Below are 144,179 nucleotides of genomic sequence, written 5' to 3' on the forward strand. Positions count from 1 at the left end.
GAAGAGGCAGCACCACACCTCTGCCCCACCCTCTGGCCAAGCATTTCCTCCACCCTCCTGTGCCTTCTAGATCTTTCCTTTCAACTTCACCTATTCACCCTGTCAGAGGAGCCTTTTGTCCATTCCATATTCTTTCCCCCCAGAACCCAGACGTGACCCACTTCCTTGTGGATCTCTGCTTGAGCTCCATTAATTTCATAGCTTTTGAAAATTCATTTTATCTCTGTAATTTTTATTTCTCAGGGACTATTATTTTCAGGATCACCTCTCTTTTAAATTCCAACTTTTCCATATAATATATTCTTGCCTTGTATCAACTCAACATAGAATTAAAATCATTTCTATGTTTATTTAGTTATATAAATTTTAAATAAAAATTTTCAAATTTATTTTATTATCTTCATCTAGAGGATTTATTTTGCTGGCAGCAAATTTTTTTCATGCTGTCTTTATCTGAGAGTATCTTTATTTTTCTTCATTATTAAAGGATATATTTTCTGGTTATGGAATCTCAAGGTGATCCTCCCTGACTTCCTTTGATTATGCCACCCCACTACCTCCTTCCATTGTTTCTGATTGGGAATCAACTGATAACCTTACTGTGGTCCAGAAGTTTTCCTCTGCTGCTTCTAAGAGAGATCTAAAGAGAGATTTTGCCTTTTCGCAGTCTGTGATGTGCTTAGGAATGAATCTATTTGTTTTTATTTTACAAAGGCAAAGCATTAAATCTAGAGGATATACACACACACACAAACATACATAGGTGGTGTGTGTGTGTGTGTGTGTGTGTGTGTGTATAAATTTGATAAGTTTCCAGCCCTTATTTTACAAGTGTTTCTTCCCCCTTCTCCCTCCTTTCTCTCTGGTCTCTCCTTCCACATGTGTCAGTAGCCGTGGTGATGGGGACATCCAGGTCATGCAGCACCACTTGTTGGAAGGATCTCTGCTCCATGCTGCTGTGTTGCCTTTGCTCCTTGAATATACATCAATTGGCTGGACTGATGCAGATCTGTTTCTGGTCTCTCCGTTCTGTTCACTCACCTATTTGTCTATTCTTTCTCCAGTATCCCACTGTCCTGATAACCATTGCTCCACAGTAGGTCTTGAAGTCAAGTACTGTCCACCCTCCAGCTTTGTTTATCCCCAGTATTGTTTTAACTCTTCCGAGATTTTTGTCTCTCCTTATAATCTTTAAAATTGTTTTTTTATCTTCACAAATGAACTTGTTGGAAGTTTGGATCACATTTAATATAGAGAGAAAATTGGGAAGAAGTGACATCTTAATAATGTTCAGTTTTTCTATCCACGTTGTCAAATACCTTCCCATTCATTTAGATCTTCCTTGATTTATTCTATCACAGCTTCAAAGTTTTCCTCATATTGGTCCTATAAATATTTTGTTAGTTTTCTTTCTGAATATTTAATTTGGAGGATAATAAAAATAATAATTAAAAAATTTATCTTCTACTTATTCATTGCTGGCATGTGATGAAGAGACAGATTTTTCTACATTAAACTTCTCTCTTGCAACTTTGTGTAATTACTTATTCATCCAATGTGTTTTCTTATTGATTGTGTTTAATTTTCTACCTAGACAATCCTGGTACCTGCAAAGATAGTTTAATTTCTCCCTTCCAAATCTATATAATTTTCCATCTTCAGTCTTTTAAAATGAGATTACATTAATTAATTAATTTATGAGGGTTGACTCAGAGATAAATCCCAGTTGGTTTTTACTATGTAATTCTTTTTTTATTGGTTGTTCAAAACATTACATAGTTCTTGATATATCATATTTCACACTTTGATTCAAGTGGGTTATGAACTCCCATTTTTACCCCGTATACAGATTGCAGAATCACATCAGTTACACTTCCACTAATTTACATATTGACATACTCATGTCTGTTGTATTCTGCTGCCTTTCCTATCCTCTACTATCCCCCCTCCCCTCCTCTCCCCTCCCCTCTTCTCTCTCTACCCCCTCTACTATAATTCATTTCTCCCCCTTGTATTATTTTTCCCTTTCCCCTCACTTCCTCTTGTATGTAATTTTGTATAACCCTGAGGGTCTCCTTCCATTTCCAAGCAATTTCCCTTCTCTCTCCCTTTCCCCCCCACCTCTCATCCCTGTTTAATGTTAGTCATCTTCTCATGCTCTTCTTCCCTACTCTGTTCTTAGTTACTCTCCTTATATCAAAGAAGACATTTGGCATTTGTTTTTTAGGGATTGGCTAGCTTCACTTAGCATAATCTGCTCTAATGCCATCCATTTCCCTCCAAATTCTATAATTTTGTCATTTTTTAATGCAGAGTAATACTCCATTGTGTATAAAATCTGGAACAAGACAGGGATGCCCTCTCTCACCACTTCTGTTCAACATAGTTCTCGAAATACTGGCCAGAGCAATTAGACAGACGAAAGAAATTAAAGGCATAAAAATTGGAAAAGAAGAACTTAAATTATCACTATTTGCAGATGACATGATTCTATACCTAGCAGACCCAAAAGGGTCTACAAAGAAACTATTAGAGCTAATAAATGAATTCAGCAAAGTGGCAGGATATAAAATCAACACACATAAATCAAAGGCATTCCTGTATATCAGCGACAAATCCTCTGAAATGGAAATGAGGACAACCACTCCATTCACAATATCCTCAAAAATGATAAAATACTTGGGAATCAACCTAACAAAAGAGGTAAAAGACTTATACAATGAAAACTACAGAACCCTAAAGAGATAAATTGAAGAAGATCTTAGAAGATGGAAAAATATACCCTGTTCATGGATAGGCAGAACTAACATCATCAAAATGGCGATATTACCAAAAGTTCTCTATAGGTTATTGCAATGCCAATCAAAATCCCAATGGCATTTCTTGTAGAAATAGAGAAAGCAATCATGAAATTCATATGGAAAAATAAAAGACCCAGAATAGCAAAAACAATGCTAAGCAGGAAGTGTGAATCAGGTGGTATAGCGATACCAGACTTCAAACTATACTACAGAGCAATAGTAACAAAAACAGCATGGTATTGCTACCAAAACAGGTGGGTGTAATTCTTTATATCAATTGTTGAAGAATATTTGTCTATATTTTAATCCTTTTGCATCTCTTTTTGAAATATATTGGTCTGTAGTATTTTAATACTATTTCTGTCTCATTTTGTCATTTGAGTAATACAGACCCAATAAAATGAGTTAAAATATTGTTCATGTGCTTCTACCTTCTGAAAGAGATTATAGAGAATTTATTCCTTAATTTTTTTTTGTTAGGATTAACCAGAAAACTATCTGGGCCTGAGGATTTCTATTTTAGAAGGTTATTTATTTTGGTACTGGGAATTGAACTCAGGGGCACTCAGCCACTGACCCACATCCCCAGCCCTATTTTGTATTTAATTTAGAGACAGGGTCTCACTGAGTTTCTTAGTGCCTCACTTTTGCTGATATTGGCTTTGAACCTATGATCCTCCTGCTTCAGCCTCCCAAGCTGCTGGGATTACCTGCATGTACCATTGTACCTGGCTTTGTAAGGTTTTTAATGTATTGATTCGATTTCTTCAATAGTCATAATTCTCTTCAGATTGTCTATTCTTTTGTGTGAATTTTGGCAGATTTGTCTTTCAAGAAACTAGTCCACTTTGTGTTGTTCATTAAATTTGTGGGCAAAGGGTTGTTCAGACTGTTCCTTTATTATCTGGTTGATGTCCATAGGATTCAGTATTAATGATGCTTCCTTAATTTTTTGTTATTCTTGAGTTGTACTTATTTAGTTTGTTAGCCTGTCTAGAGATCTATTTATTATATTGTTTTTTCTTTTCATTTTATTTGCTTTTTTGTATTAAATTTAAAATTATTGACATTCTAAGTAAGTTATAGAAATTATGAAAATCTTAGGCTCCAGATAGTAAAACCTTACATACAAAAGTTACTTCTAATTTATTACAAGATTTACTTCCCAAATGGCCAATCACAGGTAGAATGATAGAGTATTTGGGAAATGTGGCAATATGGTTTATGTAAGTATCCCACATTATAAATCTACTAGAGATGCAAAGTAATTGGACTTTGTGGAATTAAAATCAAAAGAACAAGCAGCAAAAATTATTGTGGTGTCTCCAGATCCTAAGGGGAGAAAAAAATCAAAAGATGTAACAAGATCACAAGTAGGAGAATTTTTTTGCAATCATTTCAGTTTCTCAACATCCTAACCAAAGCAGCACCAAGAAAACCTGGTATACTTGCCAAAACAGTGAAAATCAAACCTATTCCAACCAAAGTGCTGCTGTTTGTTTAATATTGAAATAGGTTAAACTAAACTAACATTAATGATAACTTGTTTAGAAGAAAACAAAAAGAAGAAAGGTTGAAAGAAAAAGAAAGACAAGGGCTGGGGTTGTGGCTCAGTGGTAGAGCACTTGCCTAGCATGTGTGAGGCACTGGGTTCAATTCTCAGCATCACAAAGAAATAAATGAGTGAAATAAAGGTCCATAAACATCTAAAAAGAAAAAGAAGGAAGACAATGGCCAGATCAAAGAGTTAAATACACACACAAGCAACATAATCATGTGTAAAATGAAAGATCAAGGATTCATGTCCAAGGACTCTGAAGTTGAAACATCCGAACTCCAAATACAACCGGAAACAAAGAGGAAAAAAAAACAGGAAAGAGAAGTGTCCAGCTTACCTGGAGTCATAACAGGAACAAGGAAGAGAACTACCTAGTTCCCAGAACAAAACTAAAGAAAATGGCTCAGAAAGACCACATTAAAGAAGAAGCTACTGAAGTTTCCAAAGTAAACAGAGGTAGAACATTAAGGTTATGGTTTGATATGCTGTTAGTGTTTCAACCCCTTAAAATGTCTAAAAACAATTAGGAAGCATGACATGACCCTCATCCTCTTGTGGGTATCTTGCACATATAAGGAGATTGTGTTGGGCTATACAATGATGACATCCCAATGAATTACACTCTCCAGTAAATACACCTTTAGGTGGTTTCCTAACAATGATTTCCAATTTGGCCCCATGATTTGATTTGGTCAGTGGTCCATCATAGCTTGTAATATAAGAGAGGCTACAAAAGAGTTTACACATTGGGCTTGCTCTCTCAGAATACACCTATCATCCACTGAAGCTCAGACTAGCCTAGTGGAGGATGAGTGAGCATAGGAAGCACAGGCATCAACCTTCCAGTACCCTTTTGAGAACCCTGATATATGGGGGAAACCATTTTAAACATTCTTGGTTAAGTCAATTCATCAGCTAAATGTAGCTCCCTGAATGGCAATACTAGCTGAATAAACCACAATCAAACCAGAGAATCTCAAGCATTAAAATAGTAGTGTTTGAAGTCACTATGTTTTGAGATGGATTCTTGTGAAGCAATAGTTAACTGAACCACAATGGTGGTTTCTGTGTAGGTTTGCCTTCATCACTGATAATTTGAATAGGATTTAAAATGAAGTCAATTTTGATATCTAAATCCTTTATAGTAGCTTGTATAAGCTCATGTTAGATTTTGCTCTACTTAAATGCCCCAGCTAAGATAAAATATGTTGGATTATTTTTATTGTCTTTTATTTCTAAATATTGGGTGTAGTTGTAAATTTGAAAGACCATTACTTTATCTTAAATTAACATTTCTGTGTTAGTGAATTGTTCTTTTTAGAAAATCTTCCAACTCTTTTACCCTGATCTAGAATTGTTAGAGATCTCAGCATTGAGACTGAGGGAAGGATGCAGAGCTCTTCTGCCTTCTCTGAGGCATCAAGACAAGTTCTCTAAAGGAATAAAAGCCACACCCCCCAGTGATGATAATTATGCCATGAATCTGGCTGCTCTTGTACCAAAAGCTGCTTTCAAGTTTCACTTAGTGAGCTAAATGGTGATTAAAAAAATAGAAACTCCTGTATAAGAAATACTATGCGCTACATAACTGCTTACTGTATATAAGTATAGGATGTAACTAAGTGAGCTTACCTTAGTTCATATTTGATAGTACTCTCACAACATTTATATAGTGACTTTAGAAAATCACTTCTAAGGACTCCGAAAAGCAATCTCTCCTTCTTCATGTTCCACAGACTCCTGAAAAATCCTTTAAGTCCCTCATAATCATTGGCCTGCTTGAGTTTTCTCTATATGTGCCTGATTTTTCTCCTAGATAATATGTTGGGAGTTATACAGCATTTTTAAAAATTAATATTGTTTGTAAATTAAACTAATCTGTGTACACACCATAGCAAATTTTCGTATCTAGCAGCTGCCCAGTGTATGCTTGTTAAGTGAACACAAGAAGGATCGAGTCAACTCTGCTGCAATTTATTTTCACTGAGACTAAAGGCAAAGCAAATTAAATGAGTACAAAGTCCAAGAAAATGAATCTGTCTTGCTGAAACACAGTGATCACTGTGAGGAAACAAATACTTTAGATTTACTTTGAGTGAAACATCTTACAGCAAATATATAATAGAAAAAGGGGGTTGGAGGGAGAGAGATCCACAAATTAGAAGCACATAACTTGCCCAAACCTGCTTAGCATCAGGGTCTATTTCTAAGTGGGCTTCTGTAATAAGGAAGAAGACCTGTAACATAAATATTTCTAATAGTAATATTTTTAAAATTATTTTTAGTTGTTGATAAACCTTTATTTATATACTGCACTAAGAATTGAACCCAGTGCCCCACACATGCTAGGCAAGCACTGTACCACTGAGCTACAACTCCAGCCCCATCTATTGGAAATATTGTGATTTGGATATGAGGTGTCACCTGAAAACCTCATGTGTTAATTCAGGACTGTCCAGAAGTGAAATTATTAGATTATGAGAGAAGGAACATAATCAATGAGTTGATCCATTTGATGGAATAATAATTTGGTTGAATTATTGGGGTAACTATATACAGGTCAAATGTGGCCAAAGGAAGTAGGTCACTGGTCACTGGGGGCATCCTTAGAGTTATATTTTGTCCATGGCTGTTTGTTCTTTGTTTTCTATCCACTACCCTTTCTCTCTCTCTCTCCTTCATGGCTGCCGTGAGCTGAGAAGTTTTTATCTGTTATGCTCTTCACCTTGGGTCCACAGCAATAGAGTCAGCTGACCAAGAATTGAACCCCTGTAACTATGATCCCCCCAAACAAAAAAAAAAAACTTTTCCTCCTGAAGTTGTTCTTGTCAGGTATTTGGATCACAGTGATAAAAAATGACTAACCCAAGCAATATGAGTCATTGCAATGAGAAAATGACAGCACAGCTATTCACTGGTACATTATAAAGCAACTGAAATTGCATGAAGATGCCCTCAGTTCCTTAGGTCATGGCACATCTCGTCAGGTGAGACCCAAGTGCCTTGATGTTAGAGGACCTTCCCAAGGTCATATGATCAGTGAGTTGCATAACAAGGTCTGGCTCCCATATTTTTATCTTGTGATTATCCACAAGTTATTATTTTCTCTGTCTTGGCTAAAGATAGACATCTGGAATCTAAAATAGGCCTAATATAGCTTATTAACATGTGTACTTCATCTTTAAGGAATCTGTAAGAATAAGGGGACTGCAAAAAGGAAGATCATGAGTAACCATGACAAAATCTGTGACTGAACAAACACAGTGATATCCTTAAAATAAAGTCTGTCCAACTTTAGGAAACTTCTCTTTCTGCACTTATAGACTTCAAAGTCTATGTACCACACAGGTTATAGATAGTCATTAGGTCTGAGAATAGTACATGTGTTGGTTCTGACTTCACACATATCCTCTTCTTTAATGTGCTCTGGGTGTGTATCGCATGTCAGGGTTTCTTCATTTAAGCTCTGATCAGGCTGGTTATAAACCAACTTGTCCAATTATTTTACATCCTTGGTTAGATTAGAGAACTTTTAGATGTACATAAGACATAAATTTTCTTCAGGTGAAACGGAGTGAGAGGTAATTATTACCCTTCATCAAAAAGTATGTCAAGCCCTCTTGCTCATGCAGCTGCTCTGCCTTGTGTTAATCTCTTCGCTATGGGTCTTGGAGGCAAGCATGTGGAGGCTCAGGTTTCTGCAGAGAACAGTGGGATTACCATTAAGTACACACTTAGGTTGAAATAGTTCGTGACACTCAAAACTGGTGCCCTTTCAACCTATTCAGAAGGGTCTGCTTTGAAATTTCTTCTTTCAGATTTTTCATTATGAAATACCATTAGGTCTTGGGGCAGCTTGTGCTTACTTAGAATAGGAAAATTCATCATTAAAAAAAGGGGGTGTGAGGAAGAAAAGAAAGGTCAGAGAAAAATGACAATCACCATGTTTATAAAGGAAAGTAGTTAAGAAAAATACTTAATAACCTTAAATGATATTGAATTGATGATGTTTTGATACTAAAAACATATCATAACGGGAGTTTTGTTGAAAAATACACATAAAATAAAAATGCTATTTTAATGATTTTAAGTATACAATTCTGTCACATTAATTGATTTCACAGTGCTGAACAATACTCAGTATTAACCATTCCTATTTTTTTTTCATTTTTTAAACAAAGATTCTATACCATTAAAAATTCATCCACATCCTTCCTCTCCTTGAACTTCTGCCAATTTCTGTTGTAGTTTATGTATTTATGAAATTTTCTATTCTACATATCTCCTTTAAGTAGAATTGTTTAATACTTGTCTTTCTATGCATGGTTAGCACTTAACATTATGTTTTCAAGTTCATTAATGTTCTCCGTACATCCAAACTTCATTCCTTTTCACAGCTGAATGATAAATTACATGCATATAAAACATATTGCTTATTCATCCACCTATGTAGGGACATTTGGGTTATTTTCATCTTCTGCCTAATATGAATAATGCTATTATGAACACTGGTGTGTGAGAGTCACTGAGCTCAGTGTTCTTGGGTGTATGCCTAGAAGTGGATTTGCTGGATAACATGATAATTTTATGCTTAATATTTTGCAGGGTGGTTACACAATTTCCATTTTCAACAGAAAGCAACAGGATCCCATTTCTCCATATTACCATGATTTTTAAAAAATATTTATTCTTAAATTTTAGGTGGACACAATATCTTTATTTTACATTTATGTGGTGCTGAGGCTTGAACTCAGTGCCTCGTGCATGCTAGGCGAGCACTCTACCACTGAGCCACAACTCAAGTCCTACCATGATTTTTAATTTTCCATATAGTTTACAATAGCCATGTACCCTGAGTTTTTGATTTGCTTTTCCCTAATTACTATTAATGTTTTCTTGTGTTTATTGGCAGATGAACATCTTCTCTGGAAAAAAATTTTGTTCAATTTATTTTTCAGACTAAGTTGCTTCTTTGATATTTAGTTGTAGCCATCATTTATCAAATATAAATTGCAAATATTTTCTTCCATTCTGTATATTATCTTCATTATTTATTTAATTCTATTTTAACAGATTTATTAAAGTACAATTACAATAAACTGTGCATACTGTACCTATTTAAAATACATAATTTTATTTATTTTGTGTGGCCCAATGAGGCAGTGTACTGAGCCTTTACATTGTGGATGGAATGAAGGTAAATGGAACAGAGTTTTATACTAGTAAATCCTCTTTGGGGAGCCATGAGTGGGCAACAAATTTAGATCTACATGAAAGGTATATAGTTGACTGTATATCATGAACCTACTCATATTCAGATATTTATCCTTGGAAATATGGAGACAAATGCTTTGATTAAGGTGTGCATCCTGGCCCCAATACAGGCAGTGGGTCTGGTACTTCAAAGTGCTAAAGTAGGATGGAACACAGCTGAAGAGGTGGCTATGACCCACTGGCAGGTATACTCCTACCTCCAAACCATCTTTTCACCCAAGTATAGACAGGAACAGAAACAGTGAGCTTTGCAACCAGTGTGCAACTGGTATATTGATTATACTGACACTTTGACAAATAGTAAATGACATAAATATGCCTTAGGAGCTGATGAATTTTTTCAAGATTTCTCTAGTAAGAGAGTTAATCAAACCACCACTAGCAAAGGTCTTGAGAAGTTGATGTAATATATGGATATCCATACTGGCTTGACAGTGACTAGGATACCCATTTGTAGACCATGCTTTTCACGAGCATCCCTAAGTGTTAGGTAGAAGTCCAATAATGTAGCAGGGGTACAGAGTTTCTTTGAATTGCCTTTAATAAATAATTAAGTAATTTGTACAAAACAACCTGAGAATAAACAGGCAGAAATAAACGGAGCCAGTTAAGAAAGATATCAGGAAGAAAAATCAATGGAACTAACTCCTGACAGGGTCTACTGGGATCATTGTAAGGCTGGGGTTAATTGTCATAGATTTCTCCATGTATTTCAGAAGGGAAATTTCATTAGTAGAGCAGGTGCACTAAGATAAATTTTGCCAGATTATTGACCCCAGCACCCACATTAACATAGGATTGATTTGTAGATGAAGCCCCCCACCCCCCACCCCATGGGATTGTTGCCTGTGACAGTTCTGGAAAGTACCAATTAGGGTCAAAAAATTCCCCCACCCAAAATGAAGGAGAAGTTAAATATCTGGTGAAGAGTGCAGAAAGTGGATCCCAGTTCTCATGGTAAACATAAGTTTGCCATTAAGTTCCTTGTGTCATTCTCTTCTCAGGGATGACCTACTCTGTATGACACTTACTTTCATTTATAATCAAATTCTCTTGCTTGGCTTTTCATGTATGACTCTAAATTATCTTTTGCCAGCACATAAGAATTAAGGTTTGGAGTTTTTGCCCCTCATTCACCTATGACACTAAGCACATGATGTGTCATGACACTTTCATCTTTCATGTAACCCTCAGGGAGCAAGAAGGGTTTGTGGAGAGAGAAAAGGGCTAATTAAAGTAATAGATATGGACCATACTAGGCAAACCCACCTTGGCCATCTGGACTAGAGCCTTTGGAGACGTGTAAATAAATTTAAGAACTCAAAAGGCTGGTATGTCGTCCCCTTATGAACACCTGGGTGGTCTGGCCCCTGTCACAAGCTGTGCATGTCTAAGCTTTGCATCCCAATGCTATGCTGCCAGAGTGGATACCCAGGCAGAGCTGGTGTTTTACACACTGCATTCATTAAATCCAGGATAGAGCACAATTCAATTGGAGCTCAAGGGACTTGTTTACCTGGGGATGGGTTAGCAATTTCTTGCAAGAATGTCAAAAGCCACCAGCCTTCCTAACTTGATCCCTGTTGGTTCTGTTGGATTTTGGACTTGTGGTCACAGTTTATTCCCTGAGTGGACTTAAAAATTTTTAAAAAACCTTGGGGCACTACAGTTGATCTCCTGGTCTGGCATGCCATTCAATTTCAGATTTAGTAATCACTCACAGACCCTGCCTGTTGGCCAACATTAGCTCCAGTTGCTGCTGCTATGATGTGTAACTGAGATGATACCACCAGAGCCATCTTTTTATTTTATTTATTCATTTTTTTAAATTTTTGATACTGGGAATTAAACTCAGGGTCACTCAACCATTGAGCCACATCCCCAGCCCTATTGTGAATTTTATTTAGAGACACTGTTTCATTGAGTTGCTTAGCACCTCACCTGTTGGTGAGGCTGGCTTTGAACTTGTGGTCCTCCTACCTCAGCCTCCTGAGCTGTTAGGATCACAGGTGTGCACCACTGTGCCAAGCCCATCAGTGCCATCTTGCTGGATGGCAGATTTACCTTTGCAAGTCCTTATTCAACATTTACTTTTCCATCTATATTTGCAGTCTTTTTTTTTTTAATTGATTATTTAAAGCATTACATAGCTCATGATATATCATCTTTCATACATTAGACTCAAATTGTGTTTTGAACTCCCATTTTCACCCCAAATATAGATTGCAGAATCACATCTGTTACATATTCACATTTTTACATAATGCCATATTAGTGTCTGTTGTATTCTGCTACCTTTCCTAACCCCTACTATCCCCCCTCCCCTCCCCTCCCCTCCCATCTTCCCTCTCTATCTCCCCTGCTGTTGTTCAATTCTCTCCCTTTTTTTTCCCTCCCCCTTGCCCCTCATAGCTTCTTATAATTTTATGTATCCTTGAAGGTCTCCTACCATTTCCATATGCTTTCCCTTCTCTCTCCGTTTCTCTCCCCCCATTCGTCTTTGTTTACTGTAGTCTCTTCCACATGCTCTTCCTTCCTATTCTGTTCTTAGTTGTTCTCTTTATAACAAAGCAGACATTTGGCATTTGTTTTTTAGGGCTTGGCTAGCTTCACTTAGCATAATCTGCTCTAATGCCATCCATTTCCCTGCAAATTCTATGATTTTGTCATTTCTTAGTGCTGCATAATATTCCATTGTGTATAGATGCCACATTTTCTTTATCCATTCATCTATTGAAGGGCATCTAGGTTGGTTCCACAGTCTAGCTATTGTGAATTGTGCCGCTATAATCATTGATGCAGCCGTATCCCTATAGTGCGCTCTTTTAAGGTCCTCAGGGAATAGTCCGAGAAGTGCAATAGCTGGGTCAAATGGTGGTTCCATTCCCAGCTTTCCCAGGAATCTCCATACTGCTTTCCAAATTGGCCTCACCATTTTGCAGCCCCACCAGCAGTGTACAAGTGTACCTTTTTCCCCACATCCCCGCCAACACTTGTTGTTGTTTGACTTCATAATGGCTGCCAATCTTACTGGAGTGAGATGGTATCTTAGGGTGGTTTTGATTTGCATTTCTCTGATTGCTAGAGATGGTGAGCATTTTTTCATGAACTTGTTGATTGATTGTATGTCCTCCTCTGAGAAGTGTCTGTTGAGGTCCTTGGCCCATTTGTTAATTGGGTTATTTGTTATCTTATTATTTAATTTTTTGAGTTCTTTGTACATTCTGGATATTAGGGCTCTATCGGAGGTGTGGGGGGTAAAGATTTGTTCCCAGGATGTAGGCTCTCTATTTACCTCTTTTATTGTTTCTCTTGCTGAGAAAAAACTTTTTAGTTTAAGTAAGTCCCATTTGTTTACTCTGGTTGTTAACTCTTGGGCTATGGGTGTCCTATTAAGGAATTTGGAGCCCGACCCCACAATTTGTAGATCGTAGCCAACTTTTTCTTCTATCAGACGCAGTGTCTCTGATTTGATATCTAGCTCCCTGATCCATTTTGAGTCTTTGAAGTATCTTTGTCTGGTTTTGGGATCAAAGTGATGTTGGCCTCATAGAATGAATTTGGAAGAGCTCCTTCTTTTTCTATTTCTTGAAATAGCTTGAAAAGTATTGGTATTAATTCTTCTTTGAAGGTTTTGTAGAACTCCGCTGTATACCCATCTGGTCCAGGGCTTTTCTTAGTTGGTAGTCTTTTGATGGCTTCTTCTATTTCTTCTTTTGTTATTGGTCTGTTTAAATTGTGTGTGTCTTCCTGTCTCAATCTGGGCAATTCATATGCCTTAAGAAATTTATCGATATCTTCGTTATCTTCTATTTTATTAGAATATAGGGTTTCAAAATATTTTCTAATTATCTTCTGTATTTCTGTAGTGTCTGTTGTGATATTGCCTTTTTCATCCCGTATGTTAGTAATTTGAGTTCTCTCTCTTCTTCTTTTCGTTAGCGTGGCTAAGGGCTTGTCTATCTTATTTATTTTTTCAAAGAACCAACTTTTAGTTTTATCTATTTTTTCAATGGTTTCTTTTGTTTCAATTTCATTGATTTCTGCTCTAATTTTAATTATTTCTTGTCTTCTACTACATTTGCTGTTGTTTTGCTCTTCCTTTTCTAGATTTTTGAGGTGTTGTGTGAGTTCATTTATTTGTTGGTTTTTTCTTTTTTTGAGGTAAGAACTCCAAGAAATGAATTTCCCTCTTAAAACTGCTTTCATTGTGTCCCATAAATTCCGGTATGTTGTGTCTGTGTTATCATTTGACTCTAAGAATTTTTTCATCTCCTCCTTTATGTCTTCTATAACCCATTGATCATTCAATAACATATTGTTCATTTTCCATATGATGTAGGATTTTTCCTTCCTTCTTTTATCATTGATTTCCAATTTCATTCCATTATGGTCAGATATGGTGCATGGTATTATCTCCACGCCTTTATATTTACTAAGAGTTGTCTTATGGCATAATATATGGTCTATCTTTGAGTAGGATCCATGTGCTGCTGAGAAGAACGTGTATCCACTTGATGATGGTTGATATATTCTATATATGTCGGTTAAGTCTAGATTATTGATTGTGCTGTTGAGTTTTATAGTTTCTTTATTCAGTTTTTGTCTAGAGGATCTGTCTAATGGCGAGAGCGGTGTGTTGAAGTCACCCATAATTATTGTGTTGTGGTCTATTTGACTCTTGAACTTGAGGAGAGTTTGTTTTATGAACGTTGCAGCTCCATTGTTGGGTGCATACAAATTGATGATTGTTATGTCTTGTTGGTGGATGGTTCCTTTTAACAGTATATAGTGACCTTCTTTGTCCTTCTTGATTAACTTAGGTTTGAAGTTGATTTTATTCGATATGAGTATGGCCACTCCTGCTTGCTTCCGAGGGCCATGTGAGTGGTATGATTTTTCCCAACCTTTTACCTTCAGCCTGTGTATATCTTTTCCTATCATATGAGTCTCTTGAAGGCAGCATATTGTTGGATTTGTTTTTTTGATCCAGTTTACTAGCCTATGTCTCTTGATTGGTGAGTTTAGGCCATTAACATTTAAGGTTACAATTGAGATATGATTTGTATTTCCAGTCATGCTTCTTTATTTATTTATTTTAGTTTGGTTAGTTTTGCTTTTTGGTTATTTTCCTCCCCCTTTACTGAGATACTTCCTGCTGTTAGTTTTGGGCACTATTTTTCACATCCTCTTCTTGTAGTGTTTTGTTCAAAATGCTTTGCAGAGCTGGTTTTCTTGCTGCAAATTCTTTTAGCTTTTGTTTATCGTGAAATATTTTAATTTCATTGTCAAATTTGAAGCTCAATTTTGCTGGATATAGTATTCTTGGTTGGAATCCATTATTTTTCAGCGTTTGAAATACGTTATTCCAGGATCTTCTCGCTTTCAAAGTTTGTGATGAGAAATCTGTCGTTAACCTAATTGGTTTACCCCTGAAAGTAATCTGCCTCTTTTCTCTCGTAGCTTTTAATATTCTCTCCTTGTTCTGTACATTGGCTATCTTCATAATTATATGTCTTGGGGTTGGTCTATTATGGTTTTGAATGTTTGGGGTCCTGTAGGCTTCCAGGATTTGGCAATCCATTCCATCTTTCATCTCTGGGAAGTTTTCTAGAATTATTTCATTTAATATGCTGTCCATTCCTTTGGTTTGAATCTCTGTGCCTTCTTCTATCCCTATGACTCTCAGATTTGGTTTTTTTATGACATCCCATATCTCTTGAATAGATTGCTCGTGGGATTTAAGCATCTTTTCTGTGTTGACTATATTCTTTTCAAGTTGATAAACCTTGTCTTCATTATCTGATGTTCTGACTTCTACTTGATCAAGTCTATTTGTAATATTCTCGTTTGAGTTTTTAATTTGGTTTATAGTTTCCTGTAATTCTAGGATTATTGTTTGATTTTTTTTTAATATCTCTATCTCCTGGTAGAGCTCGTTCTTTGCCATTTGAATTTGTTTGTTTAATTCATTTTCAAAATATATTTTTATTTCTTGGACTTGCTGTCTCATGTCTTCTCTAATATTCCTTTCCATTCGAGTTAGGTATGCCTTGAGTTCTTTCCCTATACCTGTTTCTGAAGTTTCTATGTCCTCCTGTAGAATTGAGTAGTCTTGCATTGTTTGTAATCCTTTTTTCCCTTGTTTTCTCATGTTGTCCACGTTACTTTCCAGCTCTTTTTGATTGTCGTGTTTCTGCTCTCCTCTATAGATTTGTTTTGTTTCTGTATTACTCTGATGTCTCTCCTTTGTGTTGTTGAAGTATGACTGCTAACGTGGATTCCGCTGGGAAGGAATTCCGACGTTCGAGCTCCAGTGACGACACTACTCTGCTATGACGGGCCCCAGTCTCCTTGCCGGGGTGCCCTAATGGGGGGGTGTGACTGGACTGTCTCTGTGTGGTTTCAGCTCCCGGTCGTGGCAGGCGGGTAGACTCCAGCCGCCCAGTATCACAGGCCGCGGGCAGGTGATCCGTCACCAAAGGGAGGGCGTTCTCCTACCGCCCAGTTACGCGGGCAGTGGGTGAACTGTCGCCGGTGGGCCTGCAGATTACAGCTGCCCAGTCGCGAGGGCCTTGCCTCTAGGCTCCTGGTTTCTCCTGCTAGCCTTGGTTTCTCCTGCTAGACCAGATTTCCCCTCAGTGATGATTCTCAGCAGTTCAAACTGTACTCTGTGCCTGTTTTGTTGTTGCAATCTGTCGGACAGTGGCGGTGGATACTTCAGCTGTCCAAGATGGTGGCCGCTGGTTACCTTAGTGGAGTGTCCCTTGTGGGGGGTGGGGCTATACCGCTTCCATGCGGGCTTGGGCTTGGCTGGTGGGATACCACCGTGTCGCAGCCACTTAATTCCCTGCTGACTAGCTACCCCCTTCTCTGGGGCGCCACGCCTTCTGTAGCCTTGGGGCAGGCCACGCGAATCAGACAGCCTGGATCTCCGGGGTCACACCGTTGGCTTTTGGGATCCCCGGCACTCTATGGTTTTGATTTTTTCTGCTTGCCCCTCCCCAGCGCTGGCTAGACAGGTTTTGTTTTGGCCGCTGATGGGAGGGGGGGGGTTGAGGGTCAGGTGCCTCTAGCTCTCCTTTAGTCTTTATGCAGGCTCACTCTGATAGTCCCTCCCCCTGAAAGTCTAGGAGAGATTTTAAGCGAAATCCCCCTATGTATGGGGGCTGAGCTGGGTGACACACACCTGTTTGTTGTTGCAATCTGTCGGCGAGTGGCGGTGGTTACTTCAGCTGTCCAAGATGGTGGCCGCTGGTTACCTTAGTGGAGTGTCCCTTGTGGGGGGTGGGGCTGTACCGCTTCCGTCCCCGCCAACAATCCCGAACTCAGCCCGGGGGTCAGTGCGGGCTTGGGCTTGGCTGGTGGGATACCACCGTGTCGCCAGGAGTAAATCTTCATGCCTTTGGAGCAATGGTTTTCTCTGAAACCACTGGGTGGTCTGGTTCAGGTTTTCTACTTCCATTGCAATCAGAGTGTTGGTTGGGGCTGCAGTTCATCTGAAGGCTTGACTGGAGCTGGGAGTCCATTTCCTGGATGACTCCTTGCTGAGAGGTTGGCAGGAGTTCTCTGTTTGTTGCCACGTGAACTTCTTTATAAATTGCTTGATGAGCCTCACAATATGACAGCTCACTTTCCCCCAGAGCAAACAACCTTGCTTGAGCACTCTTATTTATCCAGGATTTAGCAGCATTTCTGAAGCCAAATGTTGATGCTCCTTGGCTCTGTGCAGGAGCAGCGTTTCTGGGTTCCCTGTGACCTGTGGGCTGTCCTAAACTGAACCTATATTTGCAGTCTTTCGCTGTTCTTGCTTTCTTCTTTGGAACCTGTGCTGTTATCAAAACAAAGAGTTTTTGCTCCCCTGATTTCAAGCACCTCACATCCCACATGAAAACCCAAATTAAGGCCTTGTCTGATTCTGTTCCCTCTGTAAGAGAGATGATAAGTCATTTATTTGGTTCCTGGGACTCCTAGGGGACAAAAACCAGGTTGTTACTATTTCAATATTTCTTCTGTTTCATTTTGTGCATGTGCTTCTACTGCTGCTATCAACTTTGCTTACAAGCTGGTCGGATGGCCTTGTAGCATGCTATTTACATAATGCTAAAACCTCTCAAAGGCTCAGGTGACATCACGAAAGAGAGGCACATGAGATTGTAAGAGCTAGTCATGAAAGGTGAAACATTTACACTTAGCTTGACATGACTGCAGTCATCTTGAGTCCTAACTGCCATGATTCCCCAGGATAGCCCTTGTTAGTTACTCCTGTAGAGGTTCCCAGCATAGTGTAAGTAGACAAAACCATTAGAATGATACATAGAGCTTTACAACCAGATCCTTGCTCCAGGAATACGCCTGGCTCTGACAAACCTATATTTCTGCTAAAACATTCACTTTTGTACCAAACCCTATATACACCTCTACTTCACACCCAAATTGTGGGAATGCAACCAATCTTGCTGCCATCCAGGACCACAGTTTTGTCAGAAATTCCCAATAAAATGCACTCTGCAATCCTGGATCAATCTATCTGATTTCATGCCACCTTGGTGCTAGTTCTGATACACTGGGTCTGGGTTGTTTTGAAATGATAGCTCAGAAGACAGTAGGAAGCCTCACAATGAGGGTTAGAAATGCTCTATCTCGGACTAAAATTAACAAACTTTCTGTATAAATTCACACATTTTTTTTCATTAATGAAACACATTTTAAAAACTCATAAAGAAATATCTTAATTTTTTATAATTTAAAAATATTTGTGTAATTTATGCAAAGGTGGATCCTTCTCAGATTTGTTTATTTTAATTTTCTTCTCTGTCTTGGCATAGTTTATAGTTTAAATGTGATAAATCTACTCCAGTCACAGGATAAATAAACCCTATGAGTAGCCATTCTCTTTTCATAGCTAAAGCAAAACTTGCTCCCTGATTCTCCTTGTCTATAACTCCCACTCGGCCTGAGTTTTTTTTATATTGATTTCTTAACTCATTGGAGAAGAATACAGAGAATTTTTGATTTTTGAGTATTTGACTTACCATTTTCAACTTTGAATTGCCTCCAAAGTGTACCCATACAACCATTCTGAGTTTTGGTTTTGTTTGTTTGTTTGTTTTTACATTCAGTATAGTATTCCATAAATTACATGAAATATTCAGTATCTTATTACAAAGTAAGTTTTGTGTTAGTTGATTTTATTCAAGTGTAGGCTGATGTAAGTGTTCTAAGCACATTTAACATAGGTGAAGCTAAGATGTAACATTTGGTAGATTAAGTGTATTAAATGTGTTTTCAACATGATATTTTCAACTTATGAAGTTTTATTTTGGTACACAGTTCTACCATAAATTGAGGAGCTTCTTTATATATTTCTAGTATTTAAAAAGAAATGATACAGAAAGAAATCATAGAGCTAGAGACTGCTTCATCTGCTGTCACTCATCTCAACTCAAAGAAACTCTACAGTGGGCTTCCCAGCTCCTTAACCAACCACTTCTGCTTCTTTTATGTTATTGACAGTTATTGCTAACTGATTTTTTTTTATTTTAATTATTCATTTGGAAATAAAATTTAATCAAAAATGAGAAATTTAAAAAATAGCCAAAATTTAAAAATTAGCCAATATCCAGAAAAGGTGATGTGAATCTACTGTAGTTAACTGTGATAGAGCTATGGGTCGGTATCGTCACAATCAGAAAACACTGTCTTAACCTGGCCTTGGCTAAAGATTTCAAACCATTAATAAAAATAGAAAAAGGTAACTGAGTCTGTGTGTTTTATTTTGATCTCTGCTAGCTAACTTTTATGCCAAGAACCTCATTAATGAAACCAGTGCGCTGGTCGCATGGTGGAGAAGTCTCATTAAGGACATTCCTCCTCTGATGCAGACTCCTATCCAGAGTGGAATTCTAGCTCCGGGGTCAATACCAGCAGGAGTTCCTGGAACTGGTCCTGGTTCCTTCACTCCTGGAAAAGCAATGCAGGCACAAGAAATACCAGGAGTTGGCCCAGTGCTCTTAGAACAGGGACAAGTACAGATGTCAGATCCTAAAGCTTCTGTGCCTCAGGGACCCATGACTGGTGGAAGCCTACCTCCTCAAGGACTGTCAGGAGGTGCTCCAAATGACCCACATGGAGGGACTCTGCATTTAATTACTGGAGAAGTAGAACCTAGGGGTTATCTGAGTCCACCTCATCAGGGTCCCCACATGCACAATTACTCTGGTCATGACACCTGTGGTCCTTCCTCTCATGATGTGAGAGAAGGGCCATTATCAGATCCCAGATTACTAATTGGAGAGCCTACAGGACCTATGATAGATTGAAGAGGTCTATCTATATATAGTAGAGGAGGCAGAGATTCTCAAGTGATGAGGCTTGAGCCATGGAAACAGAGGTCTTAGATACAAGATAATGGAGACAAGAGCAGTGGAAAGCTGTCCATGGAAGCCATAGGGCTGGAAGCAAGAGGATTAGAGATGAGATGCCCTGGGCCTAATTCAAGAGGCCTCAGGACTGGTGGAAACCAGGGTCCTTGTCCTATTAATATAGGGATCCTGACGGATTCAGACAGGTCCCAAGCATTTTAGGAGTAGGAAATCCTGGAGGTGGCATGCACAGGGGCAAGCATACAAGGGGGAAGAATTCAGGGAGCAGGTATGCAGGGGGCAAGCAAGCAAGGTGGAGGCCAGCCAAGAAGTTTTAGTTCTGAATAGAGCCACGTAACTCCAGAGGATCAATACAAAGCAACTTTGATCATGCAGCTTCTTCAGCTGACTGCTGATCAGATTGCCATACTGCCACCTGAGCAAAAGCAGAATATCCTGATTTTAAAGGAGCAAACCCAGAAATCCATTGGAGCTATCTTTTCTCCAGTGCATGTTTTTCTCCAGTGCATGCTTTTGGCAACTTTGTCTAATATAAGGTAGTTGTAATTTTTTGGGTTAGTCTCTGTGTCCTCTATTCTGTACCATTGGCCTACCAGTCTGCCTTCAGCAAATGGTGCTGGGAAAACTGGAAATCCATATGCAACAAAATGAAATTAAACCCCTATCTCTCACCATGCACAAAACTTAACTCAAAATGGATCAAGGATCTAGGAATTAAACCGGGAACTCTCTGTTCAATACAAGAAAAAGTAGGTCCTAATCTTCATCATGTGGGATTAAGCCCTGATTTCCTTAATAAGACTCCTATAGCACAAGAATTAAAACCAAGAATTAAAAAATGGGGTGGAATCAAACTAAAAAGTTTCTTTTCAGCAAAAGAAACAATCTGTAGGTGAGCAGAGAGCTTACATTCTGGGAGCAAATTTTTACCCCTCACACATCAGATAGAGCACTAATCTCTAGGATATATAAAGAACTCAAAAAGCTAAGCACCAGGGCTGGGGTTGTGGCTCAGCGGTAGAGCGCTCACCTCGCACATGCAAGACCCTGGGTTTGATCCTCAGCACCACATAAAAATAAATGAATAAAATAAAGGTATTGTGTCCAACTACAACTAAAAAAAGCTAAGCACCAAAAAACCACAAACAATCCAATCAACAAATGGGCCAAGGACTTGAACAGACACTTCTCAGAAGAGGATATACAATCAATCAACAAATATATGAAAAAATGCTCAGCATCTCTAGCAATCAGAGAAATGCAAATCAAAACTACTCTAAGATAACATCTCACTGTCACTATGGCAGCTATTATGAAGATAAATAACAATAAGTGTTGGATAGGATGTGGGGGAAAAGGTATACTCTTACATTGCTGGTGGGACTGCAAATTGGTGCAGCCAATATAGAAAGCAGTGTGGAGATTCCTTGGAAATCTGGGAATGCAACCACCATTTGACCCAGCTATCGCTCTCCTCGAACTATACCCAAAGGACTTAAAAACAGCATGCTACAGGGACACAGTCACATCAATGTTTATAGCAGCACAATTCACAATAGCTAAACTGTGGAGCCAATGTAGAGGCCCTCAGCAGATGAATGGATTAAAAAATGTGGCATATATACACACAATGGAATTTTACTCAGCAATCAAAGAGAATAAAATCATGGCATTTGCAGGTAAATGGATGGCATTGGAGAAGATAATGCTAAGTGAGTTAGCCAAACACCCCAAAACAAATGCCAAATGTTTACTGTGATATAAGGAGGCTTACTTATAGTGGGGTTAGGATGAGGAGCATGGGAGGATTAGATGAATTCTATATAGGGAAGAAGGGTGGGAGGGAAAGGGAGGGGGCAAGAATTAGCAAGGATGGTGGAATGTGATGGACATCATTATCCAAAGTACATGTATGAAGACATAAATTGGGTGTCTACATACTTTATATACAACCAGAGATATGAAAAATTGTAGTATATATGTGTAATAAGAATTGTAGTGCAAAAAAGTACATGTATAAAGACATGAATTGGCATGAACATACTTTATATACAAAGATATGAAAAATTGTGCTCTATATGTGTAATAAGAATTGTAATCCATTCCTCTGTCATGTATTTTTTTAAAAAATAAAATCAATTAAAAAAAAAGAAACCCATTGGAGCAAATTGAAAGATTCTTAAAAATACTTGGCTGCAGTTTCATAAAGTTTATTCTGTAGCATAGAAAATGGGTGTAAGAAGTTGACTTCTGCATCCCTATACTTTAATGATTAGAATTTCCCTCCTAGAACTTAGTCACATTTCTTGTTGTCTTTGTGTTTTCAATTTTAATTGAGGGTAGGGGGTAAAGAGAGTGGATCTGTTCACTTTAAGTCCCTGTAAATATACCAAAAAAACTCTGAAAATGATTATATCAAATAAGATTACAAAGAGTGTGCAGCAATATAACAGTCTCTATAATATGCTAACTACATTTTTAAAATATTGAGTAAAAGAATGTGAAAACTGCACATAAAAACTGAAAGGCAGGCTGGAGTTGAGGCTCAGTTGTAGAGCACCCAGTGTGAGGCACTGGGTTTGATCCTCAGTGCCACATAAAAATAAATAAATATAAAAAATATATATATATATATAAAATAAATAAATAAATAAATAAAATAAAAGTATTGTATTGTGTTCATCTACAACTAAAAAAAATTTAAAAATACTAAAAGGTGCCCTGTAAATTTTAATGTATTAAGATAGTTTTAAGATTTTGAGTTGTGTAACACATTTACCTCAAAATTATAAGAAATATATTTTTGATAAACCACTGAATACAAAATCCTATTTTGGAGGCAATAAAGTTTTGTTTTAAACATTATTTTAGTTTAGGAATTATTTTGAAATGTTAGAGCTAACAGGATGAGCTTAAATATGTGGTTTTAGAGGTTTTTGTTTTCCTAGAGCTATGTTATTGAAAAAAATCAAGGAATCCATCTGTTTTAATGTTGCTTCATTTATACTTCTCTTCAGAGATAAGCAGTATTCGACTGGGCCTTGTCTGTGATGATTTAAAGGGATAATTCTATGATAAACCCGGTTACTTAAGTCTTCTCTGATAAGACCCAGTAATTTCTTGGTATGTGTCTATTTCTTAAGAGTCTTTAAACCCTAAATCTGAATCTGAGTAATTCTCACATCCTTCCCCAAAATCAGTATCAAAGGACCATTTGGTCTGAATGAGTACATTGCAGCATTGAGCTTTTCATAAAGAGTGGAAGGTTTCTTTCAGGAAAGCTCCCAGTTTCCTGGTAACTAGCTTCTATATATAAATAGTATCCATTTGGTCAATAAGAATCAGGAGTTAAAAATCTTAGTATCAACATCAGCATGCCTTTTTTTCTTGTTTCATAATCTGCTTTTTCTGTTTCCATTGTATCAGATAATTGAGGCAAAGATAGGTAGAGATGTTATAGACTGAATACTTTTGCTCAGCTGACTTATGACTCTCTTTACTTTTGACATTACTCATTTAATTTTAACATACTTACCCATAAAATATACTTAAAATCAATAGGAAGGTGGAACTTAACACGTTTCCTTAGAGGTACCACTTAGTTTATTTTAAGGATGTGGACACATAAACGTTTTATCACAGTTTAAGTAGTAATTAACAGAAGAATAAACACTCAGATAACCTGGTGATTTTCCTCTGGACAAAGAAAACCAATATCTAGTTACAGAAGGAAAAACATATCTTTTAATACAAGGACAATGTTGAGACTTAGAAATGAAGTTACTTTTCCTTTTGCTAGGCTTTTACATTTTAAATGGGTAATTCATTCTCATTTTACAAAGTTTTCATTCCTATGCTGCTGTTAGCTATTTGCTTTGTTCTTTGTTGTGGTGGTTTGTACTGCTAAGTTTCTTGTGTTTAGTGTTTCTCCTATATTAGAGGAAATAATTCACCTGTGGATATGTGAAAGTTCTAGTTAGTATTCATTTATAGTTAGCTTGGTTACTTTGAAATTGTAGTTTCTTTATCCTAAAGCTTTCACTGAAGAGCTCAAGTTGTAAAAACTATTAAATGTGATAGTGTTTGTTTTAGTAAAATCTCTGCATTGTTTAATGAAAATGAAATAAAATATTGTACAATTAAAGCTGGAAAAATAAATTTATGCCTGGATTTTTAGAAAAGTAATTATTATTTCCATGTTCAGAATATTTTATTTGCTTAATTATAAATATTGATATAAAATGAGCATTTTCTATTTTTAGCAGAAAACATTAATTGAAAAATGACTATGCATCTTTTTGTAAGAAAAACAAAAAAAAATCTTTATTAATACTGGACACACACATTAGAATTGACATCCTTCTTCTGACATGCTTTATAAAGAAGACAGTGTTCAGGGAGATTACTCCTTTCCATCAGTGACTGAGCTCAGAAGCCAAGTTCTATGACTCTTGGTCTATGTGTTTCCTCTTCCTTGTTGTTTTAAATCTAAAACATGTTGAAGCCGTGCTGATAAAGTACAGAATGTGTGATTCCATCTTTTTTTTTTGTGATGAATGTTGATACAATAAATGCTTCACTTGGGAATGCTCACTCCACAGCCCAGATTGCAGTACCTGCATTGTCTATTCAGGAAAATAAACTAAGGACCTTACTCAATCACTAGATGGGAGAAACACAAGTCTCAGGTTGGAGAACATTTCCTGAAATAATGCTTACACTGATTTGGCATTATCTTCTCTTATTGATCCATTTCCAGTAGGAAACATAAGCTAATTACTTCTATTGCCCCATCCTGAGAGGGACTATCAGTTATTGCATTATCTTTTAAAATTTTATTTATTTATTGTTATTCTTTTTAGTTATACATGACAGTAGAGTATAATTTGACATATTTATACAAACATGGAGCACATCTTACTCTAATTAGGATCCCAGTCTTGTGATTGTATATAATGTAGAGATTCACCATGGTGTATTCATATATGAACATAGAAAACTTATGTAGAATCATTCCACTGTCTTTCCTATCGCTGTTTCCCCTCTCTTCCCTTCCTTCCCCTTGGTCTAATCCACTGAACTATTACCTCGCACCCTTGTGTGTTAGCATCCACATATGGGAGTCATTAGTGCCTTTAAATCTAGTCAGATTAGAGAAGCAATTCCAGCAACCCCAGAATCCACTCAAGAAACTCTTCCTTAACATTTTGCTCTTTTAGAGCTATTCTTATTAGCAAAGTAGTAGGTGCTGTACAAAACTGTAAATGCTATACCTGAAGGTGTGTGACTGTTGGCACAGTGGGTTTGCCTATGCCAACATTACCACAAACGTGAGTTGTGTTGCTCTGTGATGTCACTAGGCCATAGGAACTTTTAAGATTCACTATAATCATGTGAAGTCACCTTCATATATGTGGTCTGTGGTTGTCAGATATGTCCTAAGGCTGTGCATAACCATATATGAATTGGCATGATCATGGGGTCCCTAACTTCATTCAGAGGTGGAGGCCAGTGCATTTCCACATCATAGCATCTTTCTGGGTTATTTCCTGCTTCTCTTTTCTTAGGGAACACAGACATGGTGGTCACCAAATTCCTGTACTGCACACTTGTAATAGAGAAGTTACCAATAAACATATAGTTTATTCATGTTTTCCCTTTTGTAAATAATATATATATATAATATGTATATACTTAATTTTTATTAATTTATCTACTTCAATTCTTTTTATTACATAATTTAAAAAATTGTTTGTTTTATTTAGAATTTTTCATTTATTTACAAAAAACTTAATTGTGTGCTTTTTAGGTGTTTAAATAATAGGGCAGTATTATTTAGGTCTGTCTGGTTTTGATTGTTCATATTTATCAATAGGGTTTTCAACCTAACTCATTTTGTACATGTAATTCATTTGCATTAATTTCCCAACTACTTCTAAATTTTCTTTTGATTTCATCTTTAAAACAAGTTGCTTAAAAGGATATATTCATTTTGCTTTCCATTTTGTAATTGTAGGTATTTTTTCTCATTTTTGTCTATTCCTCCATCAGAATCAGGAATTATAACCTATAAAGAACTCATAAATATTTTTCTTGGTGGTCTACTTAAGGTGTGGTAACTTTTAAAAATGATTTTTATTAGTGCACTATAATTATACATAATATATCATTTTGATATATTCATATATTCATGTAATGCAATTTTCTCCATTTCACACTCCACTGCTTCCATTTTCCTTGCTTCTTCCCTTTTTCTGTTCCTCTTACTCTACTGTTTGTCTTTCTATTTATTTATTGTTTTTTAATTAGTATTTTATATATAAATATGTAAAATAGTGTTATATATATTAATTATATATTTATATATATATATAAAGTGGAATTTACTGTGTTATATTCATATATATAATTACATATATATAATTTAATTGCATAGTTTCTTCCCTCTCCCAGTCTCTCTTCCCTCTCCTTTAATCCCTTTCCTCTACTCCACTGATTTTCTTTCTATTTTCATGGGATCCATACCCTTTTCTTCCCCTTATTTCACTCTTCTCTTCCACTTGTGAGAAAACATTCCACCCTTGACTTTCTGCATCTGGCTTATTTCCCTTGGTATGATGTTTTCCAATTCCATCAATATGCCAACAAATGACATAGTTTCACTCTTCCTTATGACTGAGTAAAACTCTATATTGTGTATATATATACCATGCTTTCTTTATACATTTATTGATGGGCATCTAGGCTGGTTCAATAATTTGGCTCTTGCAAATTGTGTTGCTATAAACATTAATATGCAATGGCATCCTGATTTTAGTTCTTTTGGATAAATAACAAGGAGTGAGATATCTGCATCAGGTGGTGGTTCCATTCCTAGAATTTTCAGGAATCTCTATACTGTTTTCCAAAGTAATTGTATTAATTTGCAGTACATCTACAATGAATGAGTGTAACTTTTTCCCACACCATCACCAGCATTTATTATTATTTGTATTCTTGATGATTGTCTTTCTAACTAGAGTGAGATGAAATCTCAATGTACCTTTGATTTGCATTTCCATGATTGCTAAAAATGTTGAATATTTTTTCATATATTTGTTGATATTTTGTATAATGCATGGTAATTTTTATATTTGTTCCAATTGTATACATTATCATTGCTGTACTTATAAATTTAATCATGAATAAGAATACATGGTATATCTTCCTCATCTCTTGAAAGATTAACATTTGTGCATCTACATATTTGGAGACTTTATTTACTTGAAAGTGATGTTACATGTGTAAGCATATAGGCGTAAATATATCTTCCTTATAGAAGTATTTTTCCATTCTTTCATTTTCAATGTTTCTATGTCATTATTTGGAATGAGTTTTATGTAAATATCATTTAGACTTGTATCTCTCCCATTTCATAAATCTGCCCTTCAATAAGAGATTAACTAAATCCTACCCCTTTACATGTTTGTCTTAAAAATCTGGAGCTCTTTCTGCCCCTGTGTTTTCAATTTGCCATGCTTTCAAAGTAATTATAAATATATATGTGCATATTTGTACACACACATATATGCTACATGTGCTCATAAATATATAATTTATACCAATTGAATATGGATATAATTTAATTTCCTGACATTTGCTCAAGTCTCAAGAGTTATTTAATTCTCCTTTTTTTATTCCTGTAGAGGTTTGAAACTTACACATCCCATATCTGTTCTTTGGGGGATTGCTACTACATAGAAATTTAATTTACTTTGTGCTTCTGTCCTTACCCAGGGTTGATGGATCCTCCACCCAGTCAGAACTAGAACCTCCATACATGTTGCTTTCTTTATCAGCCTACAGACACAGACTCCTACAAAACTGATACTCAGGTTATCACTTTGAACTTATTTGTAGACATTAAATGGTTATCGATATTTTCACTCAATCTTGTGTTTTGCTCCACTGGCCACAGTGCTGCCTTGGGGGAGTCTGCCTGGATGGTGGCTTGGATGATCCAGAGCAAAAAGTATGGAACCAATGAGCTTACAAATACCACTTTTTAAGGAAATTAACATTTTCAAGGTTTTATATGGCTGGATATCCTATAGACAGAGGGCAGCAGGAATCATCATAGAGACAAAAAAACTAATTAGGCCAACCTTTAAATAATCTTCATGTAACATAATACTTTCCAGTAGGGATCTTAGAGCTCATGAAAGTATATGACACAGGAAAATATGGCATTTGTCCTATGAGCTCCCAGGAGGAAATTTCAGCATAGCAAGAGACTCCACTGTAGGTTCCTGTAGTAAGCACCCTATTAGAAATCTCTCCAAAGCGGCTGCTGCTTTCCTTCTGTGTCCTTACCCAGGAAAGAGTTTTTCATCTAATCATGACTTTGATGTGATTGCCTTAGTTCTGTTTGGTGTAACTCCTCTATAGAAAATCCCCCAAATCTTTGATACTTGTGTCCTCTGTAGAACACACAGATTTAAATACTACTTGTTTTTGACTTAGCTGTATATTGGATATGCTTGAGAACTTTCAATGGCCCTCACCAGCAATTGAGAGTCTAATTTAATTGGTCCACGATAGGCTGCATAACAGGTCTTTTGAAAGCTCCTAGGTGATACTATAGTATTGAGAACAGGGAAGCACAAACTGTCTATAGGTAGGTAAAATTTACTTCTCAACTAATTATGCATTCATTGATGGCAAGGACTAATGCATAAGTCTAATTGTGGGTTTCAACCTATCTTGTATCCTGGCTTTCTTGGGCAGGTTCCTGGTGGGACCCTGGGCTCAGATCTGCTGCCCATACTCCTGTACCTGAGTTCTTAACCTGAGATCCTGAGCTCAGCATCTTGATGGAGTCCTCAGCCCAGTTCATCTGCGCTGATCTGGAGAGATGACTCACTGATTCAATGAACCAGGCAGACTCATTAAAGTATGGTGGAAACCTTGTTCAGATGCAGCACCATATTGTGCTCCCTGTGACTCCTTAAGAGTACAGATGATCCTTAAGCTATATGAAGGGTCAAGGTACCACCAGATTCACCTGTGATATGCATGCTCATGCCTTAAAAAATCTACTTTTTCTATGCCGGAGAAAATGAACCAATCAATATACAGATAGAATTTTTCAAACTAATGTCAGATGGGAATCCAATTTATTTGGGCTGGATTTAAACCACATCTGCCATGACTAAAGTTGGATAAATCTCCCTAACTTTGTTCCCACACTCTTCCTTTTTGCTCTGTTGTGGCTTTTTCTTAGCCTAACCTTGTTTTATGGCTACTAGTGTATGTGAACCAATGCAAGCTCCCTAAGGACCACAGATTTGCCTCAGTTAGCTTTTTGCCTCATCTCTTTCTTCTTTTATCTTCTCTTAGTAGGTTCTGCTCCTGTTGTCAGAATAAATGATCGATGAACTGAGTTACAGTGATTTAAACTCTGTGACAAAGGTAATGTAAGGTAGAAGAGAGAAGATGAAAGTAGAGAGAAAATGATCTAATGCCCCAAATTTTAAATTGGATCTTGTATGGAGGGTCTCTAAGACCACCCCCCAATCTCATGACTTACCAGGAGGACTTAGAGAACATAGTATATAGTTTCACTCATAGCTAGAATTTATTATGACAAGAGATATAAAGCAAAATCAGCAAGGAAGAGACACAGTGGTAAAGTCTGCAAGATATAGGTACAAGCACCTGAGATACTTCTCCCAGTGGAGTCACACAAGGCAAGCTTAACTCCTCCGGTACTGTGAACTATTACCCATCAGGGAATCTGACCTGAGCCTAGAAGTCCAAGATTTTAATGGGACACATGTCATGTAGGCATCCTCAGTCTAGCATGCACTCCAATTCCAGACTCTCAGAAGGAAAGAAGGCATTCAGCAAAACCCACTCTGTACAATACTTTAGGCAGAGCAAGCCACTATCATTATCATCAGAGTTGTGGGCAAGTTCTTGGATGCCAGGCAAGAGCCAACATTGTAAGAATGCCATTCTAAGGGTACCAACAAGTCTCTCTATGATAACTCTTGCCCAAACAGACTCCATCATTTTCATGTTTATAGTTTCTTGCACATTCCCTCACATTCCAGCCAATTTTCAAATAGTTTCTTATCCTGTGTTGTATGCTGGGGACAAAAATGTAACAAACAAAAAATTCCAATTATCAAATAACTTGCTGTCTGTCCAGCAGAAGAAACTGACAAAGAAAGGAACAAGTAGAGTACAGTGTGGTAAGCACTAAATAGTATTAATACATTTGAGATTGATTGGTGGAATGTATATTTGAGAATATATGCTTGAAGCAGGAACATGCTTCCTGATATTTATCCCATTTATAGAATAAAATATACAGTGTTGTAATATTTGTTAAATTTGTAGGAAATTAGCTTACAAATATGTTTGTTTGATAGTTGTAGAGGGGAAAAAGAGAAAGTTTTTTGAGGCTCATACATCCAGTCAGGACCTGGTGGCTCACACTTGTAATCCCAGAACTTGGAAATCTGAGGCAGGAGGATTGTTCAAGGCCAGCCTCAGCACAGTAGCAAGACCCAAGCAACTTAGTGAGACTCTGTCTCAAAATTAAAAAAATAAAAAGGGCTAGGATTGTATTCAGTGATACATTTTCCCTGGGTTCAATACCTAGCACCTAAAAAAAGAAAAAGGAAAATTCACATCATATCCCATCAGAACTGAAATACACAGAAGTCAACCTTGACACAAAGTTTTAAAAATCAGTCAGGTTGCCATAAAGCAGTTCAAGACAAGGACAGTGAGCCCTAAGGAGATATAAATCAAGGATCATGGGTTTCAACCCATCAGAGGTTTTCTCTGGAGTAAAAGTTGGCTTTATGAAGTCTTATTATAAATGAGAGGAAACAAAGTTATCCATGAATTCACTCTGGCTCTAAAATGTGAGATATATAACTAATTAGAAAATGCCAGAAGGACAGATTGGCTAGACAATATGCAAATGCATTTTTGTGTTTAGAATAAATGTTAAAATATAATTTTGTGTTTAACCTAAATATTAATATTTCTCCCCTTTTAGCTTTAACATTGACCTACAACTATAAATTCACCAAAGCTTCAAGACCTGCCCCTAATCATCAAGTAGAAATGGATCTAGATTTCACTTTAAAATCTAATAATCTATCTTCTCTATGGCAGTGGCTTCTGTTAACACCTATGAAGAGAATGAGCATTGCCTTCCCAGCCTCAGCTTGGAAGTGTGGATTGCTTGTCCACCTCGTCAGGAATCATCAAATGCACCGCAGACCACCATGTGGGAAATGGACCCCTTGACTCCACACCTAGTCTTTTGGGAGAGGGTATTATTATCTTACCAGCTATACAAGGCAGAGCCAGCAGTGTCCCTGACATCCTTGTCTCCCAATATCCAGTCACTCTGGTCCTCTCCTAAGGCTGCTTCAAATCCAGCCATGAAGTCTTTGCTCCCACATCTTCCAAATCTTTCTGACCTTTTCTTGCCCTCAGCAGAGACACAAGCCTCCACCCTTGATTTCTGTCATGCACTCTCTTGCAGCCAGGGTGGTCTTCTCAGAAGTGTGCCAGGTTAGTCAATCTCCTGCTTAGTGTATTGTGATTGTTCATGAAGTGAAGGTGAGGGCCCTGATTAAGACCAATACAACCTTTCACTTCCAGCATCAGCAACAACATTTATGGATAAACAGATATGGATGGACACACACACACACACACACACACACACACCATGAGTATTAAATTTGCTAATTAAAATATAATGGCTCAAAATATGTTTTGGTTCTTCTTCTCTCATTGGTCAATCTAAGAGATGCACTTCCTCTAGTTTTCAGGGCTGAGATTAACTATTAGAAATTAAGGTAATCTGAATTTGTAATATGGCTATGTCCCTTGAGAGAGGAGCTATCTACTTTCCCCCCTAATATTTGTGGAAACTTTATTTTATTGAGGTAAAGTTTACATACTCATTAAGGTAAAACCTGTATTTATTAAGCAGTCATTTCCTATTCTCCCATCCCTCCACCTTCTGGCCACTATGAACCTTTCTATCTCCATAGATTCACCTAATCTGGATGTTACATATAAATGTAATCATACACCATTTTATTTTTAGTATCTTAACATGTCAGAAATTTCAATTCTTAAAAGTGAGAAAAAAGAACACTTAACCAAATCCTGTATACAGAATTCCTTGTACAGATTTTCATTGTTTTTTGGGAAGTTTATTGAAAAAAGTAACTTTAGAGCATTATCCATAGCTTAATTAATGTTAATAGTAGTAGTAATCACAATGTATTAGTTAACTGAATAGAAATTTGAAAAAGTTGCATTTGCCACATATCAGTCATCCAAGTAGTTGTTTAATAAATGAGAGACAGGTTGTAACTGGAAATTAAAAGAATATTGTCAACCTTTTACATAGCGTCCCTGAATCTTACTATCACTTTCCAAAGAGATGAATTACTCATAAAACAAATCGCCATGAGATGGTTTGTTTTGTTTTTTCTTTTTGGTGGTTCTGGGGAATTGAACCCAAGTTTTCACACATGCTAGGCAAGGGTTCCACCACTGAGCTACATCTCTATTCTGAGAAGAATTTTTAAAAGCACAAAAAGGAATTTTAACATGATCTATTAATGATTTCTACAGTGAGATCCCTGAATATAATATTATATGAGCTGCATATATTTGAAAATGAAAAACCACTTTTGCTTCCCTTTCCTTGTCTGCAAAGTGGACACCATAGCTGCTCCTGATTCATAGCATTTTTGTGCTGAGTATGTGTTCATATAAAAGTTGGGATTGTGGCTCAGGGGTAGAGCACTCACCTAGCACAGGCAGGATCTGGGTTTGATCCTCAGCACCACATAAAAATAAAGGCCATCATCACCTAAAAAATAAATATTTTAAAAAATCACCTATTGTTGTTATTGTCATTACTACTGATTATTTTTACATATTCTATTTAAATCCCCATAATTTCATGTCTAAAGAACTCACAAGCAATACTAAATACAGATTCAATAATAACATGTATAGTCTTTGGTAGATTAAGTAGATAAAATAATTTTTAAGTAGTAGATGTGTCTTTTATATTGCATCATAAATATATTCACATTTGTATATTGAATTCCAGCATTATGTTTTTGATGGTTTGTAGAGCAGCTACATTTTATTTACATATGAAGACAAGACAGACTTTCTTAACCAAAGCTAGAAAAGATATGAAATTATGTGAATACTAAAACCTCTTTGTTCATATAGAAAGTTATCATTAAGTTATAAAAAATATTCTATACCATGAGTTTCTGTATTTATACAAAACAAATGCCACATAAAGCTTGTTTATAATGGACCAAACCAAAATAATCTTATGTATCAAATTTTTAAACTTCAGACACAGTTAAAATTGTCCAATTTAAAAAAGCATAAAACTTTCTTAACTTTAGGCAGTTGTCTTTATATTCTGCTATTTAACTTTAAGTAAAAGGAAATAGCTTAGCTCTGCATAGCTTAATAACAACAGACAGTCCAAGGAAAACCGATTAAGATATTAACAATTTTTACTGTCAGGAAATTTATAAATATTTTCTAATTCAATACAATTTATCAGTTTAGATGTTTCTGAACTGTCAACATAATTATTATATATGTTTCCAATTTCCCTTGTCTTTATACAGCAGTAGCATCATGTTACTGCAAGTTGTAAGACACATAAATGACATCATCTGAAAAGAAAATAAATAATGATCACTTCTTCTGAATACTGTGATGATGTCATCTTTTAAAGTACTTTAAAAAAATGGGCCAGGGAAATTTTAGACTTCATTTCAGGGAACCATAACAGAGCAAAATAGGTGTGCACCACATTAACTTGGACCCATATTCACATCTCTCCTATTTTTTTTTTATTGGTGGTTCATAACATTACAAAGCTCTTGACATATGATATTTCATACATTAGATTGAAGTGGGTTATGAACCCCCAATTTTACCCCAAATGCAGATAGCAGAATCACGTCGGTTTCACATCCACAATTTTACATAATGCCCTAATAGTAATTGTTGTATTCTGCTACCTTTCCTATCCCCTACTATCCCCCCTCCCCTCCCCTCCCAACTTCTCTCTCTATCCCATCTACTGTAATTCATTTCTCTCTTTGTTTATTTTCCCATTCCCCTCACAACCTCTTATGTGTAATTTTGTTTAGCAATGAGGGTCTCCCTTCATTTCCATGCAATTTCCCTTTTCTCTCCCTTTCCCTCCCATCTCAAGTCTCTGTTTAATGTTAATTTTTTCTTCCTACTCTTCCTCACTGCTCTGTTCTTAGTTGCTCTCATTATATCAAAGAAGACATTTGGAATTTGTTTTTTAGGGTTTGGCTAGCTTCACTAAGCATAATCTGCTCTAGTACCAACCATTTCCCTGAAAATTCTATGATTTTGTCATTTTTTATTGCTGCATAGTACTCCATTGTGTATAGATGCCACATTTTTTTTATCCATTCATCTATTGAAGGGCATCTGGTTTGGTTCCACAGTCTAGCTATTGTGAATTGTGCTGCTATGAACATTGATGTGGCAGTATCCCTGTAGCATGCTTTTTTGAGGTCTTCAGGGAATAGTCCGAGAAGGGCAATAGCAGGGTCAAATGGTGGTTCCATTCCCAGCTTTCCCAGGAATCTCCAAACTGCTTTCCAAATTGGCCGCACCAATTTGCAGTCCCACCAGCAATGTACAAGTGTACCCTTTTCTCCACATCCTCGCCAGCACTTGTTGTTGTTTGACTTCATAGTGGCTGCCAATCTTACTGGAGTGAGATGGTATCTTAGGGTGGTTTTGATTTGCATTTCTCTGACTGCTAGAGATGGAGAGCATTTTTTCATGTACTTGTTGATTGATTGTATATCCTCCTCTGAGAAGTGTCTGTTCAGGTCCTTGGCCCATTTGTTGATTGGGTTATTTGTTATCTTATTGTCTAATTTTTTGAGTTCTTTGTATACTCTGGATATTAGGGCTCTATCTGAAGTGTGAGGCGTAAAAATTTGTTCCCAGGATGTAGGCTCCCTATTTACCTCTCTTATTGTTTCTTTTGCTGAGAAAAAACTTTTAAGTTTAATTAAGTCCCATTTGTTGATTCTAGTTGTTAACTCTTGTGCTATGGGTGTCCTATTAAGGAATTTGGGGCCCGACCCCACAATCTGTAGATCGGAGCCAACTTTATCTTCTATCAGACGCAGAGTTTCTGATTTGATATCAAGCTCCTTGATCCATTTTGAGTTAACTTTTTGTGCATGGCGAGAGAAAGGGATTCAGTTTCATTTTGTTGCATATGGATTTCCAGTTTTCCCAACACCATTTGTTGAAGATGCTATCCTTCCTCCATTGCATGCTTATAGCCCCTTTATCAAATATAAGATAGTTGTAACTTTGTGGATCAGTCTCTGTGTCCTCTATTTTATACCATTGGTCCACCCGCCTGTTTTGGTACCAGTACCATGCTGTTTTTGTCACTATTGCTCTGTAATATAGTTTGAAATCTGGTATCGCTATACCGCCTGATTCACACTTTCTGCTTAGAATTGCTTTTGCTATTCTGGGTCTTTTATTTTTCCATATGAATTTCATGATTGCTTTATCTATTTCTACAAGAAATGCCGTTGGTATTTTGATTGGCATTGCATTAAACCTATAGAGAACTTTTGGTAATATTGCCATTTTGATGATGTTAGTTCTGCCTATCCATGAACAAGGTATATTTTTCCATCTTCTAAGATCCTCTTCTATTTCTCTCTTTAGGGTTCTGTAGTTTTCATTGTATAGGTCTTTCACCTCTTTTGTTAGGTTGATTCCCAAGTATTTTATTTTTTTTGCGGATATTGTGAATGGAGTGTTTTTCCTCATTTCCATTTCAGAAGTTTTGTCGCTGATATACAGAAATGCCTTTGATTTATGCGTGTTGATTTTATATCCTGCCACTTTGCTGAATTCATTTATTAGTTCTAGTAGTTTTTTTGTAGACCCTTTTGGGTCTTCTAGGTATAGAATCATGTCATCTGCAAATAGTGATAATTTAAGTTCTTCTTTTCCAATTTTTATGCCTTTAATTTCTTTCGTCTGTCTAATTGCTCTGGCCAGTGTTTCGAGAACTATATTGAATAGAAGTGGAGATAGAGGGCATCCCTGTCTTGTTCCGGATTTTAGAGGGAATGCCTTCAACTTTTGTCCATTCAGAATGATGCTAGCCTGAGGCTTAGCGTAGATAGCTTTTACAATGTCAAGGTAAGTTCCTGTTATCCCTAGTTTTTCTAATGTTTTGAACATAAAGGCATGCTGTACTTTGTCGAATGCTTTCTCTGCATCTATCGAGATGATCATATGGTTCTTATCTTTAAGTCTATTGATGTGGTGAATAACATTTATTGATTTTCGTATGTTGAACCATCCTTGCATCCCAGGGATGAATCCTACTTGATCATGGTGCACAATTTTTTTGATGTGTTTTTGTATTCGATTCGCCAGAATTTTATTGAGGATTTTTGCATCTAGGTTCATTAGAGATATTGGTCTGTAGTTTTCGTTCTTTGAGGTGTCTTTGTCTGGTTTCGGGATCAGGGTGATGTTGGCCTCATAGAATGAATTTGGAAGAGCTCCCTCTTTTTCTATTTCCTGAAATAACTTGAAAAGTATTGGTATTAATTCTTCTTTAAAGGTTTTGTAAAACTCTGCTGTATACCCATCCGGTCCTGGGCTTTTCTTGGATGGTAGTCTTTTGATGGCTTCTTCAATTTCATCCATTGATATTGGTCTGTTCAGATTGTGTGTATCCTCCTGACTCAGTCTGGGCAAATCATATGACTTAAGAAATTTATCGATGTCTTCACTATCCTCTATTTTATTGGAATATAGGTTTTCAAAATAATTTCTAATTGTCTTCTGTATTTCTGTAGCATCTGTTGTGATATTGCCTTTTTCATCCCGTATGTTAGTAATTTGAGTTCTCTCTCTTCTTCTCTTTGTTAGCATGGCTAGAGGTCTGTCGATCTTATTTATTTTTTCGAAGAACCAACTTTTAGTTTTGTTAATTTTTTCAATAGTTTCTTTTGTTTCAATTTCATTAATTTCCGCTCTGATTTTAATTATTTCTTGCCTTCTGCTATAATTGCTGTTGTTTTGCTCCTCCTTTTCTAGGGCTTTGAGTTGGAGTGTGAGCTCATTTATTTGTTGGTTTCTTCTTTTTTTGAGGAGTGACCACCAGGCGATGAACTTTCCTCTTAAAACTGCTTTCATTGTGTCCCATAGATTCCGATATGTTGTGTCTGTATTTTCGTTTATCTCCAAGAATTTTTTGATTTCCTCCTTTATGTCTTCTGTAACCCATTGATCATTCAGTAGTATATTGTTCATTTTCCATGTGATGTAGGATTTTTCCTTCCTTCTTTTGTTATTGATTTCCAGTTTCATTCCATTATGATCAGATAGAATGCATGGTATTATCTCCACCCCTTTATATTTACTGAGGGTTTCCCTATGGCATAATATATGGTCTATTTTTGAGAAGGATCCATGTGCTGCTGAGAAGAAAGTATATCCATTTGATGATGGTTGATATATTCTATATAAGTCAGTTAAGTCTAGGTTATTGATTGTGGTATTGAGTTCTATAGTTTCTTTATTTAACTTTTGTTTGGAGGATCTGTCCAATGGTGAGAGAGGTGTGTTGAAGTCTCCCATAATTATTGTGTTGTGGTCTATTTGATTCTTGAATTTGAGGAGAATTTGTTTTATGTATGTCGCAGCACCATTATTTGGTGCGTAAATATTGATAATTGTTATGTCTTGTTGGTGAATGGTTCCTTTTAACAGTATATAATGACCTTCTTTATCCCTTTTGATTAACTTAGTCTTGAAGTCAATTTTATTCGATATGAGGATGGCCACCCCTGCTTGCTTGCGAGGAGCGTGTGCGTGGTATATTTTTTCCCATCCTTTCACCTTCAGCCTGTGTATGTCATTTCCAATCAGATGTGTCTCCTGGAGGCAGCATATTGTTGGATTTGTTTTTTTAATCCATGATACCAGCCTATGTCGCTTTATTGGAGAGTTTAAGCCATTAACATTCAGAGTTACTATTGATATGTGGTTTGAACTTCCATCCATGTTTGATTGTTTATCCTTTTTAAAAAAAAAAAATTTAGTTTGTTTCTCCATGATTGTCTTTCCCCTTGCCCTCTGTCTTTACTGAGGCACTTCCCACTGATGGTTTTGGTTATTGTTTTTCATTTCTTCTTCTTGTAGTGTTTTGTTCAAAATGCTTTGCAATGCTGGTTTTCTGGCTGCAAATTCTTTTAACTTTTGTTTATCATGAAAGATTTTTATTTCGTTGTCATACCTAAAGCTTAATTTTGCTGGATACAGAATTCTTGGTTGGCATCCATTGTCTTTCAGTGTTTGAAATACATTGTTCCATGACCTTCTTGCTTTCAGTGTCTGTGATGAAAAATCCGTGGTTAACCGTATTGGTTTACCCCTAAATGTAATCTGTCTCCTTTCTCTTGTAGCTTTTAATATTTTCTCTTTGTTCTGTATATTGGATATCTTCATAACAATGTGTCTTGGCGTTGGTCTACTGTGATTTTGTGTGCTCGGTGTCCTGTATGCATCTTCAATTTGTATATCTGTTTCCTTTTTTATTTCTGGAAAGTTTTCTGTAATTATCTCATTCAGCAAGTTTCTCATTCCCTTGGTTTGAATCTCTGTGCCCTCCTCTATCCCGATGACTCGTAAGTTTGGTTTCTTTATGTTATCCCATAATTCTTGGAGGTTTTTCTCGTGATTTTTTACCAGCCTTTCTGAGTTGGCTAGACTCTTTTCAAGATGGTATATTTTGTCTTCATTATCTGACGTTCTGGCTTCTACCTGCTCCACTCTGTTAGTGATACTCTCAATTGAGTTTTTCATTTGGTTTATCGTTTCCTTCATTTCTAGAATTATTGTTTGATTATTTTTTATAACCTCTATCTCCTGATAAAGATGCTTAACTTCTTCTTTTATCTGTTTGTGAAGTGCATTCTCAATGTGTTCTTTCGCTGCTTGAATTTGCTGTCTTGTATCTTCTTTAAGGTTCCATTCCATCTGTCTTAGGTGTTCCTTGAGTTCTTTATATGACCATTTGTCTGATGACTCTAGGTCCTCCTGAATATTTAGGCTGTCCTGCGTTGTTTGTACTCCTTTTCTTCCTTGTTTTTTGAAGCTGCTCATGTTGCTTCTTGTTCTGTTTGACTGCTGAGTTACTGTTTACCCTATAAATTAATTTGATGCTTGGGAGGAAAGGTATTTGAAGGGAAGGGAAGAAGTCTCTAAAGAGAATGAGAATAGGCAGGTAGAATTCAAGAAAAAGGGGGGATAAGAAAAATGAAAAGACTAAAGAAGTAAAAGAATAGGAACTAAAAAAGAAAAAGATTTAAAAAAAATAATAAAATAAAGTAATAATAATAATTTTTTAAAGAAAAAAAAATTTAAATTAAAATTAGTAGAAAAAAAAATTAAAAAAAAAAAATTTAAGAAAGAAAAAAAAATTAATAAAACAACAAGAAAGAAAAAAATGAAAATGAAAGAAAAACCCAGATCAAAAAAAAAAAAAAAAAAAAAAACCCTAATAGATGCAGTCTTAGAGTTTGATTAACTTCTCTTCCAGGAGATGGCGCTGTGCCCACCAGGTCAAGTTACTCCTGTCAATACGCGGGAACCAATCACTGTGCAGTAGCTCCTCCCAGACTGGGCGAGTCTCCAATCCTGAGTGTCTAGGGCCTCCTCTTGTGTCTAGTCACTTCCCACTTTTTCTCTAGCCAGGCCCCCTCTCACAATACTGGCTACACGGCAAGTCTGCTGCTCCCGGGACCCCTGTTTTCATGAACGACTGGGCACACTCTTCCAGTTTGCCATTCCCTCAGACCCTAAGCTTGTAGAGTTTGGGGCTGAGAATCCTCAGCGTATTTTACTTGCCCTCCAGTAGCCACGCCCCCGGTAGCTGGTGCAAGGAACCTCAGCTGTCAGCCCTGGTGGGGGTGGTGGTTCCGCTCCGCGGGACCCGCACCACCTCTGACTTCCTCGGGCTGGCTGTAGCACTCACGGGAGAGCTGGGAGGGGCCCTAAGGGTTTCCCGATGTGTGGAGAGGTAAGGCTATGGGATCACACACCTGTTTCAACTAAGTTATCTCCTCTGCAGCAGTCTGATGACGTCGTTTCCCTTTGCCGGGAGACCAATTCAACGTGTGGGTCCTCCTCTCCCAAGCCCCGTTTCAAACCAGTGGCCACTACTTATGAAGGCTCGGTAGGCATTTACATTCGTATGATGAGAAGGGCTGACCAGTTGTTTCAGCCGGATGAATTAATGCACTGTCATAGCTGTTTGTCTGCGGGATGCAGGTGACCGGGAGTTTGAATTCAGCGGGTCAGAGCTCAGTGTGTGTTCTCGGATCACTTGGATTTTAAATTGTCACTCATCTTATCAGCTGTTTCATATAATTCGGCAGCTCATTCGCGCGGTGCAGATTCTGCTCTATGGTGTTCCGCGGGATGCGGCTGCGGCGGCGGCGGCGGCCTTCCGGACCCCCGGGGAGGGGGTGCGGGTTGGGGGAGGGGAGGCGGCGCCTCAGGGCCGCGTGGTCTGGGGCTGCAGCCTTACTGCTCGCGCTGAAGTCGTGATGGATTCCCTCCACCTTGGCTCATGACTTGATGTTTTCAATCACAGGCCTGGGCTCCGTCCCAGGCAGCGGCTCCGCGGGGCTCCGGCGGTGCGGGCCTGGCGGCGGCGAAACCACACTCAGCCGCCCAGGGACCTCGGGGGCGATCGAGCGGCAGGGGCCGCTCGGCGCGGGCGCTGCGGACTCGGTGCCGCGTCCCGGCAGGTCCAGGTCCCACAACGGCCACGCGCCCTCCTCCTCGCGCGAGGCGGGACGTGGCTTTGGCGCGGCCCGGTCCGAGGCGCCGGCGGCGGCGGTCGGGGTGCGGGGCCGTTCCACTCCCTCCGGCTCCGGCTCCGGCGGGCCTGTGGCGGCGGTGGTGGGAGCGCGGAGGCGCGGCGGCCAGTTACCGGGCGGCGGGGAGGGACCAGTGCTCAGGGGAGCGCGGCGGTATGGCCGGCGGCGGCGGCGGCTCAATCCTTCTCCTCTCCTATTTTTTGATGGAAACTTGTCATTTGTGTAAAACCCACAATAACAACAATCTTATACATTGCATGATGTTCACTTGGAAAAAGTCAAATAGTAAAAATTGTCAAGCAACAGCAAGTGATAAAGGGAGATTGTAACTCCTATACCTCCATGGACCTCTTCTGTTCTTGCCTATGTAGAAACAGCAGTCTCAGTTCCTGTACCACCTCAGATCTTTCTGTTCCTTACCAGGATCCCCACACTCTCTCATCAGCTCTTCTAGCCTGCTCTTCACTGTGTGGGCATTGTTATCCTTGGTGATTTTTTCTGCAGGAAGTAGAAAGTCTGCTGGAACATATGCAGTAAATAGTCCTTGAATTCCATAGCAATCATGAAATTCATATGGAAAAATAAAAGACCCAGAATAGCAAAAGCAATTCTAAGCAGGAAGTGTGAATCAGGCGGTTTAGCGATACCAGATTTCAAACTATATTACAGAGCAATAGTGACAAAAACAGCATGGTACTGGTACCAAAACAGGCGGGTGGACCAATGGTATAGAATAGAGGACACAGAGACTAATCCACAAAGTTACAACTATCTTATATTTGATAAAGGGGCTAAAAGCATGCAATGGAGGAAGGATAGCATCTTCAACAAATGGTGCTGGGAAAATTGGAAATCCATATGCAACAAAATGAAACTGAATCCCTTTCTCTCGCCATGCACAAAAGTTAACTCAAAATGGATCAAGGAGCTTGATATCAAATCAGAGACTCTGCGTCTGATAGAAGAAAAAGTTGGCTCCGATCTACAGATTGTGGGGTCGGGCTCCAAATTCCTTAATAGGACACCCATAGCACAAGAGTTAATAACAAGAATCAACAAATGGGACTTAATTAAACTTAAAAGTTTTTTTCTCAGCAAGAGAAACAATAAGAGAGGTAAATAGGGAGCCTACATCCTGGGAACAAATTTTTACTCCTCACACTTCAGATAGAGCCCTAATATCCAGAGTATACAAAGAACTCAAAAAATTAGACAATAAGATAACAAATAACCCAATCAACAAATGGGCCAAGGACCTGAACAGACACTTCTCAGAGGAGGATATACAATCAATCAACAAGTACATGAAAAAATGCTCACCTTCTCTAGCAGTCAGAGAAATGCAAATCAAAACCACCCTAAGATACCATCTCACTCTAGTAAGATTGGCAGCCACTATGAAGTCAAACAACAACAAGTGCTGGCGAGGATGTGGAGAAAAGGGTACACTTGTGCATTGCTGGTGGGACTGCAAATTGGTGCGGCCAATTTGGAAAGCAGTTTGGAGATTCCTGGGAAAGCTGGGAATGGAACCGCCATTTGACCATGCTATTGCCCTTCTTGGTCTATTCCCTGAAGACCTTAAAAGAGCATGCTACAGGGATACTGCCACATTGATGTTCATAGCAGCACAATTCACAATAGCTAGACTGTGGAACCAACCCAGATGCCCTTCAATAGATCAATGGATAAAAAAAAAATGTGGCATTTATACTCCATGGAGTATTACGCAGCACTAAAAAATGACAAAATCATTTAATTTACAGGGAAATGGATGGCACTAGAGCAGATTATGCTTAGTGAAGCTAGCCAATCCCTAAAAAACAAATACCAAATGTCTTCTTTGATATAATGAGAGCAACTATGAACAGAGTAGGGAGGAAGAGCAGGAAAAAAAGATTAACTTTAAACAGAGATATGAGATAGGAGGGAAAGGGAGAGAAAAGGGAAATTGCATGGAAATGAAGGGAGACCCTCATTGCTATACAAAACTACATATAAGAGGTTGTGAGGGGAATGGGAAAATAAACAAGGAGAGAAATGAATTACAGTAGATGGGGTAGAGAGAGAAGATGGGAGGGGAGGGGAGGGGGGATAGTAGGGGATAGGAAAGGTAGCAGAACACAACAGTTACTAATAGGGCATTATGTAAAAATGTGGATGTGTAACCGATGTGATTCTGCAATCTGTATTTGTGGTAAAAATTGTGAGTTCATAACCCACTTCAATCTAATGTATGAAATATGATATGTCAAGAGCTTTATAATGTTGTGAACAACCAATAAAAAAAAGAAAAAAGAAAAAACAAACAAAAAAATTCTTGTACATGAGTTTATTGATGCAGGACAGCCAGGACCCCAAGCCAGCCAATGCTCCTGACCCAAGACATAGTTCTGGCTGCTGCCATTCACTGATGCTATCTTTCTGGTCCAGATGTCACAGCCAATGTATGCAAAATGGAAGATGTAGGTGAGGAGAGATGAGGTGATGCTGGCAGGCAGAGGAATACAACTGAAGAGGTGGGCCAGACACTCCAAGGCAAGGGAATAAATATGCTCTCTCTCAGCTTAGAGGGTGGGAAATGCATGATTCAACAATTTGGCTGAAGTAGGACTTTGTAACAAGTCACTCAGTAAGTCACCACTTTCTCCTGAGGATGGGGATGGTAATAAAGTGGCAGCAGTAACACTGTTTGTCCCATACAGTCTACAAGATACCTGTCAGGAGCCTAAGCACCTTCTGCACCTGGTCCAGAGGGCGCTTCCACAATTCCTTCTTCCAAGCCACACTGAAGTCCTCACGGAAACAAACCAGCTCTTCTGAAGTTGTCTTCAACATGATCAGCCCAAGGTGGTTTGTCACAGAGGACTGGATCAACTGTAATATGTTCGTAGAAAAGTCATGGTAGAACATGGGCCAATCTTGACATCTTATATAAAAGTAAGTTTGAAGAGTTTGTTCTGGATAAAATCAGGTAAGGTTTTATGGTGAGACAAAATGAATTTGGGCAGGCAGCCACAGATTTTCATCTTATCCTGAGATGGGACCCTCAAGCCACATTTTATTTATCAGATTCTTAAAAACTGTTAAACTGGACAAAGCCTGAGTTTACAACCTCACAGAGAAAGTGAATTGTGCTTGAGAAATGAGTTGTTACGTACACAGTATTTGTTGGCAGTCATCCAGTTTCAGAAACAGAAGCTTACATTGCACAGATTTTGGGATAATAGAATAATCTCATCTAAGTATACACTTTGGAATTTCCTCCCTAAGAACCTGCTGAACAGTTTAGAAGGATTGCAAATTTTTGTTTTCTCATGATTTTCCTTGTATAGGTCAGAGTAGACCCACCAATTAGCCCAGTTACCAGTGGACTTCGGTTTTTCTTTGTTATAACTGGTACAGCCATCAAACAGGGATATAAAGATGGGCTGAGACACAGAGCCAACAATGAAGTCAACAAGAGCACTGTTTACATTACTGAAAATGCAAAGCAACTGCAAAACGAAAGTGAAAAAAATAACATTGGTGATGTAGTAGAAGTTAATGCAGATGAAACCTTCCTCTGTGATCTTATTCTTCTATCATCTGGTACCATTGATGAAACCTGTTATGTCACTACAGCTAGTCTTGATGGGGAATCTAACTGAAAGACAGATTATGCAGTATGGGATACCATTGAAATGTGTACAGCTGAGTCCAGTGATAACCTCCAAGCAGTGATTGAACAGCCTCAACTTGACCTATACAAGTGTGTTGGGCGAATCAATATCTATAGTAATAGTCTTGAGACTGTTGCCAGGCCTTTAGGACCTGAAAATCTTTTGATGAAGGGAGCTACATTAAAAAAAAAAAAAAAACCAAGATACATGGAGTTGCTGTTTACACTGGGATGGAAACCAAAATGGCTCTGAACTATCAAGGGAAATCTCAAAAATGTTCTGCTGTTGAAAAATACATTAATGCCTCCTTGATGGTATATTTATTTATCTTATTCACTAAAGCTGCAGGATGCACTACTCTATCGTAGGTATGGTAAAGTACCCCATACAATGAATGAACCTTGGTATAACCAAAAGACACAGAAAGAAGTGGAAACTTTAAATGTTTTGAAAATGCTCACTGACTTTCTATCTTTTATGGTTCTATTCAACTTTATCATCCCTGTCTCCATGTATATCACAGTAGAAATGCAGAAATTCTTGGGCTTCTTCTTCATCTCAAGGGATAAAAACTTTTATGATGAAGAGATTAATGAAGGAGGCTTGGTTAACACATCAGATCTCAATGAAGAACTCGGTCAGGTGGATTATGTGCTTACAGATAAATCTGGAACACTTACTGAAAATATCATGTAATTTATTGAATGCTGCATAGATTGGCACAAATATAAAGGTGTAACTCAGGAAGTTGATGGATTATTTTAGACATTTAACATATTTTGACAAAGCAGATAAGAATCAAGAAGAACACTTTCTGCATGACTTATGTTTAGAAATGAAAAGAAATTATGCTGTTGATGGAGCTACAGAATAAGCTAAATTAACCTATATCTTCTCCTCACCAGATAAAATAGCTTGGGTGAAAGGAGCTAAAAAGTATGGGTTCACAATTTTAGGAAGTCAGAATGGATGTAAGAGACTAGAAAACCAAAGAAAAAAAATAGAAGAGTGTGAACTTCTTCACACCTTAAACTTCGATTCCATCCACCAATGTCTGAGGGTAATTGTGAAAACTCAAGGAGGAAACATACTTCTTTTGTTTTTTTAAAGGAGTAGATTCAGCAGTTTTTCCCAGGGTAAAAAGAAAACCATGAAATTGAGCTTTAGCTCATGTGGAATGTAATGCAATGGATGGGTATAAGACACTGTGTGTGGCCTTCAAAGAAATTACTCCAGATGACTATGAAATAATTAAGACAGTTTATGGAGGCAAATATGGCCTTATAAGACAGAGAAAGAAGATGGAAAAGGTTTTTGATGATATTGAGACAAACATGAATTTAATTTGAGCCACTGCAGTGGAAGACAAGCTATAAGATCAAGCTGCAGAGACCAGTGAAACTCTGCATGCAGTCGGCCTGAAAGTCTGGGTGCTTACTGGGGCCAAGATGGAGACAGCCAAATCCACATGCTATGCCTGTTACCTTTTCCAAACTTGCACTGAGCTCTTAGAATTGACCACAAAATCTCTTGAAGAAAGTGAAAGGAAAGAAGATCGAGTCCATGAATTGTTGTTAGAATATTGGAAGAAGTTGCTGCATGAATTTTCTAAAAGTACTAGAAGCCTTAGAAAAGCATGGACAGAACATCAAGAATATGGATTAATCATTGATGATTCCACATTCTCATTTATACTAAATTCTAGTCAGGACTCTAGTTCAAACAGTTATGAAAGCATTTTCCTACAAATTTGTATGAAGTGCATTGCAGTGCTTTGCTGCTGGAAGGCACCATTAGAGAAAGCCCAGATTGTCAGAATGGTGAAGAATTAAAAGGCAGCCCAATAACACTGTCCATCAGTGATGGTGCCAACAATGTTAGCATGATCTTGGAATCCCATGTGGGCATAGGTATTAAAGGCAAAGAAGGTAGCTGAGCAGCCAGGAACAGCGATTATTCTGTTCCCAGGTTTAAACATTTAAAGAAACTATTATTGTCTCACGGACATCTATACTATGTGAGAATAGCACATCTTGTACAGTATTTCTTCTATAAGAACTTTGTTTCATTTTGCCACAGTTTTTATACTAGTTCTTCTGGGGATTCTCACAATAGCCACTGTATGATGCTACTTACAATGTAGAATATCCACTTCACCTCCCTGCCCATTCTAGCCTACAGTCTCCTGGAATGGCACATCAACATTGACACTCTGACCTCACACCCATGATTGTATATGAAAATTTCTGTTAATGCTATGCTAGAGTTGGGCCCCTTCTTGGAGTGAACATTTCTGGCTGCCTTTGAAGGGACAATATTCTTCTTTAGGACTGGCTTTCTCTTTCAGACTGCATCTCTAGAAGATAATGGAAAGTAAACAGAAACTGGACTTTTGGAACCATTGTTTTTACAGTCTTAGTATTCACTGTAACTCTGAAGCTTGCCTTGGATACTCGATTCTGGACATAGATAAATCATTTGGGGTTCTTTAGCCTTTTATGTCTTTTTCTCATCCTTCTGGGGAGGAATTATTTGGCCTTTTCTCAAACAACAGAAAATGTATTTCATATTTGCTCAAATGTTGTCCACATGGTTGGCCATAATTCTTCTAATATTTATCAGCCTTTTCCCTGAGATTCTCCTAATAGTATTAAAGAATGTAAAAAGAACAAATGCCAGGATTCATCATTTAATTTCTTCGTCTGCATAAAAAGTATAGTAAAAACTTCATTATCCAATGCAGATGAATCCAAATCTTTAACTGTCTATGTTATTGTCCCAGAAGCATATTGACAGTGGTTACAGCTAAACAAGAAAACACAAGAAAGCACCACAAAAAGTCATCATCTCAGGATATTCGATATGCAACAAAAACTAAACCACTCTCTTATGTATAGGGTTCAGAATAAATGTTCATTAAAATACCAATTACTCTTCTAAGCATTTACAATTATTGTAATTATCCATTATGGCCAAAGTTCTAAGTTAAGAATTTATGAAAGTTTAAATCAAGAATACTTAGAATTCTGGCTTTAGATAAAATAATCTAACAACCAAATGGGTGCTCTTTTAACCCATTGACTTTGTGAATGGATTTGAAACAATAGTGTAAAGTAGAAGTCATGCAATGGGAATGAATAGATTTTACTAAATACAATGTTACATTATTTTTTGCCTGGCAGAAGATATTAGGATGTTTGGATCATATTTCTCATTCCTGCTGAGTGATCATCTTAAATTATTATTTTTTTCAAACAAATGGAAGGAATTCTTGAAAATAGTGAAGGACTAAATGGTATTGATGCATCAGACAGAGTAGTTCATCTTTTCTCTTCACCACATGCTAATTGTGTCTTGATAGAACATCTTTGCCCAAAAATACCTTGAACACTTGTGTGAAATGTGTTGACTTTGGGTATTATTGTGGGAACAGAAAAAAATATTTTTGTTTTTCTGAACTAAATACCACTTACAGGTGTAGGGCTACTAGACTTGAAAATAAAGCATAAAAATTTCAGTCACTTAATAGCCCCTCAAAATAGGGAATAAACAGATTTTTTCCAATGTTAATTTTACTGGAATCTGAGGTAAAGTGGGTGAGATAATTTTTATACAAAAATAAAGCCATTCTAAACATTAGCCTTCTATCATTTTATGTGGAGAGACTAGAAAAATAATTCATTTTTAAACAGTTTTTTTCAAAGAGATTGCTGTTGTGCACCATAATGCAGCACATTTTGTTTTTCTCTTTTTTAACTTGCCAATTTGGGAAGTCATGAGATCCGTCTCAAGATGGTTTTGCCTGTAGAACCATGACTCTGTGTCTCTCACATAGCTAATGTGACCAGTGCAAGTGGTATAATTCTAAACTATCTTGGTCAGAAACTCAACATACTGGACTAGAAGACTTTAGACTCCTAATGAGGTCACTTAAAAATAAATATGAAATGATTTTATTCAGTGGTAAAATCAGACACATTTGATATAAATGATCTCACATTTGACTGCTAAATTAAAATGGTCTTTTAAAGTTGCACACACAAAATAGTTAACTGTACATTATTACTTAGTCATCCCTTGTGCTGGAGAGAAGAGGCAGAATATCTAGGCTCCTATTTTCTGGGCAAAATTATCAAGAAACTCTTCTATCTCACATTTTCTTTAATTGGTTGTACAATCATGGAAAAATTCTATCATCAAACTTTCCAATGCCCTGAGGGAGGCTTCTTCAGATGCCAGGTTGGTCAGGGAGGAGGCCACTCAAGTGAGTTGACTCTTAGGCTTCAGACCTGTCCCACCCGCACAGTTAAGGTCATGGTCCCTACAAGCTCAGGAAGTCCCCCAGTCATGCAAAGACAACCCCTTCCCTGCATGTCTAGGCCTCTGATTCTTGTATTTTTTTCCTTTCTATTTCCAGTTCTGAAGCTTGAACCTAGGGTCTACTACATGAGAGGCAAGGGCTCTACCACTGAAAAATCCTCCAAGCCCTATCTTTAATGATGACCCAAAAGAGCATCAGGTCACAGCTCCTGCAATGTCCTTTGCCTTCCATTCTTATTTTCCTCCTGACAAGTGGCACTTCTTTTAGGCCTTGGCTATGGAAATCAGATTAGAAGTGGTTTATATAAATTGGAGAAATGGCCTATGCTGTAGTCAGCTTGGATTGTCATATCGAGTACTACAGGCTGGGTGGCTTAAGCAACCAAAGATTGATTTTTCTGTTTTGGATGTACAGCATGGTTGGGTTCTGGTGAGGGCTTTCTTCCTGGCTAACAGATGGCTACCTTCTAGTGTCCCTCTGTGACACAGAGAAAATAAGCTGTCTGCTGTCTCATAAGAACACTAATCCGTTTGTGGGAGCCCCAATCATGACCTCCACCAAACCCGGTTACTTCCCAAAGGCCCCATATAAATATTGTATATCTTCATGTTAGCTATGCACATATTGATATTGCTGGTTCTTCTCAATAAATGTTGTCTCTTCATTACAAGAATAACAAGAACTCTTTGTTGGAAAGAAGAAAATGCAATGGTTAACAACACAGAAGCATAAAAAGTTTCTTGTAAATTCTTTTTTTAGCCTCAAGACAATGAGTTTTATTACCTTTAGTCAACCAGGTTTGAAAATATAAATATACTTATAGAAGAAAACAGAACATTTAAATAAGAATTAAGTTCATGAAAGTTTACAAAACATAGCAAATATACCCTAATTTTTAATCTTATTTTAATATCTCAACTTTACTTTTGTACAATAGTCAGACATGTAAAAATATACTCACACTGTTTTAATTTTTAAAAAAATATTTATTTTTAAGTTGCAGTTGGACACAATATCTTTATTTATTTATTTATTTATTTGTGTGTGTGTGGTTCTGAGGATTGAACCCAGGGCCTCACATGTGTTAGGTGAGCACTCTACCACTGAGCCACAATCCAAGTCCACACTAATTTAAGATATAAAATGATAGTAACTTACTAAATTCTTCATTATAAAAACTAATATAGGAATCCTCAAAGTATTGAAAAAACACTTTATGAAAGTCAGACCCACATCACAACAACTTATATCCTTTCTTTTAGCTATATCTTTGAAAGGCACATTTTGATTACTAGTATTTACCTAAAGATAGTACTTTGATTTTTTCATTTTCCAGTCATTTTTTCCATTTATCTCAAAAATGAGCAAATGGAAGGTTGTAGATGATAGGAAACACAGGTTTCCAATCAGTTCCTTGAAGGAAGCAGTATGCTCATTCATCACACCCATGAACATCAAGAGAATGATTTGAGGAAGAGAAACTGCAGGTCTGTCCTACATCCTAGAATAACCACCTGGATATGCTTTTTACACAAAATTACTCATTTTTTAAAAAAATCATGAAAGTAAACCTAAAACACCAAAAGACCTAGACTACCAATTGCCCAGTTTAGTCCAAGTATTAATTACAAGCTTTGAGATTGAAGAAGAAATTAAACTTCTCTCCTCTGGAATCACATCTTTATTTCAGGCTCATTTCAATTTAAAATACTTGGAGACTTAATAGTGTTACAAATTCCAAGAATATGAGACATACTGATATTCAAAATAAAATATAAAAGCTTCAAAATCAAATATAAGTGATTTGTGATTCTCATGTTTCCCTCTAATTTGGGCTAATAACCTAAAACTGACTCTAATTATAAAAGCATTTTTAATTTCAAGCACCACTATTATTTTTAAGAACTTATAAGAACTCCAAAATGCAATCCAATATACATTCTGGGCTATGGTTTGCTTTTCAATGACTTTAATAATGAATTAGACCACTATTCTGAAGTACTGATTAATCACTTGATCCCATGTAAGAAACAAAAGGGAATTTTTAAAGTTATTATGAAATTTCAAAGTACTAGAGCTCTACCTTAAATTTATAGCATTCCCCTCAAGTCTCATTTGAGTATATCCATTTGTTTTTAGATGTCTTTCCTTACTAAAACAAAACAATTCATCAAAAATACTCTAAGGTGCCAGGCATGGGAGAACATGCCTGTAATCCCAGTGGCTTGGGAGGCTGAGGCAGAAAGATCACAAGTTCAAAGCCAGCTGAGTAAGGCCATAAACAACTTAGCAAGCCTCTGCCTCAAAATAAAAAAAATAAATAAATAAATAAAAAGGGTTGGGAATATGACTTAGTGATTAAGTGCCCCTGGATTCAATTCCTGCCACACACACACACACACACACACACACACACACACACACAAATAATTCTAAGATACAAAACAAACAAAAATGGTCATCTGTCACTTCAACAAAATATTTAATTTTTAGGTCTCCCAAAATGACCACTTTAGCAGCACTTACTTGAGTTCTAAAATAGCAGCTTTTAAAATTAAGTCAGTGTTGATTTATTCTTATTTATTTTTCTACTAACTACTCTGTTAAAGTTCTCAAGAGTGATTTTAGATTCACCCAACCTCAAAGGCCTTTGTAACACAATGTAAGAAGAGTTAACAAGAACATTCTTCTCAGTGCTTAAAAAATATAGAAAAAGTTATTATATTCAAAGTCAACAAACATCTTTTTTTTCTACTTGGAATTATACAGTAATTTAGTCACTCTAGCTGTGTAAACCACAAATTTACCTTTTAAACTAACAAAAACACAAAATGCAAATTTTCTACAAAAATACAATGTAGAAGACTTATCACTTCTTCCCTGCTATAGACATTTAATATTTGGACAAAAACTGTAAACTTTTGACTACATTCAAAATGTAATCTTTTTAAAGTAACTTAAATTATTTGAAGTTTTTGCACCTGGAGTTCTGAACAGCAGATTAGATTGCTGTAGTAATGTCCAAGGGTTGTTTTACCTGCTATCCCGAGGGGAAAAAAAATGGCTTCTTGCAATGGAAGGTCTGGATAAAGGAGCTGCCCAACTGAGTAATCCAACCTTGACTTCCCCCTTTCCTGTGCTCCACATTACACAGGCATTTGTACTAGATGACCAAGACTCTTCCTATTTCTCAATGTGGAGCAAGATTTAAGATCTGACCCCTCATTACAAACATCTGACTTTCAAAAGCTTTGTCAAAACTTGTGAGTCTTAAAAAGTTCATAAAGATCTTGCACAAGGTTCATGTCCTAAATACATGGCAGAACCAAGTTTTTTATTTCTTCAGAAAAGGAACTTTTGCTTGAGGAAGGATATGGATATGTTCTCCATTCAGGATGTTTAAAAGGAAATGCTAGACCCTTATCAACTGCAACTATTTTAATAAGTAATTCTTTATCATTGATCCAGTTTGAGTCCTCCTGACAGCTTTCCTTTTTACATTTCTCCTTTTCATAGCTGACTAATCAGTTAACATTTGCCTTGTTTATATTTCTGATGATGTAATCCAAAACAATTGTTTTCTAATATTCTCAGGCAAAGAATCACCTTCAAATTTCCTAAGCCAATATTCAGCCTCCTTGAAACCTTCAATGAATAACTGAAAGGAACCAATCTTAGGAGGGAGTCCTATCTGATAAATCTTTCTACCCACTTTTGGCACTTTCTGTGAGGCATACTTTTTGCCTCTAGGTTTTGCACCGTCAATTGCACTGTATTAAGTGTCTCACTCACAAGCCAAACCACATTTGTTTTGGGTACAATGTCCAGATGAAGCTTTTCATCCCAAGGTAGGTCAAGGGAGCCCTTGGTTAAGAAGCAGGCAGCCTCTGCCAAAGCAGCAAGGGCAGCAGACCTTGTGGACGTACTTGGTCCATTTTGGATTCAGTTGACCCTAAGGATCTTCTGATTTAGTTTTAAACACATCAATAATATTCCTCTTAAGATCCTTTAGGAAGTAACTTCCAGTTGACCCTCAGAGATTCTTTCTGGAAAAACTTCCACTTTTATTGTTTGTTCTGCTCTCAATATAATAATACCAGCAAATTATGGATCATCTACAAATACATTCATCTCTGAAGTTTCACCCAGGCCCACGAGAGACCGCGGGACCGGTCCTTGAGCAGAGCCGAAATTCCTAGTCACAGGCCCTGCGGAGGGCGGCTGCGCCCTTGTAGCCAGTCGCTTCCTGCAGCATCAGGGCGCTCCTATCCCCTGCCCTGCCAGGACGCCTCTCCTTAGCTGGGCCCAGGAGATCCACCGCAGCCTTGATTCTGGCTCCTCCTCCTCTTCCTCTACGTTCGCGCCGCAGGCGGATCCCGCCGGCCAGGCTCACAGGGCTCCACCACGGACTCCGTCTCTGTCTTAGGTGTTGATACCTGATGAGAGCAGCGGGTGCCCAGTCCAGTGATTCACGCGGAACTGGAGCGGCTACTTCACACCTACGCCACCTCACTAGCCAAAGGGCCAGATCAGTGCCCGCCCCCCAGTTGCGCCGCCCCACGCAGTCAGCCAAACCCCAGTTCTTGGCTCCGCAGGGTGTCGACCTCGCGTTTGTGCAGAAAGATTGGGGCGGAGGGGCGGGCCTCTCATAAAATTTTTTTAATACATTTTTTCAACTAGTAGATTAAGCATGTATCTTTTAAAAAAATTAAATAAAAAAAAAATAGAAGACCAGTTCAGAAAGAGGAATAGGTGGTGGGAGAAGGGGATGGAAAGAGAAAGTACTAGGGAATGACATGGAGTAAATTATATCTCATGCATGCATGACCCCGCTATTATGTATAATTATAATGTAAATAAAGTATTTTTTTAAAAAATTCAGCAAAGCATTAATCAATGATTGAATTTGTTGCTCTGAATTGAAGTTTCTCCATTTTAGGAAAACTTACCTAAATGAGGAAGCACCTTTGAATTTGAACTCTGTATACTATCTTATAAGTCAAGAGTAGAATCTGGCTTCTGTAAAATGTCATTTCAGACAACGCTAACTGGTAAGGTCACTCTACATCTGTGCTACTCACTGACCTCCTGTGGTCGTTTAAATTTAAGTTTAACTTACTTAAAACTCAATACGATAAAAACAAACAAACAAAAACCCAAACTCGGTACTTTATTTGAGTTTTGCCATCCACCATTCAAATTCTCAACAGCCACACAGGTAGCTAGAAGCCACCATATTGGGCAGCCCTGCCAAAGGAACATTTCATGATGGTAGAAGTGCAGTTGCAGTCATCAATGGAGATGACTTTCTAGATTTACTTAATGGTAACTCCACTCTATTTAGCCCAAAACCTAGTAAAGGAAATAGAGTATATAAAATCATAGAGATTATTTTTACTAGTGAGTTAATAGATGGTAAAATTATACCATATACCACATTAAATGAAAAAAATATTTTCATGTATTTTATTCATATAAAATACACATATTTGTTGCTTTTAAATTACATGATTGATGTTTACATATGAATTTATTTGTTTCACCTAAGTGTTACATAATATTTGTAAGGCAGGCATTGAGTGATGCTTTAAAATGTGACCCAAGAAACATAAAAAAGGGGAAACTCTGCCTCAAAATGAAGCTACCTCCTGATGGCCATCCAACAGACTCACTTTTCTCCAGACATTTTCTTTCCAAAAATTTTTATTTGTGGTATCTTTGACACCTTCAGCAGAAAATAAGACTTCATTTTCATATATTTTGTTTAGTGACAGGTGAAATTGTTCATATTAATAAGAATCAATTAAAACTACCAATTGCCACATGGAAACCCTTCTGAATTCTAAAATCCTTCTGCAAACTTTCCTACATTTTTGGAGTGTGTGTACTCAGTCAATATCAGCCACTGACTTTCAACAGAAACTTAGAGTTCCCTGAGCACTCTGCCCTTGGGGGTTCACTATACTCCTTAATTTTGTGCTATTCATGTTTCTTTGAAATTTATTCCACAATAATTTGGCTACCACATTCTATGTCTGATAGAAAGAGCCCATCTTAATGGTTATGGAGCAAGTGAGGCAGTGTAGGGGGACATCTGCCTGGGAGGGAGAAGGTAAGAATGGTGGAATTGAAGGCCTTGAAACACACATCTAGCCATCTATGGGAAGGGAGGGGATTGTGGGATTTTGAGATTGTTGGCTGATTATATCAAGGGTAAATTGAAAAGAAAAAGTGGGTCTTCCATCATCATTCAGGGAGAACCTACAGATGGAACTGAACCCCAGGAGCAGAGGTGAACTAGAGAGAAGACCAAACCTCAGTAAAACCTGCTAAAACTGCAAACAAAACCTGACCAAATGCAATTTTTTCTGGGAGTAACTGAATATCTATCTTAAAAAAATAATGTAAATTTAAATATGATGCTGGTGCCATAAGGGAGAGAGAACTCTGTGTTGCAGATTTCCTGTTAGAAAACTTCACCTTGTTATTGCTGTCTCTGTTGACAAGTATATAAATGATATTAAAAGTTAAATGTGAATCTTGCCAGTCTTTTAAAATACAAAAATGTAAAGAGGAGAGACAACATAATTGATAAAGAAGATCCATGAGAAACAGAGTCCTGGGGTCGCTCAGCTATGGACTATGTAGACAAGAACTTTAACACAACTGATCAATATATTCAGGGAACAGAAAAAATAGAGGAATTTTTAAAGATAATGGGAATTTAAAAAAATAGTTATTTTTAACTAAAAAGTCTAATAATATCTGAAATTATAATAATAGATGAATTTAAAGAAGATGTTATTAGATTATTGAAAAACATGGCAGATTAAAGGAAAATATTTAAAAGGAATCACAAAGACAAAATAAGCATAGAGGGGAGATCCAACGTGGCGGCGGGTGTGGACAGATCAAGTCTCTGACCTCTTCAGCTGCCTGGGCGTAGGGAGTCATAAACCGTCTAAATGCTGTTTGCTCAGGATCACTAGGCAATGCTGAGCTGACATGGATCGGGGGCGAACAGTCTGGGCCTCTCAGAACACACACCAAGCCTGGACTGGCTGAATTCAAGCTCCCTTTCACCTGTTTCTCGCAGACAAACTGCTATAACTCAGCACTAAAAGATCCCACTGAAACAACTGGTCGGCCCTTTGGATCCTACGGAGGTTAATGCCAACCGAGCCTTCATAGGCAGTGGCCACAGGATTCAAATGGGGCTTGGGAGAGACAGTCAGGACCCACCCGTTGCATTGGTCACCCGGCAAAGGGAACGAACTGTAACCATTTGCATGGGATACCACTATGGCAGAGAACTGATGTCACCAGAATGCTGAGGAGTAGATAACTTCATTGAAAGCAGCGGCGACAGGTGTGTAATCCCCTAGCCTTCCCTCTCCTCACAGTGGGGAAACCTTAGGGCCCCTCCCAGCTCTCCCTTAGCGCGATAGCCAGACCAAGAGAATCAGGAGTGGTGCGGGACCCGTGGCACGGAACTCCAGGCTACCGCTCCCACCAGTGCTGACAACTGAGGTCTCTGGCACCAGCTACCGGGGGCATGGATACTGGAGGGCAAGCAAAATTCGCTGAGGGTTCTCAGCCTCAAGCTCTACAAACTTAGGGTCTGAGGGAATGGCAAACAGGGAGAGTGTGCCCAGTCGTTCATGAAAACAAGGCTCCCGGGAGCATCAGACATGGAGTATAGCCAGTATTGTGGTGAGCATCACCGGTGAGTGGGGCCTGGCTTGAGGAAAAGTGGGGAAGTGCCTAGACACAAGAGAAGGCCCTAGGCACTCAGGATTGGAGACCCGCCCAGTCTGGGAGGAGGAGGTGCTGCACAGTGATTGGTTCCCGTGTATTGAGAGGAGAAGCTTGGCCCGGTGGGCACAGCTCCACCTACTAGAAGAGAAGTTAATCAAACTCTAAGACTGAATTTATTAATTTTTTTTAATTTTCATTTTTTTGTTGTTTTTTAAATTTTTTTAAAATTATTAATTTTTTTTTAAATTTAAATTTTAATTTTTTCTTATTTTTTTAAAAAATGTTTTCTTTTTTTATTTTCTATTTTATCTTTTCTTTTCTTTTCAGTTTTCTTATTCCCCCTTCCTTGAATTCTACCTGCTTACTCTCATTCTCTTTAGTGACTTCTTCCCTTCCCTTCTAATACTTTTGATCCCAAGCATAAAATAAATTTATAGGAGTAAACAGTAACTCAGCAGTCAAACAGAACAAGAAGTAACATGAGCAGCATGAAAAAGCAAGGAAGAAAAGAAGTACAAACAATGCAGGACAGCCTAAATATTCAGGAGGACCTAGAGGCATCAGAAAAATGGCCAAATAAAGAACTCAAAGAATACATTAGACAGATTGAATGGAATCTTAAAGAGGATATGAGACAGCAAATTCAAACAGTGAAAGAACACATTGAACATGAATTACATAAAGAGATAAAAGAAGAAAATAAGCATCTTTATCAGGAGATAGGCATTATAAAAAAACAAACGATAATTCTAGAAATGAAGGAAACTACATAAACCAAATTAAAAACTCAAATGAGAGCATCACTAACAGAATGGAGCAAGTAGAAGCCAGAACGTCAGATAATGAAGACAAAATATATCATCTTGAAAAGAGTCTAGCCAACTCAAAAAGGCTGGTAAAAAATCACGAGAAAAACATCCAAGAGATATGTGATAGCATAAAAAAACCAAGCTTAAGAGTTATCGGGAGAGTGGAAGGTATAGAGGTTCAAAACAAGGGAATGAGCAACCTACTGAATGAAATAATTATAGGAAACTTTCCAGAAATAAAAAAAGGAAATGGATATACAAATTGTCGATGCATACAGGACACCTAGCATACAAAATCACAGTAGACCAACGCTAAGACACATTGTTATGAAGATATCCAATATACAGAACAAAGAGAAAATATTAAAAGCTACAAGAGAAAGGAGGCAGATTACATTCAGGGGTAAACCAATAAGGTTAACAACGGATTTTTCATCACAGACGCTGAAAGCGAGAAGATCCTGGAATAACATATTTCAAACACTGAAAGACAATGGATGCCAACCAAGAATTTTGTATCCAGCAAAAATAAGCTTCAGGTATGACAATGAAATAAAAATATTTCATGACAAACAAAAGTTAAAAGAATTTGCAGCCAGAAAACCAGCATTGCAAAGCATCTTGAGCAAAACACTACACGAGGAAGAAATGAAAAACAATAACCAAAACCATCAGTGGAAAGTGCCTCAGTAAAGACAGAGGACACGGCGAAAGCTAATCAATGAGAAACAAGCTAAATTAAAAAAAGATAAATAATCAAACATGGCTGGAAGTACAAACCATATATCAATAGTAACTCTAAATGTTAATGGCTTAAACCCTCCAATAAAGCGACATAGGCTGGTAACATGGATTAAAAAAAAAAAACAAATCCAACAATATGCTGCCTCCAGGAGACACAGCTGATTGGAAAAGACATACACAGGCTGAAGGTGAAAGGTTGTGAAAAAATATACCACGCACATGGTCCTCGTAAGCAAGCAGGGGTGGCCATCCTCATTTCAAATAAAATCGACTTCAAGACAAAGTTAATCAAAAGGGATAAGGAAGGACATTATATACTGTTAAAAGGAATCATTCACCAACAAGACATAACAATTATCAATATTTATGCACCAAATAATGATGTTGTGACGTTCATAAAACAAAGTCTCCTCAAGTTCAAGAATCAAATAGACCACAACACAATAATTATGAGTGACTTCAACACACCTCTCTCACCATTGGAGAGATCCTCCAAACAAAAGTTTAATAAAAAACCTATAGAACTCAATATCACAATCAATAACCTAGACTTAACTGACATATATAGAATATATCAACCATCATTAAGTGTATATACTTTTTTCTCAGCAGCACATGGATCCTTCTCAAAAATAGACCATATATTATGTCATAGAGCAACCCTAAGTAAATATAAAGGGGTAGAGATAATACCATGCATTTTATCTGATCATAATGGAATTAACCTGGAAATCAATGATAAAAGAAGGAAGGAAAAATCCTACATCACATGGAAAATGAACAATATGTTACTGAATGATCAATGGGTTACAGAAGACATAAAGGAGGAAATCAAAAAATTCTTAGAGACAAAAGAAAATACAGACACAACATCAGAATCCATGGGACACAATGAAAGCAGTTTTAAGAGGGAAATTAATCGCCTGCAGGTCATTCCTCAAAAATAGAGAAAAACAACAAATAAATGAGCTCACACTTCATCTGAAAGCCCTAGAAAAGGAAGAGCAAAACAACAGCAAATGTAGCAGAAGGAAAGAAATAATTAAAATCACAGTGGAAATCAATGAAATTGAAACAAAAGAAACTATTGAAAAAATTGACAAAACTAAAACTAAAATAAATAAGATCGACCGACCCTTAGCCATGCTAATGAAGAGAAGAAGAGAGAGAACTCAAATTACTAACATACAGGATGAAAAAGGCAACATCACAACAGATACTACAGAAATACAGAAGATAATTAGAATTTTTTTTGAAAACCTATATTCCAATAAATTAGAAGATAGTGAAGACATTGATGAATTTCTTAAGTCGTATGATTTGCACAGACTGAGTCAGGAGGATACACACAATTTGAACAGACCAATATCAATGGATGAAATAGAAGAAGCAATCAAAAGACTACCAACCAAGAGAAGCCAAGGACTGGATGGATAAACAGCGGAGTTTTACAAAACATTTAAAGAAGAATTAATACCAAAACTTTTCAAGTTATTTCAGGAAATAGAAAAAGAGGGAGCTCTTCCAAATTAATTCTATGATGCCAACATCACCCTGATTCCGAAACCAGGCAAAGACACCTGAAAGAAAGAAAACTACAGACCAATATCTCTAATGAACCTAGATGCAAAAATCCTCAATAAAATTCTGGTGAATTGGATACAAAAACACATCAAAAAAATTGTGCACCATGATCAAGTAGGATTCATCCCTGGGATGCAAGGCTGGTTCAATATATGGAAATCAATAAATGTTATTCACCACATCAATAGAGTTAAAGATAAGAACCATGTGATCATCTCGATAGACACAGAAAAAGCATTTGACAAAGTACAGCATCCCTTTATGTTCAAAACATTAGAAAATCTAAGGATAACAGGAACTTACCACAACATTGTAAAAGCTATCTATGCTAAGCCTCAGGCTAGCATCATTCTGAATGGAGAAAAATTGAAGGCATTCCCTCTAAAATCTGGAACAAGACAGGATGCCCTGTATTACCACTTCTATTCAGTATAGTTCTCGAAACACTGGCCAGAGCAATTAGACAGACGAGAGAAATTAAAGGCATAAAAATAGGAAAAGAAGAACTTAAATTATCACTATTTGCAGATGACATGATTCTATACCTAGAAGACCCAAAAGGGTCTACAAAAAAACTACTAGAACTAATAAATGTATTCAGCAAAGTGGCAGGATATAAAATCAACATGCATAAATCAAAGGCATTTCTGTATATCAGTGACAAAACTTCTGAAATGGAAATGAGGAAAAACACCCCATTCACAATATCCTCAAAAAACAAAATACTTGGGAATCAACCTAACAAAAGAGGTGAAAGACTTATACAATGAAAACTACAGAACCCTAAAGAGAGAAATAGAAGATCTTAGAAGATGGAAAAATATACCCTGTTCATGGATAGGCAGAACTAACATCATCAAAATGGTGATATTACCAAAAGTTCTCAATAGGTTTAATGCAATGCCAGTCAAAATCCTAATGCCATTTCTTGTAGAAATAGATAAAGCAATCATGAAATTCATATGGAAAAATAAAAGACCCAGAATAGCAAAAGCAACTCTAAGCAGGAAGTGTGAATCACGCTGCATAGTGACACCAGATTTCAGACCATACTACAGAGCAATAGTAACGAAAACAGCATGGTACTGGTACCAAAACAGGAGGGTGGACAAATGGTACAGAATAGAGGACACAGAGACTAATCCACAAAGTTACAACTATCTTATATTTGATAAAGGGGCTAAAAGCATGCAATGGAGGAAGCATAGCATCTTCAACAAATGGTGCTGGGAAAACTGGAAATCCATATGCAACAAAATGAAACTGAGTCCCTTTCTCTCGCCATGCACAAAAGTTAACTCAAAATGGATCAAGGAGCTTGATATCAAATCAGAGACTCTGCGTCTGATAGAAGAAAAAGTTGGCTCTGATCTACCTATTGTGGGGTCGGGCTCCAAATTTCTTAATAGGACACCCATAGCACAAGAGTTAATAACAAGTATCAACAAATGGGACTTACTTAAACTAAAAAGTTTTTCTCCGCAAGAGAAACAATAAGAGAGGTAAATAGGGAGCCTACATCCTGGGAACAAATTTTTACTCCTCACACTTCAGATAGAGCCCTGATATCCTGAGTATACAAAGAACTCAAAGAATTAGACAATAAGATAACAAATAACCTAATCAACAAATGGGCCAAGGACCTGAACAGACACTTCTCAGAGGAGGACATACAATCAATCAACAAGTACATGAAAAAATGCTCACCATCTCTAGCAGTCAGAGAAATGCAAATCAAAACCACCTTAAGATACCATCTCACTCCAGTAAGATTGCCAGCTATTCTGAAGTCAAACAACAACAAGTGCTGGCGAGGATGTGGGGAAAAGGGTACTCTTCTACATTGCTGGTGGGACTGCAAATTGGTGTGGCCAATTTGGAAAGCAGTATGGAGATTCCTTGGAAAGCTTGGAATCGAACCACCATTTGACCCAGCTATTGCCCTTCTTGGACTATTCCGTGAAGACCTTAAAAGAACGTACTACAGGGATACTGCCACATCAATGTTCATAGCAGCACAACTCACAATAGCTACACTGTGGAACCAACCCAGATGCCCTTCAATAGATAAATGGATATAAAAAATGTGGCATTTATACTCCATGGAGTATTACGCAGCACTAAAAAATGACAAAATCATTTAATTTGCAGGGAAATGGATGGCATTAGAGCAGATTATGCTAAGTGAAGCTAGCCAATCCCTAAAAAACAAATGCCAAATATCTTCTTTGATATAATGAGAGCAACTAAGAACAGAGTAGGGAGGAAGAGCAAGAGGAAAAGATTAACATTAAACAGAGACATGAGGTAGGAGGGAAAGGGAGAAAAAAGGGAAATTGCATGTAAATGGAAGGAGACCCTCATAGTTATACAAAATTACATATAAGAGGTTGTGAGGGGAATGGGAAAATAAACAAGGAGAGAAATGAATTAGAGTAGATGCTGGTAGAGTGAGAAGATGGGAGAGGAGGGGAGGGGGATAGTAGAGGATAGGAAATGTAGCAGAATAAAACAGTTACTAATATGGCATTATGTAAAAATGTGGATGTGTAACCAATGTGATTCTGCAATCTATTTGGGGTAAAAATGGGAGTTCATAACCCACTTCAATCTAATGTATGAGATATGATATGTCAAGAGCTTTGTAATGTTTTGAACAACCAATAAAAAATGTTTTTTGCAAAGAAAATAAAAGGAGAAGAGAGAAACAATTGTATATTAGTACAAATAATTGGCATAAAGAATAAATAAGTATAATAAAGAGATCATATGGAAGAAGCTAATAGATGCAGATGAAACCTTGCACCTCTCATTCCCTATATCATTGGTGGTATTAGATAAAATGCCATATTATAATATAATGCCAAGTATACAGATGAAAAACACACATCTTAGCACCTAGTCTTAAAACATAGTAATTATTACAATTTATCTAGAATTTATTTTGTCTCAATTCTCAATCTTTATAGTACATTCAGTCTAAATTTCACAATTTTTCTTTCCAATATTTCTTTAAATCAAAATACAGTCATTTGTTACATAACATTTCAGGTAACAAAAGACTAAATGTATGATGGTGGTCTCATATGAATATAATGCAGCTGAATAATTGCTGAGAGCCATAGCCAACTAGGAATCACGTATGGCAATTTCCTTGTCAGCCTACCCAATGTTGCTAGAGGGAGGACTATCCATTGTGGAAATGGCCTGCCTTGGTCCCAGGTCATTTGCAGTGACATTGCATGAATGTTTGAGAAAGGTGACCCTGCTCAAGGACCAGGGTGGATCAGGGTTTAGGGTGGTTTCAGGTTTAGGGTGTGGATCATGCTGGGAATAGGGCGGTTCCAGGTTTAAGGTGGATCCTGCTGGGCATAGGGTGTATCCTGCTGCCTCAGGCCCCTGCTCCTTGCTCCTTGAGTTCCTGTTGAGTTATCGAGGGATTCAGAGAGTATTTTGGGATGCAGAGCCCAGTGGAGGTGTGTATTGTCCCCAGAACGTGCGTGTAGAGTGCCAGTGAGAGTTCGAGAATAAATATTTGCTGTTTGAATCTACAAGGATTTTGTGGTGGCTTGGTTATTGGTGCCCAGCCAGATTGTGGCAAATAATTTGGTCCAGTAACATTGCAGTCATCAGAATGTCATAGCACAATCCATTATACATGTTTGTGTGATGCTGGTGTAAAAAAACCTGCTGTGCCTCCAGGTGTATAAAAGAATAGCACATCATTTTAGGTATGGTACATAATAGTTGATAACAGTAGTGAATGAATATGTTGCTAGTTAAGGCTTTTAATATAATATACTTTTATTAATTTTTTTTGAGAATAAAATGAGACTTTATTTTCTGTTTGGATTTTAATTCGCCACAGCCATATTTATTTAGAAGTAGATTGAGGAGCAACAACAAGCAAAACTGTAGCTATACAGTTTATATAATAGCATATTAAATTGTTAAGCTGCTTCAGGCTTTGCTTAGAGAGCTCACTGTAAAAAGCATATAAAAATTTTAACTTTCTGTGTAAATCAGGGGTCATAAATTAAGTGAACAAAATTTCAAGAAAAGTGTTTATTTACGTCTAAGTGATTATACATAAAATATTTTTTCATTTTTAGCAACTTTAGTAGAAATATAGTAAAAACATAATTGGGAATGTGTAACTTGAATGGAAAATAGGTTTTCCTCTTAGTGTTTGATAGTATTTATCCTGATTGTCATTGTGATTTATATGATTGTGATTTACAGTTTTTTCCCCACAATTATTAAGTGGATAAAATCTGGTCTATCTTTTTAAATTTTACATAATGTCTTCTTAAATGCATTTTTGTGTGGATATGTGTGTGGTGCTGGGGATTGAACCCAGGTCTTTATGCATGCGAGGGAAGCATTTTACCAACTCAGCTATATCTACAGCCCCTTAAGTGCAATTTTAACCAAGTATTTTAGAAAATCAATATAAGAAATTAAAATCTGTGATTTCTTGTTGCTATAAAATTTAAGACACTACTAAATCCAATATAACTGGCTGATCAGGATACAAATAGTCACCTAATGAAGAATAATTCTTGTAATATGGAGTTGAGTTTTCAAGAACTTTGGATATTTGATATTCATACATAACAAGGAAATTCACAGACTTCAGAGATTGAGCCCCCAAACTGGAAATAGTGGCAGGAAAATAGGAGTGTTGTTATTAAAGAAAAAGCTTTCACATTTAAACAATATTGAGAATAGACTTCTGAGTTTATGCATGAGTCAAAGATCATAGCCATATACATATAACTACCAGCAAGGAAATAGAAACAAATATTAAAAAATTGACCACTTCTTTCTTTAATGAATGTTAAACAACTATGGCATGTGTCCAATAGTCTTAAAAAATCTAAGCATTATACTAATAGAAAATACATGAAAATGAGAGGCAAAATAATGATTATAAAAGATGTTATTTTGGGGGGGTACTGTGGATTGAAACACTACTGAGTCACATTCCCAGCTGTTTTTTTTTTTTAATTTTTAATTTTGAAACAGGGTCTCACTAAGCCTTGCTAAGTTGCTGAGACTGGCTTTAAGCATGCAAAACTCCTGCCTCACCCTCCCAAACTGCTAGGATTTTAAGCATGCTCTCAGCTAAAAGATTCTTAATATGAGAAATCATATTTAAAATGAATATCATTGACAGTTTATATCATTTAATCTGCACTTTAGACAAACAAAGAACTTCTAGATATGTGCTAGCCTATACTATTTAGAAGCCAAGACATGTAAACTAACATAGTTTGGGATATTTTAATCTTGCAAAATAACGATAATATTTTAAAATAATAATCATGTGATATAAAAATTTTCTCACACTTTCTATTATAGAAAAAATATAAAGATATAAATAATTTTAATTTTTATAGGAAAAACTAGGTTGGGTTTTAATAACTGTGTTTTCTTTCTTTTTTTTTTTTTTACCATTCCTCTCCCTACCCTTTGTGTATAGGTTCTGAAGATCAAACATAGAGCCTTACACATCCTAGGTGAAATCCCAATTTTTGTCATTCTTTTTACATTCTTTTAGTTTAATTCGTCTATACACACACACACACACACACACACACACACACACACACACACACTAAAAGTTTACTGTGAATCTTTTTGCTGTGTTACACAGCAGAAGCCTCATGCTTACTGCCTCTTTATTGAATCAAAAGGCCATGTCAAGTTATGAACCTATACCATCTAAGTTTCTGTAAGTATACTCTATGATATTTAAACAATAATGAAAACACATAATGGTGTATTTCTGAGAATGTCTCCCCATATTTAATTCATAAGTATACTATAAATACTAATCCAATCTTAATTCACAGCAGGATGTTCATACATTTTTTGTATCTTTTATGATATATAGGAGTGCTTCATAATTCACAAAGTTCCTCCTGATACTCATTTATCATGTTGTACTCATTTCTGCTCAATACTTCATCGCTAATTCATAATTTTTTTTTTTTGTGGAAGCTGCTTTCCACCCTACAATTTCAGAAGCATTTTGGATGTAACTACTTCCCAAGGTATTTTTACAGTTTAACTTCTTAAAAATAATCATGTTTAGTAAATATATGATTTACAAGTGAATAAAGGAGTTAAATGTATCTAAGGGAAACTTTTGAAAGGATATCAGAAGAAATAGTTACTAATAGGGCATTATGTAAAATTGTGGATGTGTAACCGACGTGATTCTGCAATCTGCATTTGGGGTAAAAATTGGGAGTTCATAACCCACTTCAATCTAATGTATGAAATATGATATGTCAAGAGCTTTGTAATGTTGTGAACAACCAATAAAAAAAAGAAAAAAAGACTTTAATCCATTTCATAAAAAAAAGAAATTATTGTTCCCATACATCACTGTCACCACAGTTAATAACAATATTTGTATACTTGAAAATTGCTAAGAGAGAGGTTTTGGAGTGTTTTCTACACAAAAAGGGAGACGTGAGGTAATACATATATTAATTAGCTTGCATTAGCCATATTGTAAATCATAAACATATAAAATTATATTTGTCAAATAAAACTGAAAATAAAAGAACAAAAGAAAAAGACTACTCTATTAGACATTTTCCTTTTCAGGCCTGTCCCTCTCTTCCTCCATTACTCCACACTTACTGTCCTCTTTAATCCTTGGCTAATAAGCTACTGCCTTACTTCATCTTCATTGAATAGATAAGTAATTTAATTGTTTTGTATTGTGCTTAATTTCCCACAGGAACACAAGTTTCTTTTTTCAAAACTCATGACCTATATATATGTGTAAGCATGCAATATTCATTTGAAAGTTGAGTGATATCTAAGTTTTTTTTTGCTCTGAATTTCTCTAATAAAAACTTTTAATGCAAATGGAAACAAAGAGGAAAAAAAGGCTTCAAAATAATATATATGTTGTCTGAAGGGTACTGACAATGTGAAATTCCCAAATAAAATTTGACATGAAATTTAATTTCATATATTAAATGTATCTCTCTGATCATTGGTCGAATAATGTCTGATTTCGTTGAGTTCACTTCTTAGGAAATTCTTTAGGAATTGTGTGGGATGGTATTTTTCCAATGTTTTCCATGCATGACCTCTGATAACTGGTGCAATGAATCTAAACCCTGGGTTTCTAGTGTAATAAACTGAAGTGAACCTTTCGTTTGTGCCAGTTTCCTGATTGATTTTAAGAAAGTATTTATTTCTACTCTATAATAAATTTAATTTCTATAAATAAAAATTGTTTCCCCAAAATTAATCAGTCAGATAGTATCTCCAAAGTATTTATCACACTTGTAATTTCCATAATCCTTGGGCTGTCACAGGCTGGCTAAGGATGTTTACTAAAGTAAAATAGAGCTCAAACTCCATTTTACAATTTAAAATATCATATCAAATGTTAATTTTAATATTTAGCATAATTTGTAATAACACAATATTCTTCTTATATATGAACTTTGATAATGAATAAAAGATGCTAATGTGATACATGGATAACATGACAAATTAACTTATTTAAAAGCTATATGATAAAATCATAAAAAATATAACTAAATTCAGGTTATTCTTGACTTTGCAAAGGAAAAAAAATGGGAATAGACATTGCATATTTTGATGCCTTATAAACATTAATCCATTGTATAAATAAAAAGCATAAAAATGAACTATGGTAACTTGTGAAGTTTTGAAGCAAATATCACCACCAATGAGTAAATGTTGCATTATCATTCAATAAACATAGGCTTTCAAAGCAATTTTTTCATAATTTCTTGGGAAATTATTTTATATATATGTGAATTATTCATTAACAAAAAGCAATTCATCTACAGGAAATCTATGTGTATTAATTAATACTAAATATTCAAGGAATTCTTTGAAATTATGTAATTAAATATACTACATTATATATGTATTAATATTTATGCCATTGTTCTTCTTGGAGAAAATAGGAGCTTAGAGTACTTCTTTATGATCCAAAGTTCTGACCTCTGTGAAACCATTCCTTTTTCATGAAAATTTGTATTTGCAAATTAGTAAACTTCTCAGTCTTTTTCCTTCTTTGAGAGATTTGAGTATCTAATTTTAAAATAATTATATTGACTATGTCCTTTTTAATCTAATCTGGTGGTATTTTTGCAAATGTATAATTGTGTATATTCTGTTGTCTTGTGTAACTAATTGGAACAAATTTAAAAAAAAAAAAGAAATGAAATAAAATGACCAGAATCTTCTAGAGAGTTCCAGAGGGAGCTGAAGCAAGAGAATCCAAGAGTTTCTCATAAATCTTAAGAACTGTGAGACTTCTTGGTGAATTTTATTGAAATTTGCTCTTATAGATAAGCATTAACAAATATCTTTAAGATGCACAGCATCTACCTTGAGCTTCCATTGAGGGAAAATGATCATAGATATATTAAAACCTCTTTTGTTTGAATAAGAAATTTCCTGTATGTATATGTATGATTGCACCAATGGTGTGACTCTGCATCATGTATAACCAGAGAAATGAAAATTTGTGCTCCATTTGTGTACAATAAGTAAAAATGCATTCTGCTGTCATGTATAACTAACTAATTGGAACAAATTTTTTAAAAAAGAAATGAAACAAAATGATCAGAGTCTTCTAGAGAGTTCCAGAGGGAGCTGAAGCAAGAGAATCCAAGAATTTCTCACAAATCATCCTCAGCCTCAGAGTATGTAATCTCCAAATTTGAATGTGACATTTGTCTCCATAAAGCAGCTGAGCACTGTGAAAATTACTCCAAATGTGCTGAGCAAGACAGAGGGAGGAAAGGCCCAGATGCCTGCAGGGAACTCTGGGGACACAGAGGTAGTGGTTTTTGTTACCAGTGAGGGATACGGGCTCTCTCTAGCTGCCTTCTCCTGGGTCCCATTGTGGGGGCCAGCTTTCTCAGGCAGCAGTTCTCTGCATTTCAATTGCTAGACACCTGACAGAACCCCTTATGGGCTAAACCCTATCCCTCAGATCCACACTACACTGGAAAGCTCTCACAGACTCAGGGCAAGAAATTCTGTGCATTTCATGAAGTGCCCTAGACCCTCACAACTTCACCTCTATGTGTGTCCAGGAAGTTGTCTGAACATACCCTTTTATTTGTCCTATTTTTTTAAAAAAACTTTCTTTTCTTTTTAATTTAGACAAGATAAAGTAGTTTGATTTTATCAAATTCCTGGAGTTTTGACTTATAGTAACAACAGTTTTAAAAAGCTATCACAATAAGGACAAAAGGCAGTATTCCTTATGTAATTTGGTAGCTGTCAGGGGAGTGAGGAAGGGAATGAAAGGAAGTGATGGGGATAGTCACATGGAGGAGTGGCTGTGGGCACAATGCAGAGGGAGAGAGAGCTACCATAGACTACCTTTCCTATTTTTAAATTAGCACAAGCAACCTGTGCTCCTTCATGCCTTCCATCTACCTGTAGAGCCAGAAAATCACCCCGCCAACTTTCACCAGATGTTCTGTCTTGTGAGTATAAATTATCTTGTGAGAAGCCTCACCTTAAACTGGGGCCAGCCAACACCAAGATTTCCAGCTAACACTTATGCAGAGATATGTCAACATTCAGCAGCTAAGCACACAGGACAGAGATGACATCAGAAGAAAAGAAATGCATGCAGGTGGGAAAGATCACAAGGCACAAGTGCTCCCTTCAGAAGTTTAGCCGCACCTGGCACATTACCTTTAGAGGATGCCATGCTACCCTTCCATCCATTCTCTACCTCACACTTTCTCTAAGATGTTCCAGATGAATGCTCACACTTTCTCTAAGATCTGGAACATAACAAGGATTCCCACTTTCACCACATTTATTATCAACATAGTACTGAGCAATCAGACAAAAGAAAAAAAAAATAAAGGGCATCCAGATTGGAAAGAAGCAAATCAATTTTTCACTGTTTGCAGTTGACATGATTTTATATAAAGAAAACTCCAAAGACTCCACACTAAACATAAACTATTAGAACCAATAAATGAATTAAGCAAAAAAAAAAAAAAAATCCTGAGTAAAGCAAGAGCTGTCAAAAATCTTTAGTGTCTTTTGTGTTATTGCATTCCCTCTGAAGTATCACTACTGGTCTTTCTCAGGTATTAAGTGATTTTATATTAAACTCTCAATTTAATCTTAGATCAGGATTTCTGAGATTGCTCTGGATTTAATATTTAGCTGAAAGCAACTTTTTACCTTAGTATTACTTACTATCTGGAGAGGCTGAGAATTTTCAAAACCATAAGCCCAGGCTCACTTTGTTAAGAGTCTTTTCATTATGTTATTTCCCTTCTCTAGAATTTCAATGGAAGTATCAAAACAACAGTTGCTCCCTCCACATTTTACCTGGAAATTTTCATGGTCCTATTCACAAGTTGATCTTGCATATTTTACTTCTTCCTATATTGTCATAGGCAGCAATTGTTTTTGGCCACTATAGGAAAAATATCTTCTTCCTTATAGTTTCCAGGAAGATTGTGTTGTTATTTCTCTTTAACCTCTCACTCAGAGTCCGCTCAAAATCTTCCATGCTTCTACATTTCTATGATCATTAACATTTTGATAAAAGATTCTTCAAAATTCTTTCAAACAACTCCTAACATGTTTCCAAAAATATTGAAATTTTGGTTCCTTCTGTCCACAATAATGTTTCTCTTACCAAAATCTATATAGTCTTCTATTGCTACTAAAACATTATGTTAAAATTTAGTTAATATTTATTGTTTTTCATTTTTTGTGGCAATAATCTGGGGAGAGTTTAGCTTAACTTAACTGAATACTTAAAGCATAAAATATTCCTGTAGTTGTATTTAATTAATTGGCTAAGTCTGTAGTCATCTGAGATCTTGACAGAGTTTGGAGGATCCTATAAAAACATGATTATTGTCAGAAGGCTTCCATTCCTATTCACTGCAGAAAGGCTCAAGTCCCTTACCACTAGGACTTCTCCATAATGGTTGCTTGAGTATCCTTACAGAATAGCATGTAGATTTTAACACAAGTGCTTTAAAAGGAAGGAGGCCATATATAAGTCATTTACCATTACATCTACCATATCTATTTGTTACCAATTTAGGAGAACAAAAGGCTATGAACACTAGAAAACAATGAAAGAATTGAATGCCATCCTGGATATTGGCTACAATTCCTAAAAGTTAAATGGGTAACCAAAGAGGAAAAATAACACAATCAATATTAAAATGAGATTGTTAGATAAAAAAAATAACATATTTATACATCAATAGGGTCCAAAACCTGATGAAAGTGGTGGTATATGCTATTTCTGGGTTCACTTTTGTACTCCTAATGTATACATACAATTTATTATTGATTACAGATATGTGAATCATTATATACATTATGAATTTTAGATGGGGATAATCCACATATCTCTACAAACCAACCTACATCCTCTACATCCTTTTCACATTCTATATGGAAGCTACTCTGAATTTAAAAGATGAAGAGGTTGGTTTGTTTATTTTTGCAAAAAGTATGGAATGATTACTTTGGTTTATTTGAAGGTGAAGGAACTATTAAAGCAACTTAAATCCTAATTGGATTCATACTACTTGTGAGTAATGTTATTTAAATAAATGATTATGATTTATATTGCAAAAGGAGATATAAGCTATGTTTCTTTACATTAGTAGTATTTATTACAATATAAAAATATATATGAGAAATGTCACAATGATCTTGATATAGCCCTACAAAAATCAAAGAAGATTATACTCATTTCGTTGTCCACATTTTGAAAAATATGGAAAGGATAGATTATGTTCAAAGGAATAAAAGTTACCATGCCAAAATGATATTTTTATTCCAACATTTTCAGCAGTACTACTTATAATAACTAAGATGGACTCAACCAAGATGTCCATCTACAGATGTATGAAGAAAGAAAATGTGATGTATTAATGTACATGTATGTAACATAATGGAATAGTATTTATATGTAAAATGGAATGAAACCTGGTCATTTGCAGCAACACGAGTGAGCTTGGAGAATGTTATATTAAATAGAATAATATAGGCACAAAAAGACAAATAATTCATGGTTCTGCACATATGAAAAAGTTTAATAAAATACATTTTTTGAAGTAGAATGTTCAATAATGGTTACCAGAGGCCAGAAGGTGAAGATTAAGAAGCATTGGTTAACAGGTAAAAAAATAGAATTAGATAATGAGATGAAGTTTGAGTGCTGTATAACAGAGTGGGGCAACTACAGTAAATAATTTATTGTGTATTTTAAATATCTAGAGGAGAAAATTTGGAATGTTCCCAACATAAAGATATAAAAAGTATTTGAGGTGATGGATGCTAATTACCCTGATCGATCACTTCCTATTGCATAATATATCAAAATATCACAGTCCAAGAAGGTAAAGAGAGCCTACCAAAAGGGAGAAAATCCTTACCACCTGTAGCTCTGATAAAGCTTAATCCCCAGTACATATAAAGAACTAAAAAGACTTAACACCACAAAACAAATAATCCAATTAATAATTAGTCAAAGGAACTGAATAGACACTTCACAGAAGAATAAATGCGATTGGTCAACCATTTATAAAAAAATTTTCATTATCTCTAGCAATGAGAGAAATGAAAATTAACACTACAGTGAGATTTTGTTTCACTTCAATCAGAATGGAATCATCAAGAATATAAGTAACAATAAATGTTGGAGAGGATGTGGGGGAAAATGTATACTTATACATTGCTGATGGGACTGTAGATTGGTGCAACCACTGTGGAAACCAGTATGGAGATTCCTTAGAAAACTTGGAATAGAACCACCATTTTACCCAGTGATCCCACTCCTCAGCATATATACAAATGACTTAAAATTAGTATACTACAGTGATGCAGCCACATCAATGTTTACAGCAGCTCAATTCCCAATAGCTAAGCCATAAAGCAGAATGAAAATACAGCATTTTCTGGTAAATGGATGGAACTGGAGACTATCATGCTAACTGAAATAACCAATCCCCCAAAATCAAAGGCCAAATGTTCTCTCTGATATGTGGATGCCAACACTCAATAAGGAGAGGGAAGAGTAGGAGTTCATTGGACAAGAAGAAGAGGAGTGAAGGGAAGGGAGGGGTTTTGGGAATAAAAAATACAGTAGAATATATTGGACATAACTTTCTTATATTCATATATGAATACACAATCAGTGTAACCCCACATCATATACAAACACAAGAAGTTATACTCCATGTATGTATAACATGTCAAAATACATTCTACTATCATGTATATCTGAAACAAATAAAATTAAAATAAATTTCTAAAATATCACACTCTAGATCATGTATATGTACAATCATTGTGTATCAATTAAAAATGTTTTTTTTAAATGAAAGCATTATCAAGGTTCTTTCTGTGTACAATTATTTTTATTAATCTCTTCCAGGGACTCATTTTGAGAAAAGAAAAGTTTGGGCTAATAAAACATCAATAGCTTAGACCATTCTGTTTATCAAGAATAAAATCAGACACACACACACACACACACACACACACACACACACACAATTAAGTAATTCTAGTAATTGAGAAGAAATATAAATTTCTCATTTTTAAAAAGTCACAAAAGAAATCCTCTTTTCAGAATAAAAAAATTATGTGATTTATCTTCAGCAAAGATCTTTTAATTTCCTCATGGCACTGGCTAATTTTTAAACTCATTTGCCTAATTTCAATTGAAAATTCAAATTGAAGATTGAATAACAAAACAGATGTTTACAAATATTTTCATGGCTAGTCATTAAATAAAAATGTTTGTGATTGACTATGTTTTCTCTATTTGAATATTTTGAATATAATAGGTACAGATATAATGATAGTAAGAAATTTTTTGACCTTTAGTAGAACCTATTGCCAAGTAAAAAACAACTATATTTACCCCAAAATTATCTGCCACTTCTGTCAATATGAAAAATTTCAAAAAAAGTCATATCCTGTACATATCGCCATATTCAAGAGATTACAATCAACCAACTAATTTATAACTACTTTTAAAATCTTTTGAAACTATAAAATCAAAATTAATTACAAGAAAATGTGGATTATTTGGAGATATACAACAGTGTCATTTAACTTATTAAGTTAATGGGTTATATTTTCTCTTAGTATGTGGTCAATTCAATTATAATAACCATTTCCTCACTTTTATTAGATATTCTTACAAAAGGCAAAATGATCTGTCATTCTCAAAAGTTGAATTTTATTTGGGGGAGAAATATTAAAATTAGATAAAGTAAATAAATAGACAAGTGTTTCAATATGAAGAACTCTTTGAGACAGAAAATTAAAATGGAAAATTCATGAGGAAAACTAATAAAGCTATAAAAACACATTTTTTTAGAAACAGGAGCTATATTTGGTTTAGTTTTAGTTGAATGGTAATGTGCTATTATTGAATTATTTAATAAGGATCATTTTCTTGACCCTTCCAAAACTTAAAGTTTGTAATTGTTTCAATCATCAAAGAATATTGCCCAAGGAAGAATAACTGAGTCATTCCACTATTTTTGTTGTTATTAACTTTTAGTTTTGAATTAATTATAAAAGGAATGCAGAACAAAAATCTGCAGGGTGTTTCATGACTTCTTTGCTAGGTTGCCAATTTAGGAATAACTTGCATAACTATAGTGCAACTTGAGAAGCAGAAAATTAACGTGGCAAACCACCTTAGAGAGTTTTCAGACTTTATTAGTTTCATTTGTGTGTGTATACATGAAGTTCTGTGTAATCCTGTCAGATGTGATTTCATGTAATCATTATCCTAATCAGGACATAGAAACACTACCACAAGGAATTCTTATGCTACTCCTTTAGAGTGACACAGTCTCTACGCTTCATTCCCACCCTCTAGCAAATAGTAATCAATATAATTTTATTATTTAAAGAAAATTATATAAATGGATAATTTGTGTGGTAATTCTTTGGAATTACTTTACTCATTCATCACATTTTCTTAAATTCCATTTAAGTTACTGCATGTCAATTATTCATTCATTTTATTGCATAATTTTTTGTGATATGGGAATATCATGCTTTGAATAACTATTCTCCTTTCAATGAATATTTAGGTTGTGCTTAATTTTGAAGTATTATAAATAGAACTGCTATGACTATATATGTTTAGCTTTTTGTGTCAACATGAGTATACATTTCTCTGTGATAAATGCCCAAGAAAATGAAATTTCTGGTCCATATTATAAAAGCAGGCTTCTTTTCCAGAAAGTACAAACTACTTATGGAGTTACTATATTATTTTACATTTCCACGAGTAATTTAGGAGTAATCCAATTTACTGCTGCCCCTAAAAGAATAGTCAGAGTTGATGTCTTTCCTTCATTCTTTGTCTCAAGGGGAAGGAAATCATTCATTCTTTAATAATTATGTTTAATTTAGATTTTTATCATAGATATTCTTTACCAATTTGAAATAATTCTCTTCCTAATTCACTGAGAGTTTTTACTATAAATGAGTGTTGAGTTTTCTGAAGTGCTCTCTCTCTGTCATGTAGATAATCATGTCATATTTATTTGTAAGCTAGTTGATAGGATGGATAACATTTATTAGTTTTCAAATATTTAACAAATTGAGCATGCCCATAATAACTTTCAAATGAATGTAGTGTGTAGTTCTTTTTGCTTATTGCTAAATATATTGGTCTGCTACTTCATTTATTTCTATTTACTATCTTTGCTTGGTTTGAGTAGCAGCTTAATATTGATATGTAAAATGAGTTTGGAATCAATTTCTCTTCCATTTTCTAGAAAAGATTGTGTAAAATTGGAGTTAATTATTTGATAGAAATCTCCAGTGAAATCATCTGAACATAGGGATTTTGGGGGCATTTTAAAATTACGAAATGAATTGCCTTAATTGTTATAAGAATATTAATATGTTCTACTTTAACTTTGTTAAGATCTAGTAGTTTGGAATTTTACAGAAATTGGTCTATATTTTCCATGATGTGAAATTAATAAATGTATAGGTGTGATACTGTCATCCCAGTTGTAGTTGATTTGATTTTTTTTGTTTTTATTTCCATCAGTCTTTCCACAGTTTTATTGAATTTACCAAATTTTTAATAATCACATTTTTTCAATTTTTGATATCTTTTAATTTTAATTTTCAATTTCATTGATTTCTGCTCCTATATTTAGTATTTTCTCACATATTATTTTTGACTTGCTTAGATCTTACTCTTCTAATTTCTTGGAATTGGAATATAGATTATTGATTTGACATTTCTCATTTTTAGTGTAAACTTTTAGTGCTATTTCCCTCTTGGGTCTACCCTCACAATATACCAATATTTTACATTATTTTAACATTTATTTAGTTCTGTAGTATTTTGTTTCTGTGAGACTTTCTCTTTAACTTACATATTATTTACAAGTAAGTTGTTATTTAATTTCATGTATTTTGTGATTTTTCTTATTATTATTCTCTTATTCATCTTTAGTTTTATTTCAATATAGTCAGGTAGTAAACACTGTATGATTTCAGTTCTAAATTTGTTGAGGCATGCTTTATATCCCAGGATATTTGTCTATCCTTATGAACATTCTATAAGCAGTTGAAAATGTGCAGTATTCTGGGATGCAAGGATGGTTCAACATACGGAAATCAATAAAAGTTATTCACCACATCAATAGGCTTAAAGATAAGAACCATATGATCATCTCGATAGATGCAGAGAAAGCATTCGACAAAGTACAGCATCCCTTTATGTTCAAAACATTAGAAAAACTAGGGATAACAGGAACTTACCACAACATTGTAAAAGCTATCTATGCTAAGCCTCAGGCTAGCATCATTCTGAATGGACAAAAGTTGAAGGCATTCCCTCTAAAATCCGGAACAAGACAGGGATGCCCTCTATCTCCACTTCTATTCAATATAGTTCTCGAAACACTGGCCAGAGCAATTAGACAGATGAAAGAAATTAAAGGCATAAAAGTTGGAAAAGAAGAACTTAAATTATCACTATTTGCAGATGACATGATTCTATACCTAGAAGACCCAAAAGGGTCTACAAAGAAACTACTAGAACTAACAAATGAATTCAGCAAAGTGGCAGGATATAAAATCAACACGCACAAATCAAAGGCATTTCTGTATATCAGCGACAGAACTTCTGAAACAGAAATGAGGAAAAACACTCCATTCACAATATCCTCAAAAAAAATAAAATACTTGGGAATCAACCTAACAAAAGAGGTGAAAGATTTATACAATGAAAACAACAGAACCCTAAAGAGAGAAGTAGAAGAAGATCTTACAAGATGGAAAAATATACCCTGTTCATGGATAGGCAGAACTAACATCATCAAAATGGCGATATTACCAAAAGTTCTCTATAGGTTTAATGCAATGCCAATCAAAATCCCAACGTCATTTCTTGTAGAAATAGATAAAGCAATCATGAAATTCATATGGAAAAATAAAAGACCCAGAATAGCAAAAGCAATTCTAAGCAGGAAGTGTGAATCAGGCAGTTTAGCGATACCAGATTTCAAACTATATTACAGAGCAATAGTGACAAAAACAGCATGGTACTGGTACCAAAACAGGCGGGTGGACCAATGGTATAGAATAGAGGACACAGAGACTAATCCACAAAGTTACAACTATCTTATATTTGATAAAGGGGCTAAAAGCATGCAATGGAGGAAGGATAGCATCTTCAACAAATGGTGCTGGGAAAATTGGAAATCCATATGCAACAAAATGAAACTGAATCCCTTTCTCTCGCCATGCACAAAAGTTAACTCAAAATGGATCAAGGAGCTTGATATCAAATCAGAAACTCTGCGTCTGATAGAAGAAAAAGTTGGCTCCGATCTACAGATTGTGGGGTCGGGCTCCAAATTCCTTAACAGGACACCCATAGCACAAGAGTTAATAACAAGAATCAACAAATGGGACTTAATTAAACTTAAAAGTTTTTTCTCAGCAAGAGAAACAATAAGAGAGGTAAATAGGGAGCCTACATCCTGGGAACAAATTTTTACTCCTCACACTTCTGATAGAGCCCTAATATCCAGAGTATACAAAGAACTCAAAAAATTAGACAATAAGATAACAAATAACCCAATCAACAAATGGGCCAAGGACCTGAACAGACACTTCTCAGAGGAGGATATACAATCAATCAACAAGTACATGAAAAAATGCTCACCTTCTCTAGCAGTCAGAGAAATGCAAATCAAAACCACCCTAAGACACCATCTCACTCCAGTAAGATTGGCAGCCACTATGAAGTCAAACAACAACAAGAGTTGGCGAGGATGTGGAGAAAAGGGTACACTTGTGCATTGCTGGTGGGACTGCAAATTGGTGCGGCCAATTTGGAAAGCAGTTTGGAGATTCCTGGGAAAGATGGGAATGGAACCACCATTTGACCATGCTATTGCCCTTCTTGGACTATTCCCTGAAGACCTTAAAAGAGCATGCTACAGGGATATTGCCACATCGATGTTCATAGCAGCACAATTCACAATAGCTAGACTGTGGAACCAACCCAGATGCCCTTCAATAGATGAATGGATAAAAAAAATGTGGCATCTATACACAATGGAGTACTATGCAGCAATAAAAAATGACAAAATCATAGAATTTGCAGGGAAATGGATGGCACTAGAGCAGATTATGCTTAGTGAAGCTAGCCAATCCCTAAAAAACAAATACCAAATGTCTTCTTTGATATAATGAGAGCTACTATGAACAGAGCAGGGAGGAAGAGTAGGAAGAAAAGAGTAACATTAAACAGAGACATGAGATGGGAAGGAAAGGGAGAGAAAAGGGAAATTGCATGGAAATGAAGGGAGACCCTCATTGCTATACAAAACTACATATAAGAGGTTGTGAGGGGAATGGGAAAATAAACAAGGAGAGAAATGAATTACAGTAGATGGGGTAGAGAGAGAAGATGGGAGGGGAGGGGAGGGGGGATAGTAGGGGATAAGAAAGGTAGCAGAATACAACAACTACTAATAGGGCATTATGTAAAATTGTGGATGTGTAACCGCCGTGATTGTGCAATCTGCATTTGGGGTAAAATTGGGGGTTCATAACCCACTTCAATCTAATGTATGAAATATGATATGTCAAGAGCTTTGTAATGTTGTGAACAACCAATAAAAAAAATGTTTAAAAAAAAAAGAAAATGTGCAGTATTCTGTACAGGTCAATTATAATCTGCTGGCTGATTGTGCTTTCATATCTATATATTATCATGCTGATTTTTCTCCCTAATACTTCTATTAGCTCCTGGAAGAGAGTGTTAAAGTTCTCAATTATAATTGTGGCTTTGTCTGTTTCTACTTTCAGCACTGTCAGATTTCTTTATGTATATTAAGTCTCTGATTTTTCGTGCATACACCTTTAGAATTGCTATATCAGGTCAATTCATCCTTTTAACAATATGCAATGTCTTACTTTGTCTCCAGCAGTTTTCTCTTTTCTAAAATCTACCAAATATCTAGCCACTTTTGCTTTTTTCTTTGTTATTAAGGGCTTGGCATATCTTTTTCTATCATTTTACTTTTAAAATACTTTTGTGTCATTTTGAAGTGAGTCTTTTATTGACAACATAAAATTGGCTCATATTTTTGCACTCTGTTGATATCTTTTGATATATTTAAACAATGAGCATTAACATAATTACTAAAATATTAGTATTCACCCCTCTTCCTGGGGAGGGAAATGGAGGGGGCATGGGGTTAGAAATGATGGTGGAATGTGATGGACATCATTATCCAAAGTACATTATGAAGACAGGAATTGGTGTGAATATACTTTGTATACAACCAGAGATAAAAATTGTGCTCTATATATTTAATATGAATTATAATGCATTCTGCTGTAATATATAAAAATAATGAAAAATAAGTATTTGGGGCTGGTATTGTGGCTCAGTGGTGGTGTGCTTGCCTACCGTATATGAGGCACTGGGTTTGATCTTCATCACCACATAAAAATAAATAAATAAAATAAAGGTATTGTGTCTATCTACAACTAACAAAATATTTTAAAAAAAATATTAGCATTCAATTATTCCATTTATTTTTTCTGTTGTTTCTCTATCATCTATTTCCCTTTTCTTGCCAGCCTATGTGTTACTTGAAAAAATTTAGAAAAACAGAAACTTTAGAATAACATTTTTTTCTGTCATAGTTTTTAATATGTTGTTTTGTATAATTTTTCTTAGTGCTTGCTACATATATCATTATATACTTTTGTGATATATCACAGTTTATAGTATGAACATTTTACTACTTTGAGGGAAGCATAGAAACCAGATTTCCACACAGTTCCATTTACACTCCCTAATTTTCAAGTATCTTATTTATTCCCTCTAAATATGATGAGTATCATATCAGATGTTAGCAAGATATAAAATTAACACCCAAAATCAAAGGCATTTCTTTATATCCATGACAAATCCTCTGAGAAGGAAATGAGAAAAACTACCCCATTTACAATAACCTCAAAAAAATTAAGATACTTGGGTATCAACTTAATGAAAAAGGTGAAAGATCTATACAATGAAAACTACAGAACCCTAAAGAAAGAAATCAAAGAAGACCTTAGAAGATGGAAAGATCTACCTTCCTCTTGGATAGGCAGAATTAATATTATCAAAATAACTAGACTACCAAAAGCATTGTACAGACTTAACTCAATTCCAATCATAATCCCTCCCAATGGCATTCCTCATAGAAATAGAAAAAGCAATCGTGAAATTCACCTGGAAAAAATAAGAGAACCAGAATAGCTAAAGTAATCCTTATCAGGAAGTGCCAAGCAGATGGCCTCATTGTACCAGACCTTAAACTATACTACAGAGCAATAGTAACGAAAGCAGCATGGTATTGCCACCAAAATAGACTGGTAGACCAATGATACAGAATAGAGGACACAGAGACTAACCCACAAAACTATAATTATCTTATATTAGACAAAAGTGCCAAAAACATGCATTGGAGAAAAGATAGCATCTTCAACAAATGGTGCTAGGAAAACTGGAAATCTATAAGTAACAAAATAAAATCAAACTCCTCTCTCTCACCATGCACAAAACTCAACTCAATGTGGATCAAGGACCTAGGAATTAAACCAGAGACTCTGCATCTAATAGAAGAAGAAGAAAAAAAGTAGGTTCTAATCTTTATCATGTAAAATTAGGCCCCAACTTCCTTAATAAGACTCCTATACTGCAAGAATTAATCATCTAATAATTTTATATATCACGAGAATATCTCATAAACACACCTCATATTTAACACTAGCTTTATCCATTATGTTATTTTTTCTTTCTTTCTGAATTTCCAAACCCTAATCTGGTATCATTTATATTTGGAGAAATTACTTTAGATACTCTTTAAAAGTAGGTCTTCTGGCAACAAATTCACTTGTCCATTTGTCAAGAATATCCTTCTTCTATCTTCATCCCTGAAAGATATTTTCCTTGGGTATAGATTTCAAGTTGAGGTTCTTTTTTCTCAGTACTTAAGAACCATCGTGCTACTTATTTCTAGTTTCTATGGTTACATATGTGGAATCTGCTGTCATTTAAAATTGGTGTTCCTTGCTCAGTATTGCATCCTTTCTAACTAGTCTTTTTCATTTTCTTGCCTCTAATTTTCAGAGGTTTGATTATCATGTGAATTGGCAGAAAATTCTTTCAGTTCATCCTGTTTGTTGTTGGTTTAGATTCTTAGAGCTGTAGGTTGAAGCCTTTTGAAATATTGGAGTACCAAAGGATAAATACAAGACTTAAAATTCTCCCAATATTTATATGTCCTGTATTTATCCTCTGGTACTCCAACTGTTCAAATGTTAAATGTTAGTTTTTGTTCCATAGGTACCTTAGGAATCTGCTCATTTTTACTCAGTGTATTTTCTCTCTATTTTCAGATTGAATAACTCCTATTCCATTATCTTTAAGTCCATGGATTCCTTTCTTTCTCAGCTCCAATAATTGAGCTCTCCAGTGATGTTTTAATTTTGGTTATCATATCTTTAGGTTTTTTGGTGTTTTTGACACAAGGAAAAGGTTTTATTACTGATTCACTTCTTCACTTCTCATATTAAAAAAAAAAAAAACCTCCTTCAGTCCACTCTAATAGTTCAATGATGGCTAAGTTAGGTATTGTAAATTCTAAATGATAAAGGCCAAAAAATACTTTCTAATAATAAATAATTAGTGATTATACATAGGAAAATATCCCAAGTAATTGTACTCAAAGCACTCCACTTCCTTTTATGAAAGTTAGCCACATTTAAAGAAAGGACATAGTCAGCAATATTGAATTCAGTAACGAAATAAGATAACTACTCCCATTATCCCTCAGGTTCCTGATGAACTCTGTCAGAGGACTCATCTTAGTCTTGAAGACAAATTGAGATTCCTAAATAGGTCTTGTCACTCTTTTCTTCTGTCATTGCCTGGTCATACCTTTAGTTTTATAAGTAGGTTTTCTACATATTATTTTTTTTGCTAAGATTTCCTATTTGTTCTTTGATTCAAGAGTTTTTTTATGATTACTGCTTAATCACTTTTAGATAATCCCTGCACCTAGTCTTTTCATTCAAGTTGAATTTTTGAAAGATGATAAAGTTTTGTTTGCTGTTATCAAGAAAATGCAAAGAAATTGATTATAAATCCATGTGGTTACCTAGAAGAAGTTAGTCTGAAAAAGCTACCTACTTTTATTCTTCCCGGTTATTTGACATTCTATAAATAGCAGTTTAAGAATAAACAGGTAACTGTCAAGGTTTTCATTTTGTGGGGGAGGAACAAATAGGTAAGACTAAAGAGATATTTCAGGGTGGTGGATTTTTGTATGTGCTTTAATGATAGACACAAAAAATGCATTTATCAAATGTGTAAAACTTTATAGAACAAAGATTCAATCTTAATGTATGCAAATTTTAAAATATTATTTTGAATGTTGGAGAATTACAGGATGAAATGCAGAATGTGACAAAAGACTCTGACTTTAGTACAAAAATATGAAAGTATATCACTGAAGTAGGTGGAGAAAAAAGATTCTTATCTAAGTATGTACAAAATCTTTGACCAAGTGAAATCTATGAGATTAGATAAAACAAACCATATATAAACATAGTACTTTGGTTGATAAAATTATTTCTGTGAAGTAGAGGTTAATCATTCTGTAACTACAATAGACATTTTTATAAAACTGAGCAATTAATATATTAATGGAAAAAGGAAGAAATAGATTTATTGGAGTGACGTGTATATCAAACAAATGGGGTGATGGCTTGATGTATCCATAAAATAATGAATTAATCTGTAGACATTAGTATAAACTTATGATTAGTTTAAATTATATACAGATCACTACATGTACAAATATTTACAGATATGTGTATGTAGATATATTAATATGCACATACATATTTCCTCATTGGGTCAGTGGGCTAGAAGAAATACATTCCAATAGCAACAGATCCACCTAGGAGTCATATCTTCATTTCTAATACCATTCTACAATAAATAAACTAGGTCTCCATGGACATGAGGGAGATTCAAGGCTGTAGAATACAAGATGAACATGGATCATCTATAAAATGAGCAAAAAAGTGCTCACACACACACAGAGACACACACAATGATAGGGAGAAGTCAGAGGAATATGGGAGCTAAAAGTCCAGTTTGACAAAGTTTAAGCAAATTAAGTACAAAATAAATTTAAAAAGCATTATATTATTACCCAGGGTAAAAGACAAATATACATAAACTCATGTTTAATATGAGTAAATTATTGAATGAATAAATAAGGAGGAGACAAATCTCCAAGGCAGAGCAATTCCAAATACTTTATATAGACACTCCACCTCAAATCATGAAGGACAGTTTCTTAGATTTTAAGTGTGGGCTATGCATAGTAATTTTCTTCCAAAGAACACAAATGCATTTGGTACAGTGGCACATACCTGAAATCCGAGCAATTTAGATGACTACAGCAGGATAATCACAAATTCAAGGCCAGCCTCAGCAACTTAATGAGGCCCTAAGCAACTTAGCAAGACTCTGACTCAAAATAAAATAATCTTTAAACAGGGCTGGGGATATAATTTAGTGGTTTAGATCCCTGGAGTTCAATCCCCAGTGTGTGTGTGTGTGTGTATGTGTGTGTGTGTGTGTGTGTGTGTGTGTATGTGTGTGTGTATATATATATATATATATATATATATATACACACATGTATGTGTATATATATATATATATATACACATGTACGTATATATATATATATATATATACACACACACATACATACACACACACACACACACATATATATATATATATATATATATATATATATATATATATATATCAAATGCAGTGTAAGAAAAGACAAGAACTGCCACAGCCACATAATCAAGGTTATCATTAACATTATCAACAGTTATGATGACAGTATATGCCATTGATAGGATGTGATTAAAATCCTCACAAAATCCCTTAATCCTGGTGAAACATGAGACCAGTTCCAGTTAAGAGGAATTCTACAAAATATCCAACTGGAGACACATCGCCCCGGTTGGAGGAGGGGCAGAGCCGCTGCGCCTGCAAGGTAGGCGGACCTGCGACCAACAGACAGAACAGGCCCAGCGGCCTGAGGAGGGGCAGAGCCGCCTAAGATACCATCTCACTCCAGTAAGATTGGCAGCCATTATGAAGTCAAACAACAAGTGCTGGCGAGGATGTGGGGAAAAGGGTACACTTGTACATTGCTGGTGGGACTGCAAATTGGTGCAGCCAATTTGGAAAGCAGTACGGAGATTTCTTGGAAAGCTGGGAATGGAACCACCATTTGACCCAGCTATTCCCCTTCTTGGTCTATTTCCTAAAGACCTAAAAAGAGCATGCTACAGGGACACTGCTACATCGATGTTCATAGCAGCACAATTCACAATAGCAAGACTGTGGAACCAACCTAGATGCCCTTCAATAGACGAATGGATAAAAAAAAATGTGGCATTTATACACAATGGAGTATTACTCTGCATTAAAAAATGACAAAATCATAGAATTTGCAGGGAAATGGATGGCATTAGAACAGATTCTGCTAAGTGAAGCTAGCCAATCCCTAAAAAACAAATGCCAAATGTTTTCTTTGATATAAGGAGAGTAACTAAGAACAGAGTTGGGAGGAAGAGCATGAGAAGAAGATTAACATTAAACAGGGATGAGAGGTGGGAGGGAAAAGGAAAGAGAAGGGAAATTGCATGGAAATGGAAGGAGACTCTCATGGTTATACAAAATTACATACAAGAGGAAGTGAGGGGAAAGGGGGGCAAAACAAGGGGGAGAAATGAATTACAGTAGATGGGGTAGAGAGAGAAGATGGAAGGGGATGGGATGGGGGATAGTAGAGGATAGGAAAGGCAGCAGAATACAACAGACACTAGTATAGTAATATGTAAAACAGTGAATGTGTAACAGATGTGATGCTGCAATCTGTATACGGGGTAAAAATGGGAGTTCATAACCCACTTGAATCAAAGGTGTGAAATATGATATGTCAAGAACTATGTAATGTTTTGAACAACCAACAATAAAAATTAAAGGAAAAAAAAAGAAAAAAAATATCCAACTGGCAGTCCTCAAAACTGTCAAACTGGACGGAGTGGTGGCTCACTCCTATTATCCCCAGCAGTTGAATAAACTGAGGCAGAAGGATCGCAAGTTCAAAGCCAGCCCCAGCAATTTAGTGCGGCACTAAGCAACTTAGCGAAACCCTATCTCAAAGAGAATAAAAAGGGCTAAGCCCCTTGGGTTTAATCTCTGATACCAAAAAAAGCAAATAAATATTAAGAAATAAATATTGTAAAACCATATTCAAAACGGTATAATCATTAAAAAGGAAACTCTTAGAAGCTGTCATGACCAAGAGAGAAGTCTAAGGAGACATGCCATTCGCATGTATTCCAATATTGCTTCCAAGTAATATTCTAATTGGAATCAGAAAATGGGTATTAGGTCAGAACTAGGAAATATGAATAAAGTGTGGAATTAATTTAATAATAATATATCAATGTTGGTTCATTAGTTGTGACAAATATATTGAACTTAATATAAGATATTAACTTCCGAGAAAATTAGATGTATCAGGTGTAGATTTTGTGAGAGCTGTTGCATTAGCTTTAGAGTTTTTCTGTAAATCTTAAACTCTTATAAAAAATAAAGTCCATTAAAACATACAACATCACTGTTCTTAAAATTCTTATGCTGTGTCCCACTTTTAAAAAAAGAAACGGTTTTCTGATAATTCAGAGATTCAATTCTATTCCCATCAAAATCCATAATATTTTAAATATCTGAACTTTCTCCATTTATTAAATTATGCACATAAAAATCAATAACCAATGTGATCCTGCAATCTGTGCATGTGGTAAAAATGGGAGTTCATAACCCACTTGAATCAAATGTATGAAATATGATATGTCAAGAGCATTGTAATGTTTTGAGCAACCAATAAAAAAAATTACTTTACCGTAATCGTTTGCTTTAAAATTTTTAATGCAATATTGAGGTTTGGTTTTTGTTCTTTCTATTTTAATCTGCAGATCTGACAGCATTTTGAAGTAAAGCTTTTCCATTACTACTTTGTGTCAATGTCTCATATGAGAAAAATTTTCTACCATCCATGGCAACTGTTTGAAAGTGAATGTCAGGCATTTTTCCGACCAATTTTTTAAAAATATTTTTTAGTTGTCAATGGACCTTTATTTTATTTATTGATATGTGGTGCTGAGAATCAAACCCAGAGCCTCACACCTGCCAGGCAAGCGCTCTGCCACTAAGCCATAACCCCAGCCCTTCCCCACCCATTGAAAGGTGACCACTGAATGGAAAGGGATATTTTTTCTCATTTTATGTTTCACTCAACTTCCATGTCTTTGAGAGAAAACTGATTTGATCATGTAGCTGAATAAGGAGAATGTGGAATTTATATGACTATCAGGGAAGCAATTGAAATATAAAGATAGTATACTAGTACTTTATAGCAAAACTCCTAGGAGCTTAAATTCTCTAAATAAATCATAAATGCTTTCTTAAACATGAGGGCTTAGTAGTTTTTAAATAATCACTTTTGGAGCTGGAAGGGAATGTCATTTATATAATTGAAGCCACAAAATTATGTTGATGATAATAATATCTAAAATACCGATGTTTTAAAAATTTCATTAAAAATTACATGAAAATACTTAGTGGACTGTACATAATATTGTAATAAGTGCTGATTAAGAGTTTTTCCTCTTAAGAATTTGCCACTAAGACCTAAATCTGAGAAGAAACAACAATATAATCTTTGGAGACTCCTCAGCTCACTCAAAGGTAAAAAACAATGACTTAACAGATTTCAATAGAAGAAAGGAATGCATAAGTGTGTTTTATATTGTTAGTTATATTATTTCACTAAGTATATTAGGACCCAGATTAAAAAAAATTAATAGGGATAGTTGAGGTCTGGGAATCTTGTTAAGGGACTTTTTCTTTTTATCTCATGTGGAGGAATGAATATTATTGCTTTTCCAAGGGATGAGTTGAGGGTTCCAAAATGTCACCCATAAAGACCCACAGTTTGTGTTCAAAGAGGAGAATACAACTTTATGCTACAATTAGAATTTCAACACACTATTGAACCTGTAAGCCAGAGTTTCTTAACCTATATACTATTAATACCTAGACTATAGACTTCTTATGGTAAGAAGCTGTCCAGTGCACAGATTAATAAGTAAACTCTTAATCATAGTTGGTAATGTTCAGCATCATCTCTGGCATCTACCTACTAGATACCAGTGAAACTACTTTACTAGTCACAACAACCAAAGAAGCACATAGATATTGACAAATATCTCCTAGGAAGCAAAATGATCCAGATTGAGAAATATTGGTTTTAGTCAATTGTTTTCCCAATAAAATAGATTACAAAGTTTGGGAAAAATCTGGAGGACACAAGTAACCACAGGTTCAAGGTGTTTGCATTTGGTTCATTAGAGTAGCTTGCAGCAGATAGATTAAAAAGAATGTGACATGAAGTGTGGCCTGGCTCATGAATTGAGAACATCAACCTTTGTTTCACAAAGCCTCATAACAGAAAAATAAGCAATTATTATGGCTTAATGTAATGCACAGATGTAAAGAATTTATCCTAGAAGATGGAACTGCCTACCTATCAAAGGTGTTCAGCAATGGAAGTTACTGGTCTGAAGCTAAACAATTCTCCAAGCAAATTGCAAACACCAGATGAATATAACATGACAATGATTGACAAATTATATAAGATCCCTGGCTCTTCTATCTTCCATAACTTTGGGTTTAGGTTTTGATATTAAAAAGGACAAAGTTCATACTATTCTCCTGGCACCCCAATTACCCTAAACAAAAGTCTACCTGGTTCAGAGAAAGGATAACTGCAAAAATTAAGACATGGAAATTAAGACATGGAAATCATATTATGACATGATAATCCTTGTGCTACACCAGAAAATAGTAGCACAAGTTAATGGATATAAAAGTTTATATTATTCAGGGATACATATACAATTTCTTAACAAAAAATTAGTAAAGAAAAATCTATCAATATAGAAAGAATGATGTAGCATGATCAGATTGTAATGTAAGTTATTTGAATATATAAAAATCAATGCAGTTCACTACATTAACAGGCTAAAGGAGATGTATTAGATAAGCCTTTCATTTGAAAAACATTTGAAAATATAACACTCATTTTTTAAAAAATATTTATTTTTTAGTTGTAGTTAGACACAATACCTTTATTTCACTTATTTATTTTTATGTGGTTCTAAGGATCAAACCCAGGGTCTTGCATGTGTGAGGCAAATGCTCTACTGCTGAGCCACAACCCCAGCCCCACAACACTCATTTTTAAAATACATTCAACACAGTAGGAATAGATAGGAACATGAGCCACCCAAAGGACTTCCTCGTCAGAAAATGATAGTGTTGTTAGCAATCAGCTTCCAGTTGCTGGTGCTTTCAGAGTCTCATTCAACCACAGAGAGTTCCTCTCTGGAATTGAAATTCCAGTGTAAGCAGCCTGGATCTGGTGACAGTGACATAGTCATGTAAAGACTTTCACATCTCACCTAATGTGGAACAATCTGATGGGTAAGACTTACTTCAGCATTTCCCCTCAGGGTTGCTGAGGCTTTGGAGTGCCTACACGGTAGTTCACCTTCTCCCTCTGGCAATCCTGCTACCTTTCCCTTCTTTTCATAGTGTGGATCTTTAATAAGCATCTCACATTTCAAGCTTGGTTTTGGCAGCTACCAAAGAACTCAAGATCTTTCTAGTCATCACAAGACTGCTTCATCAAACAATAATTATCTGCCTGCTTGTAGTGGGATAATTTATTAAATAAAAATATAAATTTGAACCTGTATCAATATTCATATTTAGCAATAAAAATACTCAGGCAAAATTATGATGCTAATTAATATAATTAGTATTCTTCAAATACTATCAATAAATGCTGGTGTTGTTTTTATTTATACTGATGGTTGAGGTGGGAAAATCAAGACAAACAACAGATTTCTCCTAGCAGCACAGTCACAAGGAGATGAATATCTCTCTTACTTATGGATTAAAAACAATCCTATAAAAATAATTTGGTTTGAGATGATTTGTTATCAATCAGATTTCTGTCAAGATATTTCATTTCTAACCAGAGTGTCAAAAGAAAGTATGAAGAGAAATTTGGAAGCAAAATAAAAACAAGAATATGATTTGTGTGGGCTGGGGATGTGGCTCAAGCGGTAGCGCGCTCGCCTGGCATGCGTGCGGCCCGGGTTTGATCCTCAGCACCACATACCAACAAAGATGTTGTGTCTGCCGAGAACTAAAAAATAAATATTAAAAAAAAAATATGATTTGTGGTCTTACATTACACTAGTTACCCTTCTTTTTGTGTTTAATAAATGTACTTCTTCCCCAAACTTTGTTTTGCCACACTATAGTTCCATGAATAAAATGAAATAAAGGCTATATCTACAAACAATGACATGGAGTTTTGCAACAGAATAATGAAAACTTTGTGTTTTGTTTAGTATTGGGCGAAATGTGAGCTTACTAAAAATTTTAAAATGCTGAATATTGGGAAATTATCCTAACATTTAATTTCTATTTCAAGTGAGGATAGGGTGTATTTGTAAACTATCTATACGAATATTTGCGACTTATGTTCATCTTTTACCAACAGACTTTGAAGTGTATTCTCCAGCAGAATTAAGGGTATTAAAGCATTTAGAATTATATATCCAAATAAACAATTATGATTCAGATCCAAACACTTGCTATATATAATAGCAAAGTACAACTATATGTTAGGTATTCTAACACTAATGATGCAGCTTCCTAGCTCATAAAGATTGACCTTTGTATTCTTCCTTTTTATTTAGCTGAAACCTCTTTATATAATCAATAATTATAAGCCAAGAGAGGGAAAAATATTTGTAATATTTATATAATCTTTTCACCCAAGATAATGAAGGAATTCATTTATTTGGATTGAGTGTGTGAAAATTATTAAATTGCAAAATATTTATGATTTTCATGTAATAACTTATGCCTATATATATTTAACATGCTACTAGACTTGATAAAACTGCAAATTAAATACTTCCATTTTTTTAAAAGCAGGTTTTCATAATACTTAGTATTTCTTAGGACTCTTTATCCTCTAATTATCCTTTCTGCTAGGACAATGTCCAGAAAAACATATGAACAACTTGGTAAAAAGAACCAATGTGAATATTTTATTTTATTGTTAGTAAAGATATTTAGTCTAGAAATAAAACAAAAGGGACTAAGTTATCTTTTTGTAAATAAAACCAGATGGAGTTTTCACAGAATGAAATCCACTGTGCGCTACAGACCAGAAAGCTAAGCTCTGTCCAAATGAGAACTCATTTTATCCTGTCAAGAAGTTATTTATGGATAAGGTAGGATATTAACTATAGTAATATGCCCATTAGTATTAGTTATTGTATGTCACGCTAGATAGGGAATAATTCTAATATGCATGTTTTGAATTGACACCTCAGTATTTAAATTATGATCTTTTAATCATTTGAATTGTCTGCCTATTTCCAGACCCAAAGCAAGAATAAAATGTGAAATTATAAAATTAGCAATGAGCCTAAAAATGTATCCCAATTTGTACTTGGATCAGATAATAGTAACACTCTTGTTATCAAATAAACTTCATTAATATTCAATTTGTAATAAAATGGTTTAAGTAATGATTACAATAATTTATGTATAAATCTAAACCTAATGAAATGATCTTCATAGAAATTACCACTTGAAAAATTTTATGGGAACATGTTTCATTCTTTGGTTGGCCCTTTATGGAATTTTCTGTTCTGAAAATTAAATGAGACATTCTGTGTTACGCTGTCTAAGACACAGAATAATTATTTTGACATGCAACCATTGTCTTACATGTATAAAGTTTGTTGTTTTTATTCATACATATATATTCAATTGTATAAATATACCACAATATAATTTTTCACGTTGATGGATATTTCAGACAGCCAGTTTAAGAGTATCATTATAGATGAGCTTGCTTCAAAATTTGTACTCCCAAATACCCAGAAGTGAAACAACTAAGACCTATAATAGGCAATGGTGTGTGTGTGTGTGTGTGTGTGTGTGTGTGTGTAATTGCTGAATCAGTTTTCCAAAATAATTGTACCAAATTAAAAACTCAATTGAGAGTATCACTAACAGAGTGGAGCAAGTAGAAGCCAGAACATCAGATAAAGAAGACAAAATATATCATCTTGAAAAGAGTCTAGCCAACTCAGAAAGGCTGGTAAAAAATCACGAGAAAAACATCCAAGAGTTATGGGATAACATAAAAAAACCAAACTTATGAGTCATCGGGATAGAAGAAGGTACAGAGACTAAAACCAAGGGAATGAGTAACCTGCTGAATGAAATAATTACAGAAAACTTTCCAGAAAAGAAAAAGGAAACAGATATACAAATTGAAGATGCATACAGGACACCGAGCCCACAAAATCACAGTAGACCAATGCCAAGACACATTGTTATGAAGATATCCAATATACAGAACAAAGAGAAAATATTAAAAGCTACAAGAGAAAGGAGACAGATTACATTCAGGGTTAAACCAATAAGGTTAACAATGGATTTTTCATCACAGACGCTGAAAGCAAGAAGGTCATGGAACAATGTATTTCAAACACTGAAATACAATGGATACCAACCAAGAATTCTGTATCCAGCAAAATTAAGCTTCAGGTATGACAACAAAATAAAAATCTTTCATGATAAACAAAAGTTAAAAGAATTTGCAGCCAGAAAACCAGCATTGCAAAGCATGTTGAGCAAAACACTACACAAGGAAGAAATGAAAAAAAATAACCAAAACCATCAGTGGGAAGTGCCTTGGTAAAGACAGAGGGCGAGGGGAAAATAATCATGGAGAAACAAACTAAAATTTTTTGAAAAAGGATAAATAATCAAACATGGCTGGAAGTACAAACCATATATCAATATTAACTCTGAATGTTAATGGCTTAAACTCTCCAATAAAGTGACATAGGCTGGTATCATGGATTAAAAAAACAAATCGAACAATATGCTGCCTCCAGGAGACACATCTGATTGGAAAAGACATACACAGGCTGAAGGTGAAAGGATGGGAAAAAATATACCACACACACGGTCCTCGTAAGCAAGCAGGGGTGGCCATCCTCATATCAAATAAAATCGACTTCAAGACTAAGTTAATCAAAAGGGATAAGGAAGGACATTATATACTGTTAAAAGGAACCATTCACCAACAAGACATAACAATTATCAATATTTATGCACAAAATAATGGTGCTGCAACATTCATAAAACAAATTCTCCTCAAGTTCAAGAATCAAATAGACCACAACACAATAATTATGGGTGACTTCAACACACCTCTGTCACCATTGGACAGATCCTCCAAACAAAAGTTGAATAAAGAGACTATTGACCTCAATATCACAATCAATAACCTAGACTTAACTGACATATATAGAATATATCAACCATCATCAAATGGATATACTTTTTTTCTCAGCAGCACATGGATCCTTCTCAAAAATAGACCATATATTATGCCACAGGGCAACCCTAAGTAAATATAAAGGGGTGCAGATAATACCATGCATTTTATCCGATCATAATGGAATGAAACTGGAAATCAATGATAAAAGAAGGAAGGAAAAATCCTACATCACATGGAAAATGAACAATACGTTACTGAATGATCAATGGGTTACAGAAGACATAAAGGAGGAAATCAAAAAATTCTTAGGGATAAATGAAAATACAGACACAACATATCGGATTCTTTGGGACACAAAAAAAGCAGTTTTAAGAGGAAAATTCATCGCCTGGTGGTCATTCCTCAAAAAAAGAAAAAAACAACAAATAAATGAGCTCACACTTCATCTCAAAGCCCTAGAAAAGGAAGAGCAAAACAACAGCAAATGTAGCAGAAGGCAAGAAACAATTAAAATCAGAGCGAAAATCAAGGAAATTGAAACAAAAGAAACTATTGACAAAATTAACAAAACTAAAAGTTGGTTCTTGGAAAAAATAAATAAGATCGACAGACCTTTAGCCATGCTAACGAAGAGAAGAAGAGAGAGAACTCAAATTACTAACATGCGGGATGAAAAAGGCAATATCACAACAGATGCTACAGAAATACAGAAGACAATTAGAAATTATTTTGAAAACCTATATTCCAATAAAATAGAAGATAGTGAAGACATCGATAAATTTCTTAAGTCATATGATTTGCCCAGACTGAGTCAGGAGGATACACACAATTTCAACAGACCAATATCAATGGATGAAGTTGAAGAAGCCATCAAAAGACTACCAACCAAGAAAAGCCCAGGACCGGATGGGTATACAGCGGAGTTTTACAAAAGCTTTAAAGAAGAATTAGTACCAATACTTTTCAAGTTATTTCAGGAAATAGAAAAAGAGGGAGCTCTTCCAAATTTATTCTACGAGGCCAACATCACCCTGATTCCGAAACCAGACAAAGACACCTCAAAGAAAGAAAACTACAGACCAATATCTCTGATGAACCTAGATGCAAAAATCCTCAATAAAATTCTGGTGAAACAAATACAAAAACACATCAAAAAAATTGTGCACCATGATTAAGTAGGATTCATCCCTGGGATACAAGGATGGTTCAATATATGGAAATCAATAAATGTTATTCACCACATCAATAGACTTAAAGATAAGAACCATATGACCATCTCGATAGATGCAGAAAAAGCATTCGACAAAGTACAGCATCACTTTATGTTCAAAACATTAGAAAAACTAGGGATAACAGGAACTTACCTTGACATTCTAAAAGCTATCTATGCTAAGCCTCAGGCTAGCATCATTCTGAATGGAGAAAAGTTAAAGGCATTCCCTCTAAAATCTGGAACAAGACAGGGATGCCCTCTATCACCACTTCTATTTAATATAGTTCTCGAAACACTGGCCAGAGCAATTAGACAGACGAGAGAAATTAAAGGCATAAAAATAGGAAAAGAAGAACTTAAATTATCACTATTTGCGGATGACATGATTCTATACCTAGAAGACCCAAAAGGGTCTACAAAGAAACTACTAGAACGAATAAATGAATTCAGCAAAGTGGCAGGATATAAAATCAACACGCATAAATCAAAGGCATTTCTGTATATCAGCAAAAAAACTTCTGAAACGGAAATGAGGAAAAACACTCCATTCACAATATCCTCAAAAAAAAAATAAAATACTTGGGAATCAACCTAATTCCTAAGTTTATTCTCATAAAACTGTTTGAGCTGCTTTCTCAAAGAGTTTCTCTGTTTCTCAGTCAAGGTGCACTAGTTCTCATATCTTTATAATCTTTCTCAATAGAAAGTAAGTTCTAAACATTAGTCCACTTTCCACCAATATTAACTATGCTCATCATAATCCTTATGTAAAGTAAAAAAGAGTTTATAAAAAGAGAAGAATATATCTTTATATGTTTTTATTTTCCTAAGTGTATAATATAACTTTCCTCGATCAAGAATGAGGGTACATATGGTGGGCTTTGTAAAATAAGCATAATAATTAGGTTTTCTAAGAGGCCGGAAATATGGTCTTGGGTTCTAGTTGATATAATCAATGTGGTGCCTAAAATTCTCATGACCTTTCAGAAAATGATTGTTGTCCATTATCAGATTTGTCCTCAATGTACTGAGATAGAAGAACAGTCTTCTACTTTGTCCTTGATATGCTGAGGGGTAGTACAACAGCCTTCAAGGCATGAACTACCTGTTATGTTCTAGCCATCTGAAATTTAATTTGTTTGGCATTTAACATACTCATGCCTCCTGTCAGAAACATAAGCATGAAAATGAAAAGTCACAATTATATTAAAAAGGGTCTCATGGTTTGGGTTTCCCACCAACTAGCACAGCTTTGCCAGCATTTATCCTCACTGTGACCCTGTCAAGACAGTGAGTGGGGGATCACCTTCACCACCTTTGCACCATCCCTTCAGTCACTGTCATGTTGCCTTGGAAAAAGGGGGTGACTTCCATTCTGTTGACTTCATCCCATGAGCAGCACTCTGCTCTGTCAGAACAAAGCCTGGCCTCCGCTCCCCCCAAGGGACACACCTCTGCTTTTACTTTATTACACTTCCACTGTTCTCATCACGGAGAATGCCAGGAATCTGAATGGCTGAGGACTGTGGCTTCATGATGGAGTTGTGCTCTAATCTGATGTTTCATTGCATCAGTTTTGACTTTTACACAGAAGTAACTGATTTTTTTTTTAACTGGGGATTTATTCTAGGGGTTCCCTATCACTGAGCCATATCCCTATCCTTTTTTATTTTTTGTTTTGAGACATGGTCTTGCTAAGTTGTTTAGGGCCTCACTAAGTTGCTGAGGCTGGCCTTGAACTTGTGATCCTCCTGCCTCAGCCATCCAAGCTGCTGGGATTACAGGCATGCACTACCACTTCTAATCTTTCTGAATTCTGTTCCTCTTGGTCCATAGGCTTGGGATCTAATTTCCTCATTTTAACATTACAGGGAAATCTTTCTACATGAAGAGAGTGCATAAAAAACTGAAAAAGAAGTTAAACAGTGAAAAAGTGCCTTTAAAGATTGTTCGGTTGACTAATGCTCAGGTGGATGAGGGCTGTAACCTGGGCTCCTACCTGTCTTTCTAGGATGCTCAGTATCGGAACATACCTATGATATTCCACTTTGATGTAACTGCCTCGGTAAGTTCCCATATGGCAACTGAATGGCCACATCAGAAGGCATAATTTCTAGGGCCCCACCTATTTCTCCCTTCTATGCCTACCTGTGGTCAGTACTCTTTTCTCAAGAAAGAAGACAGGGTCCTCCCAACCCCCAGGACCCTCCTTCTCTCAAGACAGGGTCTGTGTTGGGACCTGGTAGAAGAAGAAGGAGGGTCCTTGGGGTTGGGAGGAATGGTTGGCAAATGGTTTCAAATCCATGTTTCTCTGTCTTTAGGTACAAACTGGAACTTGGGTCTTTCTTTTCAAACTCCTCATTTTACAATACCTAATGGATATAAGTGGGAAAATATGGCTTCGGAAACCATGTCACTTATGTATCATTGAAATTCCAGAAGGAAATTAAGTACTGCCAAAGAGGTCTTCAAAGCTGGTATGCACACAGGGCATTTGCAGGTGGTCATGGCACCCCTTTGATTCTGTGGCCTGGGGTGACACATCTTAGTTGTTTCCCACTTTTGCCTTAGAGGAGCTGTGAGTATATGAAATGCATGCTTGGACTTAGATCTTAATGATGTCTGGGATGATAATGTTCTCATGTTGATTGGTAGCATCTTGGATTTGTCTGGATCCAACAGATCATTGCTGTGTGTTTGGATTGAGTCCCAGCCATGCTGAGTGTGGGAGAGTCTTCTGTTGATGGCCAGTCTCCCTCATTGCCAGTGAAGATGGCAGGGAGACTTCACGCATGAAAACGCATTAGCTGGTGGTAGTTCTATTGTTATATGCGTGTTCATGCTTGGTAGAGAGATGGAGCCACAGGATTAGAAATGGCTTCCTGGGTTATAATGCAGCTGCCGTAGTTGAGCTTCTGTAATACCCTAACCATGCAGATGCTAGCCTCTATAAACAAGAGACTGCAAAAAGCCAAGTGCATTCAAGTGACTGTTTTCATAAAAGCCTATGCACAGTAGACCGTGGGGTGTTAACACACACAGGCATCTTCCAGGAAATCAAATTCTAACTTCTATTTATGTCTCTCATTTGCAGAATCCACATGCCCCCCAGTTCAGTTTTCTTAACATCTTCCCCAAAGTCACTTGCAAACCTCCCAAGGAAGTGATAGCCATGGAGCTGAGCCCCGAGAGGAGCTTCATAGAGCCTGGAATGGACGAGAGAGAGTTCTGCAGTGCCACTTTCCAAAGACCTTACCAATATTTAAAATGATTCTATCAAAAAAAAAAAAAACCTGGACACATTTCAATACCAAGAAGGCTGTGATGAAGGCAACCCAGGGGAGCGCATTCAGCAGCTCCTCATATATTGTGGGATCATCAACCCCTCCTAGTAAGAACTCCAGATTTTTGCTCTGTTCCTCAACTGTCAGTTCAAGGACTGTGAGGCCTCTCCATTCTGTAATCCAGGATGTACTGGAGACCCTCTATGGGGCTTCAGAACTTCATGGTCACCTTCATGATTTTCATGGCAAGAAACTTTGCCACATCAACACTCAACTTCTCATCAGAGCCCAGGGAAGAACACAGTCACCATGGATAGTGTTGATAAGGAAGAGCTCTCCAGAGGAGGTGGGAGTCAGAGCCTCACCCATATGTGTTCTTCAGTGGGGACCGCAAGACCATGACATTCATAGGCTTCCATCTTCAGCCCAATGAGAATGGCAGTGTTGATGCCATCAACCATCTCAATAGGAAGATAATCAAGAAAGATGTCATGACAGAAGAACTGTACAGAGGGCTGTTGCTTCAGGGGGTGCCCTTCAATGTTGACTTTGATAAATTGCCCAGACATGAGAAACTCTTGAGACTCTGCTGGCCACTAGGAATTCCTCATACCCTTGACCCTGATGAAACATATGAGCTTACAACAGACAACATGCTCAAGATTCTGGCCATTGAGATGCAGTTCCAAAGTGGGATCCCATTTACCAACATGGGAGAAACTGGCTGTGGGAAAACCAGGCTCATTAAATTCTGTAGAGATCTGTGGCATGCTGGTGCCCAGGCTGAGACCATGAAGTTGGTCAAGGTTCATGAAGGAACAACCATAGCCATGATCCACTCCAAAGTCTTGGAGGCTGAGAAAACTGCCTTATCCAATAAGGACTCACACCAGTTGGACACCATCTTGTTCTTTGATGAAGCCAACACAACAGAAGCCATAAGCTGTATTAAGGAAGTCTTGTGTGACCAGACCGTGGATGGCCAGCCCCTGGAGGAGGACTCAGGCTTGCACATCATAGCTGCCTGCAACCCTTACAGGAAGCACTTCCAGGAGACCATCTGCATTTGGAGTCAGATGGTTTGGGCTACAGGGTCAGTGCAGAGGAGACAGCAGACAGGCTGGGCTCCATTCCCCTCAGGCAGCTGGTGTACCATGTCCACGCCCTGCCCCCGAGCCTGATTCCTCTGGTGTGGGACTTTGGGCAACTGAATGACACTGCTGAAAAGCTCTACATCCAGCAGATTGTGCAGAGACTGGTGGACCATGTCAGGACTAGCAAGAATGAGACTCGTGTGATTATGGAAGTGCTCTCTGCCTCTCAGAGGTTCATGAGGAACACTGCAAGTGAGTGCAGTTTTGTCAGCCTCCAGGATGTGGAGTGCTCTGTGAAGTTGTTCACATGGTTTCTTGACTGCAGTGAGATGCTCTTGGTGAAGCTGAGCACCTTGCTCTATGACAACAGTGTCAGCAAAAATAACTTCAGGAGAGACCCTGTCCTCTGGTCCCTGGTGGTATTACCATGCCTCCCTAAAGGAGAAGGAGTCCTACCACAGAACCATTTGCAGGTATTTTCCAGGACCATATGACAAGCAGGGTCATCCTGGACGAGATCCCGCACGCACAGGATCTTTTCCTAAGTGGGGTGCCTCTGAGAAAAACCATAGCCAGGAACTTGGCTCTGAAGAAGAATGTCTTCATGATGATCATCTGCATTGATTGGTGGGAAAGCCTGGCAGCTCCAAATCTCTTGCCAAGACCATCGTGGCAGATGCAATGCAGGGCCAGGCTGCACACTCCACTCTCTTCCACAGCCTGAAGCAGGTCCACCTGGTGTCATTCCAGTGTAGCCCCCACTGCACCCCACAGGGCATCATAAACACCTTCAAGCAGTGCGCTCGCTTCCAGCAGGGGAAGGACCTGCAGCAGTACGTGTCTGTGGTGGTGTTGGATGAGGTTGGCTTGGCAGAAGATTCCCCCAAAATGCCCCTGAAGGCTCTGCACCCATTGCTGTAAGACGGGTGCATTGAAGATGATCCTGCCCCCCACAAAACAGTCAGCTTCATAGGTATTTCCAACTGGGCTCTTAACCCTGCCAAGATGAACAGGGGCATCTTTTTGTCCCATGGCAGCCCCAGTGAGAAGGAGCTCATAGAAAGTGCCAGAGGGATCTGCTCTTCAGACAGCCTGGTGCAGGACAGGGTCCAAGGGTACTTTTCTCCCTTCACTGAAGCCTATGAAATGGTGTGTCACAGACAGAACAAGAAATTCTTTGGGCTTTGCCTCATCAAGATGGTCTTTGCCAGTGCCAGAGCATCTAACAATAAGCCTTCATTTCAGAATATTGTGTGGGCAGTCTTTCGGAATTTCAGTGGCAAAGATGACATCCCCACTTTGGACATCTTCATGGTCAGTTTACCTGAGGCCAGGTGCGTAGGAGAATTCAGCACCCTGGAGCTCATCAAGGATAACAATTGCAGGGATATGAAGAGGGTAGCAGTAGGGGAGATGGATGAAGCTGAATCCCACTACTTGCTCATACTGACCAAAAACTACATGACCCTGCAGATCCTGCAGCAGTCATTCTTCAGTGAGGACCAGCAGCCCGAGATCATCTTTGGTTCCAGTTTTCCACTGGACCAGGAGTATGCTCAGATCTTCAGAAACATCAACTGGGTGGAGATTTGCATGGAGACCTTCAAGATGGTGGTGCTGCTGAACCTGCAGCAGCACCTCTATGAGAGTCTGTACAATGTGCTCAACCAGTACTACATCTACCTCGGGGGCCAGAAGTATGTAGACCTTGGGCTCAGCACCCATTGCGTCAAGTGTTGCGTCCACCCGAACTTCCGCCTGATTGTTATCAAGGAGAAAAATGTGGTGTATGAGCAGTTCCCTGTGCCACTCATTAACCAGCTGGAGAAATAATACCTGGTGCTGCAGGGGTGGCAAAAGAGCATCGTGCAGGAGCTCTCATGGTGGGCAGAGGAGTCCACTGACGTGAAGGCCCATCAGTCCCTACTGGGCACAAGTACAGCCCTGCTGACGTCTTCATTGGCTACCACACTGATGACTGTGCCTCTGTGGTGCTGTAGTCCTTGGAGAGGCAGGGCCACAAGGAGCTGATGGAGGAGCTGTACCACAAGGTGTCTGAGGAAGCCAAGCTGGATCCTGTTGGACTGTGCCCCACCAGATGTTGTGGTGCATCTGAGCACCTCCACGCTGGGCTCGTTTGCCACGCAGGCTCTTTCGCCACGCAGGCTCTTTCGCAGGAATACTGTTACAAGCAGCAGCATCACTCATTTGCAGATTTCCTCCAGGCCCAACTTTGCAACATGGACTCAGAGCACCACACCATCTTCACAGAGGTGACTGCCCCCACAGCCTTTCTGTCTCCTCTTTTACCCAAGAGCCCTGATCCTTGGGGCGAGGAGGTCTCAACACTGTTCAAGCCAGTGTGCAGTCTGGGAAATGGGTGTGTCCCCTCCATGTTAGGCACAAGGAGGATAAGTTCAGTTAGGTTTCTCTTGCCTGTTTGTGAACAGAGCTCTGTTCTGAGAGCAGCACTGAGCACAGTGTTCACTTCCCTAGTAAGTGAATTGGCCTTTTTCTCATCCTTGGATGATGTAAGAGTAATGGAGGAGGATGCCTCCCAAGCAGGTGCCCTTAGTGTTTTAGGTGAAAGCTGTGCAGCCAGGTAGGGGCACCAATCATAGGTGGTGTTAACACAAAAGAACCTGGCTAGGTACAAACTTCACAGATCAGATCAGTTCTTTATTCAGGAATGAAGTTTCATGCAGGAACTGGGTGACGCCTCTGATGGATCCACTCTCCTGGTGGAAAATGAGCCACCAGCCAAAGAGGAAGCTTGTGCTTATATAGGTTATAATGAGAGGTAACCTAATTATTGCCAGAGTGTGTCTAATGGTGGTTCCAGGGTTTGCAGTCAGTGGACCAGATGGAGGGTCGGACGTCTGTGGTCAGTATTTATCTCTTTCCCTCTGCTGTCTTATTGTACTATCACTGAGGAAGGACTTATTTTGAGAAGGGTCAATACTTTGGCTTCTTCCCAGAGACTGCCAGTCTAGGCTTGGATGAATATTTCCTCCCCAGGGCTTGTCTTGTTACTGGGAAAGAATGTATCAGGAACAGATCAATGCTATCAATGTATGACTTTCTTTTTTATTCCCTTTTTCCAGGCCTCACTATTTTGAGGTTTTTAATTTTCCATATCCAACAGGTGGTTCTCCTTAAGAGAGGCCCCTTGGGCTAGTTGAGAGGGCTGGCTGGTAGGCATCAGAGCAGAGGGCTTTGTGGGGCACAGGTGTTGAATCTGAATCTGCATCTGTGCAGGAGACCAGAAGAGGACCATTGACAGAGTGTGAAGTTCAGGCTGTGAGTACTGGGTTGTGGGGATGGGTTAAGTGGAGAGACATGTGGAGGGCCTTGTCAGCAGCCTTGAGCTTGGTCTTGCCTGCACAGAGAAGAGCTATGGAGGAAAGTGTACGTGGACATACCCCACTCCTGGGCAATGGAAAGACAGTGGAGGAAGAGACTGACATTGAGAGGACAGACCTGTCAAGAAGCTGCTGGCATGGTGAAAACTGTGTGCCTGGGCTGATCAGTGACTCCATGAATAGGTGGCAGGAGGTGGAGGATAGCTTTTCTGAGCTCACTGCATCTTTGTGCAGTCATCATGGAGACCCAGGAAGGAGCAATGGGTTTGGGAACCAGTGGTGACATCTGTTTGGGATAGGTTTGGATGTCTGTTGTGTGGTTGGATGTGGGAATTGGAAGCTTGTCAATAAGGACAGGCCCAGAGAAGTGGTCTGGAGCCAAGTGCAGTGATACATGCCTGTAATCCCAGTGACTTTGGAGGTTGAGGCAGGAGGATTGAGAGTTTAAAGCCAGCCTCAGCAACTTATGGAGGCCCTAAGTAACTTAGCGAGACCCTGTCTCAAAATAAAAGTTAAAAGGACTGGGGATGTCGCTTAGTGGTTAAACACCTCTGCATTCAATCCCTGGTATAAAAAAAAAAGAAGAAGGAGAAGGAGAATATTTCTAGAGAGCTGAGATCCTACATATCCTACATGCCAGGAACATCTGGATTTGCACCATGGGGTGTGGTCCATGGCAGAGAATGGAGAACTACTGAGGGGAGGGAGAGTTGCCAGTGGCTAACTCCATCTGATAGCATAAAGCCATATTACAAGAAGAAATGGCATTTGTGCTGAGCCTTAAAGGATCAGCAGGCTCTCAGGAACCAAAGCAGGAAGAGAGACATTGGCATCTCAGAAGGAGTCAAGGCATCTTCAGATCAGGGCAAGTCTTCTCTCTACCATCTGTTGACCCTGGAGGTTCTGCTTACCTCAGCCACTCTATGTAAAAGCTGTTCTGGCTCAGGCTTCTTTCTGTCCACTAGCCCTGGGTATTGACCAGTGCTCTGTGCTCTTGCTTGTGCAACCATGTTGCAAGTCACCACCTTCTCCAGACTACTAACAAGCCATGACTACAGGAGAGAGGTGATGGGCTTGGTCCCAAGGCCTGTGAACTGACACTGCAGCAGTTCAACACTGAGTACTCATTCCTGAAGGAAGTCGGGTGAGGTGCCCTGCCTACCATCACCCTCAGCCTCCACCCTGGGTACATGTGTTGTATCCTGGGGCATGGTAACCACGTGTGAGGAACTCTGAGCACTGTGAGAGGATCATTGCTCAGCCTCCTGGAATGCCCCCCTGGCGCCCGTTGTAAGTGACCTTCTCCACAGCCATATCCATCTGTCTCCTGAGCATCACATGGCCCTTTCCTTTTCCAGTGGATTGCCTCCTCATCTAGCCCATAAATGTTGTGAAAAACTAGTAAAGGGGTGCTTAGTGTTGATCTGCTTCAAGCCAATTTTAGTTATTGTAAGATAGAGTAACAGGAAATAGGAAGCTTAACTACATTGAACCCTTTTGCACAAATTTTTTTGCTGATAGCTTAGGATCAATTATGGTAAGGATTTCTGGAGAAGCTTAATTAAGATTTTCCATGGAAGAGGAGGTGCCACTACAGTAGTGATTCTGGTAAGCAGTGAGAGGTAGAAAGTGAGCCTGCCAATAGGAAGCTACCCTCTGTGGGGAGCCATTCTCACACGTGACTGGGCTACTCCCGGTTTGGGTCTGAGGCAACTGGCTGTGTCAGAGCTTTCCCGGCACTCTCCTGATGAGAGAACCCGTCCGTGTGGGGGTGTGACTGACCACTGACCCCGGGGGCCCAATCACTGACCCTGACCTTGGAGTGCGGCCCCCCTCAACCTTCATTGGATGGAATTCTCCCCTGAATTTCTTGTTCCCCAATAAAAGGCTACTCCCTGGCATGCTCACTCTCTCTCTCTCTCCTGCTAGCCCTGAGTAATCCTTGCTGCCCTGCCGGGCGGTTACAGGTGGGAACCAGAGAGGGAAGCTGTCTTGGACCTAGCAATAGAAAAAGGTAATGGAGTCTGTGTATTTTATTTCGATCTCTGCTAGCTAACTTTTATGCCAAGAACCTCATTAATGAAACCATTGCGCTGGCCGCATGGTGGAATTGGCACCCACGAGGGGGGCATTCTAGATTAGTTAGATTGAGTGGGAGCGCGCTATAAAGATAAAGATAAAAAATAAAGACAAACGAAGTGGTGACAATTTGGGTCACAAAAGTACCTGGAGATATTAAAGGAAAGAGACGTTAAATTAATTAAAATGGGAAATTCAACTTCTACGGATAAGGAAATGTATCTGACTATTTTAGACAGTATAATTAATCAGAAAGGAAAACAGATAAAGAAAACTCAGTTATTATAATTTTTAAAGATTGTAGGCGAATATTGTCCTTGGTTTTGTGAACAAGAGTCTCCAGATTTTCTTACTTGGGAGAAATTAGGAAGGAAGTTACAAAAAGTCTGTCTTTCTAATGAATTACCTGGAGGCATAGAAAATATTCAGAAAACTTGGAAGGCTCTAGAAGTTTGTCTTTTTGAATATATGGGCCAGAGTTCATGGCCCCCTGAAGACCTGTTAAAAGGCATTCAGAGAGCTGTTATTCAAATGGAAAATCCACCTGAGGCTAAGTTAATTCCCTTTCCCTTAAGCCATTTAAAAACAAAGGCACTAGGGGCCAAGCCAAAGGTTAAAAATGTGAACTTAAACTTGCAAGATCAGGCTAGCCCGCAAGGAGATTATACAGAGCAACATCATAGAGGAGAAACCTCTGAAGTCCTAGAAAGCCCTCTGGAAGAGGTAGACGATCTTCCTGGAGAGGAAAATCCGGAAGAGATTCCTAGAGGGGCTTAGAAGCCCAATTTCAAAATGGCAACAGCGCAGAGTCTGACCATGACTCGCAGTCTGAGAGAGGAGAATCAGACCTTGAAATTCAGGACTTACAGAGAAATTTTAACAGGCTGTGTTTAACACCGCCTGCCCAGGCTATTCAAATCCGGCCAGTACCTGCTAAAAGGACAAAATTTAACAAGTACACTGGATTAACAATGACTTTTCTTACCCCAGTCCAGCGAGGTATTAAGAAGGCTCAAGAATCAGGGGAGGATACTAGCGGTTTTCAACTTTTTCCAGTTTTTGAGCAACTTAATGAGCAAGATCAGAGAGTTAGAGTTCATGCTGTAATCCTATTTAAAACCATTAAGGAACTAAAAAGTGCATGTGAGACGTATGGTCCAAATTCGCCTTTTGTAACGAGCCTGATAGAAAATATTTGCCCACAGCCCCTTCGTCCTAGCAATTGGATTTCTTTAGCCAGATCTTGTCTGAGCAGGGGAGATTTCTTACTCTGGAGAACTTATTGGACTGATTTTTGTACTGAACAGGCAGAAAAGAACAAAAGACAGGATATAGAAACGCCAGTAGAAATGTTTCTAGGGACAGGTGTTTTTGCTGATTTAGAAAGACAGTTAAATTATGAATTTGTAGTATACAATCAAATAACTGATTGTGCAAAACGTGCCTGGAGGCAGATTGTCTCCAAAGACCAATCCAATTTAGTTCTTACCAAAATCAGACAGGGTGCCAGTGAAACTTACTCAGATTTCGTAGCCCGATTGTACCAGGCTGCAGACAGGTCAATCAGAGACCCGGGGGCGAGTGAGTTCATTGTTAGGCAATTGGCATTTGAAAACACAAATAAGTACTGTCAAGATATTCTCAGGCCGAACCATAAAAAAGGGACAATTTCTGAGTTTATCCGCTTATGTTCTGACATAGAATCTACACATTTGCAGACAGTAGCCCTAGCCGCGGCACTAAAAGAAACTTTGAGGCCACAGGATTTAAGACAAAAGTCCCGTGGGAGATGTTACGTTTGCGGAAAAAATAATCATTTTGCGCGGGAGTGTCACATGCGCAATTTTAAGTTCAGGGCTCCATCTACTGGCAATAATAGATATTGCAGGACTCCACCCCACGTGGCGGATCAACATGGCATGGATCAGCCCGTATTCTTGCCATCATTTCCTCCTAGCTGGAAGACAAAAACTTCCGTTCGGCCCCTCCCTGGGCCTAGCAACGGGGAATTCGAGGAGAGGTCGCACAGTGTGACGTCACTGGCGCCGACCAGGACAGCCCGCGATTTTTACCGGAACAGAGATCGCAAACAGTTTTCTTAGGACCTTCAAAGACACTTGAATTAAATCCTGAAACAGGGCCAGAACAAATCCCTACTGGGATTTTCAGGCCGCTTCCTGATAATACTATAGGTTTAATTTTGGGACGTAATAATTTAAAGGGAGCCATTGAGGTGATACCTGGTGTGATAGATTCAAATTTTAAAGGACAATTAAATGTTACTGTAAGGTCCAATTATGCCCTGAGGCTCACTCCAAAGGATACATTTGCCCAATTAATATTATTGCCTTGTGACTCAGGAAGGCGCCTGCCGGTAGATTCAGTTTCTAAACCTCCGTACAGAGTATACTGGTCACAGTTAGTATGACAAGAACGCCCTCTATTAGAACTTAAAATTAATAATAAAAAGTTCCTAGGAATAGTAGACACAGGGGCTGATATCTCTGTATTTTCTAGTAGATTCTGGCCTAGGAACTGGCATTTACATGTAGCGCCAGCTAACCTAGAGGGAATAGGACAGGTTTCACAGCCTGCTCAAAGTGCCAACTATCTCTGTTGGGAAGATTCTGATGGGAACAGTGGAGTATTTAAGCCTTATGTGTTAGAGTCTTTACCAGCTAACCTATGGGGAAGAGATATTTTAGCCAAAATGGGATTGTTATTAGTTACTCCAAATTTTATAAGGTCAGTTGAGGAAGTTAATCAGAGGTATTTTCCTGGAGATGATAAGGAGACCTTTCAGGAAGAGTATCTGTTTACAAACCAGTCTCCACGACAAAGATTAGTAAATGCTCCAAGCCAAAATTTTTACTAGGGGTCCTGAGTACTTCCCTGATCCCTAAGATAGCTGAAAAAATCACCTGGCTCACAGAGGAGCCTATATGGATTTCTCAGTGGCCCATCTCAGGGGAAAAGCTTAAAATAATTCATAGGTTAGTTGAGGAACAACTTCAGGCTGGTCATATTGAACCAACACTTAGTCCTTGGAACACACCTATTTTTGTTATTAAGAAAAAGTCAGGAAATTGGAGATTGCTACAGGATTTAAGGGCAATGAATCATGCAATTCGGCCTATGGGATCATTACAGCCAGGACTTCCCTCCCCTACAGCCATCCCTTTAGATTATAGCTTGATGGTAATAGATTTAAAGGACTGGTTTTTCTCTATAAGGTTACATCCTGGAGATTGTGAAAGATTTGCTTTCACTGTCCCAGCAATTAATTTTAAGGAACCTGTTAAAAGATATTGCTGGAAGGTACTCCCCCAGGGAATGCGTAATAGTCCTACACTGTGCCAAAAATACGTTGACTAGGTGATAGATCCCATAAAAAATAGCTTTCCTGATGCATATATTATTCATTTTATGGATGATATATTATTGGCTCATGCTAATCCAGAGGTACTTTCAGAAATCTTTACTCAGTTAGAGACTTCGCTTACAGCAATGGGTTTATGCATAGCTCCTCAAAAAATTCAAAAGGTGTCTCCTTTTCAATATCTAGGTCAGATAATTCGAGGACATACAATCCATCCTCAAAATCTTCAGATAAGAGTTAAGGAGTTACATAACCTTAATGATTTTCAAAAACTTTTAGGAGATATTAATTAGCTGAGGCCATCCTTAAAACTAACTGCTTCTGAGTTAAGTACTTTATTTCAGATATTACAAGGAAATCCTTCTCCAACCTCTCCACGTCAGCTGACCTTAGAGGCTAAAACGGCTTTAAAAAAGGTTGAACATGCAATTAAAAATGCACAGCTTACTAGAATTGATCCTAAAGAAATAGTGAATTTATTAATATTTCCAACTGAGCATACCCCAACAGGAGCCATATGGCAAAGATTAGGAGTTATTGAGTGGATTTATTTATCCCACTCCCCTCAGAAAACATTAATTCCTTTTCATGATTCTATAGCTCAATTAGTAATTAAAGGTAGAACTAGGATTTTACAATTAATTGGATCTGAGCCTGATATCATAATTATTCCATTTTCTGTTCAACAGACTAATTGGCTTTTTCAAACTTCTAGCTCATGGCAGATAGCTTTTGCTGATTTTCCCGGCCAGATAGATAGCCATTATCCTCATGAAAAGATTGTACAATTTGCATCATTAACGTCACTTATTTTTCCAAAGATTGTACATGCACATCCTATAGATGAAGCTTTATCAGTGTTCATGGATGGTTCTAACTCAGGTAAAGCATGTTTTTATAGTCGTGTTCACACAGAGTTAATACAAACTTCTTATACTTCTGCCCAAAGAGCAGAGCTTCAAGCTCTGATTTGTGCCTTAGATTACTTTTCAAATGAGCCTATTAATATTTATTCTGACACCTTATATGCAGTCGGAGTTACCAAAAATATTGAAACTTCAGTTATTGGGTATACTTCATCACAGGAGTTATTTGAATTATTTCATAATTTACAGAAGACAGTGCTAATGCGAAAGTACCCATGTTTCATAGGACACATACGAACCCATACTAATCTTCCTGGACCTTTAGTTTCAGGTAATGACAAAATTGATAAGTTAGTAGCTTTTTGTCAACAGATGTCTTCGTATGACTGTGCACTAGCTTCCCGTTCCTTACATCATCAAAATGCTTCTAGATTATGTAAAAAATTTAGTATTACCAGAGAACAAGCTCGTCAGATTGTAAGCCAATGCCCTAAGTGTGTTATTCACACTCCATCTCTGCCATCAGGGGTAAATCCCCGTGGATTAAAACCAAATCAGATATGGCAGATGGATGTAACTCATATTCCTCAATTTGGTAAGCAATGTTATGTACATGTCATAGTGGACACTTATTCTAGATTTATTTTTGCCACAGCACGTACTAAGGAAAATACTCAACATGTAATTTCTCATTGCTTAGCAGCTTTTTCCGTTTTAGGGTGCCCTATGCAGATTAAAACAGATAATGCTCCAGCTTACGTAAGCTCTTCTTTTTAACAATTTTGCCAAGAGTTTAAAATTAATCATAAAACAGAAATTCCTTATAACCCCCAAGGTCAAGCCATTGTGGAACGAGCTCATTTATCTATTAAGCTTCAATTACAAAAATTAAAAGGGGGAATAGGATTGTGACTCCCCAAAATAGCCTTAATCATGCCTTGTTTGTTTTAAATTTTTTAAACTGTGACGCAGAAGGTCACACTGCTGCTGAGAGACAAATGTCTCCCTCAGTAACAGGCCCCTTAGGCAGAGTTCTGTGGAAAGATTTACAGACTGGTCAGTGGAAGGGTCCGGACCCAGTAATAATGTGGGGTAGAGGTCATGCTTGTATCTTCCCAGAAGGCTCTTTCTGTCCTATTTGGGTGCCTGAACGTGCTATCAGACATGGAAGAGATAGAACCCAGATTCAAGCGACTGAGGATCGACCCGGAGGAGCCCCTACCCAGAAGGAGGAGATATCGGAAAAAGAGGAAGAAAGACCAGATTGAACCAGCCGAAAAGCTGATTTCATGGGAAGATGTGAAGAAGCTAACAACCCAGGCTTCCCAAATACTTCGACACCTAGGAAAGAACAGGACCCCAGTGATGATGGTAGCAACCGTAATTGCCCTACTGGGCTGTCAGGTAAAGGGGAATCAAGTAGACACTTACTGGACATATTTCCCAGATCCACCCCTGGTACACCCAGCTGTGTTGACTGTAGAATCTATTTAAGTATTTACTAATGACTCATTCATGATGGGAGGATTTACAGATACTCATATTACTCCCAATCGTGTGACTAGATTTAATTATTCTGGCTACAGTGCCCAATTACCTTTGTGTTGGTCACATGATAAACATGCTGGCTGTCTGAAAGTATCATTCGGAGAAAAGACAGCGATTGGTAGACCTAGACTAACAAATAATTCTATTTATGGGGACTTAAAACCTTATACTAGATCAGTAATTAAGATGGGACTTTCCCATAACAAGCCAGTCATTTCTGCAAAACCTCCATCGATACCCCACTGTCCAAATAGTTCTACAGTTGAAATTGGCACCTTTCCTAGATGGATGGATTGTGTAAATACCTTTCCTGTACAACATAAGGTGTCTAAAGATAGTGGGTATATTTTAGACTGGTCTCCAAAAATTGATAAGTGACAATTACGAAGAAATTCTGCTATGACACCTGCAGGATTTGTTAGTAATATTTTGACTTATAGTGAAGGAGGTGTTCAAAAGGATGTTTGGCATTTAATTGCTGCCTCAGAATTCTTACATTTTACAGATAAACCTTTACCAAAATTTGTTGGCAAGAACTGTAAAGAGGGATCTTGCTATGGCTTACGAGCCTGTGTCCAATCTCCTTATGTTTTAATTATTGGAAATGTAAAAGTTAAATGGATAGATGACAGATATATTGTTACTTGTAATAAATGTAACCTAATCAATTGTATTACTAGGTATAATGGAGGAAAAGGAGTACTGATACTTCATCAGCCCTCTTTCGTTTTATTACCTTCAAATATTTCAGAGCCATGGTATGCTGATACTGGTTTACAAGTCTTGCAGCAAATCCATGCCCAGTTAGCAAGACCTAAACGTGCTATTGGAGTTATAATTGTTGGTGTTTTCTCTTTTATTGCTTCAACTGTCTCTGTGTCTTTGACATTGTCTCAGAATATTCAGCATGCAAAATTTCTTAATAATTTAGCTCAAAATACTTCCAAGGCTCTGCGTAATCAAGTAAATATTGATGAAAGGATTGAAACTAAATTAAACGCCTTAGAGGTGACTGTTATAGACATAGGTAATGAACTTTCAGCCTTAAAATTTAAAGAAAGACTTAAATGCCATGCTAATTATAGGTATGTGTGTGTTACAGCTGCCAAGTACAATGCTTCTCTCTGGGATTGGGAGAAGGTTAAAAACCATTTGTTAGGTATTTGGCAAAATAGTAATAATAGCTTGGACATTCTGGAACTTCATCACCATATCCAAGATATTCAAAATAATAGAGCTGATTTTTCAGATCCTTCTTCTTTGGCTAACCAAATATTAAAGAAGTTGAATGGATTCAACCCTGGAAATATTCTTAAACACTCCGCTTGGTACATTATTTGATTATTCTCTTTGCTGTTAATTCTCTTTTGTGTTGTAACTATAGGATGGCGAGTCTTCGGAACAAGAATACAGAAACTCCCCTCATTGTTAAGAAAAGAAAGGGGGGATATGTGGGGAGCCATTCTCACACATGACTGGGCTACTCCCGGTTTCGGTCTGTGGCGTCTGGCTGTGTCGGAACTTTCCCGGCCCTCTCCTGATGAGAGAACCCGTCCGTGTGGGGGTGTGACTGACCACTGACCCCGGGGACCCAATCACTGACTCTGACCTTGGAGTGCGGCCCCCCCTCAACCTTCATTGGATGGAATTCTCCCCTGAATTTCTTGTTCCCCAATAAAAGGCTACTCCCTGGCGTGCTCACTCTCTCTCTCTCTCCTGCTAGCCCTGAGTAATCCTTGCTGCCCTGCTGGGCGGTTAGAAGTAGAAACCAGAGAGGGAAGCTGTCTTGGGCCTAGCAATAGAAAAAGGTAACTGAGTCTGTGTATTTTATTTCGATCTCTGCTAGCTAACTTTTATGCCAAGAACCTCATTAATGAAACCATTGCACTGGCCGCATGGTGGAACCCTCCTCCTCTCACAATTAATGTGGTAGCCCCTGGCATTATGTGGACATCCATTTTATGCATTGGCTTTTTCTCAGTTGCTTGCTTTGTTTTTATTTTTGTTTTCAATAGGTATTGTGCTAACAATGAAATCAACAAAATACAAGAAACTCAGGACTGTCTTTGTCTATTTCATCACAAAACTGTCCCGGATGGGAAGTGGAGCATCCTATGTGGGATTCCATGGAGGTAGGGCCAAAAGATGAGTGACCATCTTTAAGTATGTCTGGGCTGCTTCTCGGGGTTCCCTGCTGCCCATGTCTAGGTCAGTCACCAACCCCAACTGTCTCTGGGCTTCTCACCCAAGTTCACTATTCACAGCCTGGGATTGGCTGCTGTGTGAGCATGGCCTGGCCTGCCTCAGGAGTGCACAGGATGCGCTCCTGCTCCCTCTATTCATTGTACAAATAACTCAAGAGATCTTCCCCTTGCACACCAGTCTTCTTGTGCCTGTTCCTCAGGGAAATGCTATCTTCACATCAGTCCAACTCTTTTTCTGTGGAATGGTAACCAGCTGGATTATGTAATAAAATTGGAATTCTGAAAAAAGGGAAATAAGTTTAATAATTTCACAGATGGAAAGTCAACCTGTTAGCATCTCGCAGCACTTTCTTATTATGGTACAGTAAGTATGGTAAGATGTGTGGAAAGAACCGTAGTCAGGATCCATGTAGCCTTTGCACGCCAGTTAATCAGCCTTAACACCCACATTGATGGTGAGCATGCTGATGTGATATAGTGGGTCTGATGGGTTTTGGTATATTCAGGGGCATAGACTTTGAGGTACCGATATCCCTATGACAGTAGTGTGATTAAACATCTGGACAAAGGTATGTTCCTGCTCATGACTGACAAGAAGAAAGCAGAAAAGACTTGAGAACACTTGGTAGCTTTGTTCTTCACAGGGCTGTGTCGGTCTGCGCATGTTGATGACCTGCAGAGATCCACAGTCATGTCCTCTGATGTGACTAAGCTGCAGAGTGTCACCATCAGCCAGCTGTTCATGCCAGGAGACAGCTCTGAGCATGAGTTGTGAGGTGGCAGTCTGGGGAGGTATGGGCACAGAGGCAGGTGGAAGGTGCCGAGTTAGGCAGCCTCCTATGGGGCTGGAGTCAGGGCTTCCACACTTGAGTCACCTTTGAATCTCAGCACCTACCCTCAGCAGGAACTCAGGATATGGCACTAAACTGCCTGGCTCACAGTCAAGATCACCAGGGCCATGGGAAGGTCAAGGAGCAGAACCCAGTATATCAGCTGGTGTGCTGTGGGTCATGTGCCAGCCCTCAGCCCAGGCTGTGGGGGCACCTGACCAGTGGATTTTGTGCTGATCTGGATGAAAGATGTCCTCTTGACTGGAGCTGCCACTGAAACTTGGGACAGGAAACCCTGGCGAGGTCCAGATTAAGCACAGACCTGGTGCTACCCACCCCTTCTTTCTCAAAATGGTGACATGATTGTGTTTCCTTTGCTTGTAGCAAAAGACAACCAGGAAGAGGGGGTGAAGGCAGAGACCAGCAAGTCAGGGGAGATGGCCGAAGTAGAATTTGAAGAGGAAGGTCCCTAGGAGATGGAACAGGAGGCCATGGTCCCGAAGGCAGTGATGTGAATTCCGGTCCTCTGCTCCCCGTTGGCTGCAGGTGGCTGAGCTGGAGGAGCCCAGGCAGCTGTGCCAGGGTCAGGCTGAGCCCTGCCTTCTCTTTATGCTGGAAATGTGAGGGGTTTACCAGAACAAGATATGCCATTCCCTTCTTTATAAAGGCTCCTAGTTAGTTCTGCCCCTTTCCTTGACCACTGGCCAAATCCCTATTGTTAGCCACCACCTTGCCAGTGGTAGTCTGGGGGTTGGGCAGCACACAGGCTCAGCCAGGGGAGATCAGTAGGTCAGATTCACCATGGGGACTGGCCACTGTTACTTTGTGCATGTGGACGTGAGGCCATCTTCTCCTATGTATAATGTAGCTTTTACCCACCATGGACATGGCAGCAGTAGATGACGTGCTGTCTCCCTTGGCAAGCACAGGTCCTGAACACCACCAGATTGCTGAGGAGCTGTGTGCAAAGTGCCATGAGGATGCTCAGGGACCAGGAGAGTTGCATACGCAACATGAGGAGAGTCACTGTCCTCCTCAGCCTCTTGAACGAGGACAGTGTGTGCAGTGGTATGAGTTATGTCCCTGCTTCTCATCCTACCCCAGGAGGCCCTTCCTGAGCAGTGGGGATTAGGTGGCTGAGTGTGGCGAGCTGCCCTTCTGGGTTTCTGTGGCTTGGCAGTTGCAGCTGTCATAGTGGGAATCTAAGGACATCTCTTGAATTCTGCTCTAGAGTTGGCTTAGCCAAAGGACTTGTGGCTTCCCTCTGTGGGGGAACTGGTCAAGCAGCACAGCAGAGTCTCCAACTTGGTGCCCACAGGTGGACCAAATTATGTCCCTTCTGCCTTTTCACAGCCTCGTTCTTCTGGATATCCAAGATGTGCCTTTCTGTCCTTCTAAAGAAGCAAGAAGAGAACCAGCTCTGCAGTCTGAAGGAGTGGGTGGGGCAAGAGGCTGCGAACCAGGATGCGCTCCAGGAGGCCAGCACCTTCAGGTACTGTGAGCAGCAGCAGCGCAGGGGCCTGCTATACCATCCCAGGGAAAGGAGCACACCAGGTGTTTCTTTCTTCACCTCTGAGGAGGGCAGACCTGTGTTTTTGCTCCAAGAGCCCAAAACAGACCTGGATGTTGACCATGCAGGTGGTGGTCCTGAGATGTTTATTGGCCACCTGGATGCTGGTCACACGGGTTAGCCACCTGAATGGTGGTCATGGAGATGGTTGGCTTCCTTTCTCTGCTTTTGTGTGCTTAACATTTTTATAATAGAAAACTTTAAAAAAATGTTCTTGTAGGATGTTTTCCAGCATGTCATAAACCACAGCCAGGGTTGCCATTCAAGGTTATTAAAATTGAGATGGTGATGTGCAGGGAAGTAATAAATTATCTTCCCAGGCCTACGGCTTGAAGTTAACAGCAAGTACAAAAATAGGACCCAGGACTGTCATTTATTATCCATGATCCTTTTTCTTACAAAACCATAACCCTTTTCTTTAGACTTGAGACAATTTTTGAAGAGCCTGTGCTATGGGGTCAGGAGGATTGCTCAGGGTCTCAGATAGAGGGTCTGAGATTCCTTGTTGACAGGTTGATCTCAGGCCCCTGAGGTCATCCATGGTCCCTCCAAGTCTGCCCTTCTCCTGACTCCATGACTGTAGGCCTACTGACCTGTGTGGCCCACAGAGGGAACATGGGAGATGGCAGAGTCCTGGGATACCAGGGACTATGGGTACTGGCTTCCTCACTGCAGTAGCTTTTCTGTTTCAAGTTGTCTCTCCAGTGCTCCTTGACTTCTTTCCTATTTACACCTTCTGAAGGAAGTTTGCTAGACCAGAAATTGTACATGCTTTTGTTTCTACACCATGTTCCCATTTCTCCTTTGTCACTGGTGCTCTGGCCTTGCTGGGTTTGCTGGCCTCCCTTTTCACTATCCCATTATCTCCACAGCACTTGGGACCAGCTTCTTCCCCATGGTCACCAGCAAAGTTCAGGAGTAACTGGACCTGGTGCTCACTCGTTTCTGGGGTTGGCAGAGCCTCAGAAACCTGCTGGTCTGTCACAGGATGTCGTGACACTTCACCAGCACTGTTTTGCTGGAACTTAGCTTTACATACCCTTGGGGCTAGATAGCTGGCCTCCTTGGAATTCTTTACATCAGGAGTCCTGTGTGTGTGTGTGTGTGTGTGTGTGTGTGTGTGTTTTACTTTGATGTTCTTTTTGATTCTCAAGTTTTTTCAAATTTGGTCTCTTGGAGGCCCTCTGAGGTGATTGCATTACTCTTGAGCCCTTTCCAGGCTCTCAGCTGCTCCTGGCCCAGGCCCCCTTTCACCTCCCTGCTCCCATCCTCTGTGCATGTTCTAGTTTGAGGTCCTAACTCAAGTGATGTCCTTGTCTGAGGGGATGTATGTTTTCTCAGTGGATGTTTTTAAATTCTTCTAGAATCCTGTGTACTAAATACTTAGAAAAAATTTTTAATACACTTCACTTTTCTTCCCAGCACAATTACTTAGGTTAGCCAATCCCCCCAAAAACAAATGCTGAATGTTTTCTCTGATATAAGGAGGCTGACTCATAGTGGGGTAGGGAGGGGGAGCATGGGAGGATTAGATGAATTCTAGATAGGGAAGATGGGTGGGAGGGAAAGGGAGTGGGCAGAGGATTAGCAAGGATGGTGGAATGTAATGGACATCATTATCCAAAGTACATGTATGAAGACTCGAATTGAGTGTCAACATACTTTATATATAAATAGATATATGAAAAAATGTGGTATATAATAAGAATTGTAATGCAAAAAAAAAAAAACAAAGTACATGTATGTGTAAAGGCATGACTTGGCGTGAACATACTCTATAAACAAAGATGAAAAATTGTACTCTATATGTGTAATAAAAATTGTAATGCATTCCACAATTGTGTGTTTAAAAAAATAAAACCAATAAAACTAAAAAAAAAACTTAGTAATTCTTGTCCTTTGCCACAAGAAATTGTAGAATTTTGTTATTATATAAAAATATATCATTTTAACATGAAAGTGAAATGTAGTTAATTCAACCAATTAACCACTGTCAGTCTAAAGTTCTCAAGGTTACTTATAGAAACACCAACAACAAAAGCTGAACTCTAGATAAACATGTGATTTTTTTTAGCAGATACAATACTTTGTATACCTTTATTTTACGTATTCATTTTTATGTGGTACAAAGAATAGAACCCAGTGCCTTGCACATGCTAGGCAAGTGCTCTACCCCTGAGCCAAAACCACAGCCCCATAAATAAACATGTTTTCTTTTCTTTTTTTTTTTTTAAGAGAGAGAGAGAGAATTTTTTAATATTTATTTATTTATTTATTTTTAGTTTTCGGCGGACACAACATCTTTGTATGTGGTGCTGAAGATCAAACCCGGACCGCACACATGCTAGTCAACCATACTACCGCTTGAGCCACATCCCCAGCCCCAACATGTTTTCTTATTTAACTTTATCTAGATCAAATTAACTTTGGTCTCTTCATCTTTATTATATTGTATCTTCAGGTGATTTTTTTCTTACAATATTTATTTATTTATTTGTTTGTTTATTTATTTATTTATTTATTTTAGTGAAGTTGATTATTATTTGATTTGTTCATAGAACCTAGATGGCTTGTTCTGAAAAAAAAAAACATATACAAAACAGTGAATATTTCTTCTCCTTTTCAAGGCACTAGTTACTATTACTAGATGTAGAATTAAGTTCCTCCAGTCCTGCTTCTAATCTTAAGTCAATTGCATTTGTGAGTCTCTTATACTTAAAAGTGATGAAAACTTCAATTTACGGCATTGGCTTGTAGGCTAGAAGGCTTGTTGACAGAGAGGAAGGAGGTGTCGAGACCTTGGGGCACTGGCTGTGGTGCTGAGCCACTGTCTCCTGTCCCCTGTCCCCCGTCCCACCCCTGCTGCAGGCACACTGTTTGGAAGTGGGTCCAAGGTGCTCTGCTGGCAAACATGATCTCTCTCATTGATAGAGATGGCAACCTTGAGCTTCTGATCAGACCAGACTCACCAGCCTGGGCTTAGGACCTTTCGATGTTTATTTTCAGTGACACCAAGTTGCTGAACATTCCACTTGTGATAAATAACGTAAGGTAAAAGAAAGTCCATATGGCACCCTTAGTAGCTCTCCTATGCTTGAGAACATAGACTCTGCTTTCCAAGAAATGTTTGTGCCACCTCCTTCTATAGCCTAGAGGTCGTGGCATCCTGGCAGGCCTTTGTTCTACCTCCTTTCTCCTCATTTCCTTCTCTCGGGGCACCTGTTATAGTTCAGAAAGCCAGGTTGGACTCCATGTGCAGTGGGAACACTGCCCTTTGGAGAGAACATGTCCTTAAGCATGCTCATGTTCCCTGATGCTGTTCCCAGTTCTATGGGGGCCTCCCCAGGCTTCCTGTGCAGATTGCAGGGACTTCAGTTCTGGAACATAGGCCAATAAGGGTCAGGTGCAGGCACTGGAGACTTGGTTCTGTCTAAGACTTGGGCCCTCCAGTTTCTGTATGCAGGAGCCCTAGCCAGGAAGGCAGATAGCAGCTGACTGTGCAGCTTCAGCACCTTGTCGTCTTCTTTTTTTTTTTTTCTCTCTGTTCTAATCAGTTGTACATGACAGCAGAATGCTCTTCTATTCATTGTTTACAGTGGAGCACAATTTTTCCACTTCTCTGGCTTTACACAAAGTAGGGTCACACCATTTCATGCAATCATACATTTATCTAGGGTAATGTGTCTATCTTTCCTACTCTCAAGCCCCCTCCCCTCTCCTCCTTCCCCTTTGCCCAATCCAGATTTCCTCCACTCATCCTATGCCCCTGCATTATGGATTAGCATCCACTTATCAGAGAGAACTTTCAGCCTGAGACCTTTCAGCCTTTGGTTTTTTTGGATGAGCTTACTTCACTTAGCATAATATTCTCCAACTCCCTCCATCTACCAATGCTATAATTTTACTCTCTTTTAATGCTGAGTAATATTCCATTGTGTATATGTACCACAGTTTCTTTATCCATTCATCTATTGAAGGGCATCTAGGTTGCTTCCACAGTTTGGCTATTGTGAATTGTGCTGCTATAAACATTGATGTGGTACAGATGATGGAATCCAGGGCCTCATGTCAGGCAAGCACCCTACTGCAGAGCCACTCCTGATCCACAGCACCTTCTGAGCACATGTCCTCTGGTGTTCAGAGCACCATATCAGGAACTGATTCTCAGTTCACCTCACCTCACTGCAGATCCAAGAGTGAGATGTTCTCCATTGTGGTGAGAACCATATGAGCCTTCCTGAGGGTGCTTGCAACAGTGTCCCCTTCATCTGGAGAATCAGGGACTATATGGAAGAGCTCTGGGTCCAAGCCCAGTACATCACGGATGCAAAAGATAAGCCCTGCTCAAGATGGGCCCGATTCAGCCCTGGTGAAGCAGCCTTTACCCACAAAGACACTGCCTGACCATCAGCGGGCAGACAGCAGCTAGTACCTGGTAAATTCTGGGACTTGTATTTTTCATACTTTGCTGTGAATAAGCTCAAATTCATGTCCTGCCTTCATTTTGAAATTTTTGCTGAAGGAGTGAGATTCTCCAGGAAGTTAGAAGCCTTTAAGTCACACCGTGAAGGGAGACTATGAGGTGATTTCTGGTGTCACACTGGACAGCAGGCTGGTGAACTGGAGCATATTCCAGCAGGGACAGAGATTGCTACCTGCTACAAGTTGACTATCCCCATCTTGAGGCTCAGACTCAGGAAACATGCCCTTTAAGCTTTCTCAGCAAATGCTAGCAATGAAAGGAGTGTGTCCCCTTCTTCTACACTGAGCCGTTGGTCCCTCCTGAGTCACACAAGCTAGACAGTGTGTGCTCTGCTATCATATGCTAGGGGTGGGGTTTGGCCATAGTCATTCCAGAAAAGCCAGCTGCAGTGCTGTGTTTTAGGAAGTCATCTTTCATGTACATGTGAAATCATCTTTTCAACATTTGCTTAGAGAAACAATGTTCAAAGTAAACCTGTTTTCCTGGGTCTGCATTCTGCCACTTGTCCTAAAACAAAAATGAAGCAGTCTGTCTCCTGCTGAGAAGGTGTTTCTTCACCTGGGGCTACGCCCTACCTGGCCCTGCTTGTCCAGCAGAATATGCAGCTAGGAGCCCACTCCCCATCTGCTGGAGGGCAAATCTCTCTGGTTGGCGTAGTCTCTGACTCCAGCCCTAAAGAGCAGCCCACTCAGTCCTGATTCCTGGGAACCCGGGGTTACTGGGGCTTATTACACCAAACAGAAGAATAGCACAAAACTCAGGCTACCTTAGAAGTTTTTTTCCTGTTGGGCTAGTGTGGCTTTTGTGATCTAAATTGAATGTTGATCCTGCCTTCTTTTCCATGTCCCCTAGTCTATACACCCACCATTCTCTATTCCCAGAAGACAGCCAATGGTACTTTGTCTCCGAGACACCCTAGGGTGCTGCACTAGCCTGTGGCTCCTTTCAAAGAAGTGAGCTTCTCTCAGCTGTGGCTTCACGGGTCTCAAGCCACTCTGGCTTCCTCCCTGCAGGACGGTCAGAGAAGTTAGTGGTAATCATCCAGCTAACTCCCCTGGGCATGTTTCTTGCCCAGCTCCCTGGAGATCAGCAGCATGAGCTTGTTCAGTGCTACTTGAGGGACTTCCTGCTCTTGACCATGAGAGTGTCCACCTGGGAGGAGCTGAAGGTAAGTATCCACTTAAGGTCAAATGTGGAAATTGTGCAGTATGGACTGGGGACACACATGGGAACTCAGGTTCCAAGAGCTGGTCCTGCTGTGGGGAACAGAATGAGGCCACAAAGGATGCTAGGCTAAGAACATCCTCCAAGCTGCTTAGAACACAGGGTCAATCCTCTTTACTCCCCAAGGCCTCCTTGAATGGGACATTTCTACTATCCTGAGAAGCTCTCCAGGTTCCTTGTAGCACCTTCTAAATGGTTGAGTTTCTCTTTTTTTTTTTTTTTTTTTTTTTACGAGAAAGAGAATTTTTTAATATTTATTTTTTAGTTTTCGGTGCACACAACATCTTTATTTTATTTTTATGTGGTGCTGAGAATCGAACCCAGCGCCCCACGCATGCCAGGCAAGCTTGCTACCGCTTGAGCCACATCCCCAGCCCCGGTTGAGTTTCTCTTGACAAAATTAAGGTAAATATGAAACTGACTTCTTAAGGTAAGAATAATAAGTGAAATTCAGTGGAAAGGTTGATACTCTTTGTTTCTGGAGCTGGGGAGAAAACCAAGAGTCTCAGACACGCTAGGCTAGTATTGTCAATAGAGCTGCAGCCCAGCCCAAGATGGAAACTCAGCTGCCTGATAGTCAAACACAGCACAGAAAAAGAAGGTGACAAATGTGTGAGAACATACTCCAGCCAGCATGACGGAAGGTTAGAGAAGTGTTTTTAGGAAAGAGCAGAATTTACCCTGATGTTAAAAGTGGGTAGAAATTATAAGCCAGCTACACAGGGCATAATTGTGTAGGCATCTAAAAAACTTTGCTCACATGCTCAGCCCCACCAGTAAGTCAAGAGAATATAAACAGTCTTCAGATGCCACTTTTATCTGCTCATCTGGCAAAACCAAGTTTTCGAAAAGAAGGGCAGGCCCATAGGCCTCCTGGGCAGGTGTTGAGCAGCAGTCACATGGCAGGGTGGTTGAAGAGCCTGCCCCCATAGCCGCTGACCATACTGTGAGTGCTGGGCAGATGTTCATAGCAAGGTTTTCCAGCTTTGTTTCTGATCACAAAGAATTAGAAACAATTTAAGTGTCCAAATAAATGAAAAAGGGACAAAGTGTGACTATTTTAAAATGGTTGCTTGCAACCATTGAAAACAATATTTTCACAGATAATGAGTGATAAAGAAATACTCATAATCTAATCTTGAGTGGAAAAAATCGGGAACACAGTGATCCTGATTTGAGGATGATTCTGAGGAAAGGCATGGCTAGGAAAATATCTAGAGGCTCTACTGAAAAGTAGTCGGGAGATATGAAGTCTAATTTGTAATTTTTTTGTGTGGTTTTTGAATAGTTCTGAATTCCCACAGGAAAATATCTCTTTATGATTCAAAATACATATTGAAAACTCCAGTTTGTACAAATGGCCCTGTGGTCCAGTGTCTGAGCTGTGAGCAGCCTCAGGGAGGCCCAAGGATGGACTCTGCTTGCCATGGGTGCACCTGGCCTATCAGCATTTCAGGACCAGCTGCACAACTTCTCCAGAATCTTGACCATCCACCCACAATTTCTGCAGAGCCTCACTGAAGCTGTACAGAAGTACGACATGGCTGGCAGTGAGATGGTTCAGCCCCTCGGGAAGCCCAGGCCCTGGCCTGCCCTCAGAGGAGACCCCCTTCAGGGGGATGGGAGCTAGCATACCCAGAGGTGTTGGGAACAGCTGGCTAGTGCTTCCTGTATCCCAAGACCCAAAGGAGCAGGTTACAAGCCTGGAATATAAGGACACAATGCCTCTGCCAGGACCTCTGGCCTAAGGGAGCCATAGCCAATGAAGAGGGTGGATGAAGGGGCAAAGAACCTATGGGGTCATATGATCACTCTCCTATTCCCAGACACTAGATGTGTTGGCCGCAATGGCCTGTGCTGAAATGCTGACAAGAGACACCCTGAAGCCGAGTCCCCAGGCCTGGCTGCAGCTGATTAAGAAGATGTCTACACCGCTGGAGCTCTTCTGCTCAGAAGGGTACTTTCAAGACAGCAGGAGCACAGCCAGAGCTGTCACTGCAGAGGTCAGGTGAGATCCAGAGCCGGCTCTCCCTGGCATGCTAAGCTTGTGCTCATCAGTGGACTCCAGGTCGTGGCCCACCTGGCAGCAGTATGAGCAGGTGCTCCTGCCATGGGAGGGGCTCTTTGTGCACTCACTCTGCACTTGATGAACCCTGTCAAGTGCCAGGCATCTTGTTAGATGCAGGAGAAAGAAGAAAACCACATGGAGGGAGGCCATGGTGCCCCAGGGCCACAGAAAGGCAGGCAGGTTATTAAGCTGCACCTTGAGAAACACTGTGGTGGCAGGGAGTCACTAGAAAGGACGGGGGTGGTCAGAGCAAGCAGAGAGGCAGGCCTTCGGGCCTCGGGAGGGTCCCAACCTATGCTGGGCTATGAGGGTCAAGAGGGACTCACTGTGTACAGGATTGTGAGAGTGGGCACAGTGACAGAGTGGGCACAGTGGCAGAGTGGGCACAGTAGCAGTGCATACTGAGTTAGCAAAGTGAGACTCTGGGTCCTACCTGTATGGAAAGCTGGGGGAGTGCCAAGGGAAGGGCTGGTGGATAACTCCTTCTGTCACCTCACCTTCCTATGCTGCCTTGCACATGCCCTCTTCATCCCTTCCTCCTTTCTCAGACTCCTTTGTCAGAGCTGAGTTCCTGACACCCTCCTTTGAAAGAACCCAGTGGAATTGGGTTTTCTCCATTGCACTCTTTGTGGAGCACGTGTTCCTGGGGACCAAGAGCCAGATTCTTGAGCTATGCCAGCTAGTGACCAAGTATATCTTCTCACTAGACAAGGTAAGCACTGGGACACAGAGTCCAAGAGCCCACTCCACCCTCACCTGTAGGTCAGTGCTGAGCTTTCACCCAGTCACACAGGGGAATGTGGCTCATTGGCCAGCCATAGCATGGATAAGCTCAGTTGTTTAATAAGAGTTTGCCCTCCCTGATTGCTGAGTCAAAGCATGTCACTTAGGGATAGTAATGACTGTACACAATGGGACTTCTGCAGGGAACTTGCTTATGGATGCTTTTCAAGGGCTGGAGGAGTGGGCTCCACCCACCTCCAGGATGACCTAGAACAGGTCAGCAGCCTAGCCCTCAGAGGCAAAGTCACCACCACCCTAGGCAGGATGACAGTGATGTAAGATAGTGCCATTGAAGCCGGAGACTTCAAAATATATGCTATACGTGGGACCACAGGGACAGAAAACCACTGAGCCTCTGCCCTCAACACCAGATAAAGCTGATGACAGTACAACTAGTTCCCTCAGAGAAAGCCACCATCTCTGTGGCCAGGACGTCCAGCAAAAATAGCCACTCAGCACAACACCATTCCCACCTATTTCACCCTGTGACCTTGGGCTAGGGTGACTATCATATAAGCACATCCTGTGGGTAGAAGGCCATTGGCCTCCAGAGTGCCCACTGTCAGGGTATCTAAGAAAGGCCACTGTAGACAGGTATGCAGCCTTTGAAATGCAGGCACGCATACCAGACAGAGATTGGCATAGATACCAGATGCCAGTGTATCCAGACTTGACTAGAATATCAGAGGCCTTGTGCAGGATGGTCTATACAGGCCAGGGCTTGCTCACAGCTCCCAGGGGCCTGGTACCCACACTGCTTCTCACTTGACCTTCTGTCCTCTTCAACAACCACCTTTCAACTACTTGTCTTCAAAGTCTATCCCTGCTATCACAGCCTAGGGAGCAAAAGAAGGAGGTGGCAGTGCCAGGGATGGACCCTAGGGCCATGCTAGGCTGGCACTCTGACATTGAGCTGCACCTCAGCCCCTGCACACAATACTTTTAAGAACACATCCCAGGCTGGTGACATATGCCTATAATCCCAGTAGCTTGAGAGGCTGAGGCAGAAGGATTGCAAATGTAAAACCAGCCTCAGCAACAGCAAAGCACTGAGCAACTCAGTGAGACCCTGTCACTAAATAAAATACAAAATAGGGCTGGGTTTGAGGTTTAGTGGTTGAGGGCCCCTGAGTTCAGTTCCCAGTTTTCACACGTACACACACACACACACACACACACACACACACACACACACACCAGCTCATATTTCATTGCCCTAAACTAAGTCCCTTGGCCTTATTTTAGTTGAAAGGCAGTGGGAAAACTTTCACAGAGTGTGCTTATGTGCCATGGAACTTAGAGGGGTTTTGTTGTTGTTGTTTTAGAAAAAGGAAAAAGAAGTTTTTTGCTTTGCTAGCAAAGGAGAAACACAAGAGACTCTGTCCCAGAGGCTGTGATTCCCCTATCAAGGGGGAACAGAGGATTTTTAAATTGGTGATTCAGGGGAATCCTATTTTCCCAGAGATTAGGAAAGAGAAATTAGGGAGATCAGGGAGGAGAGAAAAACAGGTCTGCTTTAGAGCAGCAAAGCTATATTCAAAGCATGAAGTGGACCACTGTTACAGAGGTTCTTTAAGGAAAAGTAGAGAAAAAATGGTGGAAAGGAGTATGTGTCTGTCCCTGTGATCACAGGCATCCTGGACCACCTTCCCACATGGCCTGGGCACAGCTCTCTCCAAGTCTTTCCTGTCCCATCCAGGACCCTCAAACCTCTGGGGATATACTGGCCCCTCAGCCAGGTCCAGTGTGGTCTCCAGTGGTCAGGTAGCTTGCTAGCTGAGAGATGGGTTTTCTGGCCCTGCAAGCTGGCATGGGCATGTTTGTAGGCGGTGGGAGACTTTTTCCCCAATGTAATGACCTCAAAAATTTCACAGGTTTCTGGTTCATTTCCTTTTAATTAGATCCCTGTGCAAGTAACTACAGCCACAGATGCTACCCAGTTAGTTCCCAGGCTTGAAGCCTGTGCAATACACTGATCTCTGTTCTGTGTGCCCCTTCCAGCTCCAGGGAAGCCCCAGGGCCATTCATTGGCTATGATGCCTGGGAAGATTGCTGCCCTACACTGATCTTTGCTGCTCTCCTCCTGTATTTGGGAGCTTAAGTACAACTTCAGGGGATGCTGGGGCCTCAAGACTTACCTCCTGCAGGCTGCCACTTCAGAGCTGCCTTCTACAGTTAGCCTACACTCCCTGGATATTGGTAAAAGATGAAAGTAGTCAGTATATGATGGATATTTGAATCTTCTTGTCAGGTCTGACAGGAGGGTTAGACATAGCAACCAGAGGTGTTAAACAGGTAGGGAAGCTACAGAGACTAGGGAGGCCAATTCTCGTGGCTTATATCTGTCATGCATGTTTTTCCACAGGTCACAGGGAACTGGCTTTCCCTTCTGTCCTATCCCTAATGTTCCTAACCAGCACCCCACCACTGGGCCACTGGGCTTTTCTTAAAGTGTGCTAAAATATACATAACACAAAATGCATTGTGTAACCACTTTTAAATGTGTAGTTGTCGGCATCAAACACTGGGTGCTGCGCCACCACCAGATCCTGCTCCAGAGTGTCCTCACCTTCCCCACCCAACACAGACTCCCCAGCCCTGGGAGACCCCCACTCTACTTTCTGTCTGTCACTCTGACTGCCACAGGTACCTCACATAAATGGAATTGTTCAGCATTTGTCTTTGTTTTCTGGCTTGTGTAGATTTGATCCACATAAACAAAAAGTCTCTGCAGTTCTCAATAAGTTTCAAGCCTGTAATAGGGCCTGAAACCAAAATGTTTGAGAACAGCTGGTCTGCAATATGGAATTGCATATTCTTTCAAGACTGTAAAAACATATTTTTAATGAAAAGTGTTAAATCTATATACCTACATATGTTTGTATTATACCTTTATACACAGAGAGAAATATATGGGCAGATGATTGGTTAATAGATGTTCTTTTGTGTAGGGTGAGTCTGCCATCCTGACATCACCAGGAATAATATTTCTCTTTCCACAGTTTCCATGCAGTGAAAGATTACATCCAGGCCTACTTGTCCCTGTTAGAGAAGAAGGTGTTCATCGTTAAAGATAAGACCAAACTCTTCACCAACTGCCTAGAAGTAAGCTGGCTGCCTCTTTGTTGCTTTCTTCTGCAAACCATCTGAACCATACAGTTTAGGCAGTGGCAGAGTTTCTGAAAACTGGCAGAATGCTGCTTTATTCAGTACAATTAACAGATGCTTCTTTTCCATGTGGAAAAGAAAGAAGTTTCAAAGACATTGCTTTGCCCTTATATGTCACACACATAGTCACAAGCCTCTTGGTGATGTTTCCATCACTGCATGTCTGGTGGTGGTCTCGTGAGATACTCACCTAGCATCTGAAGCTGTCTGATATTTGCATGACAGTGAAATTCCCTAAGGATGCATTCTTGCAGGAGCCCCTGTTGTTAAGCAGTGTGTGACTATCGTGACAGTCATGTGCAGGTAAGTGCAAAGCAGAAGAAACCACAGGGTTAGCAATGGTCACTCCCAGCTGGCAAGATGATGAATCCTTTTTATTTTTAATGTCTTCATATTTTTACTTCCAAAATTTTAAGGTTATTCACATTTTTTTCCTTATAGATTTGTTTTTTCCAGTTGTTTTCTATGATTCAAAAATTTATAATCAGATTTACAATGATGGCCTTTATTTTCCCTTTATTTTCTCACTGGCAATTTTAGAAGGTTGGGGGCTTGCCTGGTACAAATGATAATATTCTTTTCTTTCTTGTTCTTTGTTCCTTATGATTCAATTCATGAGAAAACCAGTGCTTACTGTACAAGGAGTGAACTGGACAGCCGGAGGGAGGAATGCCATTTCCTACAGACCTGCTCCTCAGGGAGTCTTTGTGACGTTGGTCAAGTATACCTGCAGGAAGTGGCCAGGACCCACCTGTGTCTTGTCAGAGCTTCTGACCTCCTCTTGGAGCTTCAGGAGGGCTCAAGGCAGGTCTTCTCTACCTTGGAGAAGTTAGCTACAGGTTCAGAAGGACAGGAACTCTCCTTAGGGTCTTGCTGGCCCTTACCATGTTCCCCTGTTCTGGATGTTTTTTACTGAGTTCCCCAGAAGTAGGCTCTTAGTCCCCAGTCACTGACTAGCTTTCTCCTTGCACTGTCAGAGCTGGCTGTGGAGGAGCAGTACTACCTGCGATGTGTCGAGCAGTTCTGCACCCAGGCAGGGAATGACTGGCACCGCGTATACCTGGTCCGGAGGCTCGAGAGACTGCATGGGATGGAATTTGTACAGAGCCTCTCCAGGCAGGGCCATCGGTGCCAGTGCGTGTTTCCCAAGGGGGTTGCACAGTAGGTGAGACACAGATCCCTGGCAGCCCTCACGACAGGCAGGACACAGGCAGGCATATGGTCCTTGGTCTCTGCTTCAGGGTGAGTTTAGGCCACCTGCCGTAGGACAAAGGTAGGCATGGACACATGTGTGTGCACACTCACATGTGTGTCTGGTTTGTTTTTTTTTTTTTTTTTTTTTTTTTTTAAAGAGAGAGTGAGAGAGGGGAGAGAGAGAGAGAGAATTTTTTTAATATTTATTTTTTAGTTCTCGGCGGACACAACATCTTTGTTGGTATGTGGTGCTGAGGATCGAACCCGGGCCGCACGCACGCCAGGCGAGCGTGCTACCGCTTGAGCCACATCCCCAGCCCTGGTTTGTTGTTTACCTGCATTTTATTTAGGCTTCACTTCTAATTGACTTGGACACAGGGAAAGTGAATGAGTATTATTTCTTTCAATATTTGCTTCCAGCAAATTAAAAGGTAACAGCTTGCAGGCTGTGTCTTGGCATCTCTGCCAGGCAGAGGCGGGTAAGAATTGAGACAAGTCCAATGAGTTTGGCTTTCAGGCTTCTACATTCCCAGTGCTCTGAAACTGGTAAATTCTTACTGTCCTGGGGTTTAAAAAATGGCACTGAAAATCCTGGCATTTTTAAGAAGACCACTGGGACCCAGAGATGACATGTTTTTGTCACCTTGCTTAGTGTGGTGCCATGTATAGAGAAAGCAAGCAGCTCCAGGGTCAGCCTCCCTGCTCCCTGGGCTCTCCATCCTTGTTGAGGCTATGCTCTTGAAGACCCCCAGGATTGTGAATCCTGGGCCCCACAGGGAGTCCCAGCTCAGTTGCTTCTAGCTTCCAATGGTGTCTGCTGTCTTTCTTCACTTAAGGAGAAGGGTCTTTGCAGAACACTCCACCCCACCCCACCATGACTAACCCTCTTCTCCTGTGCTGCAGAAGGACCACACAGGCCAGATGGATTGATACCTGGTGCATGGGGACGAGTACAAGGCACTTCGTGATGCAGTGGGCAAAGCCATGCTTGAGTGCAAGGCCTCCGGCCTCGAGACTGCTTTGATGGTAGGATGGGCTCAAAGATTCTCCCTGATGCCAGGTGGCACCCCTCACACCTGCATCTTCCCTGATATGTCAAAGGATACAGGTGTTGTGGAGAGAGCCTCTGAATAGCCCCTAGAGTGACACTACATGCCATGAGGCAGATTCCCATGGCCTCCTTTGTGGATGAAATATGTCAGCACAATTAGCAAAATTTAGAGCTATGTAATTCACAATCCACATATATGCTTATTTTGACGTTGATACAGGGTTTTAATATTCTAATCTTTTTAAAAATATTTTTAGTTGTAGAGGGACATAATACCTTAATTTAATTAATTATTTTTTAGGTGGTTCTGAGGATCAAACCCAGTGCCTCACATATGCTAGGCACTGAGCTACAACCCCAGCCCCAGGATTCTGATCTTTAAATTGTTCTGGTCTTGCTTCCTTTTTGAGTCCCAGGTTATCTGGAAAGAGGAAATGGAAAATCCTGACTCTTCTCAGGAAACATTTCTAAGACTAGTGAAGTAGTCAGAGAAGAATAGGTTCTGACTTCTGTTTCTCCATCATGGCTGCCTGGCCCCTGTGCACTGAGGTTAACCTGAGCATGTCTCATGAACTTGTAGCCCCAGTCATATGCGTGGAGGCCCATGGTGTATGGCCCAGGGAGGGTTGCTCCAGTAGTGCTGTATAGCTTCTGAATGCCCACTCTACACTCCACTCGCAGGCTTGCAGAAGCCCTGAAGCTCAACAGGCCGTCTACCTGCTGCTGGCACTGTTTAGAGAAGTGGCTGCTCTCCACTGCTCCCACAATACGAACCTCCACCCTAAGCCAGAGGTGAAAGACACATTGGGGCTTGCGTTCAGTCTTATTTTTGGGAGGGACTTTCTGAGCACAGTAGAAGTCATAAACTTTTATTTCCTATCAGGATAATAGGAATTATGACCTTACATAATTTCCTATCTAGGATAGAGGGTGTACCCTTATAATATGGAAGCACTGTTTTCTGTTTAACCCAAACCTTACAGATTCAGGAATATTACCTAATGTTTACCAAAACAGAGTATCAAGATCTATACTCAGGAATGTGGGTGCTGTATTTCTATATAAAAATTCTCTTTCCTGAAGCATTTCCCCTCCATTGGTGATCATTTAATTATATTTACCTTGATATTTGATGTGTACTCAGTATCGAAATGTGTGACTTTCAAAGAGAAAACCCTAAATTCACATAGTATTCCTTTTGAAATATCCTAACATGAAAAACGTTTTTCGTGCCAGCAATGCGAGGCTGTGAGCAGGTTACTTGAATTCAGCAGGATCCTGTCTCCTCCAGGGGGTCAGGCCTTTCGAAGCATCCCTCGTGGCCAACACTCTGCCTTTGCTGAGCATTGGCCCTGGTGCTGACAGTCTTGAAGGAACAGTGACAGAAACGGCCATTCACACTGCAGCTGTCCTTCTGTGTGGACAGAGTGAAGTCTTGGTGCCCCTGAGGAACTTGGCCTTCTCCCCTGCCAGCATGGCAGAAAGTTGCACTAGGATAACTTTGTTTTTGCAGTGAAACTTTAGTGGTTTTTCATGTTGAGACCTGGCCTATGGCTGTGGGAATTCTTAAATCTGTCCACCTTCTAGATTCTCTGCCCCATTGCCCCATTTGATCCTTCAGCACAGTCCTGGTGAAAACGCGCCCTGCCTTCTGCCGTTTCACACAGAGGTATTGTACATCCTCTATAAATAGCTCTCGAGCTGAGAAGAAACTTCCACACTCTGTGCCTCTTGCTGGGCAGCAGTCACAGCCCACAGGCCCACTCAGCAGTGCCATTTCTGCTCTTGGTCTTTCAGAATTCTTTTCTTCCAACAATGCCTGAAGACTTCCTGGCTCAAGCTCAGAAGTGAGAGGGTCTGGAAGGCATCCACTGGTATAGTGAGTATGGGTGTAAAGGGAGGGGTTGCACTCCTTTCAGCTTGGAAGGTCATCCTGCGGCCATGCCAGACCTGGGGTTGGACCTGGGCTTCACAGGGTTCTACTGAAGGCTCATGTCACCTGCCTCTCCCTGCCTTTGGCAGTTGGCAGAGCCAGATGGCTCGAGAGCCACATACTTTGCTGGCTAAATGATGAAATCATTTCCCTGTGTAGTCATGGGACAAGACCCTTTGGGCTGCACTGTTGCTCTGCAGAATATGTCACTGGGGATCATGCTGAGGCTCATTTAAAGGCCAGTCACAATCCAGGGATTTTTGGACCCAGAGAGAGGTTCCTATAGTCTAGACCTTGGAGACAGCCATAAAACCCATGACTATATGTGCTGTTGCCTTGAGTAAATAATATTCTAAAACTAGTTTTTAAAGTTGTTCTAAAACATGCTCTTGCCAAAAAAAGAAAAAAGTAAAAATCCAAGACAATAGAAAGATATAAAACACTATCCCTCCTGCCACCAAGTTATCCCTGGTATGTGTCTGGAATCTAACCTCTGTCTGCTATGTAAAGCCAAATTCAGACTCTTTTCACTGGTGGCATGTGTTCAGTTAGCTCCAGGAACATGTCAAGTAATTTAGCTGATGGCATGACTTGAAGCTTCGGGTGAGGTGCTGAGGATGTGGGCTGTGTGTCCTGTTGGTCAGGACCAGAGAGGAGGGTAGCAATTTCCCTTCCCACATAGGTCATTTGGTGGACTTGTTAACTAACATGCGTCCTGTTGTTCTTTGAATTGTTTGTCCCAATGTTCGTCCATATTCTGTGGGAGAGGTGAGTCTTGGTGTTTGGGGAGATTCAAACTGTGCATTCCCATCTGGGGTGGGAGGGAGGGCCTGGGGAAGGAGGGTCTCAACCTTTCCGGGAGACAGAAGTACATTCTGAGGGCTGCTCAGGTGTTCCAACTGAGTATCTAAATGGCACTGTAGAAATGATTCTTTCCTGCAGATCTGTCTGTGCATTGTAGGATATTTAGCAGCACGCCTGGCCTCAGCTCACTGGGTGCCAGTAGCAACACCCCCCAGCCCAGTGTGATGCCTGAGAATGCCTGCAGGTACTGCCCAAGTCTCCTGGGATGCCAAGGTGCTGGTGGCTGGGAGCCCCACACTCATCCCTGGTCCTGCAGCAGGGCTCAGCCACAGAGACCCTCAGCTGGTTCACTAGCCAGAGAGGAACGTGGGCTAGATACCAGAGGACAGGAGAGGACAGAAAAGACTCATGGGTGATGAGCCCTGAGGGATGAGCAGATGCTGCTCATCTGGGACTCCAGGGCATTTCCTAGGCTGCTCATAACACCTGCACTTGCTGAGCAACATGCTGCTGGACTGAAGGTGACTGCTCCATAAAGTGAACAGGAGACAGGGATGGAGCCCTGATTGACTTCACCTTCCTGAACCCCACTCACTTCCTTGTCCGTAAAGTGAGACAGGAAGAAATTCCAGGATCCCTCTTAGTGCTGAGTTCTGTGGTGTGAGCGCTGCAGCTGGAGGGGCCTACTGTGGCTGTGATTCACAGCATGCAGTGGGGTGCCATTTAACTTGGAAACCTGGGCCCATTGGTAGCACCCAATCTTACAGTTGGATTTTTTGTTTTTGTCCAGTGGATGTGAGGAGCTCTGTTTGGAAACTATTAACACCATCATTCCTGTGTTAGATAACAAAGCTGTAGAGGCTGGTGGGCTAGACACAGGGATGGAGAAGGAGTAATGTGAGAAAGGAAGATGGGGCTGTACACATTTGTCACTCTACTTGGGAGTAAAAAACTTTATTTGGGGAAAATAAAGCCATCTTTTGTCATGGATAGTGCACTTGGTTAAGTGCCCACCCTCTCTCCAGGGCTTCTGCTGCTCCCTGACACATGCTTACACCAGATGCAGTCTGTGGCACATGCCACCTCCTATGCGTGGTGGCTTCTGCCTATGCAGCAATGCTAGCTGCAGTGCTGACTGTGGGTCCCCCTTTGTCCCAGTGTAGCATGCCAATGGAGCTGGGTACCTGTGTTGACTGCAGTGCTGTAATTGGAGGTAGCAACCACAGACCTCACACAGGCTTCCAAAACATCAGGGATATGGGCTTGGCTTCCCTCGATTGGAGCCTGAGGCTCTGGGAGGTCCATTCCAGCAGATGAATCATACCAACTATAGGATCACTAACATCACTGCTGTACATCTGGACCTGCATCATGTTGGGGATCCACATCAAACACACCTATAGTCATGAGGCACTGAAGTTTTGGGGGGGTTTTTTTGGTTTTTTTTTTTTTTTTGGTTTTGGTTTTTTTGCTTTGTTTTGTTTTTTTGGTGCTGAGGATAAAACCCGGGGCCTCACACATGCTAGGCAAGTGTTCTGCAATTGTGCCGCACCACACCCCTATTTTTTTGTTTTGTTTATTTTTTTCAGTTACCTTTTTTTCACAATACCTTTATTTTATTTATTTATTTTTATGTAGTGCTGAGGATCAAACCCAGTGCTAGGTGAGCGCTCTACTGCTGAGCCCCAGCCCCAGCCCCTGTTTTTTTGTTTGTTTGTTTGTTTTTTGTTTAGAAAAGTAAAAGATACATGTAATCAGTTTTATCAAGTATATCTATCACTCCATATCTTCAGGGACTATTTCCAGGACACTGCCCTCCACAGATATTCAGATATAGATGTTCAGTTCCTTGTTGTGGCACAGTACTCATTTATTATCTACAAATATCCTCCTATAGAGTTTTATTTGTTTATTTATTTAGGTAATGGAGATTAAGCCTAGCTCTTAACCACTGAGCTACATCCCCAGCCCATTTTTATGTTCTATTTAGAGATAGGGTCTCGCTAAGTTGCTGAGGCTGGATTTGAAATTGTGATCCTCCTGCCAGCCTCGGCCTCCCAAGGCACTGGGATTACAGGTTGTACCATTGCACCCAGCCTCCTATACATTTAAAAAAAAAAAAAAAATATATATATATATATATATATATATATATATATATATATATATATATATTTGTATTTCTTATTATAACTCATGCAAAGTAAGTACTATGTAATACTCATTATCATATTTTTAGGAAATAGCAACAAGAAAAAAAGCTGCTATTCAGTATAAATGCAGATATTTCTGAATATTTTTGATCCACAGTTGGTTGAATCCACAGGTGCAGAACTGCAGATACATAAGGCCCACTGAACCCAGATTCAAAAACCAGATAAGAATCCGTCCTCTAGATAGGCATAGTACATGCTTATAATCCCAGATACTTGGCAGGCAGGAGAATGGAAAATTTGAAGCCAGCCTGGGAAACTTTGTGAGACCCTGTCTCAAAGTAAAAATACAAAGGACTTGGGGTATATCTCAGAGATGGGACGCTTTCTTAGCACATGTGAGGCCCCAACTCAATTCCCAGAATTGAGAAAATTTCAGCTCAATTCCAGAACTGAAAAAAAAAACAGAAATAAAAATCTGATCTCATAATCCCATGCTTGATCCTGAGATGAGTGTGGCTGGCAGTGCTCCCTTATTATGACAGGACTTTCTACTGTCATCACACATCTGACTCTTCTATTATAAAGCTTAAAATAATCTAGCTTGTTATCTCCATAAGCCATCAATGTCCTTGAATCTCAAAAATTGTTGCCAGACTGTGTATCCCAGTTTTTTTTTTTTTTTAAGAGAGAGTGAGAGAGGAGAGAGAGAGAGAGAATTTTTAATATTTACTTTTTAGTTCTCGGCGGACACAACATCTTTGTTGGTATGTGGTGCTGAGGATCGAACCCGGGCCGCACGCATGCCAGGCGAGGGCGCTACCACTTGAGCCACATCCCCAGCCCTGTATCCCAGTTTTTGATTTAGGAAAATTGAGAATAATGTGGACAACCCCCATGTGGATCAAAGACGCTCCAAACTCATTGTTCTGAGGGAAGTGTTGGCCTCCATCCTGACACCCTGCACTAATGGCCACATTAGTGATCTGTAACAAACAGATCATAAAGTCTACTTGGAGTGTACAGGCCCACTACAGCCACTTAACACTGAGAATGTTTCAGGGTTTGGCCAGCCAGCAGGGAGGGTCTGAAGAGAAGGACTTGGGGTCAGGTGGTCTAGGCTTGGAATAATCAGTACTTTTAGTGTTTTCTTCAAAACTGGAAATGTAGCTGGGTATGGAGGTGCATACCTCTAATTCCACTGGCTCCAGAGGCTGAGGCAGGAGGATCACAAGTTCAAAGCCATACTCAGCCGAATGTCTCAAAATAAAAAAAATTAAAAATGGGGACTGGGAATGTGGCTAAGTGGTTGAGCTCCTGGGTTAAATCTCCCATACCAAAAACAAAAGCAAACAAAAAAACTGGGAACCTAATTGTTAAGATGTGAGGCCCCTGGTAAAGACATCTCCAGTCTTTACCCTGCTTCCTCTCATCCTTTCCAGAGCCAGCACAGAGAAAATCAAGACCGGCCATGTGCTGGGCCACCCGCAATGCAGAGTTGTTATAGTGGTATCTGACTAAGAGCTGTCCCTGGTCATCTTCATTCTCATCTGGCTACTCACTCATTTGGCTATGCTTTTGGGAGCCACCCAAAATCTCGAGGTATAAGACACTACCCCTAGACTTCTTATGTTACCATAGGAAGAACTTACTGTGTTTGCAGCCGGTCCTTTTGTCTACAAAGTCTTAGCCACCTAGGGATTTTAGCTACTCCAGAGGGTAATACAAAAGTTATAGATCCTACTTTTCCCACTTTGACATATGATGCAATGGGGGAACTACTCATCAGATTATGAAAAATCCTCATTTTTAAAATTTTTAAAATCTGTTTTAACTGACACAAAGCAATTATACATTTGTTACAGTATGACATCTTAGCATGTGTATATAAGGTGTAACAATCAGATCATAAAGTCTACTTAGAATATACAACTCTGTTCTTGCCCACACCTGGGCATGGGGAGGCAGTGGGACCCTGTCACCTGCGCACCTAAGCAACTCCATTTTAAAAACTCCAGTTTGAAACTTGCAGTCTCACCAGGCATACCCACAGATCCCTCCAGTATGGCCTCAGTCAGTTACTTCCCCTCACTCTGATAAACAGAGTGAAGCTTCTGGTGGGCTGTCCTCTCCTGAAAAAAGGATAAAGTGAGAAGATAAGGGTGGAGACCACCAGACCAGATGTTTCTGACCCCAGAGTAAATGATGTCCTGAAGAAATCTGGTAGTAGCTGATAGGGATTGCAAGGGGGGGTCATAAAGCCCCAAAATTTAGTGTAAAAAATAGAGCTAATGAACAGGGATTCAGCCAACTGACACAAGGATGCACTCGAGATGGAGAGCCTGATGAGAAACTGGACTGACATCTAATTACTTGTCATCATTCTCCTGACCCTCTGTGAGATCCTCATCTCTCTCAAACTCTATAACCTCATCTGGACCTTGGTGAGAGCCTCAACTTCTTCCTATGACCCTCTACTCAACAGGGCATCCACTCCATGCCAGGAAATCCTGCCTTGGTTCTGGACCTGATTATTGTGGTTTGAGTGAGTGTGCATTTGCTAGACATAAAGCCTAAGGCTTAAGACTTTTGAACTTAGCATGCAGAGGAATGTCTGTCACTAGCCTGTCATGATTAAGTGTGTTTTGAAGTTCTTAGAATAAAACTGCAAAATAATCTAGAATTGTTTGCTGTGGTTAATTAATCGAATTTTTTTTGCTGTGAATTGATTATGTCTATTGCAGTGCCTAGCAATAAGAATTGCTGTTTTTTATTAAGAACTTATAGAGTGAAATTATATTGTGTAATTTGAGTGAATAAAGCATTGAAAGGGGCAGAAGTGTGTGGACATTCTTTATTTGTCTCCCAACTGCATAAGTCACAATTTTGTCCCCTCATGACAAGTTGATACTATTTTTAAAGTATCAAATTAAGGGATTCTTATCACTAAAGATTATTTTTGTCTCCAATTCTAAATCTTGACTTTATTTTTGGTAGTATATCTGTCCTTTGACTGTTATTATGTTACAGATGATTGCTGGGAAATATTTCCTAAACTTGTACATGATGGGTTATGGGGAATATTTGGCCATGTTTTTGCTCTCAAAGAAGAAAAATTAAAATGCAGAACTTATGATATAAGAAACACAGACAGACAGACATCACACTGGCTAGAATATACTGTCTTGGCTTCCAGGGACCCACTTGAAGGAATTTTAGTGTTTTATAAGTAATATAGTTAGTTTTTAAAAAATCTCAGTGTTTGAATAATTCTCTTTGTTATTCTTTATATCACTGGAGTAACTACATTTTTTTTTGGTGAGAATCATGTCTGGTTTGGATATGTTATAAATGAACTAGGATTATCAGAGACTTTATAAACTTTATGTAAGATATAAGGATATGAATATAATTTATAGGAATATAATTCTAATAAAAACTGAGATAAAATAATTTTGATGTTTACTGAAATGCCTCTATCTCTTCCTGTAGGTAATTCATATTTTTTATATATCACTTAATTCAAGATTTATCACAGTTATTTATACTATGTATAATCAACTGAATCAAATAACAAGCTAAACACAATAGCTTTTATATGACTGATAGATAGCAATTTTGTTTTCATTGCAGAATAGCAAATGTGACTGTGTAGAAAGATGTATTTTAGTCTTGGCCTTATTTCATTATGGATTTAGACTTAATGATGTGGATTGATATACACATTTGTTTGTTGAAAATCTCAAATTTACGAGTAGTTAGTCCATATTATTTGCCCTGGTACTCACAGTCAGCTATAATACACAGAAACTTAAAAATTACCCACTAGAGATAGGTTTGTGGCTCAGTGGTATAGTGCTCACCAGCATGTGTGAGGCACTGCATTTGACCCTCAGTACAACATAAAAATAAAGATACTGTGTGTCCACTACAACTAAAACAAATGTTAAAAACAATTATCCAATAGAAGCATGTGAACTCATGGCAGAATATAGACAATCCTCAGGGAGACTACCATGGCAGTTGTACTGAGAAACTAAGGTGACCCCATTTTTGAGAAACCAGCCTCCAGGTGTCCCTAACTCAGTTAGGCTTAGTGAGGACCCATAGCAACCCCCTAGCAACCTCCAATCAGCATGAGACAGTGAAAATACTTGGACTGCCAGATGACCCCCAAGTAGTTTATGGTGGTTGATGACATGTTGGGAAACCATGTAGTTTAGCACATACACCCTTCATGGCTTAAACCAATCAGTTCAAAGGAATCCCCCTATTGTACTAACCAATCAGCCCTACCCATCTTGTTCCTGCCATTGAATGTGCTAATCAATGTTAAGAATTGTTGTTTGATTTTCCCACGGTATGGAATGATTTGCTGTGTGATGTTGTGACGCATAGAGTATCCCCCCAAAATCTATAAAATCTCACTGAACACAGCCCCGAGACTCACTCTCTGGGAACGCTGCATTGGGAATGGTTGTGAGTCCAGGGTCGAGCTTGCAATAAAGACTCTTGTGTGATTGCATCAGATTCAGCTCCTGGAGGTCTATTGGGGTCCCACGAATTTGGCATGACAGTACTTATCACTTCAAGTCTTCAATTTTATGACATTTTTCGTGTTTGTCAGTAAATCAGTGACAGTACCAATCAGACCATGTCCTTGGCAAAATAGGATGCAGCATAATTACAAAAGAGTGAGGAGGGATGAAAAAGGGAGGAACTGAGGGACAAGACTGACCAAATGATGTATGTACATGTATGAATAGACCCCCAGTAAATTCCACCTCCACATATATCTATAAAGCACCAATTTGATAAAATAATAAATACATGTTAAGAAGAAAAATAAGGGGCAGGTAGTAGAGGGAAGAAGGACAAAAAAGCAAAGTAAAAGTACTAGTGTAAGGGTCCCGCGAACGTCGGAGGAAGAGACCAAGAGACTGGCTCATGCAATCAGCAAAAGGGGATTTATTGAGAATCCAGCATGCTGGGGCTCTGTGCTCACTCAAGATGGGAGAGAAGACAGAGTGAGAACATGGCTGCCGGCGAGGAAGCAGCGATTCCAATTTCTCCACATTAACGGGATCAGAAAGACCCATTGGAACAGCGGCAGTCTACCTACTGAGGAACTTCTAGCAAAATTCCGTTAAGAGGGGACCTGCCAGGAATTGGTAGGTTTATTAGAAGTGTCAGTTTGTCCCAGACAAGTGGATCTTGGCCGGCCACGCGGGCGCGGAGGTCCAGTCACGCGGGCGTGGAGGTCCAGTCCCGCAGCCACCAGCCGCTTCTGCAAGCGGCCGGCGGCCCAGAGCCGCACGGCCCACCCAAACCCGCAGACGGCACCCGCCATCCCGCCGTCCCAGGAGGCCCTGCTCTCGCTCAGCGAACGGCCACCCCGCCCGCCCAGATCTTAGCCACGCGGCCACAGCTGCCCGGCTCTACAGGCAGCCCCCGGCGGCCCGGCGCAGCAAGAAGTGTCCCCGCCTGGCCCAGCAGACAGCACGTGCCCTCCCGGCTCTACTAACAGCCCTGCCCACCCGGCGAACGGCTCCCCCCCCGAGACAGCATGAAGGAAATCTAACCAACCCTTTACGAAATAGCGAACTGGGAACTAAAACCAGAGATTGTGTCAGACCAGAGACAAGCCAGTTCCACCCCTCCCTTCGGACACTCCGGCAAGGAGCCAGGGGCCTGCCATAGCAGAGAGGGGAAGTCACCAAAGTTCGTCCAAAGAGATTCCTTCCCAGCGGAATCTACTTTAGCAGGTGTGTGACTCCCACCCACACCAGATACAAACAACTGGGAAACTTCAAAATCTCTCCGTGGGCGTGACCGTAAGGGCCAAAGGACTCTCGACCCCCAACTCCCCCTACCGCCAGTGACGAGGGCGTGACTGTAGGGGCAGAGGGAAGCAGAGAAGACTCCCCACCCCCAAATCCCCCAACCGTGAACTGAGAGGGTGTGACGGTAGGGGCGGAGGGAAACAGAGGACACTCCAGACCCCCAACTCCTCCTACCGCCAGCAGTGTGGTTGTGACTGTAGGGGCTGAGGGAAGTAGAGGGGATCCTCAACCCCCAACTCCTATTACCACCAGCAGCGACACCAATGGTCTTAGCTGCCAGATTCCGAAGGTGTGCCCACCAAAGGGGTCCAGAAAAATTAAACAATTGACTTCCAGACCACAGCTCCACAGCACTGGGGCTTAGATGAATGACAGCGAGAGTGCTCAGTAGTTAGGGAAATAGAACACTCGGTGGGGCTGAAAGTGTAACCAAATCCTTGGGGAACTGCCTCCAGTGAGCAGGACCTGACTGGCTGGCAGGAGGAAGGGGAGGAGGGGCCGTAGAAGTGAAACGGCTCTGGACCAACAGGATTGAGAGACTCCCAGGAACCACCTTACAGGGATTGCTGTTGACACATTGAGGGCAAAACTCAGCCAGGAGGGCACAGCTTTGCCTACAGGAAGACAAGAAAATGGATCTCCAAGACCTAATTTTATTTCCTATTTCATTTTATTTTTTTCTATCCCTTTTCCCTCTCTCTCTCCCCTTCCAAGTTTTACTGCTCTTTCCATTCTCCTCTATGCTATCTATCTCCCTCTCCTTCTTTCTTTTCAAGAGCACCTACCTTCCCCTTCCCCCCAACTTTCATCCCAAGCATTACGTCCTCCATTTCACGTAACTGTCTAAATGCAAATAGGTGTGCGCCCTCCCCCCGCGCATGCAAGGTAGGCGGACCTACAACCCACCAGCAGGTCAGGCCCAGCAACCTGGGAGTGGCAGAGCCGCCCCACGCACCTGCAAGGTAGGCAGACCTGCGACCCACCAGCAGACCAGGCCCAGCGGCCTGCGGAGGGGCAGAGCTGCCCCCTCCCCCCGCACCAGCAAGGTAGGCGGAACTGTGACCACCAACAGAACAGACTCGGTGGCCTGCGGAGGGGCAGAGCTGCCAACCACGCCTGTAAAGTAGGCGGACCTGCGACCCACCAGCAGAATAGGCCCAGCAACCCGTGGAGGGGCAGAGTAGCCCCACGCGCCTGCAAGGTAGGCGGACCTGTGACCCACCAGCAGATCAGGCCCAGCGGCCTGCTGAGGGGCAGAGCCGCGCCCTCCACCCACACCTGCAAGGTAGGCGGACCTGCGACCCACCGGCAGGTCAGGCCCAGCAACCTGCGGAGTGGCAGAGCCACCACACGCGCCTGAAAGGTAGGCAGACCTGCGACCCACCAGCAAACCAGGCCCAGCAGCCTGCTGAGGGGTAGAGCTACCCCCTCCCCCGTGACAGCAAGGTAGGCAGAACTGTGACCACCACACAGAACAGGCTCAGTGGCCTGTGGAGGGGCAGAGCTGCCAACAATGCCTGCAAAGTAGGCAGACCTGCAACCCACCAGCAGATTAGGCCGAGAAACCCGCGGAGGGACAGAGCCGCCCTACGCGCCTGCAAGGTAGGCGGATCTGCGACCCATCAGCAGATCAGGCCCAGCAGCCTGCTGAGGGGCAGAGCCGCGCCCTCCCCCTGCGCCTACAAGGTAGGCGGATCTGTGACCCACCAGCAGAGCAGGCCCAGCAGCCTGCTGAGGGGCAGAGCTGCCCCCTCCCCCCACGCCAGCAAGGTAAGCGGAACTGTGACCATCAATAGAACAGGCCCAGTAGCCCACGGAGAGGCAGAGCTGCCAACCACGCCTGCAAGGTAGGCGGATCTACGACCCACCAGCAGAACAGGCCCAGCGGCGTGCGGAGGGGCAGAGCCGCCCCACTTGCCTTCAAGGTAGGCGGACCTGCGACCCACCAACAGAACAGTCCCAGTGGCCTGCAGAAGGGCAGAGCCGTTTCCCACGCCTGCAAGGTAGGCGGACCTGTGACCCACCGGCAGAACAGTCCCAGCGACCCACGGAGGGGCAGAGCCGCCGCCCGCGACTGCAAGGTAGGTGAACCTGCGACTCACCGGCAGAACAGGCCCAGCGGCCCGCAGAGGGGCAGAGCCGCCGCCCATGCCTGCAAGGTAGGCGCACCTGCTACCAACCGGCAGAACAGGCCCAGCGGCCTGCCGGTGTGGTAGGCACATTGCCCCAATTGGAGGAGGAGCAGAGCCCCTGCCCGTGCCTGCGCGGGAGACTTTGCAACTACACAAAAGTAATACAAATATATAGGGGGAAAATTCAATAACACAACAGTTTCAGCAAGCAGAAAGAAACGCGAACAGTATGAAGAGACAAGGAAAGAAAGGACCACAAGCAATGCAGGTCAACTCAATGTTAGAAGAGGTGATATCTGCAGCAGATGGAATGTCAGATAAAGAATTCAGGATATACATGCTTCAGATGATCTGGAGTCTCAAGGAAGACATTAGACAGCAAAATCAGACAATGAAAGATCTCTTCAACAATGAATTACATAAACAAATCCAGGAAGCAAAAGATCAACTACACAGGGAGATAGAGGTTATAAAAAACAAACAGAAATCCTAGAAATGCAAGAAGCAATAAACCAACTTAAAAACTCAATTGAGAATACTACCAGCAGAGTAGAACACTTAGAAGATAGAACATCAGACAATGAAGACAAAGTATTTCAACTTGAAAAGAACATAGACAGCTCAGCAAGACTGTTAAGAAACCATGAGCAGAACATCCAAGAAATAAGGGATAACATTAAAAGACCAAACTTAAGAGTCATTGGGATACAGGAAGGCACAGAGCTCCAAACCAAAGGAATGAGCAATCTATTCAATGAAATAATTCGAGAAAACTTCCCAGACTTGAAGAACGGGACAGAATCACAAATCCTAGAAGCCTACAGGATGCCGAATGTGCAAAATCATAAGAGATCCACACCTAGACACATTATAATGAAGATGCCCAACATACAGAATAAGGAGAGAATTTTAAAAGCTACAAGAGAAAGGAAGCAGATTACATTTAGGGGTAAACCAATCAGGATAACAGCTGATCTCTCAACACAGACTTTGAAAGCTAGAAGATCCTGGAATAACATATTTCAAACACTGAAAGAAAATGGGTTCCAACCAAAAATTGTGTATCCAGCAAAATTAAGCTTCAAGATGGAAGATGAAATGATGTTGAGGGAAGATGGCCGCTGCGTAAGGGGGTTGCTGAAGTGCTGAGCCTGGTGCTCAGAACAGCGGCTTTAATCGAGACTTCGCCCAGCTTGTTAGAGCTCCTTTCACCATTAATCTGTAGTGGACCACCCGGCCAAGCAGCAGAAAAAACAAAGAGATTGAAAAAGAGACACTTGGCTCCCGGACGCTTTCCTGCTCAGAGCTGAGGGCGCTTTGCGCCCATCTACTTCCTCTTTCACTTCGCTCCCGGCAGAGAAGCTGAATGGGTAATCAGCAGTGGATTGTAAGTACCTGAGGCAAAGAAAGCTCAGTACACCCCGCCCTTTTTTTTTTTTTTTTGAATATTGTCTATACAGGGAGAGTTAGTGGATTGGAATTGTTGGCAGGGCTGTAGTTTCGGGGCCGAAAATCCACTCCGCGGGAGCCGCCATTTGCTTTCTGCATGCTGTCTTGATGGCCCTGTCTACACGGTCCAGCTGCCACATCTAGAGACTGGAACTGGGCTGCGTGCCGAGCCCTGTCCTCCGAAGGCTGGACCACGGCCTCAAGTGCCTCAGTTGCCTGTTCCCTGCTGCACCTTGGGGCATACCCTGCTCTGGGGTCGTTCGGCATCCCCCTGCGAGGGGACCCGTGCTCCGGAGGACGGGGCTGGAGAGGAGCGGCGGCAGCCGTTTGGGCCCTCCACGGCGCCAGCCGCTTGGGCCCTCCGCGGTGGCGCTGCTAAGGTCGCGGACAAGCGCGGCGCTCAAGAGCGCGGACCAGAGGTGGAGGCGACGGCAGCAGGGTTTCAGTTCTAGAAAACTGGACTGGAAACAGAAGCAGCAGTTTGTATAACCCCAAGATCTTGCTTATTCCAGGAAACTGTAAGGGTAACATGAATATCATTGAGGAGATCTAACATGGCAGCAGGCGCGGAGAGATCAAGTCTCTGACCTCTTCAACTGCACGGGCATAGGGAGCTGTAAATTATCTAAAGCTCAGGATCACTAGGCAATGCTGAGCTGACGTGGAGCTAGGGCGTACACTTTGGGCCCCTCAGAAAACACACACTGAGCACGAATCTGCTGCATTTAAGCCCTGGATCGCCTGCTTCTCATGACTCAGCACTAACGATCCTGCTGAAATAACTAGTCGGCCCACCTGATCTCACAGAGGTAAAAGCCAACTGAGCACCATAGCCAGACCCAGGGAATCAGGAGTGACGTGGGACAGCGTAGAACCCCCGGCTATCGCTCCCACCAGGGCTGACAACAGGGGTCCCTGCACCAGCTACCAGGGGAGTTGCTACCTGAGGGCAAACAAATTCGCTGGGGGTCCTCAGCCCCAAGCCCTAAAAACTTAGGGTCCGAGGGAGGCAAACAGAAAGGGTGTGCCCAGGCATCCGTGAAAACAGGGCTCCCAGGAGCAGCAGACCCGGCGTGTAGCCAGTAATGTGGTAAGCGTCACAGGTGAGTGGGGCCTGGATTGAGGAACCACAAGAGAAGGACCTAGGCACTCAGGACTGGAGACCCGCACACTCTGGGAAGAAGAGCTGAGGCACAGTGATTGGTTCCCACCTATCATGAGGAAAAGCCTGGCCCAGTGGGCATAGCTCCACCTACTGGAAGAGAAGTTAATCGAGCTCTATGACTGCATTTATTATTTTTTTTTAATGATTATTATTAGTATTTTTTTTATTCTCACTTTTTGTAGTTGATGTTGTTCTTGTTCTTTAACTTTCTTATTAATGGTCTCAATTTTTTAATTCTTTTTATTCTATTATTTTTTTTTAAACTTCA

General features: G+C 39.3%; 3 pseudogenes across 3 annotated transcripts; 2 read left to right on the forward strand and 1 right to left on the reverse strand.

Annotated features, from left to right (window-relative positions):
• Window positions 1–43,464: 43,464 nt before the first annotated feature.
• LOC308631395 (phospholipid-transporting ATPase IG-like) lies at window positions 43,465–45,435 on the forward strand (annotated as a pseudogene). The gene is made up of 3 exons: window positions 43,465–43,477; window positions 43,714–43,912; window positions 44,187–45,435. The product of its transcript is annotated as a phospholipid-transporting ATPase IG-like (transcript).
• A 683-nt stretch (window positions 45,436–46,118) lies between these two features.
• On the forward strand, window positions 46,119–47,380 carry LOC308631396 (phospholipid-transporting ATPase IG-like; annotated as a pseudogene). Its single transcript has one exon. The product of its transcript is annotated as a phospholipid-transporting ATPase IG-like (transcript).
• Window positions 47,381–52,181: 4,801 nt separating this feature from the next.
• On the reverse strand, window positions 52,182–96,322 carry LOC308631397 (phosphatidylinositol 4-kinase type 2-beta-like; annotated as a pseudogene). Its single transcript has 3 exons — window positions 96,279–96,322; window positions 53,195–53,427; window positions 52,182–53,070 (listed from the first exon to the last, which is right to left on the reverse strand). The product of its transcript is annotated as a phosphatidylinositol 4-kinase type 2-beta-like (transcript).
• Window positions 96,323–144,179: the final 47,857 nt, after the last annotated feature.

This window comes from Spermophilus citellus (genome assembly GCF_964194105.1).
Source record: "Spermophilus citellus genome assembly, chromosome: 12".
Lineage (NCBI taxonomy): Eukaryota > Metazoa > Chordata > Mammalia > Rodentia > Sciuridae > Spermophilus > Spermophilus citellus.